We start from the raw sequence: 139936 nt of genomic DNA on the forward strand, positions 1-139936 counted from the left end.
AAGGAGAAAGGATGAAACACAAACTGTCATCAAAGATGGCACTGTAAATGGTTATTTTAAACGCCGAATTTGTGTAACATTGCAGGCCTGACCTCTAAAGCACTCTGTCAAATACAGGATGTATGTGTCCGTAATATATCATATGTTTCCAAAACAAGTATAAAAAAACGTGAATGGTTAAGCTTCCAAAAAACAGAGAAAAGTTAGCCGGGTAATTTGATAAACCTTACAGTTTTTAAGACGGTCACTGATTGCTACCTTGTGAACATGGACTAGAGTTTTCATTTCAACTCAAATGTCATATGTTCAAGGTATTTTATGGCATTTATATTTTTATTTATATTGTTGTACATGTTTCTGGACAAACAAAAAAACGCATCAAAATTGTTCAAAGTTCGGTCAAATTTATAACAATTACTACCAATATTTTGAAGCTAGTTGTAGTTTGGCAAGCAAATCCAAATCTTTTAATTGTTGCTCAGTAAAATAATTCTCAGAGATAGCAAAAAATAGATAGCACATTGCCTTAATTGAATAAAGAAAAATAAAATATATATCAAGTGATAAAGATACTTTTACAGTTTAATACGTATGAAATAGGAAAATGCCGTTTACATGCTCTAGATGTCCGTACCATAGTGGTAAAGGTTGTTTGCCTCGTATTTACCAAGGACTGTAGATTTTTCCTTGTGAGGAAGCAATCAAGTTAGCTTACGAAATGTCATACTTGTTTTTCAGATGTAGGCTTGTGCTTAAAATAATGCAGACAGATATGCACTTGAGGTCTTTCTTCACTAACAGAAAAAAGATAAAACAGGAGTAACTCAAGAATAACGAACCCAACCAGAACTTTAAAAACTGATTAAATTTTTTATAAGCATTTTCCATTTATATCATTACTGTACAGCAATGCAATCATTTTTATTCAGATTAAAAACACAAGACTAGTAAGTGATAAAATCTTCTTTAATTGTAAACAATTATCAGCAAATAGAAACATGGAAAGTATTCGACACTTACAGTATGAAAAAAAAGCTGAAGCTTTACACTTTATATTAGATTAAGTCACTAAAAACGTCTTTATTGAAAGAAAACGTTTTGAAGATTAAAATTTAATGATGACAATCATAATTTTGGAAACAACAGCAATCATCGTTCTAGCTCTCTCCTTTATTTAATTTTTCAATATGTATGTGATATGACAAGAACACTATATTAAGAATGGTGAAAGCAACATTCATATGTTTCTAAATTCAATTTGTTGTTCTGTTATTTAACATGTTTATTGCTGCTTATTTGGCAACAAAGACAGTCGTTGCTCTTGACTCTTTTTTAAATCCGTAAATGTTCTCAAAACTATAAAGTTTGCATTTTTGTTCAACTTCTTCGCAGTCGCAGTAGCTGTAAGCAATGCAATGGGCATCATCCATATAAAATTGTTTACATTCTGCATTAGATATGTTCCTTTTGTCATCTTCACTGTGTAAATGCAACTCCCTTTAAGTACCTTTAATATCCGTGACGTTAAGATTAAGGTCTTTACTGGATTTCCCGATTAAAAGCAGGGATTTCCAGTTTGCATTTTGGTCTCCAGATATATTCTTAGCTGTGCTGTACATGTAACAAGTATGATATTGGTAACTACGTCTGTCACAAGTATCACAATAGTCGTCTATTGCGACACAATCGATAAGCTTCAAACAATGGTCGATGCATTCCTTATAAGATGAAACTATTGAATCATAGTGATTATATAATATTGTACTATCAAGCATTAATCCGGGTGATAGAGACTAAAATGATTCCACTTCACCTCTCGAAACCATATCCTGGCAATATATGCGCTTTGATTCAGAGATAGTTTTTGCAATATGGGCGAGATTAACTTTTAATTCGGCCACATCCAAATACTTCTCTGTAAACAGCTCCTCTATAGACGAAAGTTTGTAAGCTAGATGGCACAGGACTGTCCTTCACGGTTGAAGCCCAAGTCATCGCGTCGCCATTTGCAGGGGGTGCTGCCCCAACTGAAATTGTTATCGTTTCTACAGATTTTGAAAATTCAGAAGCCTTTTCTTTTTGGGAAGAATCCATAGAAAATCCTCCGCAAACACTGACAATACCAGAGTAGCTGGCAGAAATAGCAACGTTGACTCCACTCTCAATTGAAGTTTCGTATTTCTTTGATTCCATTTTATGTTCGTACGTAAATCTTGCTCCAAACGTGACTCAATCAAACCGAGTCTGCAATTCTTATGATATTTTGTTGTGATTAATGCTTCCGAGGGATCACTTGTTTCCTGAATTCAGTAGGAAAATGAGTACCATATGTGTCAAAAAAATTCTAAATATACATCAGTTGAATTTGTCTTATCTAATCTTTTGACCCAGCTTAGAAATATAGGGTCTAGTGGGGGAGGAGACCGCTTGACTAGTTTGCTGAAGTAATAATTGCAGCTGGCCGAGGAGAGAATGCAAACTGACTCTCCAGTAGATATTTCTGACGAAGATTCCTTATAACCGGCGCTTGCAGAAAAGCTTGCACCCCATCCACCACCACTTACACTTGCAGCCACTGATAGTGAATTTGCAAACTCGTATTGTGTTTGAACGATATTCAAAATGTAAAAGACGTAATGCACGACACGTCCGCGACCACAACAAAACCTTGTGGGACACTGTAGCGACAATCGGCTGTTTGCTTTCCGTTTTCGTAATTGGCAGCAAAGATCGGGTACGTAAAACCAGGGTCATGTCCAGTTGCCAGAGGAAAGCCACGCAATATGTTGTAACCCATTAAAGCATAGTCGATGTCCGGAAAAGAAAGCTTAAAGTGAGTCCCTTGACATTCTTGGAGTAGATAGTCTTGGCGCATTCCTGCATTCAGATAAAGCATATACTAGAATTGTTAGTGCTTAAAAAGTTAATGCAATTCATGAAAATACTCACGTCATGTATAACTGGAACAAAATGTAACAATTGGTTGTTTATTTCCGTTGACTGTTTAACATTTATTTTAGACATACTGTGTAGGTAGTTAGTTTAAACGTTGCCTTATTTATATTTACAATTTTTGTCTTTCTGTACGACTGTGTATTTTGTAAGTTACTACTATGGAACTGATTCTTTCCCAATTTGAGGTAAAATGGATAAATGTAAACTAAATCGAGTCTTTTCTACTTTTTAAATGTTATCTAATTTTGAATCTATTAAGCATAATTATTTTAAGTTGTTTAGATTGATTATGTATTGCCGAACTATTTACCAATATTCAGATAATGTTTCTGCGTATTGTTTGATTGTATATGTCCACCAAGTAATCCAAGTATGGAAGCAGTTTTAAATGGTCTAGGTTTTGAAAAATATCTGGTATATCTTGATGATGTTTGTATTCTTGGGAAAACGTTTACCGAGTCACTTGAAAATTTATGTTCTGTATTAACAAGTTTCAGACAATATCTCCAGACAAAAATTGTTTTTAATGCCATCAAGTTTCTGCTAAGGGCATAAGTTGTGATCCTTCAAAAATTCAGTGTATTAAGGATTGGCCTACCCCCAAAAATAAGCATGAAATCTTTTCATGGCTGGAAATATGTGGTTACTAGATAGGTTTGCAGAAATTGCATAACCATTGACATAACTGACCCGTAAAAAAGTTTAAATGGGGTCAATCCGAGAATGATGCTTTTGAAAATTTAAAAAGCTGTTAGATCAATTCATCAATATTAGGGTTCCCTGATGAAAATGGAAGCCAGTTTATCTTAGATAATGATGCAAGTGTAGATGTCATATCTGGAATCATTTCACAAGTACAAAATGGACACAAAAGAGTCTTAGCTTATGGCAGTAAAGTTTTAAAATGCCGCGCAACAAAATTATTGCACGACAAAGCATTAACTTTTGGCAATCGTACATTTTGTGCAACATTTTAAGCATTATTGGCTAGATAAAAGGTTTCTGATAAGATCAGACAATAAGAGCTTAACCTATTTACAAAAGCTTAAAGAACCAGAAGGGTTACTTGCACGTTGGATCAGTATCTTAGGTTTATATGAGTTTGAAATACAATATAGAGAAGGATCTCATGAAACTTTGGCAATTATTGGAAGTTCTTAAGATAAAAGATAATGTTTTTTATCACAAATCGTATAATGATAATGATAGGGTCACTATGTTACAATTTGTAGCGCCTGAAAATATTAGGTCAATTATTTTTAATGAGCTTCATTGCCAGAGATATTCGGGTCACCTTGGGAGGGACCGTACTGTTGATGCCATCAAACTTAGATTTTACTGGCATAGTATGTCTGACAATATTGCCCGTTGGGTTCGCCAATGCGAAACTTGTGCTAAATGGGAGAGAATTCGAATCTCATTTGTTTTCAGAAATCTGTCGTAGACAAAACCCGAACGTGTCCATATAATCCAAAATCGGATGGCACTATTGAACGAAATAATAGAACAATTCTTCAAATGTTGACTCATTTTGTTTCTGTAGAACAAAATCAAAAAGACTGGGATGATCATTTGTGCTATATTATGACAGCTTATTTTGCTACCCAACATTGAATTACTGGCTGTTCACCCAATTTGTTAATGTTAGGGCGCGAGGTAGATAAAATATGATAAACAAGATCAACAAGGAAAGGCGGCGTTCAATGAACGCAACCCCCACATGATAACCCTATAGACTTAATGGTAGGCTCTCCACCAGGCCGGCCTGAAAATGAATGCACAATAATATATGTTGAATGGGTTAGATCAACCATGAGGCAATCATATTCATTTGCCTATGAGAAATTAGGTATAGCTGCAATTAGGCAGAAAAAATATTATGATAGAGGTTTGAAACCGAGGGAATTTGTAAAGGGAGACTGGGTTTGGAGGTGGTACCCTCCATTAGCTGATAAAAGGTTATGTCAAGGTTGGACAGGACCCTATTTAGTGCTGTCTAAAATAACTTATTTAACATACAAATACAGAAATCTGAAAGTTTTATACCCATTGTTGTCCATGCGGATCATTTGAAACCTTTTGAAGGGAAAGTTCTAGCACATAATTGGGTAAAGCAAAATACATTTGTACCAGTTTTCTATTTTTCTATTGGCAGGCATATCAATAAGTACTGATATTACCAATGACCAATGATTCGGAGAATACATGTTTGTTTTCTCAAAATAATGATTTGCCTGTTTCTCCTAAAACTATTTCATTTGTTCCTAGATGAAGACGAGATAGGATAATAAAGCCTCTTGAAATTTACTCAAAAAGTAAAAATACATATATACGAGGGCTGTCCGGAAAGTTCGTAGACAAGGCTCTTAAATCATTAAAAGCAGTCATATCAATATGATGATTGAATATTTTGCTAAAGAATTTATCTGCTACATATTTCTAAATTAAAAAACATGATAAAAGAAATATTCGCAAAGCGCTGATCACCATGGCAACATGATCAACGAATCACGGAGCACTTTGATTTCATGACGATAGCTACTCGAATAATAAGTTGCTAAAAGTTGTAATTTTAACGCAAACTCTCGTTTTAATTTTGTGACATCATGAGATACTATTACATGATATTTAGTGAAAATTATGACGTCATACGCAGATAAACAGCTTGTTAACCATGATTATAGCAATAGAGGTGCAAAAATTTTGAGTTGCAAAAATGACGTCAAATTCACGGACGGAGCAACGTAATGATTTTAACTTTATAGCAACGCTAATATGGCACCAACTGAGATTTTAACTTTTACTTCAAAAACAAAACCAACCATAAAATGTTTAAGTCAACAGTATATCGTATAAGAAACGCTGCAGACGACCAAAGGTAGCATGGGCAAAATATCGTATATTGCGTTACAACAACCTAAATGAAAAAGACAGGCATCTCACACATTGCATGGGAACCAGTGACATTTTTGTTTTTAAATAATAATTTTAAATATGAAATTCATAAAGTAAAAGGAACATAACATGTGTTAAGTATACGCCAGGCAGGTACGATGGCTATTGAAATCGGAAGAAATTGAAAAGTGGGTATGCATAAGTTAATTTGACGCCGTTGACGTTGTCAAAGTGCTCCATGATGATGTATATATGTTGTAGGTAATTACTGTTAAAATACAAATGCAAGTTCCAGTTCAGTAATTTTTGGTAAATGTGTTCACTAAATATGTATATTTTTGCTGACAAAATTTGTACAACGTATGTATTGTTATACAATAAAAAATGACGAAGTATATGAACTTTCCGGACATCCTCGTATTCATATGTTTTATTTCTACATCTAAAGAAGAAAGATATCTTCTTACTTTTATACGCATTTTTACTTTACACTAATTATATGAGATAAATTTTTGAATGTTGTAATTGTAAGTGCAAATTAAATACATAAAAAACGGTAATTACTTGTCTATTTTGTCATTAATGTTAATTGTAAATAATACTTTTGTATATTTATTTATTTAATGCAAAATGTTCTATTCGTAATAATGTTCAGGTAAACATGATTATAATAATATATAACTAATATGATATGCTTCAGCGTGGTTCTGTGTTATGCAGACATGTGCATACATTAGATGTGTTTGAAGTATTTCACCTTCATGAATTTGTATCATAGACTTTATGTTAATCTTTTATAATTATATGATTATGCCAGTATCAAGGGAAAGAACTCATGTAATCTTAAGTTTTAAGTACATGAACATTCATGTAAGAGTTGTTCATCCTATACTTTTAAAAGTAAATGTTAAAATATATATATATGAGGTTGAGTACATAATTTAGTTGATATTAGGTATTAAAAAATGTTACTCAAAATTCTTGTGAAATAATGTTGAAGTATTAAAATGATAGAGTAAACAAAATCTAGTAACCTTCTTTATGTAAAAATATTGTTTTTGTGATATCTTGCAGTTTGTTTGAAATGGCACAAGCTCAACTTCAAGGCCATACTCAGAAAGACCATTATAGTCAACATCTGGAGACATGTGCCCAGTCAGTAAATGCGAATATGTAAAATACTTTCAGCAGCCAGCAATGTAGTATACCCAAAATGCAGCCTTTACATAAAATTTTATTTATTCATCGGGATCAGACAAAATTATTGGTTTATTGTGATTTTTCCAGCCTTCTCAGTTTTGTCCCCTTCCCTGTGCCCATTGACTTTGTGGGGCTGTTGTTCAATCATTTATTTGTTTTCTTTTAATTCCTAATCAGTAACAAATTATTTATCATTTAGTGATTAAACTGTCCATGCTGACTTGTGTCCTGTCCTGTTTTTGTTTGGGGTCCGCCTGGGCTCCTTGCCACTAGTTCTTGTTTGCTGGGTCATATGGGGGTTGCGTTCATTGAACGCCGCCTTTCCTTGTTGAGCTTGTTTACCATATTGACTTCCTGTAAATTTACAGGAAAGAACTTAATATAAAAAAGAGTTTTCATTGGCCATTTTAAAATTACTAAATGAAATCTAGGAATCATATTGGTCATTCTAAAATAAAATGGAAAGGATAGTTCTGGTCATTCTAAGATAGTAAATGTGGATAGTTCTTGCCATTATGAAATGAAATATAAAAGTAATTTCTAAAATAAAACGTACAAGATAGTTCTTTAACTTTCTAGTTAAATTGCTCAGATATTTATTTAAGTTATGTTTAACAATACATCTTGCATTCAGATCTCATAACATTTTGTAGTGTTTGTTTGTTTGTTTGGATTTTTACGGCACGTCAACACATAACTGGCCATATTACGGCCTGTGAAAAATCATGACATTCAAGAAGGTTTATTATTTTTAATGGATATTAAAACAGAAAGCGAGTCAGAAAATATCACAAATTTATCGTGGGTATGCTGTGCTATGTATGATAATGCTAAATCGATAGCTTTTGCTTCAGCAGTAAAAATTGATGCATTATCTGGTAACCTCACACTAGATGTAAAATTATTTTCAAACACAGCCGCACCTACTTTGCAACCTTCTTTTGAACCGTCCGTATAAATATGTATAAAATCTTCATGTTCTTAGAAATTTCTCTTTGAAGTATTCAGGTGAATTTGATGACTTTTTATATTTGAAAGGTTAATATTTATTTTCGGGGAATTATAAGTCCAAGGTTGAACATCCTCATCGTCATTTTGAAGGATACTGTCTGGATTAATTTTAAGTTTATCTAAATCATCTTTTAAACGAAGGCCTAATGGTTTAATTTCCTTTGGTTTGTTAACAAATTTGTCAGTATAACTTGGTTTGAAAATAATATCTTTAGCTGGATTTTTGCTATTAGATGAAATTCTAGTAGCGTATTGAAGTGATAGCTTTTTTCGACGAAGATGAAGCGATGGTTCCCCAGCTTCCGCATATAGACTTTCTACAGGTGAAGTGCGAAAAGCACCTAAAGCTTAACGTAAACCCTGGTGATGTATGGTATCTAGCATTTGAAGATATGATTTTCTTGCAGACCCATATACTACAGAACCATAATCTAATTTTGATCGGATAAGACTTCTGTATAATTTCAGTAATGTGGAAGAATTTGATCCCCAATTTGTACTTGAAAAAACCTTAAGTAAATTTAAAGCTTTTAGGCATTTAGTTTTCAAATGTTTAATATGTGGTATAAAAGAAAGTTTTCTATCAAATATAAGTCCTAAAAACCTAGCTTCATCAACTACTGGAATTTTAGAACCAGATATGCAAAGTTCAGGGTCATTATGTTGTTTCTGCAATCGACAGAAATGAACGCATTGAGCCTTTGACTTTGAAAATCCAAAACCATTTTCCATTGCCCACCCTTGAATTTTATCTAAATTTTGTTGAAGTTGCCGTTCAACTGTTCTCACACCCTTCGATCGATAACAGATTAGAAAATCGTCTACATATAGAGAACAATCTATGCCTGGTGCAAGAGCGCTAGCAATATTGTTCATTTCAAGGCCAAAAAGTGTAACAGAAAGTACGCTTTCCTGAGGAACACCTTGCTCCTGCTGGTTGTCCTGAGAAAAAGTTGAACCAAGTCCCACTTCAAAGTGCCCATCGTTAAAAAATCCAGAAATGAAAAGAGGAAGTCTGCCATCAAGTCCAGCATCCTTCAGACCCCTCAGGATACCATATTTCCAAGCAGCGTGGCAAGCCCCCCCCCCCCCCAAAGCAAAGAAAACCGACACCAGGCGCCGTCCATTCACAAAGGCCTCTCCAATAAAAGTCTCAAGTCGTACAAGACGACCGCCTGCACCTCGCCGCCCACGAAAACCTGACTGAAAACTAGTGATAATTCCACCACTCCCCAGACACCAAACCAACCGACCACTTATCATTCTCTAGAATGTTTTGCAGAGGCAAACCGCAAGCGAAACTGGACGACAATTTATAGGGTCAGCCGAATCCCTTCCAGGTGTAGGGATAGGAATAACCAACGCATCCCTCCAAGTGTTGGGAAACTCACCAGACACCCAAACCCCGTCAAAAACCTCAAGAAGCAAGTCTAGAGATTAGGGTGGTAAATGTTTAAGAAACTGGTAGTAAACCTCGTCCGGGCCCGCAGCACTATCACTTGCAGTTTTGATTGAATAAAAAAAGTCATCAATAGAGAAAAGGGAATTACAGTCTTCGTCGTTTGCCGAAGCAAAACTAATATGCTCCTTCTCAGCCTTACCCTTATGCTGCTGAAATTCATCCGAATAACTGCCCGAAGAAGAGCCCCCTTCAAAAGCCTCAGCCAAAGTCCCCGCAATATCCGTCTCCGTCCCGGCACATTGGCCATCACCAGCCTCCATGTGAACAGTTGGACCCTTTTCATACTTACCACCCATCTTTCGCACTGCATCCCACACCTTCCCAACAGGAGCATTTGAATTAATATTTGAAACATAAGACTGCCATGATTGGCGTTTAGATTGACGCACCGATCTTCCAGCTCCGGCTCCAAACATTCTATAATTTTCAAGGTCCTCCGTTGCAGGGCCATGTTCAAACTTTTTGAGTGAAGCCTTACGTATACGAACGGCCTCATTACATTCATCGTTAAACCATAGTTTCTTGATTTTGTTACTTTTATTATTTTTTTTAATGGAACAACTTTGCAGGCAACCGCATGCAATGCTGAAGAGAACGTTTCAGCTATATCACCAGAGGTGAAATCAAATTCATTTTTTGCTAGATCAATAGAACAGAGCCTAGTAAATGTTTCCCAATCCGCTTTCTTAAATTTAAAAATCTGACGTCCCTCATCAAGTACATAGCAGAGTGGACAATCGAGAGGTCGATGCAAGAAAACGCACCCGCAGCTTGATGCAAATATGCAGGTGACCGACCGTTTAATAAACAAAGCCGAAAGCCATCTATCAACTTTTCAGCCATGTCACCCTTATCATTTGCAGATGCACCGCAAATAGCCTGCCCAACGCAATCCGATTCACGGTGACCAAATTTGAAGCATTTGCAACACCGCACCGGGTTCGGAATGTAAACCGCAACGCGAACGTTAAGGTAACCTACTCGCATCGATGATGGGAGAATGGGTGTGGAGAATGTTAGAATAAGGCTATTCTTTGGCAGTCGTTTACCATCTCTTGTAGACTGAATGCGCTTGACACCTGACACCTGCTGTGACCTCAACTCCTCAGCAATATCTGCTTCTAGCATTCCAGCAAGGTCAGAACATCTGATGACGCCCTTGCTGGAGTTTAGAGACTGGTGTGGTGTGGCAGTTGTGTCAATGTTAAAAAAGCTGGTACATTTCAGAATAATGTCTAATTGTTGTTTCCGCTCTACCTCTATCAAGAGTCCTCCATTGCGGAGTTTCTTGACAAATTTAGGTGTTCCAATTAAAGCCGAAAGTTGTTTTTCTATAATGAAGGGGCTAAGTTCAGTAAGTGATTTGGAGCCGGTTGATTTGATTATTAGAAAACGGGGAAAACTTCCATCAAATGAAATGTTACCACTTGAATCTTCTTGCGATTTTCATTTTATTGTTTGGGTATCCATGATTATAGATAATAAAATTCGTCTTCCGGGTTCCCCAGCCACCTCGGACTCCAACATGGGATGTGCGATGGAGACGGATATCCAGTCTCCGCACATCAAGGATACCAGAGAGATATACTCGTATAAATTGCAAATATTTACAACCTACACAATTAGCCCATTAGCCACCGCCTTCTTGGATATGTTATATTGTATTTATAATGCATATATGAAATATTGTTTTAACATAACAGCACCCATCATAGCAGTTTCAGGAGGAATTAAAGGTCAACTAGAAACACAAGTAGAAATAAAAATTTAAACTCAGATTTTTTTATTTTAAATAATTTGTGTGCATTGAATTGTATTCATTTCGGGACCGTGTAAGTTCAAAGAAATTTTCAAGTATTTAAGAAATATATATCCAAGGGCAAGGCATGACCAGCCGATTGACCAAAGCCGGGCTCACCCGTCTACCCTAAATCAGAGGCCAAAGCAGTGTGTTAGGAGTACTGGAGATCCCTGGGTATCCTTCAAATACCAGGACCCTCTTTTCTAGGTTACGGGACGCTGCCCACGGCAAACAGGCAGTCTGGGTGTTGGCCATATGTCCGTCATACTGGCGCACAGCAGTGCACCCCCATAACGGACATATGTTACTCCTCCTCACCACCTAGAGGTACCCAAAAGAGGAGGATTTTGTAGTGAACAGTCTATTTTACGTAAGAACTTACTGAGTTAATTTTGTATCAAATTTTGTCCAAAATAACAAGAATAATATCAGAAATTATCAGGTACTGTTATAATAAGTGTCTAATATATTATACGATTATTGGTGTGTTCAATTGATATAATGTGTATCATTTATATATATTTTCGCATATTAATCAAGAATTTATAAAAAAAAACAATTGCCTTACCCACTGGGTAGAACTTGGTGTTAGAAAATGAGTTCCCATACCGAAACACGACAGGTTTGTTAAGAAACACATACATCTTAAAGTGTTCCATTTTTCAAGATTAATAACCCTACAGGACATTATTATGTCATTGTTATGCAGGCTATAATAACATTTCTATATGATTTTGCATGGAAAACTAAGAACAAACATTAAATTATGCAAGTTAACCGGTTTTTCTTCTGCCGAGTATCTTTTTTAAAAGATACTTCTTGATTTTCATAATTTCAATTTTCAGGTACTGTAAGCATGTTCTAATTTTGTCCCGACGTAATTTTATAATTTAGTAATTTTTTTGTTTGTTATATTGTTTTGAAATTTGTTACTGACTATTTTTTGTTATAGTACTTGTTAGCAATTAAATATGTATCATGCTTTTATTCAAAATGTAAGGGAATTATACTGATCTGGATTACTGGACTGGCATCAATATCATCCTAATTGGGGAAATAATGTTTTTCTTGACATAAGAAACGGTCACTTTTGTTGTATAGGAAGTAGGTATTCCAACATTTCCGTTTCTACTCCCTTTAAACCTCTTTACTACATGTTTATTTGTTTCGAACTTGCTAACTTTTATGAAGAGATAATTTCCTGCCATATCCTAATTAGAATTAAAAAATCATAAAACTTCCGTCTAAAAGAATTACGAGGTAGATAAAAGAAAGGAAAGCACTTTAACAAGTAAACACGTAATTAATTCATATCTACTTAAACGGCACTTTCCATCCGGGAAATTTGCTTTGTGTAGCATCACCATAAAAAAATATGTTAATAAGCAAAGTTGAAAAACCGCAAAACAATTATAGATTAGGTCAAGTAATTACGGTTAACAAACCAATTTTTCAAATCATACGAAACAATGAAAAATGAACTACGAATGTTTAATTGTTTCTTCTTAACAGGAAAGCTGACCTCAACATTTCTCTTTATTAATGTTGTGTTCATTTAAATTTACACCAATCGAAGACCTCGACTATTATTCATAATAACCTCGGACTGAATACGGATTTGAAACAGTTTAAGATGTAAACAAAAACAAACTGTGTAATCTTTGTATAATGTATAACGAATCATTCAAAGTAAAATAAGGTATATTTCGGTACAATAATGACTGAAAATAAAATATTATAAACAAGATCAACAAGGAAAGGCGGCGTTCAATGACAAACCTGACATTCCAAATTAATTTAAAAACGCGAAATGATGTAGAAATAAAACCAAATCCGAATTAATGTAACCAAATAAACATTTTATACTTTCGGTTTCTAGAACAATTAAAAGTATATAAAATAATGTACTGTTAACATTTACTTTTATAAATTTTATTTAATTTAGGTGCACTTTTACTGTATATTTTGGAATAAACTATAAATTACTATTTGTTTACATGTTTAGATTCGTAGCGTATGTTTGGACGGTCTCTGTATTTTACTATTGTTTTCGAGGACCTTGTTCGATGTTTGACGAAACCGGCCGACAAGAAGCAATTGCTATTTAACAATGAAGCTGGTCCTTACCTTTTACTTTCAGCTATTCAATGGGTATCGCAAATGGTTAAATTCATGTTATGTAGATTTATTGCAATTTTATTTTCCTTTACATTTATTTGAATCAAACAAAATTTATTGTAGAAAAACAACACGTTAGTACTGGTTTGCTTCAACGGATGTTTAGTGTTTTTCAAAATATCATGTGCCAGAAAAAATAATGAGCACTTTGTTTAGTTAGAGTCATTTACACTTTAATAATGCAAATTGGTACATGCCATAACTCAATTTATCGTATAGACTTTTCTTCTTATGATAACTTTTAACAAAACCAACATCTATTACAAGTTTGCTTCTTTAAAAATTAATTGTTCAAATGGCGGGAAAGTTAGAACCTTTGATTGGTCGAATTGTATCTGTGAGCAATAGCAACATATCGACTATTTCCGCATGTTTGAAACATATTGTAACACTAAGTAACTTTTAATGAACATGTGACCTTTACGTGATAAGTTATTGAACTCTGTTTAAAATTCGCTGTGGAAAACAACTTGTATTTTGATAATATTATGATGGATAATGATGGATTCTTGGCAGAATGTATTTGCAAAATATATGTACCATTTAAATGTGATTCATATAAAATTTACACATCATTTACATATACAAATGTACTGCATCTGTAACATTCAATTAAGTATTTAGCATAATAATTGAATTACATGTACTTGCTTAATTTTAATGTCACTCTCAGAATATATACAGGTATATGCAGAAGTACAGATGCACTTCCTTTTTATTTTATTTTTACAAAGATCTATTACCAATACATTGAAACACATCTGTTGTTAATAATATTTTCATTTTCTTGTGCTTTTCGTTTGCAAACTTTCATTTTCAACCTTTAAAATGATTTGATGTTCATGAATGTTTTAAGTGTGTTTTACTCTACAGCTATGTTATAGAACTGTTCATGCTCATATGGGTTTTTGAAAAAGTAAATATGTGTATTATTTACTCATCATTTATTTGGCGCATTTTCTTGATAGAATGATGTTATTCGCCCTTATAAATGAATTTGTTAATTCATACGCTACTGTTTCAAAAATAGTAACGGATGAAATAACATTGAAGTTCTTATAAAATAATCTATTGACGAAAATATTTTTATATGGTTTGGTGGCATGGCCGACTGGTGGTTGACTCGTGTGACAAGCATTCTCAGGATTGTTGGCCGTGTGGGTTCAAATCCGTAGCGGACAAGCCGATGTTTCCTTGGGCAAGAAACTTAACACTCTTTACCTAATACTGAATAGTTCTAGGAACGGATTCGAGAGTGTTTTTATAAGCTTATAGCTTCAAACACAATTGAACTTAAACAAATTCTTATAAACTAAATATGGTAAAATAAGCCTCGTTTCAAATCGTTAAAGTCAAGCCCATTGTATAATATAGTAGTAGTAACCGATAAAACATGTATATTCATTTTGATTTATTTGCGTTATCGTTCAATACAAGGGTGATAGAAATATTCTAGTGCAAATATATCTCCTTAAGGTAAGATATATTCTTCTTAAATGTATAGAATTGAAAAATATGACACTGTACACGGCGAAAAGAAATTCAGTATTGCATGTGAATGTGATCTGGTAAAATGTTGCTGACGTAATGACAACTTATGTAACAACCGGATGTAATAATCATGATAAAATATGAGGAGTTATATGAAAAAATCATTTTTGTTAAAGTGTTTCTACATCAATTAAGACGTACATTTGGCTATGATGGATTCCACCAGACCTGATAACAATCAGCGCTTCCCGCGACGTCCCTGTGTTGTCAACACAGCAGGTTTGAAGTGATATGTTGAAGCCGTGAAATGTGCCCTTTACTTTATTTCAGACTTGTTATATTTTTTGGATCTTTGGGATAATTTATTCCGATACCTTTTTTGGTTAAATGATATTTTATTACAACTTTATAATACATGTAAGATATGAATAACACAAAAATAAATGTACATATAAGTAGGGCTACAAGTTATTGCAACATTAGCAGCAGCCATTCTAACAAAGTCTAACCTTAATAATATGTATTTTCTGGATAATTTCAAGAGAAAAGTTACAAATTATGATTTAACAGTGGAAGTGAGAAAATCAATCAAAACGCACACACGCACACGCGCATACACGCACGCACACTTATATATACATTTGGTATGAATTAACAATTTCGCTACATAAAATTTACATATAAATAAATTTAGATAGTTTTCCGATACTTTAACTGTTGAGAATTGAATATGGATTAAGCCGGGACTAGGGATATTGTGTAATTACAATTCATCACATAAACCAAGGCGTAGGAGTGTAATAATCCATCATAAAACGATTTTACACTAGTGACGCGATGTCATTTGTGATATTTACAAACATAGCGTAAAGATGCGCTAATGTTGGTGTATACTATAGTCCACTGCCTTCGCGATACCTCCTTTTTCAAGCTTTGTTAAACTTTTCAATGTAAACATTAACATAAAATGCTCCAAAAACTCTTAGATAAGTGTTAGTTTCAACGATGACTTTTATCAATATACACATGTTCTTTAAAGTAACAGTACATGGTTAGTTACATAACCATTGAATGCTTTAAAAAGATAACAGTCAACAGAATCAGGAGTATATATTGTAACGAAAATGTCGGATTCAAAGTTATTTCCACTTTGACAATTTACATTGTACACTTTTTGCACTTTACCAGTTCACAGAAACAACCAATGCTATCGTGTATTCTAATCATTTACAGTTCTGGCTAGAAAAAAATGTAACTTTGACAGACAAGATCAGCTAATGACGCACGCTAATTACATATCGACCATGTCACTCCCATTAGTTTACTGGTCAGGCTAACAATCTTACTATAGGCTATATGATCGACGCCAAGGATACTTCGTTGGTCATACATGTAAATAGCAATTTTGAACACAAAACAATAATTTTATTTAAAGTACATGCACACGTTTCTGATTTGCATATGCATAGCAATACAATGAAATAAATGAAACAAATAATTGTAAAATTGTCTGTATGAGAAATATGATTCATAATGAATGCCGACTTCTCGAAGTAAATGTACTTTTGTTTAATCATATGGTGACGATCACATTTGATCGATCTGCTTATTTTGCAACAAAGATGGTCGTTGTTCTTGATTTTTCTTCAAAACCCCTAACATTGTCAGAACTGTACAGTTTGCAATTTTGTTCAACTTCGCCGGAATCGCAATAGCTGTAGGCAATGCAATGGGCATCTTTCATACAAAACTGTTCACAGTTTGTTATAGTGATATTCTTTCTGTCGTCTATATCTTCTGCATCAAACTGCCTTGGACTACCTTTAATATCTGTTTCATCGAGTGTAAGTTTTTTGCTTGATTTTCCGATTAACAGCATGGCTTTCCAGTTGTAGTCCGCCTCTGCAGATATTGAGTTTGCTGTGCTGTACATGTAGCAAGTGTGATAATGGTTATTTTGACTTCCACAAGAATCACAAAATGTAATTGCAACGCAGTCAATAAGCTTCAAACAATGGTCGATGCATTCTTTGTTCGATAAAACTACTGAATCATAGTGTTTATGAAGTCTTGTTCGATCAAGCATCAATCCCGGAGACAGTAATTCGCATGACTCCACCTCACCTTTAGATATCAAACTTAGGCAATAATCACGCTTTGTTTCACGGATAGTTCTTGCAACACGGGCGAGATTTACGTTCAATTCTGCAGCATTCAAATACTTCTCTGTAAATAGCTCCTCTATAGATGCAAGTTTGTAACTAGATGGTACAGGACTTTCCTTTACAGTTGAAGCCCAAGTCATTGCGTCGCCGTTTGCAGGAGGCGCTGCTCCAACTGAAATTGTTTTCGTTTCCACTGATTTTGAAAATTCAGAAGCCTTTTGTTTTTGTGAAGAATCCATAGAAAATCCTCCGCCAACACTAACAATACCAGAGTAGCTTGCAGAAATAGCAACGTTGACTCCACTCTCACTTTGATTTTCGTATTTCTTTGATTCCATTTTATGTTCGTACGTAAATCTTGCTCCAAATGTGACTTCAGTAGGGAAGTGGGTACCATATGTGTCAAAAAATTCTATATATACATCAATTAAATTTGTCTTATCTAATCGTTTGACCCAGCTAAGAAAAACAGGATCTAGTGGTGGAGGTGACCGCTTGACTAGTTTGCTGAAGTAATAATTGCAGCTTGCCGAAGAGAGTATGTAAACTGACTCTCCAGTTGATATTTCTGACGAAGATTCCTTGTAACCGGCGCTTGCAGAAAAGCTTACACCCCATTCACCACCACTTACACTGGCAGACACTGATAGTGAATTTGCAAACTCGTATAGTGTTTGAACGACTTTTGATGTAAATGACGTAATGCACGACACGTCCGGGACCACAACAAGACCTTGTGGGACCCTATAGCGACAATCGGCTGTTTGCTTTCCGTTTTCGTAATTGGCAGCAAAGATCGGGTACGTAAAGCCAGGGTCATGCCCAGTTGCAAGAGGAAAGCCACGCAATATGTTGTAACCCATTAAAGCATAGTCGATGTTCGGAAACGAAAGTTTAAAGTGAGTCCCTTGACAATCTTGGAGTAGATAGTCTTGGCGCATTCCTGCATTTAGATTTAGCATATAGAATTGTTAGTGCTTAAATGGTTGATGCAATTCATGAAAATATACAATTTACTAGTTACTACTATAGAACTGATTCTTTCCAACTTTGAGGTAAAATTTCTTTCTGTTATCGTATATTTAGCATACACACATCATTTAAACCTGTACAAATACTTCAGACATTTAAACATTAGTCTTGTGTTTCGCAAAATCTTTTTACAAACAAATCATGGCTGCTTTTCGTGTATATAAAGTTAAAGACAATAATGTTATACGAAAGATTGGGCCAAAATGTTACTTTATATTTTATCGGATAAACACACTCTTTAGTATCAACTGATTTTAAGTCCAATACAAGTCTCAGTTTTATGATTTCAGGGTCTTTAAAGCTTACATCCATATTTAGCTAAATCGAGTCTTTTCTACTATTTAAAGATCCTGTATGTTTTGTAATTGACATCGATACCACTCATACGTTATTACATTATATATGTATATAATTATGCTAATACAACAATTTTCAAAACTCAAAGAATATGTTAAATATGTACTGCAAATATTTGTAAATATAAAATGTAATCTTTAAATTATATGCATTCATTTCTTATTGGAAAATTTGACTGAAAATTTAGAGAAAAAAATCTAATTACCTCCTTTTATTTACATGAAATATTAAATTCGGTTATATCTTTATAAATAATGCTTTTTGGAACTTACAATATTGATAAATCTTTATTTGGGCATCATATTTGTTATATAAGACCATGACAAAAATGTGTTACAGGATCTTTAAATGTTATCTAATTTTGAATTGATTAAGCATATTTAAAGCTCTTCAGGCTGATTATCTATTTCCAAACTATTTACCAATATTCAGATAATGTTTCTGCGTATTGTCTGATTGTATCTGTCTAAGTATTCCATTTGACGATGGAAGTACTTCCATCAAATCCCTGAAGTAAAATATTTAAATAAGCATAAAAACTAAATTGAATTGAAGTAAAATGAAGCAGCTAAGAATGCAGATCTCAAAATTTTCAAATAGTTAAAACAATTATATAGTAAAGCGTTCTTATTTTGTTTAAGAGGGTGACTTTGTGGTACATGCTGATGCTTACTGACCTCAAAGAGATGATAAGGCAACATGACCGGAATCAGTTAAAACATAGCTAAGCAAAGTTGATTATGTCATCCGGCAAACTTGTTTTACCATCACTTGCATCAACTTACTTTGCTACAAGTATTTTCTTGTATATTGGACTGGCATTTCCGTTGACATAAAATTTCATGGAAAATTGCTTTATTAAGGTAAGGAATTTTAAATACAATGGAATATGATAGAATATGAGGATAATTTATCTGACATATGTTTGCGGTTCGAATTAGAATATCCGTCCCTCGGGAACCCGCCTTTGGGCAAAAAACTCGGCAACATATGACAGATATTATTATCATTGAATGGCCAAATTGTAAATTTCTATGTTAACGTTTCAAAATCAAATACCGATACTGTGTTCACACATAATACATCTGAACATGTCAAATGATTACACCATCTCAATCGCTTTTCAGCTTTTTTATTTATTTGTAAAATGTTGCGAACTCCGTGTTCTATAATTTATTGTGTTCATGAATGAAAATATTAAAACGTTTAAATAGAATAAAACAATAACACGTACCTGTTAGCTTTTGTTTGAATATATACGATGTATATAAAACAGCTCACAACAATGACAAAAGCCGCTAGAAATACCAGAAATGTCTTATTCCTACTTATACAACCCTATAAGTAAAATTTAAAAAGGTATAGCAGTATACAAAATAGCATCATCAATTAAGTGTTAAAACATTTGTCTTTACAGCCATTCGCAATGTTTATAACAATATATAATCATATACTTATAAGTTAAAAGACACAAACTGACTTGATTTTTTGTTGACACTTTCAGTTTGCCTGTATTACACTGTATTGCCTATAAAAAAACTAGTAAATTTCTCAGACATTAAAACAACCTTGCAAAAGTGATTTTCTGAATAGCATAACATCGGTCAGAATGTGCATATATAAAAGCTGGCAAACTATTTTACCAAACATTTACAAATTACTGTCTTTAAAAAACCGACATTATTAGTATCAATTTCTTGACTTAAGCGTGATGTTAGAAAAACTTACCGACTGAAATGTCTTATGTCTGTAAAAATTAAATATTGAAGATTGTTTTCCACGTTTAACCAAAATAAAATGAAAGAATTTTACAAATTGTCAGCACATTTATTTACCTGGAGTCTAAAACGTCTGTTCCTAATTGCAGCCTCGGGCTCTGCAAAAAGAAAACACACATGTACGAATACAATAATGTGTACGGTGATATAATTTTGCAAACTGTTTATACAAGTTTGTCATCTGATGATAAACTTGCCTTTTTACTAAATATTCATCCTAGGAAAACAGCTAAATATATTGTGAAAGCTTACTTTTCTAGAAGATCTGTTATGTATTCATGAATCATGAGGACTTTAAGATATGACTGTTCAGATTATTTATTCGAATTGTGAAGTAAACCGCCATATCATCTTAAGAACTTTCATAAATGTATTTCATATTTTATAGCATGTTATAATGAATATCATTTGCCATGGTGACATATAGGCCCATCGGGCCGGGTGCCTAGTTTTATGTTTACTTATATGTTATGTATATTTGTAATTATGTTAATTATGTTTAAATGATGTCGATATTGAAGACATCAATGAACGTTTCAGTTCTTAAGTAAATTTTCATAGTTTGTATCATCGTAATGACAGTCAAAGTCATTCACAAATTAAAGTCATACTTAAAGTGGATCGGTCTACAATGGACACATGTTTTCCAGAAGTGTATTTCAAACTTTGACAAAAAATAGTAATGTATCATCTAAATATTCTTATACTAAATTATTACTTGAAAAATGTTGATTAAGTTCTAAATGATTTTGTATTTACGTTAATGTCATAAATAATAATATTTTGTTCTGGACCATGCCATTTTCTGTTATGTAAATATATGTTAGTTTGGATCATGTATACCAACAACAACAATATATATAATTCTTTCGTGGTTTGTTATTACGTCAGAGACTGCTATCAACGGACATGTATTTTTGTATTATAATTATTTATTGTATTACATACCTTCCACAATAGAACAATTTACTGTAAATTATTCAACATGTAGGTGTTGCCATAAGATATATGAAAATTTACTGGAAACCCTATTTTAAAAATTGACTTTATTGCTCACTTATCCTACGAAAAAAGAATTAACAAAATTAAAGTTTAGTGACAATAAGTGTAAATAAAGATTGCTGTACTAGACCAGCACAAGACAACAAGTAACGCGACTTCACTTCCCCATTAGAACCAACATAGTTCTCGACAATGTCGATATAACTGCTATAGCAAAATGAATTTTATGCTCTGAAATACAACTACAATAGTAAATGTCGATGAGCAGGTGAACGCTATCGTTGCTGGTGTACTAGCAAGTTTGAAATAAAAAAAATCAACAACTCGAGAGTGAACGTGATGACATGCGGCAACATGTTACTAAATTGGAAGATCGCATAGACAAATAAGAAACAGACGCTGACAATAATTTACACTACAATAAGTTATCAAACACCGGAGAAGTGGTGTTCCTGATGTTGAATCTAGAAAGGAAAATGACGCCATGTCATAAGAAGTACGAACCCATTTCTAAATAGCACATTCAAGTACTAAATGTTGTTACTAGAAAACATTGGCAGGTCTCGTCATGTCTGAGTTGGCCAGCCTAACAAACCCTGGGATATCATTGTTAAATTCAAATCATGCAGAGCGAGAAACGTCATGTATAAGGCTAGAGTTGACTTTAAAAGTAAGGGCTTTCCGAGGGTAGTTTTATCAATGAATCCATAACACAGATACGCTCGTCTTTTTTTCTACAACACAAGGCAGCTGGTCAAAGGCCAGTCCTTACATAGGGCCTGGACATCCAATGATAACACCATAAGATACACCGCATTGGCACTCATGTTACACAAAAATGGAGCACATAATCCGTAAGACCCTAACGTCCATCCTATCTGTGCTCTGCCTAAATAAGTTATCGATATCCTATGACTTACTTGTCAAAGTGTTTCGAAGTTAAATTTTTGCGAGAAGTATAGTGGTGTTGTCAATTGCACAACCTAGATGTAACGCTACAGTGTAATTATTATCATTGATAGTTACTGTCTGATAATTCCTTGGCCCCTATGCCGTTAATTTCATATTAAATAATTGCTTACATTACAAGAGGTAATAACTGACTAATTAAAAAGGTTTACATGAAACAAACAAGTGACAGAACATTTATAGTAACAACATGTAATCTTTTTTAACAAATTTTGACGGTTACCTAACAATTATCATGCATTTTACAGGATTGAAGACTCTCAGTTGCCTCCCATGCACTTCTGGTTTATAAGTGTTCATAAATTTAATGTATTGTTTGTCAACATTGACCTGGGACATTTGAATATTCAATGACTTTTTGTCTGTAATTATCGGATTTCCAAGAGGTCTTACGAATTTTTAAGTATGGCATCATTGTATACATTTCTATGTATAACCACAAAATTTGCCTCAATAGCCTAAGTGACAAAGAATAAAGACTTTCAGTTTCAATTTAAGTATTGTTATTTCGAATCTGAGTGGAACAATAAAAATTGCGTTATTTTTTTCATTTTTTTTTTCATCAAAATACATTTTTACTTGTTTACTATGATTGTGCAAGTCAACCATTGTACGACATTACATATTGAAATTATGAAGAATTACATAGGCATGTATATCAAAGTTAAGAAATAAATAAATAGATAAATCAATACATAAATAAGTAAATAAACCCAATGATTTATCCACTAATGCTGCATGTAAATAAAAGAAATAGTGATGGAAATATAACGGGATTCGACCCTGCAACCTCGCGATTGCAATGCCATCCTACTTACCACTGGGCTATCGGCAAATGAAAATAAAAGTATTGTGAACTTAACTATCATTAAAAAATAATAGGTAAATCGTTATAAATTACGGAAACTAGCGAATATCATCCCGGAAATTAATATTGCCAAACAATAATCGATAATATTTTTTTTGTTATTTAAATTACGATGATTTGATAAACATGCATGATTACCAGTTCAATTATAACACATGAGTGAGTGTACCATCTGTATACAATTTTTATTTTAATTCTAATATTAAATTCTATTGTACTTGCTGATTATTTCTACAGTTGTAATTATTTTCAACATTTCAATTTATCTACTCGCAGTAGATGGTATATACAATACCTGATAAAGTAGTCTTTTTAAATAATTAAGACTTCTGTGTAAAAAATTGTTCTTGTCCTGTAACTTTCCGCTACTACATCAACAGTTTTAAGTTAACTTATTCTTTTTATACAGTTTCAAGTGACTTTTTGCTAATGCTAATACAGTTTCATGTAACTACTTACAAATGAATGAATGCTATTATTATTATTTATAATAATAATAATAATAATAATTATTATTATTATTATTATTATTATTATTATTATTATTACGAGTTTTACGTGACTATTTGCTATTATTTTCTACTTTGCTTATATTTCTACGCTGTGAGAAAATACGTCATGGCAAAAATTAACTACGATACACGTTGTCGAATTATTTTTTGTAAAATATGAAACCGATACTTTTGAAGTATGTATTCAATCATTTACATAAATTTTTCCCTTAGATAAATAATTTATACATTGAACAATTAGACTTATAAATGTCGTCGAATTATTTTTGTAAAATATGAAACAGCAGCTGTAAAAGTAGGTCTTCCATCATTTACAAATTTTTTCCACTTAAGATAAAATAATTGATAACATTTTTGCTAATATAAATAAAAAATGAACAAAATTATATTGAAATCATTCATAATAACAAAAAAAGCTTGTTAACATAATAATTTCTATATATACACTTACCCTCTTCAAATTCTGCTCTGTCTACCATTGTTCAATCTTTTGAATCTATCAATCTTTCCCAATTGAATGTAAATGAGCCAAGTTGAAAAACGGCCGATCATGTGTTAAGGAAAAGGTCAAGTGATAAAAGAATATAAACTTTTTCCAATTTCTTTATTATTTTCTACGAAAACGTTCCTTTTTCAAGTGAGGTGAATTACGTATATCCAATCATTTCTGCTAGACAACACACTTGACTTATTATTATTATTAATTATTAATAGACTTCCACTATATCTGAAGATGAAACTGACACAATGAAATCCTTGCTTTAAATCGGTAAATCTAGTAAAGTCATTGTACTCGATGTTGTTGATATTATAATAATGGTTTAACAGTATAGTTTTGAGAATATTGAAAGACTTAGTTTAAACATATTTATTCTCAGAATATGTACATAATAACACTTGAAATATATACACATACAAAATTTGACAATATTCAAAGAAGTGGATTAGAACGATAGACTAGGTCTTATAGAATTCTTCTCCTTTTAGTTGTTAAATATTTCGGTGTCGAACTGGTGATGTAAAATTTTCTGAGAAAAATATTTATAACCATACGTATAATAGAAACAAATATATATGGAGTATGAAAGAAGTAGTAATTCAATTACACACAAGAGAAAAAGGGGTAGGAGAGTCTCATAATTATTCGTTTTGTGTTAAATCGTTAAAGGAATCTTTTAGTTTTTGCTATAAAAGACTTAGAGAATATTGTTGAATTATCATCATCTGATAGGCCCGGGAAAGACTTAAAAATGTCCAGAATGAAAACTGATCATCCTTTAATCCGTATTCTTTCTGTAATTGCAACATTTACAACTTGTCGAGCACACCCCATCTTAAAGTTGTATTTATTCATGCTGTACATGAAACAAGTATAATTGTATCATAGTTTGGGGACTTTTCTTGTGAATGAGTCAGAGTTAAATCGTATACATATACAATGATATACATGCACAGTGCGTTAACTGGAATGCAGGTATTAGTTATTCGCACTCCAGTGGCTCATTTTTGCTGGGGTTTACTTATTGTGACGGCAGAGAAAGGAAAAGCGATAGAAATATCATATTCAGATGCTCGTTCATTGGTTCTTTTTTTCTGAGGTTTCATATTATGACAACAGGGAACGTGTTTCTATGTTTGACTACGATACAAAAGAGAAAGAACATCAAAACACTCGGCAATCGAGTTAATACTCTGGGGCTATTCCCCCTCGTACAAATCAAATAGCCTCGTGTTTCGATCCTGTTAGTTTAAACATATTCTATAGCAATATGCGCGATACCAAATACTAAATGGTATCGAACACCATACGCGACTGTGTTATAAGATTTCTTGGTATATTAGTGAAATATTTCTGAATCATCAAAACAAAGTGTCTATGGTATAAACCAACAAATATATGTTATATTATACACTGATTTGTGAATAATTGATCGAATACCAATATTGTTAGAGTTCTATCTGGTATTGGAACCAGTTGAAACCAACAGAGGTTTTACTAGGAATTTGTATACTAGTTCTACCTAAAAGTAAAATACACTTTACAAGTGAGTAAAATACACTTTATTTTTAAGTATATTTTAATGAAAATGGTCAACCGCTTGCAATTTGTCAACACGGATATGAACCAACTAAGAAATTGTCACATTTTGTATTTTATAATTACATTTATTGATTTTAATCGGAATGAATTTTCAGTATTAATTCAATGTTATATACAAATGTATAGTATTTACAAAAAAGTGCAAAACATATTAAAACGGAACAACCATAACTTAAAACTGTTGAAAATAATTATGAATAAGAAAAAATACTGGACATACGCTGTCTCGATTTTACAACACGTAAGGCATTTAGATATTATATACCCGTAGTTCACCCTATTGCGCTATAACGGTCAGTGTAAACAAGATGAATTTAATCGCATCTTACTGCGTACATCTCACGGAATTTACCGAACATTTATCGAATATTTGTATATTCTGTGCATTGCCCGTATAATCAGTATTGAATTGACAGGTTAATAAAATCAATTATTACTTAGTGAGTCATAAGTGTTTTCCTTCTTGAAAGAAGAGTTAAAGTTAAGGAGAGTGTGAGACCGTTGGATCACACATTTGCTAACTTCTGCTCAGAAAAGAGAGCGGGTTACAAAAAGCTTCGGTCTTATTGACTAGCCAAAGATCGAGACCCTAGACGCCTGAGAGAAATGAATTGTAGCAGGCGATGAAATGTGATGTTATATTTAACTGGTCCTTCGGTAACATTGATACAAGCACTTTTAAGTGAGGAATATTGTGTACCGCTCAAGGCGGTGCTAGGGGGCATGATGGATGTTGTACTTTTTCATTATCCCTCATGTACAGACTCAATCAAATAAATCATTCATTTTCTAATCGATAATAAATTATTTATCATCTAATAAGAGTAAATATGAAACCTTCAGTCTTGGACAGAATAAATAACTTACAACACTTAAGTAGGATATAAAGGCCCTCGCATCGTTTCAATATCGTTGTATTCAAATCAATACAAATAATAACTGTTATTTCTGTGAGTTCAATAAATCCATGTCACATGGTCTCTGGACATGCAATGTCGAAAGCTCACAACCTGCGGAATAAAATATTATAGCGATTACTTACAAGTTGATTCAAACAAAACAAACACTTTTTCGCTAACAACCAATCAATGGATGCGAAAATGTGGCTAAATTAAAGCATTGCTTCTGGGTGGGCAGATGGGATACGATGTGTTTACTACAATGCGAAGTCCTCGAGTGGCGATTCTATCAGCCTTTCAATCATGTATCCATATCACGAAAATTTCGTGCTAACTGTTATACCTCACTTAACCGGTCAACTATAACTCTTAACCTGTAGTAAATCCATTTACTCTCTCGAAAGAGTTTAATTTCTTCTTTAAATGTGATATATCATGCAAAAATTCTGATAATGTACAAAGTAAGGAAATAAGCAAACAAAGCCTTAGTTAGACGTCAGCCAGAAAAAGCATGTTGTGTTTGGAGCGCCCACACCCAACAAAATATGCATCGAAATCGAAAAGGTGCAGCGTCTGGCAGCATGTTAGGTAAATCAAAAAATATGACAAACAAGATCAACAAGGAAAGGCGGCGTTCAATGAACGCAACCCCGACATGACCCAGCAACAAGAACCAATGGCAAGGAGCCCAGGCGGACCCCAAACAAAAACAGGACAGGGCAAAGACAGAGCACGGACATGTCAAACATTAAATGATAAATAATTTATAACTGATTAGGAATTCAAAGAAAATAATAATAATCTATAACTGATTAGGAATTCAAAGAAAATAATAAAAGGCCCACAAAGGGGAAGGGGACAGGAGACCGGGGGATGGGGGGGGTTAATCAAAGAAATAAAATCTAGAGGCAATGGGGAAGATACTTACCGTAGACGAGAAAACAACAAGGGACACAAGCAAAAGTGTCACCAAAACAGTATGAAACAACATAGACATACATCTGAGGAACAGAGTGGGGCGCCGCCTTGGAACGGTCAGCAGCATAATTATGACTGCTGGGGAGTTTAAACCGGTTAATGGTGCACCAAACCTCGCTCTTAGCCCCACCATGTTCCTATAAACGAGACAGTGTAAATAAAATGAATCCCCGCCAAGTGAAATTCTAACAGTTGTCATGGTTACAAAAGGTTAAATAAGTAAAACACTAAAATGATCATGTAGAAACATATAAAAGTAAACCCAATGACCATAACAAAAGTACTCAATGTCCTAAAGGAAGACAGAGCAACAAGAAAATCACCTACAAGGGCCCGACGAAGCAAGGCAGAAGACGAACATTAAGACAATTCAGTCCCAAAGGGCTTTACGAACTATCCATCATAGAGTCTCCCACTTGGTCCGTCAGATGCAATCAAAAGAGGAAAGCGTAGTGTCCAACTGTAAAAGGGTTGAACACTAAACATGCAGTATGTCTTAAAATAGTAGGGTCATAACCTCTTTTAATAAAACGTTTAATGATTTTAGTAAAAACAGCAGAAAAATTACCATGACCCAAAATCTTACGAAGTTTGTAAATCACATCGCCATAAAAACCAGGCTGGCTAATCCCTTGTCGCAGAAGAGTTTTTAAATCACTATTGAATTTAGAAATTAAATCAAAGTTGCGATTGTAAAATTTAGTAAAATATTTCCGTAATTTATGATAGCGGTAGCCCTGTTTTAGAAGCTTGCTGGTAATAAAAATATTCCGCTCGTTGAAATCCTTTACGTTGCTACAAGCTCTAGCGAATCTAATTAACTGAGAAACATAAACCCCGTAAGATGTTGCATGGGGTACGTCTCCATCTAAATGTGGATAATTAACTATACAAAAGTCAAAGTCATCTCTTTTATCATAGATTTTCGTGTGAATAGAATTGCAAAACTGTTCTCCATACAGCAGTGTCAAAAACATGCTCAAACAGTTGGGATGGCGCGCACAAAAAAGAGGTCAAAGCCCATGAAATAGACAAACAAGACATATACAACCCAATCAATCGCGGATGGATGGATGGATGGATGGAGTTTCAAACATGTGTCTGTAGTTTAGTATCAAGGGAAGATACAGTCTTTCGTTCAACCAAATATTTCTGAAGAGTAAATCTAAATATTCATTTCTTGAAGAATAAAAAAATACAATTATGACCTAAAATAGAGAAAATCAGAATCCCCGAAGAATGCACAAAACTGCAATTTGAAAATGTTGATCTCGGTTTGATTGAGCCTTTTCATCGGCGGTAGAATTAATTGAACGCTACTTCCACGCACCCTTGCACCGGCTTAAACGGCATTAGTTTTTTCATCATTTCACAGTCCAGGTCTTTTGTCGCACGGAATATTGTTTAGCCACGGTTTCTTTTACTATGCAAAACAATTTGTCCATATTTATACAAAAAATATGATTTTTGTATTTTCTGATCGGAGATAAGGAAATACAAAGCTGACATTCAATCTCTGACACAGCGGTTAACGACAAACCTAACAACAAGTAGTTCTCAAAACAGCTTAAAACTAGTGATTTAAAAGGAAGAAATATTTTTATTTTGTTACAAGTATCCAACAAATTACAACGCATTCAAAGTTTAAAAATATCGTTGGCTTATATAATTGTCAGTAAATGCACAATCACAAATTAAGCGAATGAATATGATTTAAATCAATGAAAATGTTATTTTAGCGATGTCCATTGCCGAATACTACACAAATAAATCTGACTGTCGAGTAGTGGAATATATTGATTCTACATGTCGCTAAATTATTTACACCAATTTTAAACAACAGGCTTTTCGTGAACAAAATACCACGAAATTAATAAGGATTGCAAACCCGAAATGCAATGGAAATTCTAAATTTAGAATTACTTGATTTTATTTAGTCATTGTTCGTGTTAAAGGGGTAACGCGCTCGTTTAGGTGTGAGAGGTCTGGAGTTCAAATTTTAGCCGAGGCAACTTTTAAAAAAAAAATTAAGTGTCTTTGTTAAGGAAGTAGCCGCGATATGCAAGGATAAAGTGTGGCTGTCATAAAAAATGAACATAAATGATATTTTGATGAAACTCTAGTTATGCAAAATTCCGTATTATCAAACTCTGGTGCCCTGCAAGATGAATTATAGTACAAAAAAATGAACTTATACAGGAAAATACATACAGATATACAGTACGGATCAGAAAATACGACAGAGCTTGCAGCCCTTTGATTTTTTTTGTCATAAAGTCAATGTACACATGGTATACAAAGGGTAACAATTTTGCTGCATAAGTTCATCTCAGGAGCTAATTATTTAATCATAATAAAATTGTCAAAAAATCTTCTGTTTAGAATACATTCACGTATATAAAGCACATGACACATTGTAATGAATAGAAGTGCATTAAAAAAAGTATTAATGTATATCTTACCCCTACAAGTAGCTATTTATATAGATTTGAATGGGATATGATTATATAAAAGGTTTCTTCATATGAAATAAAGATGTTTTGCTTGTAGTTGCTCTGGGAAATTATAAAAAGATCATGTATTAATTGCAAGAAAAACATTAGATCCAAGGGTCAGTGTTTTGAGTAAACGTCAAATATCTGTTTTATTTGTTTTGCTTTTTAACAAGAACTTAAGTTATTTGGTATGCACCATTATATAAGTACCGTATCTAAAAAGCATGTCACATGAGATAGACAGCTCGGTCAAAGGCAAATTGTATTACTATGCTGTCATAAAATATCTCTTTCTCAAAGAAACAAACTATTATAGGTACATGACGTCAAATAAGTAAATTATATTATCAATCTATTATATACCTATCCTGCTGTCTTTCATGTTTATGAGGTCAGCGTAGTTATTGTGGCCTCTTTTATCACAGCTGTTTATGTTGTGACGTTTTTTTTAATGATTTGTTACTTCGGTCCATTTTGAATAAACAATCTAAGTCGCCATAACTGTTCTGGTCAAACATTTGAAATACTATTTTGGAATGAAATGTACTTTTTAAAACTTTTTTTCAGGCCTAGCTCTTGAATTGCTTTTTGAGACTTTACACAAGAGTTAATGAGAAACATTGATAGCAATTAAGCAAAATTACTATTAATAAATAATTTTTAATGAATGAATGTGCGTCACTGTGAGACTATTCTATTATCAAATAAATATACAAGCAATACATGTAAGACTATTCAATTATCAGATAAGTAAGCAATCAAGCAATTCATGAAAGACTATTCAATTGTCAGGTAATTAAACAAACATGCAATACAGATAATATAGAACATAAATGCAACAAGCATAAATACCCGCCTATAACACTGAACACTTTTGTCACTGATCTATAACTAAAGAATGCTTAGGCTTAGGAACTTCAAACTTTGTATGATGATTGTTCATGACCAGCAAATGACCCTCATTTTTTTTTTTTTGGGGGGGGGGGGAAGGCAAGTGTCAAAGGTCAAGGTCACATTGACCTTGTAGGTAAAAACGGTTTCCGATCAATAACTTTAAAACCAATGGGCTGTTGGCCTCAAACTTGATGGGTGCATTAGACTTGACTAGTAGATGACCCCTATTGCTTTTGGGGTCAAGGGGTCAAAGATCAAGGTTGCATTGACCTCGTAGGTAAAAACGGTCTCCGATCAATTACTTGGCAAGCTATGGGCTGGTGGCCCTCAAATTTTGTAGGTGCATTCGTGTTGGCCAGCAGCTGACCCCTATTGATTTTGGGGTCAGGGTTCAAAGGTCAAGGTTGCATTGACCTTGTTTGTCAAAATGGTTTTCTATCAATAACTGGACAACCCATGGACCTTCAAGCTTTACAGATGCATTGCTTTTGGTCAGAAGATGACCTCAATGGATTTTTGGCATTAAGGAGTCAGAGGTCAAGAAAACATTGACTTTATAGGTAACATTACTTTCTGATCAATATCCCAACTCATGGGCCCTTTACGTTCAAACTTCACAGATGCATTGTTCTTGGCCAGTAGATAACCCCTATTGATTTAAGGGCCAAAGGTCAATGTCATATTGACCTTGTATGTAAAGACTGTTTCTGACCAATAACTCAACAACTAAAGATGCCTTGGTTGATATTTTTTATTAAACTAAAAATCCTTTTGGAACACACATTTCAAGGTCTTATGTAATATTACAACTTGGCTTTCATTAATGAGACCTACATGATTCAAAAAATTTATGCATATATTATTTGGTAAGATTTGTAATAACTTTGTCATAAAATTGCTGCACACAACCTTTGTTGTCACAATTACCTAGTGACTAGTCATGATCAGTTATTAACTCTTATTGATTTTTTGGTCACTAGGTCAAAAGTCAGTCATATAACACCTGATCACGTGACTTAGGGGGCATACATGTTTTACAAATATATCTTGTTGTTTATTGAAATTATTTCAATTTAAGAATTTACTAATATGAAATTCATTTTATACAGTTTAAAATAGACTGAATATGATTACACAGTCAATATATGTGCAAGTCTTACTATTTTTGTTAAATTTCTAAAAGAACTTTAAAACTATTGTGAATATAAATATTTAATATGGTTTACTTCTATGAAATGCCATTTTTCTAAGTTTACAGGTATGAGTTTCATAAGTAATGATATTCACCTTAATCATGGAAAAGTTTCTGACATTCTGAAAATTTAAGGCTTACGTTTATATTATGTTCTTTAAAACATTTTAAGGGAAAAATGAAAAATGTTTTTTTTTTCTTTTTCTGAAAGGTCTTAAATCTGATTGTCTTTAAATACAATTATTTGGTGATGAATTAAGGTATTAGCATCCTAATGCATTACCTCCGCTTTGAAGAGTATTCAAATAGGCTATAACTACTGTTAACTACATTGAAAATGAGGGCCATGGGTTCAATCCCCAGAAGGGTCAACTTTTTTTTTTCTTTCTTTTTATCTTTTAACATTATTTATGTATCTCTCATGTCCCATTTGGAAAGAAAAAAGTGTTTAATTTTGATTTTTTAATTTATATAGGTATTTATTGGCTAAATTATGCTAAATCTAGTAATAAATATGGTACCTGATATTTTCAAAGTGTAATATAATCAAAACTAGACGGTAAAAGTATTTCATATTTTACAAGATCAACCAATATACTTTTTTAAAAATTTAGGGAAACTTTGAAAACAGGCACTAATTTGGGTAAATTTTAAGAATTTTTTAAATTAGGCTCCCTAAGTAGAAAAATGGTCAGACACGTGGTAAAAATGGGTGGGGTAGGGAAACATTTTTATACAGATTTAATAAATTTTAAGTAGGAACCATAATTTTGCTTATGTGGATTGTTAGCTGAATGGTACTATTTGTTTCTTACCAAAAATTAATGGGAAAACATTTTTCATTAGAATGTTATTGCAAATTATTTAAAGGTTCCTCATTTCTAAAAAAGGGCCCTCAAAACATCCTAGCTTGAGTTCAGAAAAGTGGCCATAACTTGATTTCCGTACGGTAAACTGTGTTTAAATTTTGTATACAGGTGTACTTTAAGGTATACATCTGACCTATGATGTCAATTTTTTAGTTCCTGATAGTGCCCATTAGGGTCCTAATACCTTAATCGTGTCAAATGCAATAATGTATTTGAAGTATTTTTTATATTTTTGTTGTCATGTCAACCGATTATTGTTTTATAGTTATTTTATTGATTTTATATCATTTATTACATGTTTCATACATAGATGAATGATAACGTTATATTTTATTTATTTCATTATTCATTACTATGGATAATTTCTAGTTTATATATACCAATAAAAGTTTAAAATGTATTTTTTGTTGTTATGATGATATCATATAAATTAGAATATTTCGTAAAATATCAAGTATTTAAAAAAAAATATTGTTTCCAGCTATTCAACAAAATTAATGTTGTTCTACCCCAAACTGGTCATAACTCATTTCCGCCCAGATACCACATTTGGGCAAAAAATCGCTGAGCTTGTCATTTATAGGCTTATATAAGTTAAAAAGGCCCTATCATCACATTATGGGAAACCAATTAATTATTGTTAGCAAATGTTCTGAATAAATTGTTTAATAATAATCACTAATTGAGATTATCTGACTTAATTATTTTTTGTTTTTATCTATTTTGATTTTTAGCTCGACTTTTTTTTTGAAAAAAAAAGGAAAGAGTAGAGTTGTTGTAATAGTCGTGGCAGCGGTGCCGTTGCCGACGTCGTTGCCGTCAGCAAACTTGTACCTGGATCATAACTTTTTTTTTAGTTCTTGGTGTATTGTCTTCATACTTGGCCACAACAATCCTTGGGACAAGACCTTTCAGTAAACTACACTAACCTTGACCTTCATCCATAAATAACCTTGACCTTCAAGGTCAAAAATCCAAATTTGCTTGTTGTTGCTATTATTGGCAGTAACTTTGTTATTGTTGAATGGATTTTCTTCAAACTTGAACATAATAATCTTCAAGGATAGCCCAATAAAATTATAAGTCAGACCTTGACCTTTACTCATAATTGACCTTGACTTTGAAGGTCAAGTTATTAAAATTTTCATATTTTTGGCTATTATTGGCTTTAACTTTGTTATTTTGGAATGGATTGTCCTCAAACTTGAACATGATAATTTTCAAGGATAACCCTTAAAAATAACCACACAGACCTTGACCTTCACTCGTAAATGACCTTGACTTTTAAGGTCAAATTATTGAAATTTTCATATTTTTGGCTATTATTGGGTGTAACTTTGTTATTTTGGCAAACTTGAACATATAAATCTTCAAGGATAGCCCTTTAAAATGACCAGGCAGTCCTTAACCTTCACTCATAAATGACCTTGACTTTGAATTACTTTACTATTATTGAATGGATTGACTCATATTATAACAGAACATTCTTAAGGACAAGACCTTCATGTTTATCAAACTCAAATTGACCTTGGCTCTTTCATGACCTTGACCTTGAAAGTTAAATTATTGAATTTTCACAGATTTGTGCATTAAATGACCATATATATTGATGTGCGTTTATATTGAAATGTGTTTATACATAGAATATACTAGTATATATATATGTATAGAATCTTTTTCTCCTTTTTTCGTCTGTAATACACATTGGGATATATTAAACAAGCGGGAATGATGGCCCTGAAATCGCTCACCTGTATATAGGCCCCCGGTGCGGGGCCAATTTTAACCCAGGGGCTTTTATTTGAACAAACTTGGTAGACACTAATTTGGAGATGTTTCATGAAGATTTTTAAGTTTTTACTATACACATATAGGGAAAAACAATGACAGCCCCCTCTGTCTCCACAGCTTTTATTTAAACAAACTTGGTAGACACTCACTAAGAGATCATTCATGCTTAATATCTTAACTCTAGCTCTTTGGGTTTTTTAACAGAAGACTTTTTAAGTTTTTACCGTATAAATATATATGGAAAATAAATGATCCGCGGGGCGGGGCCAATTTTTACTTTCAGTGCCCTTATTTAAAAAAAAAATGGTAGACACCCATTAGAAGATGTTTCATGCTAAATATCTTAGCTCTAGGTCTAAAGGTTAAAGAAGATTTTTTAAGTTTTTACTATAAACATAAAGGGAAAAGCAATGACCCTCTATGGCGGGGCCAATTTTGACCCCGGGACTTTTATTTGAACAAACTTGGTAGACACCCACTAGAAGATGTTTCATGCTTAATAGCTAAGCTCTAGCTATTTGGGTTTTTTAAAAGAAGATTTGTTTAGTTTTTACTATATACAAAATAGGAAAATTAATGCCCCTTACCCGAGCGGGGCCAATTTTGACCCTGAAGCATTTATTTGAACAGACTTGGTAGACTAGATGATGTTTCATGCCAAATATTTAAGCTCTAGCTCTTTCGGTTTTCTAAAAGAAGATATTTTAAGTTTTTTTCTTTCGGTTGCCATGGCAACCAAAGTTCTACTTGGAATTAAATTCTTTGAACAGTTTCTTAAGTTGACTACCAAAGGAACAATCCTGTGAAGTTTGGATGAAATTGGCTTAGCGGTTTATGTGGAGATGTCGTTTAAAGTAAAAGTTTACGGACGACGGACGGACGCTGGACTAAAAGCGATCACAAAAGCTCACCATGTCACTTTGTGACAGGTGAGCCTAAAAAAGTCAGAAGAAGGGCGGGGCTCTGCTGAGCCCTTCATTTTTTTTATGCCAAGCCTGATAAATTTTGTAATATAATACTCTTGTTTGGTATTCTACTAATCATGTTTTCAATTTTAGTATGTGTTTGTTTCTTTAAATGTCAAATTAATCAAAAACCTGTCAGGAACCTTTCGAGTTCGTGCCCTGCGCAGTAATATGCCAAGGGTCATATCTTTAAGAGATAGTCCCAAAATTTTAAACCAATTTGAGGTAAAAATAAGCCATTCTCTTTATTTTATTTCTATATGTATTGATGAGGTGTCTGATAAAGCTAAATTTATCAGGCAAGTACTTAATCAATAGAAATCAATGTAATGGCATGATAAATAACTTCCTTTGTTCAATTCACAATATTTTACTTTTAAATACATTTTTCAAATTGTTATGAAAGTAAACATGGATCTTAAGGCATGCTGCTTTAACGATATCATTGCATTATGTTTATTGATGAAATTATGACATTACATTAAATGATTTCTTTCTCTCAATATTATATTTTATGGGGGTCATTCAATACGTAGCTGCAATTTCACTTTTACTGAAATTAGCCCATTTAGTCAGAATCACTCAAATTTCAGTTTTACCTTATTATTATCCATTTCCCGCTACTTTCAACAAATGTCAAAGATGTCATATTCTCAGAGCCACTTGTCACCAAAACTTTTTCAATAAATAAGTTTAACAGCAATAATTATTATAAAACAATGCATTTCAGTTTCGGTTCATTTTTTCCCATTAATTTTATATAAAGCAGGACGGGATTTCAACAACTTAAAGTGTCTAACACACACATCCACTAAACAGAGCAATTGTCTCTTAATTATATACTATTATTTAATGTCCGTTATATTTAAACAATGATACCCATGTGATGTAATATCTTCCTTATTCTACTTACATTTAAGTGTTTATTCTGATTTATAGAATGTATATCCGCTCCTATATATGTTACTTTATACATGTAAATGAATAAAGAGATATAACTAGGAAAACATCTTGACCTGTTGACACTGGAAATAAAATAACAATCAAAAGAATAAATGTGATAATTGTTTGAAGTAAGTAAGCCCTGAAAGTGTTCCCTGTTGCAAGGACAATACGAGTATAAAGTGTTGTTTGAATAGATGAAATTAGATTTGTCAACTCATAAATTTCCTTGAAATTCTCTTTCTTATGGTACTTAAAATAAGATTTAGGGAGTGCCCGTCAGAGGTTGAAGGTTACTCGAACACGGGGGAGGAAGTGTTACACGAAAGATGGAGTTCTTATGATAACTTGTTTGGAGTTCTTATGATAACTGTCACGGAGTTCCTGGAAAACGTTACGGATTTCTGTGGAAAACTTTTCTATATACTTGGAGAACTCGCGTAAAAAATGTTTATTTTTAACTTTAAATGGGGAGTTTGAGGTGCTAAATGAAACTTTGATAATTAAGCTTGCCCTACATATTGTATTTTGTTTCAGAAAAAATCGTTAAGTCCATATTTTGTCGCCTTTTAAAAAAAAATCTGGTAGTTTTGAGAAAAATTACCGAATTACTTGCTAATTCGTACATATTGACCTTTTCATTTGTGATCTTCTTCGTTGCTATACTTAATTACCTAATAATTATGGAAAGATGCAAACATAAAGCCCGGGCTAATAAATTTATACCCGACTTTTCAAATGTTACGGAGTTCTTGCGATAACTCAAAATATGTCCTGGAGTTCTTATGATAACTTTTGTTTCTGCCAGTGTGTTTTGTGCTTAATCACGGCACGTTTAAGCGTATTTTTATTAGTCAATAAGTGTGTAAATCATTATGAAGCATAGTACGCTTATCATTTGCAAAATAATTTGGTTATATAACGTTGGTTTTGATCGTGTTTTTCAGTTCAAGAGATATTTTTCTTACCTCCGTTTCTTGTGGGTTTTTTTTTTGTGTGTGTGTGTGTGTGTGTGTGTGTGTGTGTGTTTTATTTTATTGGAATGACTGTAAACATACTTGATGTAGAGCATTTACTTACAGGATAAAAATACGCTTTGAATTTAATACTCAAGCATGATTTCGTCATACATGTATATGCATTATTCCTGGCAGTTTTAAAGAACATTAAGTAACTATGCTATCGGTATGCATGTAAATGGTTATCAGCAAAATAGTAGGTAGTATGCACTACCCTTATCTAAATTTAATGAGGTGGGTGTCGTCTTTATGTATTCAACGGGTATTTCAATTTCTAAAAGGTATCAGTTTTTGTCATAGAAACGTATAAAGTTCTATGACAATGATATGACGATAGAAAGTAAGTCTTTAATAAGATATGTGAGTCACCGTAAGGTTCATGCCGTTTATCGACCTTGTTCCTTTCTCTATTAAATCCAATGTAGCATCACGTGACGTATAGCAATGTCCATATTTCGGAAAATTACTGCATACAATTTTCTTATCAAAGTTGGAGTCCTAGTGGAAATTTTGCAACAACTTTTGCTGTAATTGATTACAAAAATATATTGTCGAACTTCTTTCGCTCGAACACGTAGGGCACGTGAAAATCTGTCGAAGAGATCGGTAGTAATCTGTTGATTTTTTATTCATAAAAAGATCATACATTTCGGGTGCATGGGTGTGAAGGATATCCCGGTTATATACGTTACATGGTATATAATGATACAATTTACTTATAGCCGCTTCTTGAGGGAAGCCCAACTACTTATTGTCTGCTTTAGAAAGGCGGTTGCTTAAAACAAGTTATCTGAGAAAAAAAGTGTAAGTTTTAAATATTTTTTCCTTGGCGGTTTAAGCCATGTTACTGCTGAATACAGGTGACCGCTGATTCAGGTTTTCTGAAGAATTGTGTTTGTTTGTTTGTTTCATTTTACGCCTTTTCCCAACAGTATTTCAGTCATATGGGCGGGTAGTTTCCATCGTTCCTGAAGAGTTACACCAGTACTAGACTACCTTCCTCCGTGCTACCAAAGCATCTCCCGGGGATCGAACCCACGCCAGAGAGGTAACTGGATTAGAAGTCATCGACTCAAACCCCTCGACCACGGAGGCGGTCGTTCCTGAAGATATAACTTAATTATAGCACCTGTTTGTCCTATGTAGACTGTACACCAAAGCAGTTTCATGTCTTCTCCAGATATATTCATTGATCGTGTTTTAATTTTGCCACATGGCCTCAATGTTGCATTTGCGGAAACTTATGACATAAAACTTTTGTTGACGAACAGTATACACAGAAACATTTAGTGCATTCGTTGGGTTTTATAATGTCAATATGATTTCGCACAAATTTAATTAGGAACTAAAACACGATCAAAACCAACGTTATATAACCAAATTTTTTTTTTGTGCAAATGATAAGCGTACTATGCTTCATAATGATTTACACACTTATTGACTAATAAAATACGCTTAAACGTGCCGTAATTAAGCACAAGAAACACACTGGCAGTAACAAAAGTTATCATAAGAACTCCAGGACATATTTTGAGTTATCACAAGAACTCCGTAACATTTGAAAAATCGGGTATACATTTATTAGCCCGGGCTTTATGTTTGCAACTCTCTACTATAATTAGGTGATTATGTATAGCAACGAAGAAGATCACAAATGAAAAAGTCAATATGTACGAATTAGCAAGTAATTTGGAAATTTTTCTCAAAACTACCAGATTTTTTTAAACGACGACGAAATATGGACTAAAATATTTTTTTCGGAAACATAATACAATATGTAGGGCAAGCTTAATTATCAAAGTTTAATTTAGCACCTCAAACTCCCCATTTAAAGTTAAAAATAAACATTTTTTACGCGAGTTCTCTAAGTATATAGAAAAGTTTTCCACAGAAATCCGTAACGTTTTCCAGGAACTCCGTGACAGTTATCATAAGAACTCCAAACAAGTTATCATAAGAACTCCATCCTTCGTGTAACACTTCCTCCCCCGTGTCGAACAAGTTTATAACACAGTCGTTATATAAACAAGAACTGTCGGAGGACAGCGGTGCTCGACTATTCGAAATAGTTGTCACAAGGGAGTTTCATTGAGTATAATAATGCTTACCTATATGAATACATAAAGTTGTCTGAAAAGGTACAAAGGCTTGTTATTAAGATGTTTTACCGAGTAAATCACTGCTTGATTATTATGAATGTATAAAATTGTCACAAAAAAGGCACAAACCCTTCAGAAGATATGGAGATACCAGCTTATAAGCAAAAACTTAACCATGAATTCTTAAGTCGAAAAAGGGGCATAATTATGCAATAAAGCAAATCAGAGTTATAGGACTTAAGCTAATCATGTTAGATAATCACAGAGTGTGTGAGGTTTCAATCCATTCTCTTCAGTAGTTATGGAGATACCAGCTTACACGCAAAAATTTAAACACAGGGACGCTGACGCCAACAAATAGGTGACTGCATTAGCTCGATTATTCTGTGAATAGTTGAGCTAAAAATAAGTTTAACTGCGGAATAACGTCAGCATTGCGGTGGAAAAAAATATTACTTTAGTGCAGTAATTGCCTTTGAAGCAAAAAATATGCTTTGAAGAATAAGATACACATTACATTTTTAAGTGAATTTAAGGAGTCATGAATTAATACGTAGGCCACAAAAAATCGGCAAAGCTTTGTTAAGAACACTATGAGTGATATTCTCTGAGTAATATGGGTTTTATATCACTAAAAAGAAATCCAGACTTTCATTTATAGTATTTCTTGCATATAAGACTGGTGTTTCCATCAATTTTAATCATGCCGGAAATTTTATCTGTCATGGGAGTGCCAGATGAGTCGCGTGCTATACAATGTCATACTTAGAATGATGAAAGTTTGCCGTATTATGAATGAAGTTGAAATTTCATACGCTGTTGTACGAAAATATATACGGTTGTAATGGCATAAATTTCCATGGAAATTTGTTTTATTAAGGTAAAGAATTAAAAATATGCTGGATTATGGTAGAATATGCAAGAAAAAATGACATTCCCGAGGGACAGGTATTCAAATCCGAACCGCAACATATGACAGATATTATTAATCTCAAACAAGAACTATCACTAAATGTGATTAATACCCCCGCAAGACTGATTCGGAAATGATGAAGTTACTAGTAACAGAATACCTTGCAAACGAGTTGAAATAGAGTTATGGTTGTGGGCAATTAAAGATAGTTGTGGTTCTTGCATGTCTCATTTCCTTATGATGTGGTTGACCATTGATGAAGTTTTATTAAATTACTCTGTAACAAGTCTAGTAAGAGTTACGCTTCTTGAGCACTGCACTTCCTCTCATTGCTCTTGACCATTGTATGAAGTTGCATTGAAATCTAAACATTAGTTATGCATCGGCCAAGGAAAAGGAACAAAGGGCAGAAGGAAAAGGAACAAAGGGCAATAACTCTACAAATACTGAAGATGGAGTTATGGTTATTGTACACTGCACTTCCTCTCATTGCCCTTGGCCATTGTATGAAGTTGTATTTAATTCCAACTACTAGTTTTCAAGTTACGCACTGAACAAAAAGGTAACAGATGGCAGTAACTGTAATTTGTCCCAGTAGAGTTATGGTTCTTGTGCACTGCACTTCATCTCACTGCCCTTGACCATTGTATGAAGTTTCATTGAATTCCAACCATTAATTTTCCTCTCAATATACTTGACCATAGTATAAAATTGTATTGAATTCCAACTAGTAGTTTTCAAGTTATGCACTGGACAAGAAAAAAGCAATGGAAAAGTAACAAAGGGCAATAACACTTTAATTAATCTGGACATAGTTATTGTTCTTGTGCTTCCTCTTATTGTGCTTGACCATTGAATAAAGTTGTTTTGAATTACAACCAGTACTTTTCAAGTTATGCTCCAGACAAGGAAAAATATCAAAGGGAAATAACTCTGTAATTAGTCAAGATAGAGTTATGGTTCTTGTGCACTGCACTTCCTCTTAATGTGCTTGATGATTGTATGAAGTTGTATTGTATTGAATTCCAACTTGTAGTTTTCAAGTTATGTTCCGGACAAGGAAAAGTAACAAAGGGCAATAAATATTAAATTGAGCAAGATAGAGTTATGATTCTTGTGCACTGCACTTCCATCTTAATGTGCTTGATCATTGTATGAAGTTGTATTGAATTCCAATCATTAGTCTTCAAGTTATGCTCCGGACAAGGAAACTGCAACGGACCGCTGGACCGAACGACCGACTAACCAACCAACCGATCGACCACCGAGTGACTCCTATATATCCCCCAAACTTCGTTTCGGGAGTGTTATAACAACGCAAAATATTAACAAAATAAAATATATGCTTAATATTTTATTGTTAATTAAGCAACAATAATGTCTGAAACGGTAGCTAAGTGGGCTTTTGATTAGAGAGGTAGCACATTCGAATCTTAAGTTAATAAACATATTTTATCAAATATATCTTTTTTTATCATCATTTTAAAATATCATAACTATTAAGATAGCAAAAATGTTGAATTTAAATTAACAGGTTTCACCATAAAAATAAAATACAAAACCTTTATCTTATCAAATCCTCCATCTCAATTGTTCATTATTCGTTGTATAGCCAAATGTTTGGTAGAAAAGTAAAATCCAAAATATTTGTACTTCAGACATGGATTATGCTGAAATAGTGTAAATACATGTCTGCAGGTGTTAAATCGAATGAATAGGCAAAAATGGGTCAAAGACAGAAAAGGCCGGGTTGCATTTGTATACCAAATATCATGATGCTGTGAATTTGTACGAAAAAAATTTACCACTGACCATTAAAGGAACTCCACTGAGGTTTCTTGACATGATGGGACTGAAAATATTTTTCCAGATAAATGTACCATTTGATGAAGGTTTAGACCACTAAACTTTGTGCAAAATTTCAGATCGTTCGCGCACTCAATTATTCAAATTGTAAAACAAGAGGGTCATGGTGGCCCTGAAATCGCTCACCTTTATATAGGCCCTTGGGGCGGGGCTAATTTAAACCAAGGGTTTTTAACCAACTTGGTAGACACCCATTAGATGATGTTTCGTGATAAATATCTAAGCTCTAGCTCTATGGGGATTTTAAAAAGAAGGTTTTTTAAGTTTTTACTAAAGACATATAATGAAAGTCAGACCCCCGGGCGGGACCAGTTTAATCCTGGGGCTTTTATTTGAACAAATTTGGTAGACACTCACTAGAAGATGTTCCATGCTTAATATCTAAGCTCTAGCTCTATGGGTTATTAAAAAGATTATTTTTTAGCTTTTTACTATAGACATATACGGAATATCAGTACCCCCGGGGCGGGATCAATTTTGACCCAAGGGCTTTTATTTGAACAAACTTGGTAGACAATCACCAGAAGATGTTACATGCTTAATATCTACGCTCTAATTCTTTGGCTTTTTAAAATAATTTTTTTTTTAAGTTTTTACTATATACATATAAGGAAAATCAATGACCCCGGGGCGGAGTCAATTTTAACCCCAGGGCTTTCATTTGAACAAACTTGGTAGACACTCATCAGACAATGTTTTATGCTAAATATTTAAGCTCTAGCTCTTTCCACGGGGAGGGAAATGTTACACGAGGGATGGAGTTCTAATGATAACTTGTCAAGGGTTCTTGTGATAACTGTCACGTAGTTCGTGAGAAAACTATTGTATATACTGCTAAAACACTCGTCAAAAATGATAATTTTCATCTTTAAAAAGTGAGTTTTAGGTGCTTAATTAAACGTCAATGATTAAGCTTGCCTTAAATATTGTATCAAGTGTAAAAAAAACTAACAAGTCCATTTTTCACCACCTCTTGCTTAAAATCTGATAGTTTTGAGTAAAAATTTCAAATTATGTGCCATTTCGCAAGTACTGACCTGCTTGTCTTCATCATTGCCATACATACATGACATAATTTCCTAATACAAAATTACAAATATAAAGCCCCGGCTAACAAATTTATACCCGATTTTTCAAATGTCCCGGAGTTCTTGTGATAACTCAAAATATGTCTTGGAGTTCTTATGATAACTTTTGTCACTGCCAATGTGTTTCTTGCGCTTAATCACGGCACGTTTTAGCGTTTTTTATTATTCAATAAGGTTGTAAATCATTATGAAATGTAGTAGTATTTAGTTAAAGAGATATTACTGAGATATCTTATCCCCGTTTCTTTTTATGGTATTTTTGCTGACGCAAATTTCGTAGACTGGAAAAAGGCTTGATGTAGAGCAATGTCTTTCATGATAAAATGCGCTCAAGTATGGTGTCTTCATGTATATTTTTTCTACCGATGTTTGATTGGTATTTCCCGTATGTAATCTTAGGAAACTGCTAATTTTGCTGTAATTGATAACAAAAATATATTTTAGTCAAACTTATTTCGCTCGAACCCGGAGGGACTTGCAAATTTGTTCGAAAGATCGGTGGTTATAGAGCCAACCGCAGTTGAGTTGTTATCATATGAATATAAAAACTGGGAAGAAGAGATTTACGTCTCATGTCATTAAAGTACGAACATTCAAATAAGTAGTGAAATTCATCACCAATAGCTTAATACGGACATAAGGAACAGAGCCTTTTATTATGATTGATCATTTGCCAAATGTCTGCCTTTTTCAATTGGTAATAGGTGATTCATTGTTCTAAATTTACATATATATTTGCCTATATTAAATGGAAGTACATCTAAATATTTTTCAAAACAATGAGTATTTTTATATGTACGATACACTAAGCACTTAGAAGATGTATCAATAGTACTATGCCAATCTTGTAAAAAATGACCATGTAGTCTACGCTTCACAATATTTCTAATGTAATTAATATTATCTACCTTCTGTAAATAAAAATATTCTGACATGCCAAGATTACTAAGTATTTCTTTCACAAAATTTATCCATTTAGAATTAACAATATTCCTAGAGGACAGAGACAACATTGTTTTATAAAGAAGTTTACATATCTTATTTTCCTTAGCATTAATAATTTTACTCCAGAAACACAAAACTCTTTCCCTTGTAAGACTAATGTAAATATGCCTAACTCACCATAAACCATACAATGAGGTGTAGAAGCTTTTAAATTTAAATACATTTACAAAAATACAACAGAAATTTCTCTAGAATTTGAACTTGTTTGAATCCCCAAACTTCACTTCCATAAAGAAAGATAGGTACAACCATAGAGTTAAATAAATGTAGTTGCAAAGAAATTGGTAAACATAATTTACGGGACTTTAAGATCACAGAAAACATTGCTCTTCTAGCATAATCAACAAGAATTTCTTTTTATTTTAAACATTTCCATTATAAATTTTAAAAAAATAAATCCCAAAGGGGAAAATAAAGTTAAACTACTAAATTCCCAAAATTCTTTAAAAATTGTACATTTAAAAAAAAAAATCATCCTTTTTGACACTTAAAAACCCCTAATTTTTGTCTTAAATTTATTTACAACAAGATTCCATATATTACAGTAATCACTCATAGCATTTGAGGCATTTTGCAAATCAGTTCAAAAGTGTAAGTGGGAATTCAACGATTTATAATTGATTTCTATGTAAATACTAAGTTTTCTACAAAACTTATTCTCTTTTTAAGTTTTTAGACATACATTAAGATCCATCTTACAATGTAACTAGTACCAGTCATAACAATTGTTAACACTCATCCTACCTTGAATTTAAAACAGTCTATTCAAAGGTTAAACTATTTCAATATCTAAACACTAAAATTGAGCTGAGAAACAGTAAGGAGCCATATCAGACTGTACGGATGTGCACGCTGATCGGTCCTTAATTGTTAAAAAAGGACATCATTTTTGGTTTTAACATGTTCGATATGCTAGTGGCAGTAACATCAGCATACTGTTATATTATGATAATTGTGTGTTTACTTAGTACATTATGTTCAATTAAGCACTTCCCTTAGGCATACTAATCTAACAATATAGAGCCAGGTCTGTCTTGTCCAGGCACTGAAATCCCTTAAACATAATTTGAAATGGACTGTTAGAAATTCTAAGATGTACAAAGCCATCAAACATTTCAAGATAAATAAGGATTAAAAGGTTCGAAATGACAAAAAAATCCGGGCTTTTACACATTCAGCCAAATAGTAAATAAAACAAATAATGAAACCAGTAAACATTTTGAACAATTTATCGCATTCAGTGATAGGGGCATTAGATTTTTTAAATTTTTTAGGGCAAATTTAAAAACATTGCATTTATTTTTGGATTTTATAAATTTAAGATTTTTTAACCCCTTTTTATTGCAAGTTCATTTCCATCGGGATTTTAGTAGTTCACAAATTTTGGGAAAAATTTTTTCAATAATACTTATTATAGAAATTTTTTTCATATTCATGTTTTTCTAATTGTTTTTTTTTCTATGTATTTATTTATTTGTTCGTTCGTTCGTTCGCTCGCTCGCTCGCTCCCTCACTCACTCACTCACTCACTCACTCACTTATTTAATTTATTTATACATTTAACCATTCAAAATAGAAAACTGGCATAATGCATGCTCATTTATTTATTGATTTACTTATTTATTCATTTATTTTTCTATCTTTTTATCTATTTATTTAGTTAGTTATCTATTTATTTATTTATCTATTTATTCATTTTATTTATATTTCTTTTAATGAATTATCACTGATAAATTATTTGTCAGATGTAAGAGGAATAAGGAATAAGTATTAATTTTTAAAACGTCTTAAAAATGTAAAACTTAATTATAGATCGTAAATAATGCCTTGTATAGAAAATCAAAATACAAAACAATTTCTACTATTGCTAAATGAAACTACAATATAAAAAAGCATAACATATGTATCATAGACGCCTTGCAGAATGTAAGGTCAATTTCAGGTCACTCATGTTTTATTTAGTGGAGGCAGAAAGCTGTTTACTGATAAGCCTCCAGAACAAGTTTAAAGAGAAGTTATTTAACAATAACCATACTTTAATTGTTAAAATAAGCAATTTTCATTAGCAAAATATATCTAACATGTTTCAGACATTTGTGAATTATTTGATGTTTTTGTGAGTTGGTATATTTAAGGTTTGTTTAATGTAAAAAATAAGGATATTACTTAATGGTAAATAAAAAAGTTAAAGGTTAAAAAACTAATGAAATATCAAAAATGAAATATTCTAATGAAATAATTTTCATAAAATTCGAAAATGGTAACATTATGATATTTACATCTCACGGTCGGCTCTTAACATAGAATATTTCTTTTATTGAAAACACATGAAAACTGTGCATAAACAAAATACAATGTTGTGGAACAAAATATTATGCTACTACTTTAAATACGTTTTTAAAAAACAAAACATATTTATTTCATAAAGGCAATTTTATTCAAATTCATGGATGCTCAAATAGGCAAAACGAAGAAAACACAATGTCATAACTTAGATTCCTAAAAACTTATTGTGGAGAAGGGATGCATGGACAAAAGCTATAAAAAGATTGGAACAAGAAAATTAAAGCCGTGGCAACGACACAATATAATTCTTTTGTATTCATTTTACGTTTTATAATCAATTGTTTTTGCTTCATGATTTTTTTAATGCTTCATAACATAAATGATTATGAAGTAACTGATGGGCCTTATAATTTTTCATTCATTTCACACAGTAAATTAATTGTTAGAAAAATTGAAGTTTAGCCTTTATTTTTTAACAGGCTTTTCTGCAGAAATCGAACAATTTTAAATGACTAGATTATGCATTTCCTGTATAATTTAGATAGATGTTACACAAATATATGTATTTAAGCCAGCCTGTTGTTTTCATTTTTTCTGTATTCTGATATTTTTAATTTAATATTGGTAGTTTTTTAATGATAGTTTTGAAACTGAGTTTATGCCCGAGGTTAAAAAAAATTAAAGATGATTTTAAAATAAATCAATGACAATTTAGGTTTGCATTGATTTGATCATATTTTTTCTTTATCAGGTAAGCATTGTAAGGTATGTTCTTTGTACACTGTCTCTTGCTTGCCAGCACTTGTAAGTTTCTCATTATAGAACTGGCTGCACATGTCCAAACACTAGTACATAATTATAATAATGATGATGATGATGACTTAATTTAAAGAAGCAACATGATTTGACACATTCAGGATTCCTTTTGAGTTTCTATCAAAATGTACATATAGTATACAGTTTCAATCAAATGATTTATGTAAAGATACATATTGTTTATCTGGTACATGTATTAAAAAGATTTTTTCATATATATTCAGGGAGAAGAGTGTTTAAGGTCAGTTAAATACTTAAATGGCCTTTTTATAACTTACTCTCAGAGAATTTTTTAAATACAGTTTAATTCGGAAAAATAATTTATCAGTGGGGGCCCCTTGAATGCCAGTATCTGTAGCTTACCAGCCAAGATTTTTTATTGTCCAATAATAATGGACCAGAAGTGTTTTGTCTGCAGAAAAGGATAGTTTATCAAAGTAAAAACTAAATTTACAGACATGAAATATTAAGAGTAAAACCCAAAGACATGCCATGGTCATTTTTGAGCATGTGTAGACTCTTTTCCATGAGTTTAGGCTATTAGCAGACAGCTTTCTGCCTCCAGAGATAACCTGTGGTCAGTAATGATATGCAGCGTTCTATTTTTAGTAATTTTGAAAGGGGTCTATAGTTACTTAAAAGGTGGATGTAATATATTAACTCGCTATTGGTCAGCTAGTATTAGCCACTAGCTGATAAGCCCCGCCTAAATTCACCTGGCATCACCTCTCTGTAAGATCATTAGTAAATAGATTTAGAAACCAGACGGCTGCGTTGTTTAATCTCTCTACCCATACCTGTCCAGTAACTATGATATATATGTTATGCTTTTTTATATTGTACTTTCATTTAGCAATTGTAGCAATTGTCTTGTATACAAGGCATTATTTACGATCTATAATAAAGTTTTACATTTCTAAGACAATAAACAATGATCATCAATACACTGTTACAAGGGGAACAACTGTGATAATAATTCATAGGACAGCCATCGTGTGTTAACCTTTCATTTCTCAACTAAATATATTTTGTCTAAGCATACAAGTCATGTAGATAACTTTTGGGTGATTAATACTCCATGTTTTATCATTAAAATAAGAATATTTACAGAAATGTTTTCAATACTTTACCAATAAAACTAATATCTCAAGAAATTAATAAATCGACCAAAGACATTTTACGTATAAATCACATTATAAATGTATCATTATCAATAACTAATGAAATTACACATTCAACCAAATAATTTCAATGTAAATCATGTGACCTTTAATTCCCTTAGTTTGTCTTCAACCATTTAAATTTATTTTCAAATAAAGCAATTTGTGATCCCCCAATGGAATAATGAGATATTATCCCCCAGAATATTAATTGAATATTTGTTTGTTTGTTTGGTTGGTTTGACGGCGTACCAACATATGGTGCCAAAACAGGAAAGATGATTTTGGCTAACCTTGGAAGTTACAAACTTAAAGCAATATCAAGGGTCAAAACCTCACTTGCTGGACATAAGAGTGCATAGACTTCTGTTGTTACAACCCATTCTCTTACGATCTGACACGCAGGGATAAACGGTAGCTGCAATTCTGATGCTTCGACATTTAGAGGCAACTCCTTAGCCACAAGGGGCAAAATTTTAATTGAAACTAAGCTAGTTCTTGCCAAACCAATTTAAGGTTACTGATAGTGCTAAAAAAAATTGTAACATATACGATTGAAACGTCAGACATACGGATAAATAATCATATTGAAGCAATAACGATATACTGTCCACTTTAGCTCTTACTTTCTCTATTAATTGTTTTATTGAATAAGGTATATTCATTGATTGGCTGCTTTTAATTCTTAGTTTCAAAACCCATTTCCTTTTTGGTATTAACATTCATTAGCATTTTTGCAATCATCGGAATTCTATATTCTTGAATTTAAGAAGTTAATACGGAAAAAGAATAATCAAAGTAACACGTACCTCAAAAGGTATAATGAAACAGATCAATGTTCAAAATTTTTATTACCTCCTTTGACTTGACAGTCTACCTACTCTGCACAACTTGATAAATCCTACCAGTTACTTCAAATTGTGACTAACAAATGCAGAAGGAATGAATATGGGCACATTTGGGTCAATTCCAACACATTTTATAAATTTGAAATTCCTTAAGGGGGCAGGGGACCTAAAAAAGAACAATTTTGTATTTCAGTGTGGCCAGAGACACAATTCCAAATATTTCAAAATCTGTTTCACAGGCAGATAACCAGTTGCACTGCATTTTTCAATGATATATGACATACATTGAAAATAATAGGTTGCATGCATTGCTTCTTAAAAAAATGACTGACAGCAATTTATATTTACCCCCACCCAGCCAAAATCACACCTAAAATATACCAATATTGGCAATCTTCATGAAGGTGCAGCATACTCCAGAATCCGCCCGATTCCTTTTTAAATATCACTAATACGCAGTGCAAGCTATAGCATTTACAAAGATGATCAATAAAGTGTCTGCCATACGTTTAGATTTTTCACAAAATTTATCCGAAATTTCTTACTTGTTTGGCGCCAACTGTCAAAGCTTGATTTTTTTTTTCACCTCCATTCGGAGAGTAAGAAATACATACTAAGCTACCAAAATGCTTAGTTTCGGGTAAAAACCCAAAGATACTTCTCATTTCCTACACACAAACAAGAAAGAATTACAATGGCAGAGAAATATCAGAAGTTTCTAGTACCTTCAAAACAACATGTCTGAGTTATTAAAAAAAATTGACCGGGGCCATCATTCGAATATGTCCCCTGTCCCCTTAATGTATTATAATCCAGTCAGATATAATCTATACCAATAAATGAATATGTTTCATTTATCAATTACTTATTATTTCTTTTGCATAAACCCTTATATTCGTTTATTCGAGTCCCTTCAGGGACTTCTTTCATGTAGGAAGCTATCAAGCTAGTCTGCGGAAGGCCAGTGGTTCTATTTAAACGAAAGCTCATGACTAAAAAAATGCTTGAAGGAACGCAAATACTCCATCAATAAGCTTGGAAATTGCCGTATGACCTTAAAGTATTGGTTTACTATAAGTTTATACAAACAAACAAACAAACAACAATAACAAAAAAACAACAACAAAAAAAACAATTGCATTAACCAAGGTGTCTTAAAATGAAAATGAGAATGAAAGATAAGTAAGTTGGCGATTAACAAGCACTTTCTTGCCGATGTCTTTCTTATTGAAGTAATATATAAATTCAGAAGGCTAGATATCTGCTTACACTGCAGCTCACATAGAAAAAAGGCAGAACATTTTTACATACGAGTATATATATCACCAGAATTGGCCTTGTTTTATCTTTTCAGATTAGAGGGCTATGTTTTTAATACTTCTACTTGACGGCATTTTAATTCCAGTAAGCATAGAGATAAGAAATATAAAAAGTCAGTGTGTGTTATTTGCGGTAGCACTGTTTTAACAGTGTTTGAGCCCTATTGATTATATCTGTTATACAAGGAGCGTTGTACCACCATATTTTTTAACTATATCCTTAAATAAGCCTTAGTTTTATCGATTATTATTCCCACTTTAAGGAAAGCGGTAATAACTCTGTCATTGCTTTTGGTTTATACATAATTTATTTTAGCTTGGTTGTGTAGGAAGCTATAAGCTCATAGACACACTTTGAATTCATTCCTGGAACCAACCAGTACTTAGCATGTGTGTAAAGGTTTTTGCTCAAGGAAACAACGACTTGCCCCTGACGGGGTTTGAACCCATGCGGCTAGCGATCATGAGATTACTAGTCCGACGCGTTAACCACTCGGCCATGTCGCCATTCCTTTTGACAAAATATGTTCGAAATAATTCCCCTTACTTAAAAGATAAGTTTAAACATCGATCTGTTTCATTATACCTTTTGAGGTACGTGTTACTTTGATTATTCTTTTTCCGTATTAACTTCTTAAATTCAAGAATATAGAATTCCGATGATTGCGAAAATGTTAATGAATGTTAATACCAAAAAGGAAATGGGTTTTGAAACTAAGAATTAAAAGCAGTCAATCAATGAATATACCTTATTCAATAAAACAATTAATAGAGAAAGCAAGAGCTAAAGTGGACAGTCTATCGTTATCGCATTAACACGATTATTTATCCGTATGTCTGACGTTTCAATCGTATATGTTACAAATTTTTTAAGCACTATCAGTTACCTTAAATTGGTTTGGCAAGAACTAGCTTAGTTTCAATTGAAATTTTGCCCCTTGTGGCTAAGGAGTTGCCTCTAAATGTCGAAGCATCAGAATTGCAGCTACCGTTTATCCCTGCGTGTCAGATCGTAAGAGAATGGGTTGTAACAACAGAAGTCTATGCACTCTTAGGTCCAGCAAGTGAGGTTTTGACCCTTGGTATTGCTTTAAGTTTGTAACACCCTGTGTTAGCCAAAATCATCTTTCCTGTTTTGGCACCATATGTTGGTACGCCGTCAAACCAACCAAACAAATATTCAATTAATTTTCTGGGGAAAAATACTTCATTTTTTCATTGGGTGATTACAAATTGCTTTATTTGAAAATAAATTTGAATGGTTGAAGACAAACTAAGGGAATTAAAGGTCACCTGGCTTACATTGACATTGTTTGGTTGAATGTGTGATTTCATTAGATATTGATAATGACACATTTATACTGTGATTTATACGATAAATTTCTTTGGTTGATTTATTAATTTCTTGAGATATTAGTTTTATTGGTAAAGTAATGAAAACAATTCTGTAAATATTCTTATTTTAATGATAAAACATGGAGTATTAATCACCCAAAAGTTATCTACAAGAATGCTTAGACAGAATATATTTAGTTTAGAAATAAGAGGTTAACACACGATGGCTGTCCTATGAATTATTATCCCAGTTATTCCCCTTGTTACAGTGAATTAATGATCATTGTTTATATATATACTGTATATATTCTGAATTGTTGAATAGTTATGCATTTTATATTGCAGTTTCATTTAGCAATAGTAGAAATTGTTTTGTATTTTGATTTTCTATACAAGGCGTTATTTACGATCTATAATTAAGTTTCACATTTTTAAGACGTTTTTACTGTAAAAATAATACTTATTCCTTATTCCTCTTACATCTAACAGATAATTAATAAATAGATAACTAACTAAATAAATAAATAAATAAAAGCGAGCGAACGAACGAACGCATTAATACATAGAAAAAACCAATTAGAAAGAAAATGAATATGAAAATATGAATAAACTTTCTGAATGCGATGGAAATGAACTTTCAATGAAATGGGTGAAAGTCTTCAATATCAATGCAATAATAAATGCAATGATTATAAAGTGACCTATAAAAAAAGAATGCAATGACCTATAACTGAATGCGATAAATCGTTCAAATTGTTTACTGTTTTCATTAGTTGTTTTCTTTACTATTTGGCTGAATGTGTAAAAACCCGAATTTTTTGTTATTCCGAACCTTTTAATCCTTATTTATCTTGAAATGTTTGATGGCTTGGTACATCTTAGAATTTCTAACAGTCCATTTCAAATTATGTTTAAGAGATTTCAGTGCCTGGACAAGACAGACCTGTCTCTATATTGTTAGATTAGTATGCCTAAGGGAAGTGCTTTATTGAACATAATGTACTAAGTAAACACACAATTATCATAATATAACAGTGTGCTGATGTTACTGCCACTAGCACATCGAACATGTTAAAACCGAAAATGATGTCCTTTACTAAAAATTAAGGACCGATCAGCGTGCACATCTGTACAGTCTGATATGGCTCCTTACTGTTTTTCAGCTCAATTTTAGTATTTAGATATTGAAATAGTTTAACCTTTGAATAGACTGTTTTACATTCAAGGTAGAATAAGTTTATTTATCATTTCATCATCCGCGTCTATTTTTCACATTTTTTTCTATGATCAATTGTTTAACCACGGTTTCTTTTAAAATGCAAAACAATTTGTCCATATTTTTACAAAGACTATGATTTGTCAGATTCCAACTTTTATTGAGTTATTGTTCTTTTTGTTGGGTAAAACTTAGAATATTCTTCTGAGATATACATTTAATACCTTTTATTCCTACAATAAAATATACAATGGTTTTCATTGAAATAAAAAAGCAAACAAAACAACAACAACAAAAACAGTTATAATGGACAGAAAATTTGTTTTGTGCAGCAAGAAATAAGAAAAACAATTAAAACTAATTTAAACTATACATGAAATGACTCATAATTGCGCCACAAAAATGAATATTAGTATATAAAAGTGATCATATTAGTTTAATAATAAGTTTTTTTTGTGTTTTGAATAGAAGTATTCATAATCTAAATGTCAATCATTTTAGCTGCAACCAAAGTACATAAATTGCCCTCCAAAGCGCGTCATTATGAAAAATTTCACAAAATTGCTGGGCAAAGTTTTACCATTTTCAAAGATTTTTTGTCAATGTACAAATGTTATACAAAGGGTTCCAATTTGCTGCATAAGTTCATCTCAGGGGCCACTTATTTTATCAGAATATAATTGTTAAAATTCTTCTGTCTAAAATACATTCACGTATATAAAGCGCAGGACACATTGTAATGAATACTAGTCCATTTTTAAAAAAGTATTAATGTATATCACAATATATATAGACAAGTAGCTCTCTTTATATAGATTTGAATGGGGTATGATTTTGTAAACGGTTTCTTCATATGAATTAAAGATATTTTGTTTGTAGTTGTTCTGGGAAATTATAAAAAAGTCCTGAAAAACATTAGATCAAGGGGTCACTGTTTTGACTAAAAGTAAAATATCTATTTTATTTGTTTTGCTTTTTAACAAGAACTTAAGTTATTTGATATGTACCATTGTCCTCTAACTATCGATAAGTACCGTATTTAATAAAACATGTCACATGAGTTAGACAGCTCGGTCAAGGCAAAATGTATTGTTATGCTGTCATAAAATATCTCTTTCTCAAAGAAACAAACTATTAAAGGTACATGACGTCAAATGAGTAAATTATATTTTCAATATATTATATACCTTTATTACATGCTTTTCGGTGGTTTATAGAAATATATCAGTGATATAAAACTGATAATTTCACTGTTTTAAACAGTGAATTTATCAATTTGATAATTTCACTGTTTTGAATCTAAGCCCCTTACGTTGTTTCAGTGAAATACCAGCGTGAACAGTACTGGGAACCAACTTTATGGCATGACGTTACGTTGTATTATTATTTGGCGCGCTTTTCATTCACTATTTCATATAATAAAAAGAAAATTTGTTAAGTTTAGTGTAAGATCAAAATATATTTCACCTTGTGAACCCCAAAAGTTCATATTTCACTCCTTGCTGCGCCACTCGTGAAATATATCCTTGGTGCTCACTCGGTGAAATATATTCGATCTTACACTGAACTAAACAAATATCCTCTATATCCTGCTGTCTTTCATGTATATCCGGTCAGCGTAGTTATTGTGGCCTCTTTTATCACAGCTGCTTAAGTTGTAACGTTTTTTATGATTTGTTACTTCGGTCCATTCTGAATAAGGAATCTAAGTACCCATAACTGTATTGGTCAAACACTTGAGAAATATTTTTTGGGATGAAATGTACTTTTTTACTTTTTTTCAGGCCTAGCTCTTGAATTGCTTTTGGGGACTTTACACAAGAATTAATGAGTAACATTGATAGCAATTTAGCAAAAAAAGGAACACATCGGTTGTATCAGTGTGATAAGTGCTCATATTTTTATTCCACTATATCTGGAACAAGTGGCTATTTACATACCACATTAACATGCAAAGGAACTAAAACAAAATATAAAACGTGAACTATTTACATTTAATGTAATATCGTTATTATACCCCTATGTGCTTTTAACATGCGAAAAATACTGAAGATGATACAAATATAATATAATCTTTTTATAAACATTTATATACATACTCGAAGTATAAATGTAACTCTTATACAGACCGAATAAATCATCTTTGAAACAAGTTAATATAATAACTTAGGTTTGCATTATTTACTTTCAACAAATAAGCATATAAACGAAAAACATTAACAATTCATGTATACTATTTAAATGAATGGATTTAAATGATTGTTCCAATATCAAACTATACAACAACAAGATCTGTCGGTAGAGGTCTTGTGCAGGAACATCTGTTATCTTGTCGTAAGAGCCCTGTTTTAACCAAATAAGTAAATAATATAATTCGAAAAAAAATTCATCTCTTTAAAGTTCAATACAGAATATTGTTATACTTAGCTTAGAGCTTTTTAAATGTAGTGACCGAATGAAGAAAATGCACCGTAAAATTTAACTTAACGTCCAAAATCAAGTAACGGCAAAGTATATAACACAGTTATATACTGCAGGATCATTTCAAAGTGCCTTTTGTTTCAACAACGTACATCTACCTCACCCTGCGGCTTTTTTCTAAACTTTGCAAAAAACCTTCCTAACCAACCCATCCCTTCTCATCCAGCTCCCGCGATCTTGAAATGATTGGTGGGATATTATCCATAGCGTAAACGGTATGAACAGTGGCATTTGCTTGTTTAACTTTGCTTGTTTAGGATTCGAAGTATACTAGACAACTTACAATAATGACAATTACTGCCAGAAATGTATAATATATAGTCTACGAGCTACGAGGCAAAATACACCCAAAAAATTACTTTTTTTACAAAGTGATCACTTAATTGACTTGTGGTTTCAGTATCACTAAACGATCTTACGTGTATGACTTTTTCAAGTCGTTTAACAAATACTTTAGCAAAAGTATATAATTAAATACTGTTATAAGCCAGATGTAATTGCTTAGAGACTATACAGACGATTGTCTTTACACTGATTTACACTGATTGTTTTCAATAATATTGATATTGTGGTTAATCGGTTAATAGCACTTAACGTCAAAACTAATAATTAAAACGTAATGCTAAGAGTTGTTGACAGTTTATTTCAATATATCGATTAAAAATCCACCTAAATTAAGTAAATTCATAGATATAAAAGTAAAAAGTACATTATTTATTTACTTATTATTATGGTTGTAGACAATGAAGTTACAAAAAGTGTAACTGTTGACATTAATTCGGATTTGGTTAATTTGTACATCAGTGGGAATTTAAAATTGATAATGATTGTCAGACAAATTGTCAATCATCATTATACCGAAATAGACTTTATTTGTCTTTGAATGTCTCATGTATACATTCGTTTTACATTAAACAAATTAAACATAAATTACACCTTCTCTTTTTGTTTACATCTAAAACCACGTGGTGCCATATTTTAATCCGAGAGTTTTATGAATATTCGTCGATGTGTTCCATTTGGGTCGGCGGTGAAAATCTACAACAGGATTTTTTACAAACACGCACAACTTATAACACACTTAAACACGCATAGACCTGTTTATGTTAAATTCATTTCTAAATATGCATGATGCCAGTAGAATGAGATATAAAAAGAATATTACAAGTACAGTAGGAATGCTAAATGTACAATAAAAGAATATTACAAGTACATGTACATTAGGAATGCTAAATGTACAATCCTATCTTTAAATCGTTAGAATAAAAATTCCTGTAACTGGAAATATGTTATTAAGAAGATAGTTATTGCAAATTAAACAAAGACTATCTCAATTGCCCGATATCCTTTCTACCACCGTAGCGTAATAAAACGTAATCTCGTAGTCGCCACCTTCTCACTTCCGTAGATTTTATATTCGTGATTTCGTATGTCCCAAATTTTAATGTGAATTCCACATTGAAACGTCTACATGGCATGATAAAGAATGTAAAATTTAAAAACGTATGTTTGTGCATATAGACAAAATAAGAACTTAAGTTTTACCACAAAAACATGTTTATAAGGATGTGTCTGTCACATGACGGTTGCTGCTAAATTGCTTTTCGAAAAAATAAATATTCAAGTTAGAGAACAGAGACAAAATATTCATGCAGGGGAACACCTAAAATAGATCATTATATTTTTTTCTCTTTTTTTAAGTTGATAACGTTCGTTTGTCATGGCTTGCTGTGCATGACGAAACATCTTGTAATCAAGTGCTCTGGGGCGCGCGCGCACAGACACACACGCACATTCATACACACACCACCACCACAACAACAACCACCACTTAATTACGTTTTCATGAATTTAAAAGAACTCTGTATAGTGCCCATTTGGGATAATAAACTGCACTTTGATGTTGAAGTCTCTTTGCATGTCAGTCGTTCTAAGAATATGCTTATTAAGACAATAAATTATTTTTTTTTAGCTCTGTCCTTTTTAAGCCTTTCAATATATTAATATAAAATGTATACTACAATAAGAATCGTGAACGCTCAATTCAAATTTTCAACGTTAAACGTTGATGTTTTGATATTGAACTTGTTCAAAGGGTAAAATGTTTTAATCTTCTTTTTTGGCAACGAAGATAGTCGTTGCTCTTGGCTCTTTCTTAAATCCTTTAATGTTGTCAAAACTATAAAGTTTGCATTTCTGTTCAACTTCGTCGCAATCACAGTAGCTGTAAGCAACGCAATGTGCATCGGCCATACAAACACGTCCACATTCTGTTTCGTTAACTTTCGTTTTGTCATCTACATTGTCTTCTCCCTCTTCATTCATCTGTCTTGGTGTACCTATGATATCCGTGCCTTCGAGCGTTAGGTTTTTTCTCGATTTCCCGATTATTAGTAGGGATTTCCAACTCTCATTTTCCTCTCCAGATATAAACCTATCTGTGCTGTACATGTAACAAGTATGATAATGATTGCTATAACTTTTACAAGTATCACAATAGTCAATTGCAACGCATTTGATGAGCTTCAAACAATTGTCGACGCATTCTTTGTACGTTGAAACTGTTGAATCATAGTAATTACGAAGTTCTGTTCGACCAAGCATTAATCCCGGGGATAGAGTCTGGCATGACTCTACTTCACCCCTCGAAATCATATTCTGGCAATATTCGCGTTTTGTTTTATTGATATTTCTTGCAATATGGGCGAGATTTACCCTTAATTGGGTCTCATCCAAATACTTATCTGTAAACAGCTCCTCTATAGACGCAAGTTTGTAGCTAGATGGTACTGGACTGTCCTTTACGGTTGAAGCCCAAGTAAGCGCGTCGCCGTTTGCAGGAGGTGGTGCTCCTACTGAAATTGTCTTCGTTTCCACTGATTTTGAAAATGCAGATGCCTTTTCTCTTTGTGATTTATCCATTGAAAATCCACCGCCAACATTGACTATGCCAGAGTAGCTTGCAGAGACAGCAACGTTGACTCCACTCTCACTTTCTTTTTCGTATTTTTTCGATTCCATTTTGTGCTCATATGTAAACCTAGCTCCAAAAGTAACTTCAGTAGGAAAATGGGTGCCATACGTGTCAAGAAATTCTAAGTACAAATCAGTTGAGTCGGTCGTACTTAACCTTTCTATCCAGCCAAGAAAAACGGGGTCCAGAGGGGGAGGTGACCGCTTGACTAGTTTGCTGAAATAATAATTGCAGTTGGCCGAGGAAATGATGTACACTGACTCTCCAGTAGATATTTCTGACGAAGATTTTTTGTAACCGGCGCTTGCAGAAAAGCTCACACCCCATCCACCACCACTTACACTTGCAGACACAGATAGTGAATTTGCAAACTCGTATTGTGTTTGAACGATTGTTGACGTAAACGACGTAATACACGACACGTCCGGGACCACAACAAGACCTTGTGGGACACTGTAGCGGCAATCGGCGGTTTGCTTTTTGGTTTCGTAATTGGCAGCAAATATTGGATACGTAAAGCCAGGGTCATGTCCAATTGCAAGAGGAAAACCACGCAATATATTGTAACCCATTAAAGCATAATCGATATCCGGAAACGAAAGCTGTAAGGATCCGGTTCCCCCTAGGCATTCTAGTAGATTGCCATCTTGGCGCATTATTCCTGCATCCAGATATAACAGATAAAGTTGCAATGTTTTAAAGAAATTGGGAATATACTAATGAATGGTGTATTTCACGTTGATAAGGTATTTGATATTGAACTTATGCTGTAATACATTTCCTTCTAATTATTTTTAAAGAGTGTTATGTCAAAAGTTATTGTTTCTTGCTGTATTGGTTTTTAACAAAACACGCTTGTTATTTCATAATAAAGAGATCTTTTGTCTTTGTTTTAATCATATTTATAAATAATGATATAACCTCTCAGAAATCAAGAAATAAAGTTTTTTGAAATCGGTAGCCAAGTGTGACTTTTCCTGGTGTGACTTTTCCGTGGTATAACAAAGTAAATCAATAAGATTTTAGAAAAAGAACATACCTGTAACACATTCTTTGGATTTCTGCCGGAGGGCAATCATGTGAAACAGATTTCTTGGGTTCGAATTATATATTACCAAAGGAATGAAAGCTTGCATATTTACAGACAGTTACAAATCATATGTTTATCTAATACTGTTTTTATTTGGCAACTTAAATAGCATAATATAGAGCAATTTTACAATGAACACATTACCGGTATATCACATAAGCTTTTATGAAAAGAGTAGGTCAAATTATTCAGAACCATTCTTTATCGTAAAATATTTACCAATATTGAGATAGTGTCTTTGTTTATCGTCTTTGCCTTCTTCACCAAATAAATTACCCACAAGTGGGTTGGATGACATAAGAACGTCACCATGAGCATCACCACGTAATTCCTCAGCAGGTCTATTGGATGTCGTAAGTGCATCTGTCAAATCCCTGCAATCAAGTTCTACTTAAAGGTACAATAATCAAAGCGGAAATATTGAAAACAAGCAATTTATGTTAAAGATCTGTAAAAATAAGAATAAGTAAAAAGACGCGATGTTCTAATGTATTTAATTCGGTGAGCTTAAAAGATCTTAACAAAGTGGTCTCAACTATTACACATACGAGAAGTGAAAATCATGTTTATAAGTGATAAAAAATATCACAAAAAATATCACACCAACCTGTTAATCTTTGCTTGGGAGTGTCCGAAGTAAATTAGGAAGCTGACAACAATGGCAAGGAACACCAATAAGAGTAAAAAAGTCTTGTTCTTACTTAGAAAGGTCTACAAATATATAATACCATGAAAAGCAATATTAGAAAAACCAACATAAAGATTCTTACTATCTATCTGATATGGTTTATATTAACGGATATGACACGAATGTACTAGTGTCCTGAACGGATTTGACTAAGTGGATATAAACTTTCAATATTGAATGAGTCATTCTGAAATTGTATTTGAATATCTTTAATTTTGTACGTTTGTGTATTTTGAATTTTGTCACATCAGTCATTGTAACTGATACAGCATGTGAATTTATGAAAATGAGAGTAGCTGTAAATATAAGACCTTACGAATATGACCTTTTCGGAAAAGAAATTGCTCTTTTCCATGCTTATATTTCATTATTTGATTTCACTTATCCAATGGCTGTACAAGTACTTAATTGGTAACTTGTACATATGTTTAAGTTCACTTGGTATAAACATATTTATTTAAGCTCGATTGCGAAACAAGTTCTTGCAACTTATATTAATCAATTTCGAGACGGCTTCCTGGAACCAACCAGTACGGTGTTATATGAAGAAACATGGTCGTGACCCGATTATGACTTGAATCCATGATTCCTAGATTAAGAGACAGACACCTTAACCAATAGGTAACCGGGTTCCTTTAACTCAGTTTACTTAACTCTAAAGAGAAAATTTTAAGCCAACCAATTCCGAAATAAGCCAATAACGGTTTCATATTTGTAAAACAAGATTGAAGGTTTATGGTTAATAATTATTTTTATATAACAATATTTATCCGTACCTGGATTCTATTTCCCGTACCCTTCGAACCAGGACTATCTGGAATATAAATAGCCTTAAGAATTATTATCGTCAGATTTACTGATTTATAAGAGAAACAATATGCAAATATTGGCATTTGAGAAAGAATTTCTTTTTGTTGTTATTGTTTTTGTTGTTGTTGTTGTATAGCGTCTAATTATTACATATTATTATAATGATTATTAAAACTTGTGATACAAAATAGTAAAGGTAACGCAAACATATTAAATGATTTTATGTTTGCATACCCGTCGCCCTTAGAACACAAATAAAGTTATTTGAATTAATTATATTACATTATTGTTTTTCAATTTAATTAATAAATTCACTTTGTTTTTATATTTTCCCACTCACGCAATGTTTGCTCGTAAGCTTATGGCAAAATAAATAACGGTACAGACATCTGTCCTTGCAATGTATTATGTCAGCTTTCATATTGTGCTCCTATATATTTTTTAACCAAATAAAATGATACGATAAAAAAATAAATGCATAAATAAAATTCAAAATCGGTCACCAGTCAATCAATCAAATTGAATTCGTTTATCAATCAAAATTACGTGACATTTGGAAATCCACTTTGGAAAGAAAATTAACTTTATTTCACTTACCTATAGCGAATTCTTCTCTGTCTGACATTGTTGAGTCTTCTAAAACCACCGTTTTAATGAGCACAGTTGAAACCTGTCAGTTACATTTATCTAATAATTGCTCAAAATATAATAGATGTATTGACACATGATCTATGATGGCCTCATCTGTTTCCGCTTTGATAACAATCCCCTTCATAATTAATCATAAAAGGTTTTCCTGTGCATTGTCGAAAACCAACCCTTCAGACAATTGATGTAAACTTAAAGACACTTCTATCGCAACACCTACGTGCTTTAATATATTTGTGTTATTAATTAGGAAATCAAAATTCACTATCTTAATAAATAGACGTTTAATTTTTTTTTATTGACATCAGTCAACAAAGAGTGTATAAACTCTAAATGAAATAAAACATACTTGCAAAACACCCGCTTAAATGTGATACAAACGTATTGACGATTATTTCACTGTATCAATTATAAATGAATGCATTCTTAAATGAAATTACTTAAATCTTTACACATCATTTGATCTCTTATAGAGATAGTGATGTTATATTAATATCTTTGCAAAAATGTTCATCCACTCTTGTATCAGGGCATATTTAGTTTACTACATTATCCAAAGTTGCATCGCTTGCTTCTCTTACCATACTCATCCAGAGATGTTATATAAAATGATAATTAGTGTAACATTTTAAAGCATTTTTATTTGGTTTCCTTACAAAATCCTTACATATAAATGTTCTTTTCCTTCAAAAAGTATTTAAAATGTTAAGCTCAAATGAATTTACGTTTCCGATTTTGAATGCCAAATCCGATGCATTCAAAATGCACTCGCATTTCCGGAATTACATGCAAACATATTTATTTTTGAGAAATCTATCAGAGTAGCTAACGTTAAATATTATATCACACCACCCTGCTTACTTTACATGCACACTTAATCAATTTTGCAATTGGTCATTCTTTAAATTGCATTCTTTCGGAAAGTCTTTATATTATTTTATCTAGCATAGCAACATATAGAATCCACTTATTCCTATTGAATCAACCATGCATGACCAAAGAACAAAAATAAACTTCAAGCATGTGCAACATGACACAATAACGAATGTACTGTCCTAGGATGATAACTTGAGCCTTTGTTTACATAACAAAGACCAACAACAATACGGAAAATAGGTTAGGCAGATCAATGCCACAACCTATAAAAATGAAAATAAAACTACATGTTATCATATGTCTTGTTAGCGCAGTTGGTAGAGCAACCGTGTCAGTAATGTGTTTTACCAGTACAGGCAGAAGTTCGACTACTGGTAAGACACTTGTTTTTACCTCAGAACAGTCAATTGTTCAGAAAACAAGTTTGACTTTTTTTTCATATACATACATGAAGATACCATATGAGATCGAATATTTTATAACACTGCGATCCAAAAATACAAAAACAAAATAGAATATGAATAAAAAATATATATATACTATAAAATATATATGATAAGAAGAAAACAAAAAGGAAAACGAAAAATTAATAGATAAAAATGCTAAAAAACAGAGCAAGAAGAAAAAAACTGTGGTTATGAAACGGCACTACTTGGGGTTCGAACCTATGAGTACAAAACACTAAAAGTTACAAAAATTTCGATCTACCGGCAGAGCCATAACGGTAATACACGAAGATACTGTAAGAATAATGCTATATAGTATAATTATGTAAGTGTTTACTTTTATGATATCGGATAATAATCCAGATAACCCCGTTTTTGGACTTTCCCATGTACCGTTAAGACCAAATTATCATCCTAGGACAGTATCACATTTTGGTAAATAATTGTTCTTAAAATCTAAAATATGTAAAACATGTCAATACATTGACTTGTCATTTTAAACAGTAGTAACATGCCTATTATGCCAAAAATATATGTTTTTAAAAGGTTTTTTGTTGTTGTTTTTTTATACCAGTTTATAGTGATCAAAAGTTACTCATTGGCCATTTACTATTCATTTCTTCTAATGCTTCCTGACACTTTAAACAGTTGCAGTAATTTAATGTTATGTGATTTGATGCACAATGTATCTTTAAAAACTGAAAATATTTAGCTACTAGAAAATAATTGAATCAAGTTTATGAAAAATAAATCGTTGTCACCGTCCTACTTTTAGAATAATCTGCCCCTGAAAGTAAGTTATTGCCCTTACGGTCATTTTCAGGAAGTGATAACTCAAAATCCAGCAGCTTTATGTCTTATTTCATTTCAAATCATAAATTGTTATTTTATTTTTAATCATGATGCAAAGTTTAAAACAACATTTTGCATTTTTTATTAGAAAGAGGTGATTTATTAACCCATTACCGCATGAGCATTTTGTGGAAAATGGCTGTTTTCATCGAAAAGTACCCCATTACAAGTTCAAATTGCTATAAAACTATAAAACTGCTTCAATACTAATCAAACTTGGCACAATGCTGACTGGACCATTGTCTTTGTAACAACATGCTCAGTCTTAAATTTTCTGTTACCATGGAAATGAGGGGATATCTCAAAATTGCCAAACAACACTTTTTGCGTTGATTTTTTTCCTCAAAACTAATTTTAAAATGCTGCAACTTCTCAATGGATTGAGATAGAGTCAAAGGCTTCTCAGCGTTGGTTACATGTTACCTTATATGATTGACCTAGGGTCAGTTTTAGCCTCTCTTGAAGTCCAAAATTTTCTTTGCGATGAGGAGGGGGGGGGGCTACCGCCCCTTCAAACCCCCAAACAGAAGGGGGCACATCCCCTTTCTGACAACCCCCTGATATATCTTTTGGATTGGGGGCGAGGCTAAAAAAGTAGTCACCTTTTTAAACTACATTTCTTAAACAAAAGCAAGTGTTGGGGCCTAAATAAGGCAGTTTTTTCACTATTTGAGACAAAAAAGGGGTAGTGAAAAAGGCGTTAAAAGGCGTGTACATATCGGGTAATGGGTTAAAAGAAAAGTTTGCTTCATTAAAATAGACGTTATGATTTATTTTAATCATGCAAAGTTTAAGAAAATACCTGCTTTGCCTATGAAAGTAGATGTAAATTTCTTTTCAAGTTGAAATTTAATGAATGAGTAATATAAACCTGGCGTAATAGTGTGAGTACTCTTTGGTTCTGATCCGCATAATGAACGTCGATAAACGTTTCTTGTGTCACAAGTTCCCCTGTTATCTGTTTCTGGACTGAACGATGGATGGGAGGTTTGGAGTTTAACTGCTATTCCAGGTTAGAGCTATGTATTCATAACATTTCATTTTCAAACAATCTTCATGACTGAAACTTATCTAAAATAACAGTTTGCATGAAAACAGATTTTACAGCAATGCATGCCTGGTTGTTGGAATCTTTCAATTCACCCCAAATAATCATCTACTTAAAAATCATTAATACTCAATAAGGTGGAATGAAGTGAACTCGATCTTTATCTTCTGTTTCTTCTAAACATATAATAGAAATGGTCTACTACATGACGATATCTGAGGAATTCCTATTCCTTCTTAATAAGTTATATATACAAATGTTTATAAGTTATATATACAAATGTTTGTATACCAAATTGTTTTATCCCTCTGTATTTACATATAAATGTGTTGACATCAAAATGAACAAAATATCCGAAGATCTACAAGAAAGTAGAGACAATGTCCTAATAGATGTGTTTCTAATGTTGCGTAACAGTAGTCGCTCTAGACCAGTCGGCAGTCTCTATTATCTGTTGTGACTCACTTTTAAACTGTACCATAGAAGGTCCAACGCCACGGACTGAGTCTTCACATATGTCTCTATTTTGTTTCTTATAACAATATTTCTAAATTAAAGCACGTATGAAACTATTTCTATCTGGATGATTAAGTTTATATTGATATGATAATCCAGTTCTGATAAATGTGAACCTTTTCCTATGGACATTTACATATTTCACTCAGACGTAATAATTGCAGATCGCAGCAACGTCGAAAATGATAAAAACCATAAGAAAACCGATTTTTCCATTTCACCGTTTCAAATGGAACGTTCGGCAATGAGTCTAAAACAAAAGGAAGATTTTATTTTGGTACAATTGTTCCGGTGGAAGGCCGGTCTGTTTTCAGTTTGACTTCCTGTAAAATTTACAGGGAAGCACTGAATATAAGAACAGTTTTCATTGGTCATTTAACAATTATTACAAAATGAAATCTGGGATTCCATTGGCCTTTCTGAAATAATATGTAGAGGATAGTTCTAAACTAAAATGTAAAGGATAGTTCTTTCCATAATGAAATAAAACTAAAAGGATAGATAGTTCTAAAATAAAGTACACAGCACAGTTCTTTAACTTTCTTTTTAGACTGCTGAGAATTCTTATATTTAGAGAGATGGTGCAACTAATGCAGAAATTTCACTATTCCACTTTTCATCACTAAACGTGACCTCGAATTTAAAGTTGATATATGGGAATTCATTTCGGTCGCGATTTCTTCCTACATTTGTAATCCTGTGATCTTTGTAATCCTGTGATCCATTTGACTACAGACGCTGCATTTAAAGATACGAAACCGCTTAAAATATTTTACATGAAAATCAGATTGCTGGTAATAGCAAATCAGGTAGAGGACGTGGTCGTGGTGGTAACTCGTCACGGGGTGGAAACTCTGGGACATCAGTTCAGAATAGCTTCGCGGCGTTAGGAAGGGAAATGGATAGGGAGATCCAGCCATTTCGGCTCTGAAGTAAATAGTGCAGACAGTGACTGTACAAATAGTTTTGTTAACAGTTCAAGTTTCAACAGTTCCATAAGTAGTTTTAACAGTTCCTATAGTTTAAACAGTTTAGAAGAGAGTCCTGATTCTTTAAACTCTTCAAATATGGAGGACAGTTTTGTAAGTTTAAATTACAATGTTCAGGGAGAACAGCATAATGTAAATAAGTTAAAAGTATATTATACAAATGCAGATGGACTATTGAATAAATTAAATGAATAAGTTGTCGTAATATCAATACACGAACCGGACATCATAGTAATTTCTGAAATGTTTCCAAAAAATGGTGATCAAACAAATATACACCCATGTGAATTTAAAATACCAGGTTATAGTACATTTGTTGGGAATATTACAAAAAATTGTAGGGGAGTTGTTATTTATGTAAAAGATGTTATATCGGCTGAGAAGTGTGAAAACTTAAATGAGATGCCTTTGAAAGAATCCTCTTGGTGCGAAATAAGAATAAATAAGAAAGAAAAATTGTTGATTGGTGGCATATACAGAAGCCCAAATAGTGACAATGTAAACAATGACTTATTGTTAAATTTATTTACTCATGATTATATAAAGACACATAAAAACTTGGTAATTGTCGGAGATTTTAACTTCCCGGACATAAATTGGGACTCCTGGTCGACAATACATAATGAAAACCATATATCGTATAAATTTATTGAAACATTGAGAGATAATTATTTGTTTCAACATGTATATGAAAATACACGTTATAGAATTGGGTACAATCCTAGTTTGTTAGATTTGTTATTGACTAATTCAGAGGGACTAGTCAACAACGTTAGATACGGTGATAAGTTAGGAGCAAGCGATCATATCAGTATAACATTTGACATTATGTGTAACATTGATTTTGAAGTATCGTTAAAACCTCGAAAAAATTATTTTAAGGGTGACTATAACTTGTGTAGAAAATATTTGAGTGATGTGGATTGGGAAGTTATGCACAACTTTAATGTTTGTGAATGTTGGGAATATTTTTTGAAACAGATAAATTATGTAACAGACAAGTTTATTCCTTTTAAAAAGGTTAGCACCAGGCATAAACCTAGGTGGATGGACAACTAATGTGTAAAAATGGTGAAAAGAAAGTATCATGCTTGGAAAAGGTTTACGTACAGTCGTTTATACCAAACCTATGAATAATATTGTAAAATTAGAAATAAAGTTTCAAAGGCAGTGAGATATGCAAAGAGGAAACATGAGAAAGGAATAGCAGATAATATTAAGACAAATGTAAATAACTTCTGGGGTTATGTAAAAGAACAGACTAAATCAAAAACGGGAATTGGAGATTTGAAAGATATAAATGGAGACATAATAACAGATGATAGTAGCAAAGCTGAAGTTTTAAATGACTTTTTTACATCCGTTTTTACAAATGAAGGTGATTCAAATATGCCAGTTTTTGAGAGCAGAATTGATTCAAATGAGTATATTGATATGGTTAATCTAAACTCTGAGAACATTTTGAAACAGTTGAATTCTCTAAATACTTCAAAAGCCGCAGGCGCAGATAATTGTCATCCTAAGTTTTTAAAAGAATGTGCTTATCAACTATACATGCCTCTACACACGTTATTCTCAAAATCATTACACGAAGGAAATATACCTAATGACTGGAAACTAGCAAATGTGACTTGTATTTATAAAAAAGGACAAAAATCTGATCCTGGTAACTACCGTCCTGTTTCATTAACTTCTATTGTATGTAAAATGCTGGAGCGAAATGTTAGACAGGGAATTATTGAACATTTGAAAAGGCATGATATGTTGTCGGATAGTCAATTTGGATTTAGGGACCATAGAAGCACCATTTTACAGCTATTATCAGTATTGGATGATTGGACTGTAGCTTTGGATGAAAATTTACAAGTTGATTCGGTTTATTTTGATTTTGCTAAGGCATTTGATACGGTTCCCCAAAAACGTTTACTTCATAAACTTTCAGCATATGGCATTACAGGGAAATTGCATCAATGGATTCAAAGTTTCTTTTAGATAGAAAACAGCGTGTTGTAATTAATGGTAATATATCCAAGTGGAGTAATGTTATTTCTGGTGTACCACAAGGATCAGTATTAGGCCCATTATTGTTTGTTATCTTTGTGAATGATATTCCTGAAGCGGTTAAATGTGTTTGTAGACTTTTTGCTGATGATACAAAATTATATCGAATTATGAGAAATATGTCTGATCAACAATTACTTCAAAATGACATTAATACACTATGTAAATGGAGTGACGACTGGTTACTCAGATTCAACTCTAGCAAATGTAAGATAATGCGGATTGGAAACAGCAATTTTGATACAAAATACAAAATGAAAGATAACACTGGTATTGATGTTGATATTGAAATCATTGACAAGGAAAAAGACCTAGGTATTAATTTTGCGTCTAATTTGAAATTCGATGAGCACATCGGTCGCACTGTGAATAAAGTAAACTCACATATCGGGTTGCTGAAAAGAAATTTTGTTCACATGGATAAGAAGCAATTTTTGTTATTGTATAAAGGTCTTATAAGACCAATCACTGATTATGGAAATATCATTTATTACCCTGTAACAAAGAAAAATAAACAGCTAGTGGAAAATACCCAAAGAAGAGCTACAAGAATCATCCCTGAACTAAGAGGACTCACATATGAACAAAGATTAAGGGCTTTGAATTTACCAACTCTTGAATACAGACGTCAACGTGGAGATATGATACAAGTTTTTAAACTTATTCACAAAATAGACGATTTTGACTATGAAAAGTTATTCAAATTATCTGTTACAAATCATGAAATCCGAGGACATATTTATAAATTAGAAAAGTTAAGACCACTAAAGGCAATAAGACAAAATTCCTTCACTTATAGAGTCGTAAACGAATGGAACCTACTTCCCAGTGAAATAGTTTTATCAAAGAATGTAAATGAGTTCAAATCTAAATTAGATAAACACTGGCAATGGAAGAGATTTAAAATGGACAATATATATTAGATAGACCAATACCGGAGCGGACGACACTGAAAACGGAACTCGAGGGGAAGATAGTCCGTTAGGGGACTAATAAAGTTTCCCAAACATCACAAGGTATCACAAGGTATGTAATGAATAATTGTGGCTTTTCTCGAAAATTAATGAGCCAATTCGGTATAACCTCCTGTTTTGCTTTCTTTTCTATTTTATAGTTTGCCATTCAAAAATACATAACCAAGCTTTTATCACTTTTATTATTTTGATGAACTGTGAAATAAAGACCCAACGAGAAATGGCATTTAACTGACTAACAAATATCTATATACATGTATTTGAAATTAAAATACGTTTATTTGAAGTAACGTTTAAATAACTAATTGAAAAATAAATTATAATCAAAATAAATCACTAAAACGTATCATATCTTCATTTTTCTAGATTGATTCAGAAGGTAATAAAGAAGGTCATTATTTGTGTTTAATTTGTATGCGCGTTTAATTTATAAAAATGTGTCTTTGAGTTTTAGGGAACAAACTCAAAAATTTTAAACCATTTCTTCTTGTGCAGTCGTATCAGATATTTGTTAAAGAGTTAATTCATCAATACTCTCGAAAGATACACATGATACAAAGTAGCATAAAGGGAATACAAAGTAATAAAGAGAGGATACAAAGAAATAATGTAAAGTAAAAACAGGAGATAAAAAGTAACAAAGTGGACTTACAAAGGAATAATGTAAAGTAACAAAGTGGAGATACAAACAACAAATGAAAGATACAATGTAAAAGAGTGAGGAACTGCACGTGTGTGGTTGATGTGTTTGTTACCTTAAAATAGAGAAGAATAGAATCCCTAAAGAAGAGAATCAACACGGCAAAATTGAAAATGTTGCATGCTTGGTTTGTTTGTGCCTGTATATGGACGGTACTGGAAAGTGCAAGTTACCGTCCACGCCTAAGCAGAATTCAACATTTAAAGCCGCATTGTTTAAAGTAAATCAGCATAACGGAAATAAAGAACTATTATTACCGCTTGTCTTTACATACAAAAATATAAATAAAAGATGACACCGTATCAAGTTGTAAGACAAATATTGTTATTTTATCCATTAGATTTGTTTTTTTATTTATAATTTACTTCTAATTATCATTGCACCGAATGCATTTAATTTACAAGTTTATCTTGATCAAAAAAATCTGCACTAAGCATTTTTATTCTCAATCATCTTAAATAGTAGTTATATATAGAATATAGAATATCTTATTCCCTCCAATCTAAGAAAATTCGAACAAACAATTAATATTTACAGATCTACAAGCATGTTAATCGCGGAAACTCTTCACAGCACAAGTGTCTTTGGGGAAAACGAAACTTTAGAAACTAGTGTGTGGCTGATAGATAAATAAATATACTTAAATGCAACACTTATCTGTAATTAAAACAACGGAAAGTATGCGGCAGTGCATTGGAAGATAAGTGACGGATGCATAAATGCATAGTTTCAACCAAAAGGAAACAAATTTTAAACCAAATACTTTGTAGATTTTACAAACCTTATTCAATTTAAGTGTTGATGCATTATCTAGTTTCATATCGGAAACAATCCTTTATCGCAATAATATACTTTATCATGTCATTACATTGATTTCTGTTGATAAAGTGCATGCCTGATAAACCTAGCTTTATCAGTCACCCCAAGCTTTATCAGACACCTCATCAATACACATTTTGACCTTGACGGAACTACTTTTTTCGGGTCATTTCCGGTCTACTGTTTACATTGGATACTACAAATACTACATATTTTGATACGATAAAAATAAAACATTTTAAAAACACATAACAAATTGTCACTGTTTTATTTTTATTTTGTTGTATTGCTTCACACTTTTTAATAAATTATCAGTCCGCAATCCATCCACTGGACCATCAGCTACAGTTACACGGTCAGTCTCCATCGCCTTTTACAGATCAAACTGGCACTGTTACAAATAAGTCATTAGAGTCCATTTCCATATCTCATTCTGCAGTTTCAACGGAGTCACATGGCCAAATGAATCCTGGCCAAATCAGTTACCCCACCCACTCATCACAGCAGATTGCTTTATCCAGCAACAGCTTAAATTCCATATTTTATGGCGCAGTATTGCATGTCAACAACTTGAATGTTTATTCAAGTCGGTAAATTCACTTTAAAAAATATAAACACTTGACGATGAACTGGCAAACTTAAAATTTCCATTTTCCGTGAAAACAGCTGTTCAACACTGTTCAACGACATTTTCAAATCTTGTTTACTTTGTGTTTTCTCATATCCTGTTCATTAATGTAACACTGATATGTCTCATGAAACGCTTGATATTGAATAAAAACACGTAATCTTATTTTGTGAATTGATAAATCCATTTAACCCAGACATTTTATCCAATTTTCATCTATCGATTACGCTCGTTCAACGTTCGTAGTCCATACGTCGGTAAATTCAAGATGGCGACATGAAACCAAAATATCAAAAATATGCGAAATTTGCGAAATGAAATAAAAAGAATGGAATATTTTTTCCTGCTACTGGGTTGGAAATATTTAACTGATAAACTTTGAATCGAATAGAAATTTTGAATATGAACGCGTCACTTACAATTAACTAAAACATTCGGGACTATTTCTTTTTGATTTGACATTTCACATATTATTGCGCGCCGTCTGAACACCAGAGGTTCTGGATAGGGTTTTGCTTCAATTAAAATAAAAAAAAAATCAAACAACAATTGAAATTGACAACATGATAAATAGAATACCAAACAAGTGTCTGATATTATAAAATTTATCAGGCTCGGCACGAAAAAAAATGAAGAGCTCGGCAGAGCCTCGCCCTTCATTTTTTTTCTTAGCCTTGCCTGATAAATTTTATAATATCAGACACTAGCATGGTATTCTCTATTTATCAGGCGGATATTACTATACACTGATATATTATAATGCATTAGGTAAGCGATGTGATTTCAATAAACTATACTTAACTTTACCCAGATTTTCTTTGTTTACGTATGTGATGAACTTAAAACATGTAACAATCATTTAGTTACAGCCGCAACCGAAAACACTAATTGCAAAGAGTTAATTATGAATATGTAGGTTATGAAATATGTATCAAATTAAAAATATCAATTTTATAGGTATTTATATGTCCATAGTAGAAATAAAGAAACATATAAGAAATATATTTGACTTTGACAATAAACGGTATTTACAAGTACATTTTCAGAATAATACATTCGAAATATATGAAAGAATAAGATTTGGCTACGACAATAAAAAGCAAGTGACTAGTGTGTCATAAACCCCAGTTCCTCAACAACTTTTTACAACTTAGATGGCTTTTTTAACTTTTTTACTGAATTTGACACAAAACATATTCTATTAAATACCTGTTTGTACATTTCATTGTGTAAAGTATAAAATTCATGGACAAATGCATGCATTTTTATTACTCTTTATAAATATCTTAAATTGATGAAAATAAAGATCAGTAAGCAATTTTCTGACATTATAGTTGCTGACCTTGAAAAGAAAAGGTTATATAGGTGTTTTTATAAGACAAATACACTTTAAGTTTCATTTTTGTGTTGCATTAGTTAATAATGTCATAAATAATAAAGTTTGAAATTTAACTTCTTAGAAAGACTTTCAAAATTTAAACTAAATGCCCAGATCATAAAAACTAATAAAGAACATGTTAATGAATTTTTCATCATTTATTATATTATATCATTTTAACAGAATGAATGTTCATCCAGCTTTTCAATGTAGCGTGTTAAATTATTTTATTTAATTAAAAAGATGAAACAGAATGACCTCACTGCCCCCTCTTAAGACCCGCAAGGCTATTAGCTGTTAATAACACTACTGACCTTCAATGCACCCCGCCTGTGCCAAAGTAGCACCATATTCACTTGCCACAATTTCCTCATTCAGTAAAATATTCAACCTATCTATCAATAAAGCATAGACGTGAGAAAGGCTTTTCAATATCACTATCTGAAATATTAACATTGATAATAAGTATCTATGAGGAACGGATTGATTTTTTTAACGCGTTAAAGAAATAAAACAAAGTTGTGTCACGTCATCAATTATTTTTAACCTTTACATAAATTACCTTGTGAAAAACCTAAATTATAAATGTCGAAATGGGATCGGTATCTCACAACAGACAGAAGAGCTGCATTGTTTATTATTCGCTGATGATGTCTCCCGTTTTGCCGACACGGCTAAAAATATCCAAAAACAAATAATTGAAATAAGTAACTATTCTGTTGAAACTAGGGTGTGTATAATCCTTGATAAATCTAAGATAATCGTTTTTCAGAAATGGTGGTCAACTAAGAAAATATGAACATTGGATATATAATGAAAAAGAAGTAGAGGTTGTCAATTATTATACATACCTAACGGTATACCTTACACCAAAACTCTCGGGGACTAAAATGAAAGATGTACTGGCCATACAGGCAACCAAGGCTGTTATGTTTTTTATGCATACCACAGAAAATGGCCTTTTTAGGTAAAAAGATGTTTTTTTAAATATTTGATGCTATATTTAAACCATTTCAAGATCCTCTTAACAGATTTGAGAGTAAAGTATATGTCGACAGATCGAAAATGTTCATATATTTTTTTGCAGAAGGATGGGGTCTTTAAATAAAAATAATTTTGCAGGTTTCTTCGCCCTTTGTGAATTCGTTGGCCTTCCAATAAGTGCAACATATACGTCAAAATGTGCTAAATACTAACTGAAATTAACGGAAATGCCACGATATCATTTGCCTAAACAATGCCTTATAATGCTTAGAAACATAGATGAACAAGGGCGAATCACTTGGGCAACTAATGTTAAACGTATGCTTTTTCACATCGGTCTTGGTTACGCATGGACAGCTAACGGGATCGAAAATGTAAATAAATTCATCAAGCATTTATGACCCAAGTCTCAGACTTCTGCAGAAAAATGTTAATGTCTGATATTAATTTATCGTCAAAAGCTATATGTACAGGATGTATAAAACATCTATTTCTGATCAATGTTATTTGTCAATTAGTATGCCTTATGAATGTAAACGCGCTTTAGCAACTTTTAGATGCAGTGGCCAAGACTTAAAAACTGAATCAGGAAGACACTTAAACATTGACAAAAAATTTAAACATTGTTTATTTTGTCTTAAGTGTAATGTGTATGTTGTTGAAATGAAATGCATTTTTTTTATTGATTGTCCATTGTACAAATACTTCAGACACCAATACTCATACTTTAGGGACTGGAATGTTATTGTAAACACCAATGATTTTAGATTCTTCCATGTGAGGAAGCTATCCTGCCAGCTTACGGAACGTCGGTGGTTCTACCTAGGTGCCCGTTCGTGCCTGAAATAATGCACGGAAGGGCACCTGAGTTCTTCCTCCACCAGTAAAGCTCGAATGTCGCCATATGATTTATTCTATGTCATTGTGACGTAAAACCAAATCAAACAAACAATCTAATTTTTTTGTATTTTTGGCATCCAGCCAACTTTAATTTGAGGACTTCATCACATTTTAAACAAATCTTAATTATTGCTAAACAGATTCCAGATTCTCGTTACAGTGTCACTTACCCAGGCATGAAATTGATTTGGCCGTTTTTAGCTTGTGTCTCCTGCAGGTGTAACAAGCACCAAACAAAGAATGCTGACATCTTTACAACACCTACTTCTGAAATTCTTTGTTGTTTTCTTGTTTCGATTGAAGAGCTTATCAAAATGATGGATAACAAGCTCGAAGAAACTCATGTTTGTAAGCTCCGAACACTCACGTTTGTAAGTTCATTATTATTCGGACATTTTTTTGAGAATACAAGGTCAACAATTTATTCAGAACAGTACATTTAGTACATTTAGTTGTTTAAGTATTTAGATTAATACGATGGCCAATTAAGCGCAGCAATAAGCGTGTAAAGATTTGAAAACAAAGTGTTTTGTTTTTTTCAAAATTTTTTCGTTTCCTAAAAGTGGATATGATGTTTGTTTGTTTTGTTGTTATTGTTTTGTTGTTGTTGTTGTTCTTATTATTATTATTATCATTAGTATTATTCTTATTGCTGCTGTTGTTTTAGACTGTTTTAATTTATTAACTTCCATGATAAGTGATGTCCTGATTTATAGATTTTTTGCCAGCATACTCCCGCAGTGAGTTTTTACCAAGAACTTATTACAGACAATGAAGGCGTCCCCTATCGGTATAATACACTCTGATTCCTTATTCATCAACAGATATAAATGTTGAAATTGACTTGTAAGAGTTTGTCCGACATGTGGTCAATTAGTTAAGCGATTGGCTGTGAATTGGGCGACCTGATTCCCAGACGGTCTAGGTTACTTTCGTTGTGATCGTTCATGAAATGCTCTTGCATGTACTAAAGTAATATCAATTCCTTGTGAAGGTGAAGACATCTAGTACAGGCATTCTGCTTGATAGTTTCCCCAGGAATAATGTTGTGGCTAAACTCTGCTTTGGTAAATTCAAAGTTGCTAACTGCCATGATCCGAAGGGAACACTACAAAAACCACCACAGAATTGTCAAATTTTTAGTAGACACATAAACTAGGTTAGAATCATGCTTGTGAAATGTAAAGCAAATTGAAATACAAGGGGAGTTAAATTAATCCGATAGAACTCGGTATTTTTCTATTCAGTTCAAGATTTATTTTATAGATGAATGTGAAGTGTAAACATTTGTCAGTTGAATGATAAAGCCGTTCAGTCAACATGTACATTTTTCTTATTCCGTTTTGTTTGAAAACCTTTACTAAAAATTCATCCCAGAGCAATCATTTGCATGAAATTCATCATACACATCGCTGATGTATTTTATGATAGTAGCTGTCAGCAAAGTTTAAACGTGGGCGACACTTTTAAGATGAACAAAGCCGCCGAACCGTGGGATGTCCAATTGAATTGTTTACACTGTATACTGTACAAGTGGTAAATTTTGAGGCATGGAAATATATGCAAATTTTGCGAATTGAAATTATGCGCAAATATTTGATCGGGCTAAATTATTTCTTTTTAGACAAACTTGTTTCTTTCATATGAAAACACGTTTTCATAAAGCATCTTACATGAATAAATTTGACTGTTCAGGTACTGAGATTGATTTTTCTCATTGCTTGTTTGATTAAGTTAGGTCTTAATGAATCACAAATGTTTGAATGAAACAATATATGTGTTAGTAACACAATAGGTTATTCATGTACCAAAATAATGTTTCAAAGTATGACAAATGTGTTATCAGGTCCTTCATCAAACTAACAATGTATATTTTAACAATAAATAACAAGGGTATTAAACAATTGGATAAAACGATTACAATAACAGCATATTCTTTACTTGTATTTGCTCAATAAATGATCACAAAAACAGCATTAAATTCAAGAAATTATATTTTCTCAAATATTTCAGCACACAAAAAGTCCACATTTTGACATTCGCAAAAAATTTTGTGACGCTTAAATATCCACTTACACAGTAATCAATGAAAATACGTGTATGTCGAAAGTATCTGATAGATGTACCAAGAAACCTGAACATGGACGATTTTGATTCTGTCCCCAATGATGAAAATAATGTCCATCAAGTCTACATACAAAGTATCATGAAACAAGCTTTTGTCCTTCTTGAGTTCGGGCAGGATCTAGACTTCTTTGGAGGGAGGGAATAACAGACAAACGTTGGATAGGTAAAGAAAAAGAAAATAAATTTCCGTATATTGTTCCTTATCTACATACAAAACTTTATATATAAAATGCTGTGATAAAGTTTATAAAAAAGGAAACATTTTTCCTGGTTAGTTAATTCCAGAGATATTTTTTACAAAAAAAGTATTGCTCAAGCTTCTTCAATAGGTAGACTATAATATATAACATAATTTTTCTATTTCATATACAACCTTGCCTTATAAATTTAATAATGAAAAACTAATATTTTAATGAAGGAAACTTTTTCGAAGGAACAGGTTACGTTCTAGGCTTGTTTCTTCTTTTGCCGCTGTAAGATATATATGATGATATATTAAATATTGATAATATAGTTTTGAACAAATGGTTTCTAATATTCATCTTCATGAACTTAGCTTTATTCTTATGGTGTTTGCATTTAACCATTAATGATGTTTGAATATAAACGAAATCTTCTGGTTTGTTTTTGACTTTGTTGTAGGCATTTTCTTCATAATTCAACGCAATACAACAAGACAGACTCATTGGTTGGCCAGACTTATGCTAATATTAAAAACACATATTGATATACTGATTGCACAAAGAATGACACCAAGTGGGGCAACATCATGGTTGAACATATTACTGTCTGTGAAAGGGATGCAATTATACAAAGTACAAATTAAAATAAAACCAGGTCGACAGAGTAGTCTATCTTTGAAAAAAAAAATATTGAAACATAGTTAATGAAACATCAAGAAACTCGCCATAAAGTACGAAGTGGGCTGAAACCAGCAATTGAATATCTTAAAATATGCCTGTACAATTTACAAATTTATTTACTATTACAAAGTCCATGATCTTGGCAAATTACATTACTGTGGCGCCTTTTTCCATAAGTCGTTTTTATTTATCATTTTGAAAAAAGGACCTGGTTTGGTTAATTGTTTTCGGAAGTTGAATATATCTTATGTTTCTCCTAGCAACTTCATTTCATGCCCCGTAGCTTTCATTCAAATTTGTTAATTATAAAACCATGGTTACACATATATCCAAATATATGTACCAGAGTAATCTATGCTGCCGTTAAGGCGAATCTTGCCAACAAGACATAAAAAGACCCATTCTCAAGCATGTCCAAATACAGATTGCTCACAACATCATTTCTGAAATGTCACGCAATTTGGAAATGTCACGCAATTTAATATGTTCTTAAACGATATTCTAACAGTCGTTTTAAAGAATTTTCCTTCGACTTGCTTAATTGAAACCTTAATTTTCTGTAATATTTAGTCATGATAGTATTTGGGAACTTTCATACAATCAAATTGTTTAAATATTGAAAGTGTTAACAAAAAATAAAACCATTTTAATTTTAAGAAAATGTATCTATTTCTTATATGAATGTACACATCTATATAGAAATACGATGAATGATGAAAATACAATGCAAAGCACATTACAAAGACAAAGTTGAATATGCAGTTTCAATTTTTCAGGTTGAAATTTTATACTTCATTCAATGGTGACCATTCGAATTGAGCGATCTGCTTATTTTGCAACAAAGACAGTCGTTGTTCTTGACTCTTTTTTAAATCCTACAATGTTCTCAAAACTATAAAGTTTGCATTTTTGGTCAACTTCGTCGCAGTCGCAGTAGCTGTAAGCAATGCAATGGGGGTCGTCAATACACAATTGTTTACATGTTGTACTATTTATGTTTCTTTTATCATCTACATCTTCTACATCCAACTCCCTTTCTGTACCTTTAATATCCGTACCATCAAGTATAAGGTCTTCACTCGATTTCCCGATTAAAAGCATGGATTTCCAATTGGCGTGCTCATCTCCACCAATTTTCTTGATTGTGCTGTACATGTAACAAGTCTGATAATAGTTATTAGATCTGTCACAAGTATCACAATAAGTAATTGCGACACAATCAATAAGTTTCAAACAATGGTCGATGCATTCTTTGTACGTTAAAACTTTTGAATCATAGTCATGATAAAGTCTTGTCCCATCAAGCATCATTCCTGGGGTCAGTGATTGGCACGATTCCACTTCACCTTTAGATATCATACTCTGGCAATATGCGTGCTTTGTTTCATTAATTGTTTTTGCAATATGGGCAAGATTAACGCTTAATTCGGCCGGGTTCATATACTTTTCTGTAAAGAGCTCCTCTATCGACGAAAGTCTGTAGCTAGATGGTACAGGACTGTCCTTCACGGTTGAAGCCCAAGTCATTGCGTCGCCGTTTGCAGGAGGCGCTGCTCCTACTGAAATTGTTTTCGTTTCCACTGATTTTGAAAATTCTGAAGCCTTTTCTTTTTGGGAAGAATCCATAGAAAATCCTCCGCCGACATTGACTATACCAGAGTAGCTTGCAGCCACAGCAACGTTCACCCCACTTTCACTTTGAGTTTCGTACTTCTTTGATTCCATTTTATGTTCGTACGTAAATCTTGCTCCAAATGTGACTTCAGTTGGAAAATGAGTACCATATGTGTCAAGAAATTCTAAATATACATCAGTTGAATTTGTCTTATCTAATCTTTTGACCCAGTTAAGAAAGACAGGGTCTAGTGGGGGAGGAGACCGCTTGACTAGTTTGCTGAAGTAATAATTGCAGCTGGCCGAGGAGAGTATATAAACTGACTCTCCGGTTGATATTTCTGACGACGATTCCTTGTAACCGGCGCTTGCAGAAAAGCTAACACCCCAACCCCCACCACTTACACTAGCAGACACAGATAGTGAATTTGCAAACTCGTATTGTGTTTGAACAATTTTTGACGTAAACGACGTAATGCACGACACGTCCGGGACCACAACAAGACCTTGTGGGACACTATAGCGACAATCGGCCGTTTGCTTTCCGTTTTCGTAATTGGCAGCAAATATCGGATACGTAAAACCAGGGTCATGTCCAGTTGCAAGAGGGAAACCACGCAATATGTTGTAACCCATTAAAGCATAGTCAATATCCGGAAAAGAAAGCTTAAAGTGTGTTCCTTGGCATTCTTGGAGTAGATAGTCTTGGCGCATTCCTGCATTCAGATATAACAGATTAAATTTTAAGTGCTGCAAATAGGATAAGGTGAATGAAAAGACACACCTTTGTTTGAATGTATAGTTATGGTATGAACTGGGTAATTATTTCCATCAAATTATTCTTCCAGTAGTGGTCTGGTGGATAAGTTGTCTGCTTTTCAACCCAAGCATTGTAGGTTTGAACATCTTGGGTGCAACCATAATTTTATATTTATGAATGATACGGGACTTAAGTGCAATTATGCTCATGTTTCGCTGTCAAGTTTGGTTTAATTAGTAATGCGCCAGTATTTTAAGAGATTGGTTATTGTTGTATGTGTTTAGGATAAAAATATAAAAACTGCCTGACTTATACAAATATTGCCCAACTTTTTTTTATAAAAAGAACTAATGATACCAATACCTTTCTATGAAAAATGTACATGGGTGACGCGAATTATTTTTGCATAGTACAATATTAAATCGGACACAAGTATGACAAAATGGAAAAATAACTTAATTTTACCTGTGCTCTTAACATTTACACATTTATTGGCATCATAATGTCACTTTAAAGACTGTCATTTTCTGTTCTATACACATAACTGATAATATACAAAAATACGGACAAGCATTTCAACAGAAACCATATCCTACCATCTGTTATACCCGCTGCAAAGCATTTCATATTAACCGCTTGCAACCTGATTTATCTAAATCTGATCTTTTTAAAAACTCAAGATTTCTTTAATAATTTCGATTTGATTAAATTCATTAATATATCGTGAGTAGAACATTATCACAAACCTAATAACTGACGCTTTTAGCTCTTAGGGTTAGATACGAGTCGTAAATCTATTTACCAATATTAAGGTAATGTTTCCGAGTATTATCTGAGACTGGTATTGCGCCACCAAGTAATCTATCAGCATGTTGGTTGGAGGATGTAAGGACTGTCATTAAATCCCTGTACATAAACAAATTTTAAAATAATAATATAATACAAAGCAAAAATTGAATTAAAGTAAAGCAACTCATATTGTGATCTTGCAAATTAAAATAATTGAACATTGCATAAAAAAGCATTTCAATTTTTAATAGAGGATAACAAATAAAATGTTGTTGAAGTCTAAATTTATTGACTTAGATATAGCTACATTATGTAAGCCTCCATTTCAGCTATTTTTATATTGTAAAATGTCCCGCTCTAAGTCTCATTTTGATGTCTGGAATTTATTTGTGAACATGAATGAAAATTTATTTATAATGGTGTACATGGTATAAACTACTGGTAAAGATGTGTTCATATGCTTACCTGTTTACCTTTGTCTGGTTATATCCGAAGTATACTAGACAACTTACAACAATGACAAATACCGCCAGAAATACTAGAAATGTCTTATTTCTACCTATACAACCCTAGAAATAAACATTAAAATACAAAATGACATTATATTTGAAATATATTTAATTCAACAGGTCAGTGGTTTTGCAAATATTTCGATATCAATAAATGTAGAGACATTCGTACATTCGTCTCTAGTAACTTGAACTATGTATTCTGACGACTGACAGTAAAGAACCATAAAATGGTGCAATAAGTACTTCATAAAACCGACAATAAGGTATTGACAGGATTACTGTAGACATATATATCAAGAGTTGATGCGTAGGTCATCATGTGTAATGGCTAGTCCTGAATTTGCGACTAACCGCTAACATCTAACATCACGTGACTATACATGTATTAAGGTAGTTATGTCCTGATGCATGGGCTAGAAATACTTTCAACTGCATTTAATTAAGGATCATGGGTTCAAGCTCCAGGGGTCCAGCTTACAGATATTTATTGGCTAAAAAAGGAGAAACATAATACCTGATATTTACAAAGTCTAATTAAATCACAACTGGACGGTAAAAGTATTATATTTTCAACAGATCAATGCTAGGCAAACAACCCCTAAATTAAGTAGATTTGAGTGATGTCTTTTTTAATAAAGCACTCTAAGCAGGAAAGTGGTCAAACAAGTGTTTAGGTTTTTTTATTTTGACTAAAACAAAGATTTATCTTGTTTGGTTGTAAGTTGAAAGTTATAATTTGTTGAGAGCCAATATTTAATGTGAAATCATGCTTCCTAATGATGAGAATGCAAGTAATTAATTATTTTCTTATTCTTAAAAAGAGCCTGTTTAATGTTTTCTACAGATTTCTACAGAAAAGTTACCGGAAGTCCATAACAATACGGTAAATTTTATTCAAATTTTGTATACAGGTGTCCAGCAAATTGCAACACAACTATGCTACTTTTTATACTGATAATGCCCATAAAGTATACTATCTTTATTTTTATACCAAAGTAAAGTGAAGTGGTTTTATGATTTTTCATCACAAACATTAAAATAACTTCTGTAAAATAAAGTATCTGAAAAAAATATCACCCTTACTGACAAAGATAAATACATCAAGTTTTGTCATAAATCCATATTGTATTTATTTTAAGTTTTGTTTAATTATATTTGATGGTATTTTTAGTTTATTTATTATAAATTTCACTGTGTTGTTTATTCTTGGCAACACACTGTTTACGCATACTTATTTCATTACCACACTTAAACTGTTTTTTGATATCTGGATATTCTAAATGTTATAACGTAGTTATGGAAAAATATCTCATATATGAACTTTTTTAATGTACATGATTTTTTAAGGAAGACTGTGATTGTTGTTTTAGACAATGGGTGAAATAAAGATATTTTCTTATAACTGTAGAGGCCTTAATGATACGAAAAAGAGGTCAGATGTGTTTAACTTTTTAAAAGATCGCAAAGCAGATATATTTTGTTTACAAGATTTGCATTTTACAGAAAATATGAAGAAACATTTATACAATCAGTGGAATGCTGAATGTTTTTTTAGCTTTTATAAATCAAATGCTCGAGGAGTTGGTATTTTATTTAAACGAAATTTAGACCTTAAAGTTCATCAATCCTTTGTTGATGAAAATGGAAATTATATTGTTTTAGATTTATCAGTAAACTCAAAACAATTTACATTAATTAATGTCTACGGCCCAAATACAGACCAGCCAAAGTTTTATGAAAATATTTTTCGCTTAATAGATGATATAAATAATAATACTTTTATTTGGTGTGGTGATTTTAATCTAGTACAAGATATAGAATTAGATTATGATAACTATAAATCGATAAATAATAACAAAAATTCTAGATCTGTATTGTTGAATTACATTGATCAAAAACGTCTCTTTGATCCATTTCGAGAATTAAATGGTAATTGCCATAAGTTTACATGGAGACGCACAAATCCAATTCAGCAAGCCAGATTGGATTTTTTCCTTATTACTGAAGATTTATTACCACATGTTAGAGGTTGTGATATAGATGTAAGCTATAGATCTGACCATTCTATTATAATTCTTAAAATTGATTTACAAAATATTGTACATGGGAAAGGTTTATGGAAATTTAATAATTCTTTATTATGTGACCTAGAATATTTAAATTGTATTAATGATAAGATAGATGATGTAATATTGCAATATTTGTTGCCAGTATATAATATTGACTGTTTGAAAAATCTCAATTATGAAGATTTACAATTTAGTATTGATGATCAACTTTTTTTAGAAACCCTGTTAATGGAAATAAGAGGCAAAACCATCTCTTTTTCTAGTTACAAAACCAAAAAAAGAAATTCTGAAGAAAACAGTCTCCTCTCCAAAATTCAAGACATAGAGACAAATATAAATGAAGAAAATAAGAAAACTTTATCTGATTTACATTCAAAACTGGAAAGTATAAGAACTGAGAAAATAAGGGGTCATATGATAAGATCAAGAGCACAATGGATAGATGAGGGGGAAAAACCAAGTAAATTTTTTTGTAATTTAGAAAAATATAATTATGCTAGTAAAATAATTCCATACCTACAAAATATAGATGGGTCTTTTATCTATGACCAAAAATCAATATTAAATGAGACTGAAAAATTTTACAGCAATTTATATAGTAATGCTGATGTTATTGGGGGAAAAAATATTAATGATTTTCTTGACAATACAAATGATATATACAAATTATCAAGAGAACAATCAAATAGTCTAGAAGGACTCCTATCTTTCTCTGAACTGTCAAACACTTTAAAAAATATGAAAAATGACAAAAGTCCAGGCTCAGACGGTTTTACAGCTGATTTTTATAAAGTTTTCTGGTCAAAAATTGGTTATTTTGTTTTGAGAGCAATAAATTATGGATTTAGAAATGAAGAATTGTCAGTGACTCAGAAGCAAGGAATTATTACTTGCATTCCAAAAGATAACAAGCCTAGACAATTTTTAAAAAACTGGCGACCAATTACCCTTTTAAATGTTGTTTATAAATTAGCGTCAGGATCAATAGCCAATAGGTTAAAAACAGTTTTAGACTCATTAATTTCTTCTGATCAAACTGGTTTTATAAAAGGTAGATTTATTGGTGAGAACATACGTTTATTATATGATGTCATGAACTACACAGAAAAACATAAGATTCCTGGAATGCTATTGCTGATAGATTTTGAAAAAGCTTTTGATACCTTGTCTTTTAATTTCATAAAAACACACTCTCTTTCTTCAATTTTGGTCCAATGTTTAAACAATGGATATCTCTTTTTATGAAAAATGTAAAAACAGCTGTACAGTTAAATGGATTTCTCTCTGACTTCTTCGAAATAGGGAGAGGCTGTCGTCAAGGAGACCCCATAAGTCCGTATATCTTTATTTTGTGTGCTGAAATACTAGCAATTAAGATAAGAAACTCTAAAGATATTAAAGGAATCAATATAAATGATGTGGAATATAAAGTATCTCAGTTCGCTGATGACACTTCTCTTTTATTAGATGGTTCAGAAGCTTCTTTGAATAACACCTTAGATACCCTCTATACATTTTCTAAATATTCTGGACTTAAGGTAAATTTTGAAAAAACACATGTTATATGGATAGGCTTAAACAAATATAGTACTAGATCTATTAAAACAAAGTGGAAACTAAACTGGGGTGGCAGAGCTTTTAAATTGCTCGGTATAAATTTTCATGAAGATTTAGAAAAAATGGTAGATATTAATTTCACAGAAAAATTTAAGAAAATAGAAAATTGCATAAAGTATTGGAATAGGAGGGAGTTAACTCCTATTGGTAGAATTACAGTTGTTAAGTCAATTATATTACCACTTCTAACACAGTTGTTTATGTCTCTTCCAAACCCAAGTACACAAATACTCAAAGATATTAACAAAATGTTTTATGAATTTGTTTGGGGTGGCCCATCAAAAATTAAATCTAGTGTTTTAATAAAAAAGTACAGGGAAGGTGGTTTAAAAATGATTGATGTATTTGCATATATGAAAAGTTTGAAATTAACATGGTTTAGAAGACTTCTCACTGGAAGTGGTAAAAAATGTTTCACATTTATTAGTAACATTTTTAATTATGACAAAGTTTTTAACTGTGGAAAGTGTTATGTAGAAATTGAATCTAAATCAATGTACAATTACTTTTGGAAAGATGTTTTGTTAGCATTTATTGACTATATAGATATTGTGAAAATAACAGATATAGACCAGTTTGTTAACTGTCCATTGTTTTACAATAATAATATTTTGATAGATAGAAAGCCTGTGTATGTTAAATCAATGTATGAAAATGGAGTGTTTTTTATCAAAGATATTATGCAAAAAAATGGAAATTTTGTGAGTAAAGAAAATTTAGAAACAAAAATTGGTACAAATATGAATTTTTTAGTTTATGAGGGTTTGAAAAGTGCTATTAGAAAGTACATAAAGTCTCTAAAAATAGAATATTCTAATACCAATGTATTATTGCCGTCTATTCCCTTTTATATAAAACATATACTTTTATGTAGAAGTGGAACCTCTACCATATATAATGTTTTTATTGATAATTGTCAAATACCTACATGTATATCAAAATGGAATGCTTATTTTAACATTGATGATACTGAGTGGAAATACCTGTTTGAATGGGTTCACACTGAAACTAATGATAGTTACCTTCAATGGCTTCAAACTAGAATCACCCATAGAATTCTAGGAACAAACTATTTAATGTCTAAAATGAAATTGACACAATCTGATAAATGCACTTTCTGCAAAGAAGAAAAAGAGACATTATCTCATTTATTCTGGAATTGTTCGGTTATAAAAACTTTTATCTCAGATGTGCAACAATTGCTAAAATGTCATAATGTTGATTGGAAGGTTGATTGTAAAACATTTATTTTAGGGTATCAAAAAGGTGATCAATGTCAATTTAATATTTTTTGTCTAGAATTAAAAAGATATATATTCTTGTGCAAGAGGAGGGAGATAATACCATCTTTACAAGGCCTTGTCTGCAGTTTAAAGCTAGCATCTTCAATAGTTAGTTATACAAAAGTTAAAAAATCTATGTACTCATTAGTTGATATGATAGCAAATAGATAGAACTTTTTTTGAATTAACTACTTATATATTACAGTCTGTGTATATTATATCCAGTTTTTGGTGGAAATGAAATACTCTGAATCCCAAGAGAACATTTATCTTCTGTGTATTGTATGTATTATAAAATAATGTATGATATAAATGCCCGTAATATGTTTTTTGTAACATTATAATAAATTGTAAGGTAAAATAGTGGATAGATCCCCGACCCTATTTTACCTATTACGGGGACAATAAACGGAGTTACCTCTTGGGCTTCAAAAAAAAAAAAAAAAAAAAAAAAGTTTTGTCATAAATAAAAGACAAATTTGTGTAACTATCAATTCTAAAAAAACAACAGCACTGCCCTTTACTTAAACGTCACGTGAAAAAAACATGTTTTATCTACGGTGACACAGAGGTGACATGTGTGTGTATTTATGTCGTACGCACAGAATACTATGTCGTTCGCACGAGTTACTTAGTTGTGAGCACGAGTTACTAAGTAGTGCGCACAATATAATTAAGTCGTAAGTACGAGCTAATATGTCGTGTACAAGAGTTATTAAGCTGTGCACACAAGTTACTAAGTCGAGATAATTTAGTGCTGTGTACGAGATACTATATCGTGCGCTAGTTGCTAAGTCGTGCGTACGAGATAATTAAGTCGTACGCACGATACATTATGTCGTGCAAACGAGTTAGTTAATGACACACGAGTTGTGCGCACGAGATTATCAAGTGGTGCGTTAGAGATATTATGTAGTGCGCATGAGTTATTAAGTTGTGCGCAATAGATAATTAAGTCAGGCGCACAAGTAACTATGGAGTGCAAACGAGATAATAAGTCGTGTGCACAATACAATATAATTAATCAATCACATTACACTTTATACAATGTATATGAATTTTTTAATTTTATTAAAGTTTTACATGTAAAATTAATTTTTGAAACATTTGAAACTTCATACATGTCTTTACCATTATATTAGGAGGTCACTATCGATGGCCCATAGATCAAGCGTTGATTTTGAGTTAGTTTTTATCCCCCCCCCCAAAAAAAAATGGTAGGGACCATCCTATGATAGGGTTGAACAGTACGTTCATACTAACGGCCTATTATCCTTGTCCATACGATAACTTTAGAAAGATGAATAGTATCTCGTGCGCACAACATAGTATCTCGTGCGCACAACATAGTATCTCGTGCGCACGAGATAAATAAGAGCAAAACACATATGTCACCTCTCTGCAAACGTATGTAGCGGTTCATGTAAGCAATGCTGTGTATTGTTAACAACGTTATTTACCTGGCGTCTCAATCGTCTGCCCTCTGCAGCTTCTGAAATAATATATCATGTACAGTAAACTTTTGAGATCCTTATAAGGGATACAACGTAGATAACAATATTCCGTTGTGTGAGGGGTTGTCTTATCAAAACCATTTTGTAAGATCTAAAAGTTGTTGTAACGGAAACAAGGTAGAATAGCAATTAAACATGAGCATACAAATTATCCATGGATTTGTCAAATTTGTCCTATTTTCTTACATTTACTTTTACTCCTCTAATTAAATAAAATGTACTTTTACAAATGCACATTTTAATTGATGATTATTAAAAATTGAACTGAAATATAAATTATTGAAGCAGGCAAGAATATATAGAATCCATGGAACTGTATTAAGGATGTATCAAGTTTATACTGATGATATTGGCGTGTATTATTATTGTAAATATACTTATTGATCGTTTTTAAAGTCTTGTTTTTACAATAAAGTTCAGTAGACATTATATACTATATCATGCTTTGGCATACAAATGCCCTTACATTACTAGCATTATAACAGATGCATAATCATGCATGAATTCACCTTAAGCATAGTACGTAATTTAATATATTTGAGTTTTCTTTCAATTCGAAGTTACATTGTGGCAATTTCAAAATTTTGAACTCGACTTTAAATTGATGTTTTGGTTGACACACACCTGGTTTAAATGGCGAAATTAATTTCTCATCTGATATTTGAAATAATCACTTCTATGTTGTTTTTCTTTTTGAAATATTAAACAAACCATGCACATATATTAAAACTTTCTTACCCGATCTGTCTGGCATATTTTATTCTTCAAAAATCCTCTTTGTTTTTTGAGCAAAGTTGAAGAACCGACAATCATTCATACAGTATAAGTTAATTAATTTAGGAAAATAAAGACATTTTCTTATTATATTTTCATGTCCACAAAATAATGTTAAAAAGTATGCTTGTAGATGAACTACGAGTGATCCATTGTTTTCTTCTAAGTATGTCCAATTAGTTCTGCTGAACAGGAAACCGGACTTATTAATGTCAACTAATTTTTCCAAAGTAGTTAATGCTCAAGTAAAGTACAATGTTAAATTACTCATACTTTACTGACTTTATCGTATAAAGTATTGTCGATAAGATTGCTAATGTAAATTTTATTATAAATAAACAATTTCTCATAAACGACCATTTGAAACACCAGATGATTAAACATGTTGAAAATACAGTCCTCCAGTGAAGTATTTTCTCTTTCTTTTTTCTTTAAATGTTTTTGGATTGTCGATTTAAATTTTGTACAATAACAAGTAAAAATTTTGCAGCAATGCAGCAATTGAGAAGCAAAAAACGCGCTCATTTCAGGTACCTTATCAAATCATTTCTACAGACAGGTCATTTTCTATTTAGTTTTAAAACTGTTGTACATTATTCCGGATGTTTTGTAAATCATTTAAATTTGCATAATTATACTTATCGTATGGACTGTCCATTAGAGAGGGGTCAGATAATAAATTTTAAAAACAATATGCTTTCACTGATGCCTTCCTGGTAAGGAAAGTAATTCCAATACAAACAAGATAGATAAATACAGAATCCCTAAAGAAAGCCCAACACGGCAAAATTGAAAATGTTGCAGGCTCGGTTTGATTGAGCCTGTTCATGGACGGTACTGGAAAGTGCAAGTTACCGTCCACGCCCCCCAGCACCGGCTTAAGCAGAATTCAACATTTAACATGAACTGGTAAAATTTAGAATTTTGAAACATCCGCAGATGTGTTCATATGGCGGTCATCATGGAACCTTCAATGTGACACGTTAGTGCCATTCCATGAAAAGCGGCATATGGTCCCCAAGTAAAAAAATGCGTGTGCCCTAAACGAGAAAACAATGGGCGGAACTAAATAAAATGGAATTTTGAAAGGGGATCTGAGGTTATGAAGCCTGCATATCACAGATAAGACGTCAAAAGACAAATTTAAAAAGCAGGCAACATATCCTAAGGGTGATTCAACATTATTCAAGTAGGAATATTGGAACCACCCAACCAGAAAATGCCAAAAAGTCGAAACCAAAAACAACACAAGCACAACAATAATGTCGTGCTGAACGATCTTCAAGGATCGAAAATATAACATCATTGATTAAATGTACGGGGAGACCCCCCACAGCCGCCACACGGCACAAATAACACGGATGTGATCATAAGATAGATAAATACAGAATCCCTAAAGAAAGCCCAACACGGCAAAATTGAAAATGTTGCAGGCTCGGTTTGATTGAGCCTGTTCATGGACGGTACTGGAAAGTGCAAGTTCAGCACGATATTATTGTTGTGCTTGTGGTATTTTTAGTTTCAACTTTTCGGCATTTTCTAGTTGGGTGGTTCCAATATTCCTACTTGAATAATGTTGAATCACCCTTAGGATATGTTGCCTGCTTTTTAAATTTGTCTTTTGACGTCTTATCTGTGATACGCAGGCTTCATAACCTCTGATCCCCTTTCAAAATTCCATTTTATTTAGTTCCGCCCATTGTTTTCTCGTTTAGGGCACACGCTTTTTATTACTTGGGGACCATACGCCGCTTTTCATGGAATGGCACGGAAGTGTCACATTGAAGGTTCCATGATAACCGCCGTATGAACACATCTGCGGATGTTTCTAAATTCAAAATTTTACTATTTCACGTTTAAATGTTGAATTCTGCTTAAGCCGGTGCTAGGGGGCGTGGACGGTACTTTGCACTTTCCAGTACCGTCCATGAACAGGCTCAATCAAACCGAGCCTGCAACATTTTCAATTGTGCTGTGTTGGGCTTTCTTTAGGGATTCTGTATTTATCTATTTTACCGTCCACGCCCCCTAGCACCGGCATAAGCAGAATTCAACATTTAACATGAACTGGTAAAATTTAGAATTTTGAAACATCCGCAGATGTGTTCATATGGCGGTTATCATGGAACCTTCAATGTGACACGTTAGTGCCATTCCATGAAAAGCGGCATATGGTCCCCAAGTAAAAAAATGCGTGTGCCCTAAACGAGAAAACAATGGGCGGAACTAAATAAAATGGAATTTTGAAAGGGGATCTGAGGTTATGAAGCCTGTATATCACAGATAAGACGTCAAAAGACAAATTTAAAAAGCAGGCAACATATCCTAAGGGTGATTCAACATTATTCAAGTAGGAATATTGTAATGTAAGACTTGTAATGTGACATGACAGTAGTGCAACTTTGCAAAAAGAACTCAAACTTCCTATTATGTATTGGATTCCTAAATTACATAAAAAACCTTACAAAGCCAGATTTATTGCTAATTCTACATCTTGCACTACAAGTAAACTTTCTATTTTATTGACGTCTTGTTTGACTGCCATTAAAACACATGTAATTAGATATTGTGATAAAGTCTATGAAAACACAGGCAAACATCTCTTTTGGTCAATTAAAAATTCTGGTGAAATCTTGGATAAATTCAAAATTAATAACTTTCAAGCTTCAACTGTCAGTACATACGATTTTTCTACACTTTATACAACTTTGCCACATAAATTAATCAATGATAAACTAATTTCCCTAATTCAGAAAACTTTTGCACGGGAAAAAGTTACCTTTCTAGCATGTAATTCTAACAAAGCTTTTTTTACTAACGGTATTGTTAAACATTATACTATGTGGACTTGTGACGAAGTTTGTAGAGCACTCTCTTTTCTTTTAGACAACATTTATGTCAGGTTTGGTAATACCTTATTTAAACAGATCATAGGAATTCCTATGGGTACTAATTGTGCACCCCTGGTCGCCGATTTGTTTTTGTACTGCTATGAAAGAGACTTTATGTTGAGTCTCTCTGAAGAGAAACAACAAGATGTTATAGTCGCATTTAATAATACTTCCAGATACCTTGATGATATTTTTAATTTAGATAATCCTTATTTTGATCAAATGGTGTCTGACATTTATCCGCATGAACTACAACTTAATAAAACGAACTCTTGAAATTTTAGTACATCATTTTTGGATCTTCATATTACTATCAACAACAATTCTATTCACACGAAAATTTATGATAAAAGAGATGACTTTGACTTTTGTATAGTTAATTATCCACATTTGGATGGAGACGTACCCCATGCAACATCCTACGGGGTTAATGTTTCTCAGTTAATTAGATTCGCTAGAGCTTGTAACAACGTAAAGGATTTCAACGAGCGGAATATTTTTATTACCAGCAAGCTTCTAAAACAGGGCTACCGCTATCATAAATTACGGAAATATTTTACTAAATTTTACAATCGTAACTTTGATTTAATTTCTAAATTCAATAGTGATTTAAAAACTCTTCTGCGACAAGGGATTAGCCAGCCTGGTTTTTATGGCGATGTGGTTTACAAACTTCGTAAGATTTTGGGTCATGGTAATTTTTTCTGCTGTTTTTACTAAAATCATTAAACGTTTTATTAAAAGAGGTTATGACCCTACTATTTTAAGACATACTGCATGTTTAGTGTTCAACCCTTTTACAGTTGGACACTACGCTTTCCTCTTTTGATTGCATCTGACGGACCAAGTGGGAGACTCTATGATGGATAGTTCGTAAAGCCCTTTGGGACTGAATTGTCTTAATGTTTGTCTTCTGCCTTGCTTCGTCGGGCCCTTGTAGGTGATTTTCTTGTTGCTCTGTCTTCCTTTAGGACATTGAGTACTTTTGTTATGGTCATTGGGTTTACTTTTATATGTTTCTACATGATCATTTTAGTGTTTTACTTATTTTACCTTTTGTAACCATGACAACTGTTAGAATTTCACTTGGCGGGGATTCATTTTATTTACACTGTCTCGTTTATAGGAACATGGTGGGGCTAAGAGCGAGGTTTGGTGCACCATTAACCGGTTTAAACTCCACAGCAGTCATTATTATGCTGCTGACCGTTCCAAGGCGGCGCCCCACTGTGTTCCTCAGATGTATGTCTATGTTGTTTCATACTGTTTTGGTGACACTTTTGCTTGTGTCCCTTGTTGTTTTCTCGTCTACGGTAAGTATCTTCCCCATTGCCTCTAGTTTTTATTTCTTTGATTAACCCCCCCCCCCCTTCCCCCGGTCTTCTGTCTCCTTCCCCTTTGTGGGCCTATTATTATTTTCTTTGAATTCCTAATCAGTTACAAATTATTTATCATTTAATGATTAACGTGTCGTTGCCCTGTCCTTTTTATGTTTGGGGTCCGCCTGGGCTCCTTGCCATTGGTTCTTGTTGCTGGGTCATATGGGGGTTGCGTTCATTGAACGCCGCCTTTCCTTGTTGATCTTGTTTTTCATATTTTGTTCTGTTTTTGTCCCTACTGTAGTCAGTAATATTAGATGATAAAAAATATCAAAGCATGTAAAGACCTGGAAAGTTGAATAAATCGGGTGTTGCAACCAGCACCCCAGACACTTGTCTGGGGATTATACCAATCAATATCAGACGGATTATACCAATCAATATCAGACAATCAGTTCATGTCTCAAAATACCGCATGTACACAAAAAAATAGAGAAAAACAGAATCCCTAAAGAAAGTCCAACACAACAAAATTGAAAATGTTGCAGGCTCGGTTTGATTGAGCCTGTTCATGGACGGTACTGTAAAGTGCAAGTTACCGTCCACGCCCCCTAGCACCGGCTGAAGCAGAATTCAACATTTAACACGAAAATGGCGAAATTTTGAATTTAGAAACATCCGCAGATGTGTTCATACGACGATTATCATGGAACCTTCAATGTGACACAGTAATGCCATTCCATGAAAAGCGGCGTATAGTCCCCAAGTAAAAGAATGCTTTTGCCCTACACGAGAAAACAATGGGCGGAACTAAATAAAATGGAATTTTGAAAGGGGATCTGAGGTTATGTAGCCTGCATATCATAGATAAGACGTCAAAAGACAAATTTAAAAGCAGGCAACATATCCTAAGGGTGATTACACAGTATTCAAGTAGGACTACTAGAACCACAACATTCACATATTTCATTTACTGGTCGTTTCTTGCAGTGACGTCAGGGATAGCCGTCCCTGGTAGTGAGTGACGTCCGTGATAGCCGTCCCTGACAATTACGTCTGTGATAGCCGTCCCTGGTAGTGACATCTGTGAAAGCCTTCCCTGGTAGTGACATCTGTGATAGCCGTCCTTGGTAGTAACGTCTGTGATAGCCGTCCCTGGTCTTGTCGTCAGAGCGAGCCGTTTGTGGCAGCGACGTCTGTGAAAGCCGTTCCTAGCAGTGATGCCTTAGGTAGCCGTCCCTGGTAGTGTCGTCAGAGAAAGCCGTCAGTGGCAGTGAAGTCTGTAAAGCAGTGACCTCTGAGAAATATGATAAACAAGATCGACAAGGAAAGGCGGCATTCAATGAACGCAGCCCCCTTCCGACCCAGCAACAAGCGTCAGCGGCAAGGAGCCCAGGAGGACTCCAAAGAAAAACAGGACAGGGCACAAGGCAGAGTACGGGCAGGCAAACCACTACATCAGAATACATAATTAGTAACTTATAAGGAACTAAAACAAAACAAATAAATGATTTAATATAAGGCCCATTATGTCAAAAGGCACAGGGGAAGGGGACATGAGACACGGGGAAGGGGGGGGGGATAAAATAAATAAAAACTAGGGACAAGGGAAGATACTTACCGTAGACGAGAAACAACAAGAGACACGAGCAAAAGTGTCACCAAATCAGTATAAAACAACATAGACATACATCTGAGGAACACAGAGGGGCGCCGCCTTGGAACGGTCAGCAGCATAATAATGACTACTGGGGAGTTTAAACCGGTTAATGGTGCACCAAACCTCGCTCTTAGCCCCACCATGTTCCTATAAACGAGACAGTGTAAATAAAATGAATCCCCGCCAAGTGAAATTCTAACAGCTGTTATGGTTACAAAAGGTTAAATAAGTAAAACACCAAAATGATCATGTAGAAACATATAAAAGTAAACCCAATGACCATAACAAAAGTACTCGATGTCTTAAAGGAAGACAGAGCAACAAGGAAATCACCTACAAGGGCCCGACGAAGCAAGACAGAAGACAAACATTAAGGCAATTCAGTCCCAAAGAGCTTTAAGAACTGTCCATCATATAGTCTCCCACTTGGCCCGTCAGATGTAATCAAAAGAGGAAAGCGTAGTGTCCAACTGTAAATGGGTTGAACACTAAGCATGCGGTATGTCTTAAGATAGTAGGGTCATAACCCCTTTTAATAAAACGTTTTATAATTTTAGTAAACACAACAGAAAAATTACAATGACCCAAGATCTTACGAAGTTTAAAGTCGTCCCTGGTAGTGACGTATGTGATAACCGTCCTTGGTAGTAACGTCTGTGATAGATTAATACATTTGTAAGTTTCAGTTACAGAACATCAAATATCATTTATATCTTTAATAAAAATTCTAAAATAGGAAAAATAAGAATCCCTAAAGAAATTCCATAACGGCAAAATTGAAAATGTTGCTGGCTCGGTTTGATTGAGCCTGTTCATGGTCGGTACTGTGTGTGTGTGTTCAGTTGAATGATAAAGCCATTTCGTCAACACGTACATTTTTGCTATTTCTTTCTGTTCCATAGGTAAAATGCACTCAGAATATTGAGTTCAAAGCATTCATAAAGTTCCTCAGTGAGGAGGGGGTGATCGCCAAAGAAATCCAAGGCTGGATGTGCATGGTAAAAATAGCTGTCAGCAAAGTTTAAACGTAAAAGTCAAGCGCTTTTAGAAATTTCTCATGCCAATCAAGAACCTTTTACATTTTATTGTTAGCTTGGAAGCATGCTGGTTCTTCAGTTACAGAAACATACTATGCCAATCCCATTAAACAATTAAGGCTTGCTATAGAAGAAAATGTAGGGGGGAAGCTAGCCGCTTGTGTCCTCCTTTCGCACGATTATGCCTCTGTTCAAAAGTCTAGAGTTATCCAAGCTTGGGTATCACCCACCATAGTCCAGATCTGGCCCCAATTTATTATAATTTGTCTCGATATTTTAAAAAAATCTGGAAACAAAGTGATCCCTCGGAAGCATTAATCATAACAAAATTATATAAGAATTGCAGACTCGGTTTGATTGAGTCTATACATGAGGGATAATGAATAAGTGCAACATCCCTCACGCCCCCTAGCACCGGCTTGAGCGGTACTCAATTCTCAACACTTAATAGTGCTGGCATCAATGATCCCGAAGGACCAGAAAAATATAACAACACTGAAGTGAAGTACGGGGCAACTTTTTACGGCTGCCACACAGCACTTGACACCTGCTGTTGTGTGAAGTTGAGTCTGTACATGAGGGATAATGAATAAGTTCAACATCCCTCACGCCCCCTAGCACCGGCTTGAGCGGTACTCAATTCTCAACACTTAATAGTGCTGGCATCAATGATCCCGAAGGACCAGAAAAATATAACAACACTGAAGTGAAGTACGGGGCAACTTTTTACGGCTGCCACACAGCACTTGACACCTGCTGTTGTGCTGTTTTTAAGTCACACTTGCGTAGAACATGATTTTGGAAGGATAATGAGGTCAAGTCTTGGTTTTGGGACCTAACAGGCTTATTATTTCAAAGGCAAGGACTGCTTGAAAATTGGTAACATACAATGATGTATATGAGGCATATATTAAAAAATTAATGTTGAAACTATCCTTCAATCTGTAAACTCCCCTCCCCCACCGTAATTTTGAGATAAAGTGAATAAATCTTGTTTAGTTTATCACTATCTCAATTGTGTTTCCGATTTATTTGCTTTTACTATTGTCATAATCATACCAGCAACATTCTTTCCCCGTTGAAACAAGTGAAATGATGTGCATAATCCCCATCTCATCATGGAACAAGCTTTTGTCCTTTTTGAGATTTGGCGGCATCTAGATTTCTTTGGACGTATTAACAGACAAACAGATGGAAAGGGATAGAAAATGAAAATAAATTTCCGTATATTGTTTTTTATCTACATACCAAACTTTATCTATCAAATACTGTGATAAAGTTTATGAAAAGTTAACGAAACTTAAAATCCTTTCTGGTTGATTATTTTAGGTGATATCTAAAATACATCATAAATAAGAAATGTTTAAGCTTCTTCCATAGGTACTAATTTTTTTTCTATTTCATATACAACCTTGCCTTATAATTTAGTTAATGAAAAACTATTTTTTGATAAAGGAAATGTTTTCGAAGGAACAACGTTTCTTCTTTGGCCGCTATGAATTATATAAAATGATTTATTGAAGTTTGATTTTGATCAAATGTTTACAAGTATTTATTCTCATGAACTTAGTCTTTGCCCTGTCCTGTTTCATGCTCATGCTCATGCTCTGTCTTTGTCCTGTCCTGTTTTTGTTTGGGGTCTGCCTGGGCTCCTTGCCACTGGTTCTTGTTGCTGGGTCATATGGGGGTTGCGTTCATTGAACGCCGCCTTTCCTTGTTGATCTTGTATATATTTTAGATTTATTCTTATGGAGTATACATTTTACCATTAATGATGTTTTCATTGGTCTGTTTTTTTCTTGTCTGTCTGTTTGTTTGTTTTGTTGTTGTTTTTTCTTAATTTTACAATCAAAATTTCAAAAGCAACTAAAACAGTTTTGCGATTGAATTTTGCCGCCTGATTTTATAAAGACATCTCGTTTTTATGTACTATGTAAAAAATTATCCTACATCTAAATACGGGCCATGTTAAGAGTAAATGAGGGTCAGTTTTTAAAACTTATGTAATTAAAATTTGATAAATCTGCAATTATTCGGCTGTTTTGAGTTTATAGCGTTCAAATACTTTTCAGTTTAAGTCCATTTTGAACAAAACGGATATATACTGTTGGAAATAATGGTTTGGGCAAATAAGGTGAAATCACTTGTGATAATACAATTATTTTAATGCCTCCTTAATAAACATGTTTCCAATAATTCTAAATCTAAGCAAGTTGCCCATTCTTTACATTTTGATTTTTCATGTTCTTTGTCATTCAGCGATATAGTATCGTGTGCCGCTTTTAAAGAAAGTAACTTATTCTTGATTTTTGTGGCATTTGTTCATCTGTGGTTATCAATTTTACCATTTCACTTCTATCTTTTTTTCGATAATTGTTCTAACTCTATAATTCCGGTCTGTTCTAACTGCTTTTTACGTTTAAACACGAACATTTAACCGTTTCTGGCTTTCTTTATTTTTTTTCTTCTTTGTATGTTTTCAATAAAAATGACTTTTGGTTTTTAGGGTTTAAAAGGTATGTTTATTAAGAATAAATACAGCTTTGTCTTCAGATTTAGCGTTGGTTTTTTTTTATCTTTTTGGAAAATACAGCAAATTTAATATTTTTTTAGATTTCTGAACGATACAGTTTAACAATTGACTACACAGTGTTCTAAGAAAGGTCAAAAGAATGTTCATTCCATTTACTGCTGTATGTTCTAATGTTAATGTCAAAAAGTGAGAAAAATCTGCGACCGGGCCGGGACTCGATCCCGTTACCCTCGGGATACCGTTTGCAGCTCTGATATCCGGTCGCATACACACATTCCTAGCAATGAGTGATTGAACAGTATTGTAGCAGTATTACATATCCTCCTTTAAGTGATAGTGATTGATAACAGTTCTATATCGTAATATTAACATGATGTTTCATGCAAAGCAAAACACCTTTTTTGAAATCTTCACATGTAACCATTATTTTCTATCATTGCATTAGAATTCTAAATTTCAGATATATATAAAATGTCGTAAACAACGATGGTGGCCTGTATACATTAAATTTTATTATAAACAAAAATATATTTTTCAATGTTATCTACCATGTAAGAAAGAAAGTGGTTCGTGATTTTCTTTTCGAACTGTGACCCCAGTCCTGCAGACTAAAGCGATGCCGCCAACTATTCTGTTCGTTCTATTTTAAGTGGTTGAAATCAAGCCATTTTAGGTCAATTCAGTGGTGTCCTATTTTATTTTCAGTCAAGACTAAATCTTTTTTCAGTTCTCAACTTATTGCCCGAAAATTGCATATTCTATCACAACCGCATGAAAGTTTAAAGTAAGATATATAAATATCCATTGTAAAACTTTTAAAGCATTGATATTCTTTGGATTAGTCATATTATTCAAATTGACCAGTTAATTTTTTTTTAAATTTTGGTCTCCCGCCTCTCTTGTTAGAATGTAAATTATTGCTTGAGCATTATGATATTCATTATTCCCGAATATAATACCTGCATGTTGGTCCTCATATTTGAAGATAAATTTTATCATGTCTACAGTATATTCTCAATAAAATCCGATATAAAAATAATTTATTGCAAAATCGGTTGTGATAAATTTGCAATAAAATTATGTCAACGCAAGAGTTTTTTCAATACAATTATTGCCAAACTCGTTTTAGTGAAAAAAATCATCAAAATTATATCATCGCAACGAGTTTGACAATAACATTGCCCACAATTTCTTGTAAGTACTTGTAAGTTTTGAAGTTATAACAAGGTCATGTATTTGTATCACATAGATTTGAGCTAAAGTGATTGCAAATCTACAGTTGTTTTTGATAATGAAATGTGCATAATTACCATTCTATTATCATACAACATGTAATACAAATAAATGACTTAAAATGTAAGTTTCTGTACAATCATATGCATGTATTCATAATTCCGAATATAATCCCTGCATGTCAATTCTTATATAAAAAGATAATAAAATAAACTTTCTAATGTCTAGCGTATGATTTCAACAGAAATATGATATTGTAATATTTTATTGCAAAAGTCGTTTTTATTGCGAAACCAGTTGTGAAAAAAAATGCAACAAAGTTATGTCATCGCAACGAGTTTTGCAATAAAATTATTAACTCTTTCTTTACAATACTGGTAGGTATGTCATTTATGTATATCACTGAGATTTGAGCACACGAGTTATTGTAAATGTCCATGTCCTAATATTTCATGATGATCATTCTTGCATCATATATATTAAAAGAAAAATAATCTAATTAAATTTAGAATGTAAATTATTGTTTGATCATATGCATATTGTATATTCATTACTCCCGAATATGATCCCTGCAAGTCAATCCTAATATACATAGATAAATTTTATAATGTCTTTTGTATAATCTCAAAAAAATCCGATAGAAAAAATATTTTATTGCAAAACTCGTTTTTATTGCATAACCGGTTGTGATCAAATTGCAAAAAAATCATGTCAACGCAAAGAGTTTTGCAATAAAATTATTGCGAAAGTCGTATTTATTTATTTCTTCAAAGTACTGGTAAGTTAAGACCTTATTAAAAGGTAATGTATGTATATCACAGAGATTAGAGCTCAAGAATTTCCAAAACTGCATTTGTAGTTGTAAATGTGCATGTCCTAATATTTCATGATGATCATTCTTTCATCATATATATGTTAAAAATATATAAAAACTAATGAAATTTAGAATGTAAATTATTGCTTGAGCATTATGATATTCATTATTCCCGAATATAATCCCTGCATGTCAATCCTAATACATGTATACATAGATAAATATTATAATGTCTTTTGTATAATCTCAATAAAATCCGAAAGAAAAAATATTTTATTGCAAAACTCGTTTTTATTGCAAAACCGGTTGTGATCAAATTGCAATAAAATCATGTCAACGCAAAGAGTTTTGCAATAAAATTATTGCGAAAGTCGTATTTATTTATTTCTTCAAAGTACTGGTAAGTTAAGACCTTATTAAAAGATTTGAGCACAAGAATTTCCAAAACTGCAGTTGTTGTTGTAAATGTACATGTCCTGATATTTCATGATGATCATTCTTTCATCATATATATGTTAAAAATATAAAAAAAACTAATGACATTTAGAATGTAAATTATTGTTTGAGCATTATAATATTCATTATTCCCGAATATAATCCCTGCATGTCAATCCTAATATACATAGATAAATTTTATAATGTCTTTTGTATAATCTCAATAAAATCCGATAGAAAAAATATTTTATTGCAAAACTCGTTTTTATTGCAAAACCGGTTGTGATCAAATTGCAATAAAATCATGTCACGCAACGAGTTTTGCAATAAAATTATTGCATATTATATAAGTAGCAATTACAAATAACCTGTACCCAATATAACGTAAATACATAATAAAAGCCTTAACGATACCCGTGACATTTAGTGACATTTATGGGGATGGGTGGGGGCGGGGGCGGGTAGGTGATACTGAATCCTTGGATTATCCATATTTATAAATTTATAAATTACACAAACGTTGATTTCTATCTGTTCGATTACTTTATTGTATATTGTTAAAAATCGTTTCATCAGCAATTATACATGATATACACTATATTTTTGTTGTATGCCATTGAGTATTGAGTAAAGTTCTTTCGTTTCATTATCTGCCGGGAGGGCCTACCGCTAATGTTGTAAGAACTTGGGCCCAACCCGTTTGCTTTTGCTGTTTAGTATACATATGATGAAATTTGTATCTGTATTGTATATACATGTATATATCAATAAAATAAGATTAAACTAAGTAGTCTTTAAAAATAATAATTAATAGTAATATATAGTTATTGAAACAGCAGAAAGATTTGCCAGTCCGTTCGAAGCTATATTAAACCGGCAATTGGATCTATCTTAAGTTAAGCTTTAACTATTTACAAATTAACTAACTAATACAAAGCCAGTGATCTCGGCAAATTAAAGTACTGTGGCTTCCATTTTCCAAAGTCGCTTTTGTTTATCACTTTGAAATCAGGACCTGGTATGGTTACCGTTTCCGGCATGTCGGATATATACTTTTTTCGTCATTTTATCATTAAATTTGACAATTTTCAATTTAACTATAACTTTTGTTGTTTCTTTTCCCCTCAAGTCAAAAATAACCATCTGTGCTTACGGGGGTGGATTCATAAATACAAGTTTCTCTTAGCAACTTCATTTCATGCCGGGTATCTTTTATTTAAGTGTGTTAATTATAAAATTATTGGTACAGATATAACCACAGAAATCTATGATGCTACACACGGTACAAAAGAACAATCAGATAACCGTACAATGCGGTGACAACATTTATTGTACCCTCTATGCATCGGTCTATCTTAAGGTCTATCTGTACATTGGCTTCATACTACACACACTTACCAATACAAAAAGTATGATACTGACAAAGTACAAAACTGTTGCATCTATTTCCCCTAGCTTTTTCTCTGCATATAACCTTTAAAATATGACCTGTTATGCTTAATTAATTCCAGTAAGTTGAATATAGCTTGAGGTTCTCCTAAGAACTTAATTTATTATTGAGTTATATTGAGTGTAAATCTTAAAGCTATTGGTACATTACGAACTTTATTAATATCTAAGTATATGGACCGAGTATTTTAGGATGTAACAGTATCGTCAATACACAGTGCAACAGTTTAATGCATCGACAACATTTATAGTATACTCTCTTATAAGAACACGTACAGAAGAACATGTACATTTGCAATATTTGTTTTAAACAAGTGTTTTAAATTAAAGTTGTAAAAAACTATACAAGCATCAAAACACAATCCCATATTGTAAGTGCTACCTGGTCATCAAAATAACTATGATAAAATTATAACGTTAAGGCGATTCTTGCCGACAAGACATTAAGTAAGGACCCGTTCACAATCACGTCTAAATATAGATAGTTCACAATGTCATTTTGAGATGTGGCGTTATTTTGATTGTTGGAAGGCTCATAAACGATATCCAAGCCGTAGTCCTCAACAGTGTTGCAAGTAAATTTCTTCTGAACTTTTCAAATGTTGTGTCGTGATCGTTGTTGGGAACTTTCTTTATTACTGAGTTGTTTTATATAGGAATTTTTAACAGAAAAATAAGACAATTTTATTTTTTAAGAAAACGTACATAGAAATAAATGAAATAAATGAATACAGTTTTTGATATTTAGTTATCAAAGTTTTTTTCTAAAAGAATGCTGAATGCGCAATTCCAATTTTGCGCAAATGTTTATTCTTTATTAAAATTGTGGTCATTCACTTTGATCGAGCTGCTTATTTTGCAACAAAGACAGTCGTTGTTCTTGACTCTCTTTTTAATCCTCCAATGTTCTCGAAACTATAAATTTTGCATTTTTGTTCAACTTCGTCGCAATCGCAGTAGCTGTAAGCAATGCAATGGGGATCGTCGATACACAACTGTTTACATTTTGTACTATTTATGTTTCTTTCATCATCTAGATCTTCTACATCCAACTCCCTTTTTGTACCTTTAATATCCGTGCCATCAAGTATAAGGTCTTCACTCGACTTCCCAATTAAAAACATGGATTTCCAGTTGGTGCCCTCATCTCCAGAAATTTTCTTAACTGTGCTGTACATGTAACAAGTCTGATAATAGTTTCTATATCTGTCACAAGTATCACAATAAGTAATTGCGACACAATCAATAAGTTTCAAACAATGGTCTATGCATTCTTTGTACGTTGAAACTATTGAATCATAGTAATGATATAGTCTTGTCCCATCAAGCATCATTCCTGGGGTCAGTGATTGGCACGATTCCACTTCACCTTTAGATATCATACTCTGGCAATATGCGTGCTTTGTTTTATTGATTGTTTTTGCAATATGGGCAAGATTAACGGTTAATTCGGCCGGGTTCATATACTTTTCTGTAAAGAGCTCCTCTATCGACGCAAGTTTGTAGCTAGTTGGCACAGGACTGTCCTTTACTGTTAAAGCCCAAGTCATTGCGTCGCCGTTTGCAGGAGGCGCTGCTCCAACTGAAATTGTTTTCGTTTCCACTGATTTTGAAAATGCAGAAGCCTTTAGTTTTTGGGAAGAATCCATAGAAAATCCTCCGCCGACATTGAAAAAACCAGAATAGCTTGCAGAGGCCTCAACGTTGACTCCACTTTCAATTTGAGTTTCGTACTTCTTTGATTCCATTTTATGTTCGTAAGTAAACCTTGCTCCAAATGTGACTTCAGTAGGAAAATGAGTTCCATATGTGTCAAGGAATTCTAAATATACATCAGTGGAGTTTGTACTACTTAGTCTTTTGACCCAGCTAAGAAAAACAGGATCTAGTGGTGGAGGTGACCGCTTGACTAGTTTGCTGAAGTAATAACTGCAGCTCGCCGAGGAGAGTATGTAAACGGACTCTCCAGTTGATATTTGTGACGAAGATGCTTTGTAATCGGCGCTTGCAGAAAAGCTTAAACCCCATCCACTACCACTTACACTGGCAGACACTGATAGTGAATTAGCAAACTCGTATTGTGTTTGAACGACTTTTGATGTAAACGACGTAATGCACGACACGTCCGGGACCACAACAAGACCTTGTGGGACACTATAGCGACAATCGGCTGTTTGCTTTTCGTTTTCGTAATTGGCAGCAAAGATCGGGTACGTAAAGCCAGGATCATGTCCAGTTGCAAGAGGAAAACCACGCAATATGTTGTAACCCATTAAAGCATAGTCGATGTCCGGAAACGAAAGTTTAAAGTGAGTCCCTTGACATTCTTGGAGCAGATAGTCTTGTCGCATCCCTGCATTCAGATTAAGCATATAGAATTGTTAGTGCTTAAAAAGTTGATGCAATTCATGAAAATATACACATCACGCATAACTTGAACATAATCTAACAATTGGTTGTTTATTTCCGTTGACTGTTTAACATTTATTTTGGACACACTGTGTAAGTAGTTTAAACGTTACCTTATTAATATTTACAATTTGTCTTGTGTACGACTGTGCTATATTGCTAGTTATTACTATGGAACTGATTCTTTCCAAATTTGAGATTAAATTTCGTCAAAATACACACGTCATTTAAACCTGTACAAATACTTCAGACATTTAAACGTTGGTCTTGTGTTTCGCAAAATCTTTTTTACAAACAAATCTTGGCTACTTATCGTGTACAATAATGTTATACAAAGGTTTGGGGCAAAATGTTATTTTACATTTTATCGGATAAACACCCTCAGTAGTACCAACTGATTTTAAGTCCAATACTAGTCTCAATCAAACCGAGTCTGCAATTCTCTTGTAATTTTGTTGTGCTTAATGCATCCAAGGGATCACTTTGTTTCCAGATTTTTAGTTTTATGATTCTAGGGTCTTTAAAGCTCACATTCATATTTAGCTAAATCGAGTCTTTTCTACTATTTAAATGTTATATTTTAGCATATTTAAAGCTGTTTAGATTGATTATGTATTGCCAAACTATTTACCAATATTCAGATAATGTTTCTGTGTATTGTCTGATTGTATCTGTCCACCAAGTAATCCATTTGCATGTTGGTTTGACGATGTAAGTACTTCCATCAAATCACTGAAGTAAAATATTCAAATAAGCATAAAAACTAAAAATTAAATTAAATTGAAATAAAATGAAGCAGCTAAGAATGCAGAATTTTCAAATAGTTATAACAATTATATAATAGAGCGTTCTTATTTTGTGCATTCAAAAAATTAAACTTGTCAAGAAATAGTTCATGACTTTAAGAGGGTGACTTTGTTAATCATGCTGATGCTTACTGATCTCAAAGAGATGATAATGGCAACATGACCAGAATCAGTTAAAACATAGATATAAAAAGTTGATTATGTCATCCGGCAAACTTGTTTCACCATCACTTACATCAACTTACTTTGCTAACATGTTTTTTCTTGCATATCAGACTGGCGTTTCCGTTGATATAAAATTCCATGGAAAATTGTTTTATTAAGGTAAAGAATTTTAAATATAATGGAATATTATAAAATATGCAAGATAATTTATGTGACTTATGTTAGCGGTTTGAATCAGAATATCCGTCCCTCGGGAACCCGCCTATGGGCAAAAACTCGGCAACATATGATAGATATTATTATAATAATTATTATTATTATTGAATGGCCAAATTGTTAATTTCTGTGTAAAGGTTTCAAAATCAAATACCGATACTGTGGTAACACATAACAAGTCAGATGATTACACCTACTCAATCACTCTGCAGATTTTTTTATTTATTTGGTGTTCATGAATGAAAATATTGTAACGTTTAAATAGAATAAAACAATAACACTTTACCTGTTAGCGTTTGTTTGAGTATATACAATGTATATAAAACAACTCACAACAATGAGAAAAGCCACTAGATATACCACAAATGTCTTATTCCTACTTTTACAACCCTATAATTAAAATTTAAAAAGGTATAGCAGTATACAAAAATAGCATCATCAATTAAGTGTTAAACAATTTGTTTTTACAGCCATTTGCAATGTTTATAACAATATATAATCATATACTAATGCGTTAAAAGACACAAAATGACTTGTTTTGTTTTTTTGTCACTTTCATCGAGAGAGGGTTGGTTTGCCTGTATTACACTACATGATGGTAAGTCCCAAGTTGTGACTTATTGCCAATAAAAAAAACTGGTAAATTTCTCTGACGTTGAAACAACCTTGCAAAGGTGATTCTCTGAATAGCAAAACATCAGTCAGAATGTGCATATAATAGCTGGCAAACTATTTTACCAAACATTTACAAATTACTGTCTTTATAAAAAAAACCGACATTATTAGTATCAATTTCTTAAGCGTGATGTTAGAAAAACTTACCGACTGAAATGTCTTATGTCTGTAAAAATTAAATATTGAAGATTGTTTTCCACGTTTAACAAAAATAAAATGAAAGAATTTTACACATTGCCAGCACATGTATTTACCTGGCGTCTGTTCTCAATTGCAGCCTCGGGCTCTGCAAAAAGAAAACACACATGTACGAATACAATAAGTGGTCCTAATTAGAGATACAGCAAGAAATGTATTGCAAACTACAAAAGTCCCCTACCGGTTAAAACGCGACAAGAAGTATTTCAGCAACATTCTTAAGGGCAATGGCCTTTTAAATGATGTCGATATTGAAGACATGAATGAACGTTTCAGATCTTAAGTACATTTCATAGTTTGTATCATCGTAATGACAGTCAACGTCATTTACAGATCAAGGTCATACTTAAAGTGGAATATGTATGCAATGGACACGTATTTTTCATAAGATTATTTCAAAATTTTAAGCATTAACATTTATGTCATGAATAGTAATATTTTGTTATGGACCATTTAATTTTCTGCTATGTTAATAAATGTTACTTTGAATTATGTATATCACACTTGCAAACGACAGCAATATATACCATTCTTTCGTGGTTTGTTATTATGTCAGTGTCTATTTTCAACGTTTTATTTTTTGTATTATAATTATTAATTATATTACATACCTTCCACCATAGACCAATTTACTTTAAATTATTCAACATGTTGGTGTTGTCATTAGACATATGAATATTTATTTGAAACCCTATTTTAAAAATTGACTTTATTGCTCAATTATCCAAACAAAATTAAAGTATAGGGACAATGCGTGTTAATAAAGATGGCTGTACTACACCAGCACAAGACAACAAGTAACGCGACCACACTTCCCCAATAGAACCAACATAGTTCTCCAAACTGTCGATATAACTGCTATAGCAAAATAAATTTAACGATCTGAAAATAAATACATTTAGTAAATCTTGATAGGCAGGTGAGAGCTATCGTTGCTGGTGTACTAGCAGGTTTGAAGTAAAAAAAATCAACAACTGGAGAGTGAAAATGATGACATGCGACAACATGTTACTAGACTGGAAGATCGCATAGACAAATTAGAAACAGACGCTGACAATAATTTACACTACAGTAAGTTAACAAACACCGAATCAGTGGTGTTCCTGATGTTGAATCTAGTAAGGAAAATCAAGCCATGTCGTAAGATGTTTCGAAGTACGAACCAACTTCTAAATAGCACAAGTACTAAATGTTGTTACTAGAGGGCATTGGCAGGTCTCGTCATGACAGAGTTTGCAAGCCTAAGAAACCCAGGGATATCATTGTTAAATTCAAATCATGCAGAGCAAGAAACGTAATGTATAAGGCTAGAGTTGACTTGAAAAGTAAAGGCTATCCGAGGGTATTTTTATCAATGAATCCATAACACAGATATGCTCGTCTTTCTTCTACAAGATAGGACAGCTTAAATTGGGCATGCACATCCAATGATAACACCATAAGATGCATTCGCATTGCATTAGCACTCATGTAACACAAAAATGGAGCATCAATTCTGTAAGACCTTCACGTCCATCCTAGCTGTGCTCTGCCTAATAAGATATCAATATCCTATGACTTGCTTGTTAAAGTGTTCCGAAGTGAAGTATAGTGGTGTTGTCAATGGCACAAGCTAAATGTAACGCTACAGTGTATATATTATCATTGATAGTTACTGTCTCATAATCCTTGGCCCCTAGCCCGTAAATTTTATATTAAACAATTGCTTACATTACAAGAGGTAATAATTGACTAATTAAAAGGTTTAAATTAAACAAACAAGTGACAGAACATTTATAGTAACAAGATGTATTCTTTTTAACAAATTGTGACGGTTAACTAACAATTATAATACAATTTACAGGATTGAAGACTCTCAGTTGCCTCCCATGCACTTCTGGTTTATAAGTGTTCATAAATTTAATGTATTGTTTGTCAACATTGACCTGGGACATTTGAATATTCAATGACTTTTTTTTGTAATTATCGGATTCCCAAGAGGTCTTACGAATTTTAAAGTATGGCATCACTGTATACATTTCTATGTATAACTTAAAGTTAGTAACACAAAATTTGCCTCAATAGCCTAATTGACAAAGAATAAAGACTTTCAGTTTCAATTTAAGTATTGTAGGTTCGAATCTGAGTGGAACAAAAAATTATGCGTTATTTTTTCTTTTACTTTTTTTTATCAAACTACATTTTTTCTTGTTTACTATGATTGTGCAAGTCAACCATTGTACGACATTACATATTGAAATTATGAAGAATAACATAGGCATGTACATCAAAGTTTAGAAATAAATAAATAGATAAATAAATAAATTAACTCGTAAATAATCAAATGATTTATCCACTAATGCAGCATGTAAATAATAGAAAAAGTGATGAAAATATAACAGGATTCGACCCTGCAACCTCGCGTTTGCAATGCCATCCTACTTACCACTGGGCTATCGGCAAATGAAAATAAAAGTATTATGAACTTAACTATCATTAAAAAATAAATGGATAAATCGTTATGAATTACGGAAACTAGCGAACATCATCCCGTAAATTAATATTGCCAAACAATAATCGATAATATATTTTTGTTATTTAAATTACGATGATTTGGTATAAATGCATGATTACCAGTTCAATTATAACACATGAGTGAGTGTACTTCTGTATACAATTTTTTATTTTAAATTTAATTTTAATTCTATTGTACTTGCTGATTATTTGTTAGCTCAGGTTGTAATTAAATTTTCAACATTTTAAATAATGAAAAGTGAACAGAAAACTTTTAAAGTTAAGTATTTCCATCATTTTTCCAAATTTTCCCCTTAGATTAAAAATGTTTACATTGAAACAGTTAGACTTATAAATTTCGTCGAATTATTTTTGTAAAATATGAAACAACAACTGTAAAAGTAGTTCTTCCATCATTTCCAAAAAGAAAATCACTTTAGATTAAGTAATTTATAAAATTTCAGCTCATATAAATGAAAAATGAACAAAATTATATTGAAATCAATCATAATCACAGAAAAGCAAAAAATAAAGCTGGTTGAAATAATAATTGCTATATATACACTTACCCTCTATGAATTCTGCTCTGTCTGGCATTGTACACTATAATTAAAATTTTAAAAGGTATAGCAGTATACACAAAATAGCATCATCAATTAAGTGTTAAAACATTTGTCTTTACAGCTATTAGTAATGTTTATAACAATATATAATCATATACTAATGCGTTAAAAGACACAAACTGACTTGATTTTTGTTGACACTTTCATCGAAAGAGGGTTGGTTTGCCTGTATCACACTGCATGATGGTAAGTCCCAAGTTGTGACTTATTGCCAATAAAAAAACTAGTAAATTTCTCAGACGTTAAAACAACTTGCAAAAGTGATTTTCTGAATAGCAAAATATCGGTCAGAATGTGCATATAATAGCTGGCAAACTATTTTACCAAACATTTACAAATTACTGTCTTTACAAAAAACCGACATTATTAGTATCAATTTCTTGACTTAAGCGTGATGTTAGAAAAACTTACCGACTGAAATGTCTTATGTCTGTAAAAATTAAATATTGAAGATTGTTTTCCACGTTTAACAAAAATAAAATGAAAGAATTTTACACATTGTCAGCACATGTATTTACCTGGCGTTTGTTCTCAATTGCAGCCTCGGGCTCTGCAAAAAGAAAACACACATGTACGAATACAATAAGTGGTCCTAATTAGAGATACAGCAAGAAATGTATTGCAACTAAAAAGTACCTTACCGGTTAGAACGAGACAAAAAGTATGTCAGCAACATTCTAAAGGGCAATGGCCTTTTAAATGATGTCGATACTGAAGACATGAATGAACGTTTCAGTTCTTAAGTAAATTTTGATAGTTATTATCATTGTTTTGACAGTCAAAGTCATTTACAGATCAAGGCCATACTTAAAGTGGAATATGTATGCAATGGACACGTGTTTTTCATAAGATTATTTCAAAATTTTACAAAAAAGAGAAGTAATGTATCATTTTAATATTCTTATATTAAATTATTACTTGAAAAAAAGTTGATTTAGTTCTAAGTGATTTAGCATTAACATTTATGTCATGAATAGTAATATTTGTTATGGACCATTTAATTTTCTGCTATGTTAATAAATGTTACTTTAGATTATGTTTATCACACCAGCAAACGACAACAATATATACCATTCGTTCGTGGTTTGTTATTATGTCAATGTCTACTTTCAACGTTTTATTTTTTGTATTATAATAATTAATTATATTACATACCTTCAACCATAGACCAATTTACTTTAAATTATTCAACATGTGGCTGTTGTCATAAGACATATGAATATTTTTTAAAACCCTATTTTAAAAATTGACTTTATTGCTCAATTATCCAAACAAAATTAAAGTATAGGGACAATGCGTGTAAATAAAGATGGCTGTACTACACCAGCACAAGACACAGGTAACACGACCTCATTTCCCCATTAGGACCAACATAGTTTTCCAAACTGTCGATATAACTGCTATAGCAAAATTAATTTAGCGATCTGAAAATAAATACATTTAGTAAATCTTGATAGGCAGGTGAAAGCTATCGTTGCTGGTGTACTAGCAGGTTTGAAATAAAAAATTCAACAACTGGAGAGTGAAAATGATGACATGCGACAACATGTTACTAGACTGGAAGATCGCATAGACAAATTAGAAACAGGCGCTGACAGTTTAATAATTTACACTACAGTAAGTTAACAAACACCGAATCAGTGGTGTTCCTGATGTTGAATCTAGTAAGGAAAATGACGCCATGTCGAAAGATGTTTCGAAGTACGAACCCACTTCTAAATAGCACAAGTACTAAATGTTGTTACTAAAGGGCATTGGCAGGTCTTGTCATGACAGAGTTGGCAAGCCTAACAAACCCAGGAATATCATTGTTAAATTCAAATCATGCAGAGCAAGGAACGTAATGTATAAGGCTAGAGTTGACTTGAAAAGTAAAGGCTATCCGAGGGTATTTTATCAATGAATCCATAACACAGATATGCTCGTCTTTCTTCTACAAGATAGGACAGCTTAAATTTGGCATGAACATCCAATGATAACACCATAAGATGCACCCGCATTGCATTAGCACTCATGTAACACAAAAATGGAGCATAAATTCTGTAAAACCCTCACGTCTATCCTAGCTGTACTCTGCCTAATAAGATATCAATATCCTATGACTTGCTTGTTAAAGTGTTCCGAAGTGAAGTATAGTGGTGTTGTCAATGGCACAACCTAGGTGTAGCTTTACAGTGTATATATTATCATTGATAGTGACTGCCTCATAATCCTTGGCCCAGGGGCCGTAAATTTTATATTAAATAATTGCTTACATTACAAGAGGTAATTATTGACTAATTAAAAAAGTATAAGTGAAACAAACAAGTGACAGAACATTTATAGTAACAAGATGTATTCTTTTTAACAAATTTTGACGGTTAACTAACAATTATCATACATTTTACGGGACTGAAGACTCTCAGTTGCCTCCCATGCACTTCTGGTGTATACGTGTTCATAAATTTAAGATGTATTGTTTGTCAACATTGACCTGGGACATTTGAATATTCAATGTCTTTTTGTCTGTAATTATCGGATTCTTAAGAGGTCTTACGAATTTTAAAGTATGGCATCACTGTATACATTTCTATGTATAACTTAAAGTTAGTAACAAAAATTTGCCTCATTAGTCTAAGTGACAAAGAATAAAGACTTTCAGTTTCAATTTAAGTATTGTAGGTTCGAATCTGAGTGGAACAAAAAAATTTGCTTTATATTATTTATTTTTTTTATCAAAATACATTTTACTTGTTTACTATGATTGTGCAAGTCAACCATTGTACGACATTACATTTTGAAATTATGAAGAATTCATAGGCGTGTATATCAAAGTTTAGAAATAAATAAATAGATACATAAATAAATTAACTCGTAAATAATCAAATGATTTATCCACTAATGCTTCATGTAAATAAAAAAAGTGATGGAAATATAACAGGATTCGACCCTGCAACCTCGCGTTTGCAATGCCATCCTACTTACCACTGGGCTATCGGCAAATGAAAATGAAAGTATTGTGAACTTATCTATCATTAAAAATAAATGGGTAAATCGTTATGAATTACGGAAACTAGCGAACATCATTCCGAAAATTAATATTGCCAAACAATAATCGATAATATATTTTTGTTATTTAAATTACGATGATTTGGTAAACATGCATGATTACCAGTTCAATTATAACACATAAGTGAGTGTACCTTCTGTACACAATTTTTATTTAAAATTCTAATATTAAATTCTATTGTACTTGCTGATTATTTCTACAGTTGATATTATTTTCAACATTTTACAATAATGAAAATGTGAAACAGAAACTTTTGAGGTAAGTATTCCATCATTTTCCTAAATTTTCCCCTTAGATTAAAAAATGTTTACATTGAACAGTTAGACTTATAAATGTCGTCGAATTATTTTTGTGAAATATGAAACAGCAACTGTAAATGTAGGTCCATCATTTCCAAAAAATTTTCACTTTAGATTAAATAATTTATAAAATTTCAGCTAATATAAATGAAAAATGAACAAAATTATATTGAAATCAATCATAATCACAGAAAAGTAAAAAATAAAGCTGGTTGAAATAATAATTGCTATATATACACTTACCCTCTATGAATTGTGTTCTCTCTGGCATTGTATTCTATAAGTAAAATTAAAAAAGGTATAGCAGTATACACAATATAGCATCATCAATTAAGTGTTAAAACATTTGTCTTTACAGCTATTTGCAATGTTTATAACAATATATAATCATATACTAATGCGTTAAAAGACACAAACTGACTTGATGTTTTGTTGACCCTTTCATCGAAAGAGGGTTGGTTTACACTGCATGATGGTAAGTCCCATTTTTTAAAACAACCTTGCAAAAAGGATTCTTTGAATAGCAAAACATCAGTCAGAATGTGCACATTATAGCTGGCAAACTATTTTACCAAACATTTACAAATTGTTGACTAAAATACGACATTATAAGTATCAATTTCTTGACTTAAGCGTGATGTTAGAAAAACGTACCGACTGAAATGTCTTATGTCTGTAAAAATTGAATATTGAAGTTTGTTTTCCACGTTTAACCAAAATGAAATGAAAGAATTTTACACATTGTCAGCAAATTTATTTACCTGGTCTCTTAGACGTCTGTTCTTAATTGCAGCCTCGAGCTCTGCAAATAGAAAACACACATGTACAAATACAATAAGTGATCCTAATAAGAAATATAGCAAGAAATGTTTTGCAAACTACAAAAGTCCCCTACCGGTTAGAACGCGACAAGAAGTATTTCAGCAACATTCTGAAGGGCAATGGCCTTTTAAATGATGTCGATATTGAAGACATGAATGAACGTTTCAGTTCTTAAGTAAATTTTGATAGTTTTTATCATTGTTTTGACAGTCAAAGTTATTCACAGATCAAGGTCATACTTAATCATACTTAATGTGGAATATGTATGCAATGGACACGTGTTTTTCATAAGTGTATTTCAAACTTTGACAAAAAAGAGAAGAGATGTATCATCTAAATATTCTTATATTAATTATGACTTGAAAAAAGTTGATTAAGTTCTAAGTGATTTAGCATTAACATTTATGCCATGAATAGTAATATTTTGTTATGGACCATTTAATTTTCTGCTATGTGAATAAAAATCTGGAAACAAAGTGATCGATCGGAAGCATTAATCACAACAAAATTTCATAAGAATTGCAGACTCGGTTTGATTGAGTCTGTATATGAGGGATAATAAATAAGTGCAACATCCCTCACACCCCATTGCATCGGCTTGAACGGTACTCAATTCTCAAACTTAATAGTGCTGACAATGATCCCGACGGACCAGAAAAATATAACTACACTGAAGTGAAGTACGGGGCAACTTTTTACAGCTGCAATACAGCACTTGACACCTGCTGTTGTGAAGTATAAAAATGTTACTTTGGATTATGTATATCACACTTGCAAACGACAACAATATATACCATTCTTTCGTGGTTTGTTATTATGTTAGTGTCTACTTTCAAAGTTTAATTTTTGTATTATAATTATTAATTGTATTACATACCTTCCACCATATATCCATTTACTTTAAATTATTTAACATGTTGGTGTTGTCATAAGACATATGACCATTTATTTAAAACCCTATTTCAAAACTTGACTTTATTGCTCACCTATCCTAACAAAATTAAAGTTTAGGGACAATGCGTGTAAATAAAGATGGCTGTACTACACCAGCACAAGACAACAAGTAATGCGACCTCACTTCCCGATTAGAACCAACATAGTTTTCCAAACTGTCGATATAACTGCAATAGCAAAATAAATTTAACGATCTGAAATACAAAAACATTTAGTAAATCTTGATAAGCAGGTGAAAGCTATCGTTGTTGGTGTACTAGCAGGTGTGAAATAAAAAATTCAACAACTGGAGAGTGAAAATGATGACATGCGACAACATGTTACTAGACTGGAAGATCGCATAGACAAATTAGAAACAGACGCTGACAATAATTTACACTACAGTAAGATAACAAACACCGAATCAGTGGTGTTCCTGATGTTGAATCTAGTAAGGAAATCAAGCCATGTCGTAAGATGTTTTGAAGTACGAACCAACTTTTCTAAATAGCACAAGTACTAAATGTTGTTACTAGAGGGCATTGGCAGGTCTCGTCATGACAGAGTTTGCAAGCCTAAGAAACCCAGGGATATCATTGTTAAATTCAAATCATGCAGAGCAAGAAACGTAATGTATAAGGCTAGAGTTGATTTGAAAAGTAAAGGCTATCCGAGAGTATTTTTATCAATAAATCCATAACACAGATATGCTCGTCTTTCTTCTAAAATATAGGACAGCTTGAATAGGGCCTGGACATCCAATGATAACACCATAAAATACACCGCATTGCATTAGCACTCATGTAACACAAAAACTTTAGCATATATTTCGTAAGACCCTCACGTCCATCCTAGCTGTGCTCTGCCTAAATAAGATATCAATATCCTATGACTTACTTGTTAAAGTGTTTCCGAAGTTAAGTTTTTGCGAGAAGTATAGTGGTGTTGTCAATGCACAACCTAGATGTAACGCTACAGTGTGTATATTATCATTGATAGTGATTGTCTCATAATCCTTGGCCCCTAGGCCGTTAGTAATCGAAAGAGCATCGAAACACGAGGTTATCTAATTTGTACGAGGGGGCGTAGCCCCCGATTATTAATCAGATAGCCAAATGTTTTGGTGTTCTTTCTCTTTTGTATCATAGTCAAACATAAAAACACGTTCCCTGTTGTCACAATATGAAACCCCGGGAAAAAGTAACCAATGAAGGGGCATCTGAATATGATTTTTCTGTCGCTTTCCCTTTCTCTTCCGTCACAATAAGTAAACTCCAGCAAAAATGAGCCAATCAATGGGCATGCTCTGGAGTGCGGGTATCTAATACCTGCACTTCAGTTAACGCACTGTGCATGTATATAGATACGATTTATCTCTGACACATTTTCAACAGAAAGGTCCCCAAACTATGATACAATTTCATATTAAATAATTGCTTACGTTACAAGAGGTAATTATTGACTAATTAAAATGTTTAAATGAAACAAACAAGTGACAGAACATTTATAGTAACAAGATGTATTCTTTTTTAACAAATTTTGACGGTTACCTAACAATTATCATACATTTTACAGGATTGAAGACTCTCGGTTGCCTCCTATGCACTTCTGGTTTATAAGTGTTTATGAATTTAATGTATTGTTTGTCAACATTGACCTGGGACATTTAAACATTCAATGACCTTTTGTCTGAAATGATCGAATTTCCAAGAGGTCTTACGAATTTCTAAGTATGGCATCACTGTATACATTTCTATGTATAACTTAAAGTTTTTTGTTTTTTGTTGTTTTTTGTTGTTTTTTTGTTGTTTTTTTTTTCAATTTCAGGCCTCGAAGGTGACCCCATTTATTGCCTCCGTCGCATGACTATTTAAGGGTCGGAGGTCCATCCCTTAACAGTCTTACAATAATGTGTTAAAACATGAAAAGTTAACATAGTATTAACATAAAGTAAATTACGGCAAACATTTATTTGAAAAATTGAATATGTAAAGGAGGTTATTAGTTCAAGACATAGAAAAATATTACTACATCTACATTATGCCTTAAACAAAAAACATAATTACTTTTTTCTATATTTATGAGTAATACACAAACAAATGATACTAATGGGTATAAGGATGATTATTTACAAACGAAAACAACAATATAACACAACAAAAACATCAAAGACAGATACTTTGCGGCCAGGGCACGTTCAAAAATACTACAAACATGAATTTATTCTTCCATGTATGCTCAAACAAAGCTAGGTATGAAAAACTGAAAAGACAAAGGTCGCTCCTAACATCAACATACGAAAAAGTATTTTGATGATTCACATTTGTCATTATCAGATTGGAACAAAAAAAATTGGATAGGTCTCTATTATATTATGATTAATGACATATATTTAAAATAGTATGCCAATCTTTTTCAAATTGGTCAAGATTTCCACATTGGATAGCTTTTTCTTCATTTACCTTTAGAACATATGAAATATACTTTATACGAGCACCAGCAAAAGATAGCATTGTTTTATTAGTTTTACATTTAAAAATATACATTTTGACATATAAAAGAACTAAATTGTTTACAATATTTATTGTATTGTTTCCTTTAGTGTAACCAAAAAGCATAGTTTCTTTATTCAAGTTTGGCATGTTTAGTTTATCTATACAAATTTCGTGTATTAGTTTATTGCTGTGAATGCATTCCCAAAAGATATGTTCTATAGTTTCATCATGAAGATTACAAAGGCTACATAAGGGACTGGTAATATATTTCATTTTGAACAAAAGATTATTTGTACCCAAAATCCTATGGATAAGTCTTACTTGGAACCATTGTATATAAGTATCTTTTCTCAATTTGAATGGTAAATTATATATATTCTTCCAGTATTCATCGTCATTTGAGAGGCATAGTTTTGTGACCATTTGACCTGACAAACGGGCTTGCTGGAATTGACATTAAGCGAATCATACATATATTTTGAGCCTTTTTGGTCTTTAATTATCCTTTTTATGTGTATTGGAATTGTTGGGATTTTTTCTCTCTTAAAAGTTAAAGGGTTGAAGCAGACATTTTGAAAAAAGGTTGTAACTGCTTTTTTAATTCCTAAATATAAAAGATGATTGATATTTATATTGTAGATCTTGCCTAACTCTTCTGGTGTATAAAACTGGCCATTTTCTTGTAAGATATCATAAATACAACGAATTCCCTTATCATACCAAGATTTCCAAAAAATACTTTTCTTGCCAATAGTAATGTTGTGATTGTAAAATAAAGGTAAGTTACAAATGTCTTCTTTATCAAATTTCTGATACTCAATAAACAATGAAAATGCATTTAAAGTGTGTTTCCAGAATTCATTTTTAATAGATTTTGACATTTTCTCGACATAATGCTTTCCACACGTGACTAATTTATGTACATCAATATACTTATCCAACAACCATCACTTGAAATAATTCTTCTTATCCATGTAAGTTTTAACGCATTCATAAAAGCATTTATATTTACCATTCTTAAACCCCCTTCCATGTAATCTTTAACTAACACATTTTTATTAATTTTTGAATTTCCATTCCAAATTAAAGCATATAATGTATCATTAATTTGTTGTATATATTTATCCGAAGGATTCGGCAACATTAAAAATAGATGGTTTAGTTGTGAGATAAGTATTGTTTTTATTACTGTTATTTTACCGATTGGAGTCAAAGCTCTTCTATTCCATTGTTTAATCAGTTTTTCTATATTGGATATTGTTTCTTTAAAGTTAAGATCTATCATTTTTTCAAGATCCACATGGAATGTTATACCAAGCATTTTGAAACTAGTTTCGTTCCAATTCATTTTCCATCTAGTTTTTATGCTATCACTGCTGTACTTTTTAATGCCTATCCAAACAACCTTTGTCTTTTCAAAGTTCACCCTGAGCCCCGAGATCTGAGCAAAAACTGATAAAACATAAATACATGTCCATGTATAACTTAAAGTTAGTAACACAAAATTTGCCTAAATAGCCTATGTGACAAGGAATAAAGACTTTCAGTTTCAATTTAAGTATAGTAGGTTCGAATCTGAGTGGACAAAAAATTGCGGTTTTTTTTCTTTTATTTTCATCAAAATACATTTTTACTTGTTTACTTAGATTGTGCAAATCAACCATTGTACGACATTACATATTGAAATTATGAAGAATTACATGTATATCAAAGTTTAGAAACAAATAAATACATACATACATACATACATAAATAAAGAAATAAATAAATAAATAAATAAATAAAACCGTAAATAATCAAAAGATTTATCCACTTATGCTGCATGTAAATAAAAGAAATAGTGATGGAAATATAACAGGATTCGACCCTGCAACCTCGCGATTGCAATGCCATCCTACTTACCACTGGGCTATCGGCAAATGAAAATGAAAGTATTGTGAACTTATCTATCTTTAAAAAATAAATGGGTAAATCGTTATGAATTACGGAAACTAGCGAACATCATCCCGAAAATTAATATTGCCAAACAATAATCGATAATATATTTTTGTTATTTAAATAACGATAATTTGGTAAACATGCATGATTACCAGTTCAATTATAACACATGAGTGAGTGTACCTTCTGTATACAATTTTTATTTTAAATTCTAATATTTAATTCTATTGTACTTGCTGATTATTTCTACAGTTGTAATTATTTTCAACATTTTACAATAATGAAAATGTGAAACAAAAACTTTTAAAGTAAGTATTCCATCATTTACATCAATTTTCCCCTTAGATTAAATAATTTATACATTGAACAGTTAGACTTATAAATGTCGTCGAATTATTTTTGTAAAATATGAAACAACAACTGTAAAAGTAGACCTTCCATCATTTCCAAAAAAAATTTCACTTTAGATTAAATAATTTATAAAATTTCAGCTAATATAAATAAAAAAAATGAACAAAATTATATTGAAATCAATCATAATCACAGAAAAGTAAAAAAGTAAAGCTGGTTCAAATAATAATTGCAATATATACACTTACCCTCCATGAATTCTTCCATGGTTGGCATTGTTCAATCTTGTGAATATTTCAATCTTTCCCAAATTGAATGTTAATGAGCCAAGTTGAAAACGGGTGTGTAAAGTAAAAGGTCAAGTAATAAGGAATATAAACCTTTACCAATGTCTTATTATTTTCTACGAAAACGTTCCTTTTACAAGTGAGATGAATGACGTATATCCAATTATTTCTGCTAAATAATTTGACTTTTGGTCATCCGTACATCAATAGACATCCAAACGTAAAAGGTAAGTCAAAATTGTTTGTATTGTCAATCCCTTAATGATCAATCGTACAAGACACTTGATTTAAGATTTTTCTTCATTATAATTAAGTACATTAAATACTTTAAACAAATAAAACCAAAAAAGAAGTATAATTTTTTGTTTAATGCATGTTATTTCAAATTTCAAAACAATATATCATTTATAAAATCTTTCTTAAGGTAAGTAATGGCCTAGTAAGTTACTGTTTTAAGCTGCCTTTTGCATTCACACTACAATTGTACGATCCGATAAATAAAAAGAATAGTTCTTTTGAACATTGGTAACTTAATGAATGGGATTTTGTAAAATGACCTGGTACATTTGTTTGACTTGTGTTCTTTTGTTACTAAAATAAACCCCCCTTTTGTTAAGCATAGACATAGCAATCAAATTACAGAGTCACGCCTAATGACTGCTTCTAGTGTGTCTTAACCATTAATTCTACCTGTGTGAATTATTGACTGCATTCAAGCATATTGTCATCGGATCTGGTACCCCCTGCTAAATCTTTACACAACTCTTCCTTCTCCAATCGGTGTTCTATAATTTGACTATTTTTGTGTCACAGGGCTATTCGACCGCTTACACATCATCTCCCCTTTTAAAATAGTGAACAGTTTTGAACAGTAACATTTGATTTCATTTAAAAATAACTACATTTCAGTCTCCTATCAATGTCTTATTTGGAGAATACAGTTCTAAAACTTTCCGTACACCTGTCAATGTACCTCTTTTATGTTATGTTTGTCTTTTGCCTGTTTCAGGTATATCATATTTCTTCACCTGACATGTACGACTTACCTGATATTATTCAATGAAGTAAACAACAATCGATAAATATTTTTGTTATTTAAATAACGATAATTTGGTATGCCTGACACATAGTGAGTGTACCTTCTGTATAAAAATTTTTATTTTAAATTCTAAATATAAAACTCTATTGCAACTTGCTGATTATTTCTACAGTTGTAATTATTTTCAACATTTTACAATAATGAAAATGCGAAACAGAAACTTTTAAAGTAAGTATTCCATCATTTTTCAATTTTCCCCTTAGATTAAATAATTTATACATTGAACAGTTAGACTTATAAATGTCGTCGAATTATTTTTGTAAAATATGAAACAACAACTGTAAAAGTAGATCCATCATTTCCAAAAAATTCCACTTTAAATTAAATAATTTATAAAATTTCGGCTAATATAAATAAAAAAATGAACAAAATTATATTGAAATCAATCATTTTCACAGAAAAGTAAAAAATAAAGCTGGTTCAAATAATAATTGCTATATATACACTTACCCTCCATGAATTCTTCCATGGTTGGCATTGTTCAATCTTGTGAATATTTCAATCTTTCCCAAATTGAATGTTAATGAGCCAAGTTGAAAACGGGTGTGTAAAGTAAAAGGTCAAGTAATAAGGAATATAAACCTTTACCAATGTCTTATTATTTTCTACGAAAAAGTTTCTTTTACAAGTGAGATGAATGACGTATATCCAATTATTTCTGCTAAATAATTTGACCTTTGATCATCCGTACATCAATAGACATTTAAACGTAAAAGGTAAGTCAAAATTGTTTGTATTGTCACTCCCTTTATGATCAATCGCAGCAGTTCTATACAAGACACTTGATTTTAAGGTTTTTCCTTTATTATAATTAAGTACATTGAATACTATTAACAATTAAAGCAAAAAGAAGTATAATTTTTTGTTTAATGCATGTTTTTTTCAAATTTCCAAACAATATATCATTTATAAAATCTTTCTTAAGGTAAATAATGGCCTAGTAAGTTACTGTTTTAAGCTGCCTTTTGCATTCACACTACAATTGTACGATCCGATAAATAAAAAGAATAGTTCTTTTGAACAGGGATAACTTAATGAATGGGATTTGTAAAATGACCTAGTACATTTGTTTGACTTGTGTTCTTTTGTTACTAAAATAAACCCCCTTCTTTAAGCATAGACATAGCAATCAAATTACAGAGTCACGCCTAATGACTGCTTCTAGTGTTTCTTAACCATTAATTCTACCTGTGTGAATTATTGAAGTTGAAAAAGAATCTTATCTCTGACTGCATTCAGCATATTGTAATCGGATCAGGTACCCCCCTGCTAAATCATTTACACAACTCTTCCTTCTCCAATCGGTGTTCTATAATTTGACTATTTTTGTGTCACAGGGCTATTCGACCGCTTACACATCATGTCCCCTTAAAAATAGTGAACAGTTTTGAACAGTAACATTTGATTTCATTTAAAAATAACTACATTTCAGTCTCCTATCAATGTCTTATTTTGGAGAGAACAGTTCTAAGACTTTCCGTACACCTGTCAATGTACCTCTTTTTATGTTATGTTTGTCTTCTTTGTCTGTTTCAGGTATATCATATTTCTTCACCTGACATGTACGACTTACCTGATATTACTTCAATGAGTAACGAAAGGTTATACCCATATTTGTCTTGAAATCAAGGCAAACACCTTGAAAACCCATACAGGTATTTCTATTATGGTAACATTACATCGTCGTCATGTAGACGACGATGACAAAGCAATGCAAAGAGGAAGCGAAACAAACCAAACTAAAAATAGAATTCCTGGTATGTAAATTGAATAATCCAGACTATTGATTTTACCTAACTTTATAAATCTATATTGCGACAGACCAAAGCTGGGTCTTCTCAAGATAATAATCAATTTCTAGGCAACCGGAATTTTACTTCTTTCGGTTTATTTTCCCGAAATCGAAGTATCATACCTCTCTGAAATATAGTATTAAATATTATTTTGTGAATTTTGACTTTTTAAGATACTGTAACTCTGTAAAACTTTATATGATATTTATATATCTTGAAACCACCCCTATATGAAAGAAGGTTAAGTAGGTTGCCTAACTTTAAACAATGATCATACGATATGGCAAACACATACATTTTTCAAATGTACAGACTAAGTTTGCAAAATCAAAATATATTTTAATAATATCTGCCTTTAGTGATTACTGGGCTGGGTACCTCAAAACTTATTATGCAAATAGTTTTTTAAATATATAGAGCACTACTATCTTTCTAGGCAGCAGATTAAAACATGCACTATGGTTGGCATTAAGAACTGATTTTCCTAAATTTAAAATTTTGATTTAGTCAAGCAAATGTTTTATTAAATATATTTACAAAGTAACTATGAGAAATATACCTCTGTTTTTGCTAATTTCTACTGAAATTGAAAGATTGAGAATAATGTTTCATGTGTATCAATTATCAAATTAAATCAAGTTTCTTTGATTGTATAAATGTAGATATTTTATATATAGTATATTATATCAAAATGAAATATTAGTAGAGGCTCAATTTTATTACAAGTAAAATGATACAACATTTTCTATTACATGATTTGATTAGTTATCTCTTATTTTACTTTTAAATGTTTTTATATATTTTTGATTATGGGGTCGTTTGTGCAAGCTTAGAAGGTTTGAATATGACAATATTAAATTATCTAAAAGGAAAGTCTATTGATCTAAGGTATTCTGTAAAAATGTAGGAGGAATATCTGTAAGTAGGTTTTGATGCTTGTATTTCATACTTAGAGGATTTGGTTCCAAATATTGCAAATACATCTTCTTTATCAAAAAGAAGAATGAATGGTATGTCAAACAGAAATGTTTAATTTTCCCAAAAGGGTTTCGTTTCAAATTCACTTTTACAACAATATTTATTCACTGTACAGATAAAATGAATGTAATGAATGTTTACATACACTTGTAATATAATGAATTAAGTATATAATCGTAATTGTTTTTTATACATGTATGATTGTAACAATAATGCATCTATCAAATTGAATAAATTATCATCCGAAGTTACATATTCTGATACACCCAAATGTGTAAAATAAATGTTGTTTTATTTCCATATATATACTAACAAATAATATTGTTTAGATTGTATTTTATTTCATTAGTAAAAATGATGAAGTTTTTTGTTTCATCAAATGTGTTTGTGTTCTGCATAGAGTGTTCTTATTTAAAATTTTACAATGATGCATGTTGTTCCTAAAATGGGACACACCAATACTGCTAAATATTTAATATGTATTTGACAAAAAAGCATATATTTTATGAGCAGAATAAGGTGTACATCATTAAAATGGTGTTTGCTTTCATGCATTTAAGATGTTTTCATTTCAAATCTTAGCATAAAAGCTAACATTTATTAACTGAAAACCATATTTCTAAAGGTATACATAAGCAAAGCCCATTCACCAGCTGACATCTCATAAATAAAATTAGCCACACAATGCTCTCTTTCAACATATTTTAAGCTTCAAACTTCTAACATGTTGTAAAATAATTGTTTAAAGAGATAACAAACTCTTCCAATGTTTTTTGTGCAATATTTTAAAATAAGACCTAAGGGTTTACGTGCCCTTAGCGCGTGAATAATGATTTTCTTGCAATAAGATATTAGCAAACACATTAATTCAGATCAATAATTGCTGTCCATACGTATGCTTTCCAAACAACTTTGTGTAACAGTGGCACTCTGATATCATCATCGTTTGATATCAATATTTTGTGAATTTTAAGACTCAGACACATTCTTTAGATTATTTTTCAACATGTATTTGCCAATTCTCTTTGAATGTCCATAGAGCCCTAAGTATACAACAAAATTGCAAAACATTTTAACATCTTCTTTTTTAAAGAAAATAATTAGATTGAGTCTGGCTAAAAATATTCATTTGTACTTTTACAAATCATCAATTTTCAAAAGAACCATTGTCTCAGGTCATAAGCATGATCATCAATTTTCAACTCAGGGTATAAGTTTTATCTACTAATCTCGGAATAATTCGAATTAATGACATCATAATCATGTCTCAATTTTCAAAAGAGCCACTGTCTCAGGGGATAAGCATTACCTACTTATCTCGGATTAATGACGTCATAATCCCCCTCCATCTGAAAAAGATATCCTCCTAAAAATTATCATCTCATCATGTATATATAAACCACAGTCATCTATGATGCAACCGTGCCGTTAACACACGGCACAAAGGAACAACCAGATAACCTTTATATGCGGTGACATCAGTTATTGTACCCTCCATACAATAAATCTATCTAACACGTAGCCCCCGAGTATTAATAAGATTGCCGAGTGTTTTGAAGTTCTTTCTCTTTTGTATCATAATCAAACATAAAAACACGTTCCCTGTTGTCACAAAATGAAACCCCGGGAAAAAGAAGCCAATGAACGAGCATCTGAATATGATATTTTTGTCGCTTTCCCTTTCTCTTCCGTCACAATAAGTAAACCCCTGCAAAGATGAGCCAATCAACGGGCATGCTCTGGAGTGCGGGTAACTTATACCTGTTCTCCAGTTAACGCACTGTGCATGTATATGTATACGATTTAACTGTGACACATTTTCAACAGAAAGGTCCCCAAACTATGATACAATTTCATATTAAATAATTGCTTACATTACAAGAGGTAATGATTGACTAATTTAAATTGTTTAAATGAAACAAACAAGTGACAGAACATTACTAGTAACAAGATGTATTCTTTTTAACAAATTTTGACGTATACCTAACAATTATCATACATTTTACAGGATTGAAGTCTCTCAGTTGCCTCCCATGCACTTCTGGTTTATAAGTGTTCATAAATTTAATGTATTGTTTGTCAACATTGACCTGGGATGTTTGAATATTCAATGACCTTTTTTCTGTCATTATCGGATTCCCAAGAGGTCTTACGAATTTTAAAGTATGGCATCACTGTATACATTTCTATGTATAACTAATAGTTAGTAACACAGAATATGCCTCAATAGCCTAAGTGACAAAGAATAAAGACTTTCAGTTTCAATTTAAGTATTATAGGTTCGAATCTGAGTGGACAAAAGAAATTGCGTTTTTTATTATTTTATTAGACGCCGTGTACACGCGGCGTCTAGTAGATATGCATTCGTTCAGGCAGCAATGGGGAAAATTTTAGTCTTGTTTTTGTTTATTTTTTTAGTTCTAACAAAATTACACAGTTTTCAGATTTTCGGATAAAAATAGCTTTTCTGATGATCAACATGTCCCCGAGCGTCATGGAATTAAATAAACGTTCAACAAAAGTGATACTTCCAGGGTTAAATATCACATTCTTTTTATTTTTATATTCTTTTTTTTATAATTTACCAATAAAATAACGTACCAATGAGCCAGTCTATATTCTAAAGCAGGAAATTACTAGCGGAATATCCTCGGCTATTATCAATATCAACAGAAAGGGCCGAAAAGTTGCGGTTGAGAAATTAGGGTATAATCAGCGTAATTACTTCAATTACCTTAATGCATTTCAATCTTTATTTAGTGGTCATTCTATCGACAATATATAAAATACGTTTTACAACAAACACGGATAAGTGTAAACCTTCATTTTGAAAATAATAAAAAGGGGTTGAATTGAAAATCTTAAATTTAGTATACAATCATTTAATTATGCCTCGGTCAGTCGGGGAGTATTTCTTGACACTATATGCTAGGTGGATTTTGGTTTGTTTTTTTAACCCTAATACCCTTTTAGGTGTTTAAACCACACGTGCTGGATACCGAAAATAAGCTATTTTCGCGAAAACAAGTTCGCGGTTACGAAAATAAGATTTATTTTTGAAATAGCGCATTTATCTGTTTAAATAAGTATGTTAATCATATATTCATGCATTCTTTGAATGATTTTGCAGAAAATCAAAATTTCAGAATTAAAAAAATATCTAAAAAAAAGTGCAGTTTGAGTCGAAAATACATACGTACGAAAATACCTCAAATGGTCGTGTAAAGCGGAAATCTACGAAATTGATATAATGTATTAAAAACGTATTTTTGTTGTTATTAAATTTTAATATAAGTTGTGAAACATGTTACAAATCTATTTTCTTAGGTTATTTTAGCATGCATTATTTCTATACTGTATAATACTGAATCAGGGTTGTAGACCCCGGCGGCCCGGGTCCGATTCCCGGCACCGGAACACACTTTTGTTCTCAAGTTTTTTTTCGTCTTCATTTTCGTCTTCATTTATTAAACAAGCAGCACATACCAAACAATTGATTACTGCTTCGGATATTCAACTGCAGAGAGCAATTTGCTGATTTTGTACGTTACCTGTGACTGTTCACATCATTTTGCGGCGTCTTTGATGTGCATCATCAACATTTAACTTGTTTTCATCACAATACATTTTTACTTGTTTACTATGATTGTGCGAGTCAACCATTGTACGACATTACATATTGAAATTATGAAGAATTACATAGGCATGTATATCAACGTTTAGAAATACATAAATAGATAAATAAATAAATAAACCCATAAATAATCAAATGATTTATCCACTAATGCTGCATGTAAATAAAAGAAATAGTGATGGAAATATAACAGGATTCGACCCTGCAACCTCGCGATCGCAATGCCATCCTACTTACCACTGGGCTATCGGCAAATGAAAATGAAAGTATTGTGAACTTAACTATCATTAAAAGTAAATGGGTAAATCGTTATGAATTACGGAAACTAGCGAACAACATCCCATAAATTAATATTTCGTGTACCTTCTGTATACAATTTTTATTTTAAATTCTAATATTAAATTCTATTGTACTTGCCGATTATTTATTCAGTTGTAATTATTTTTAACATTTTACAATAATGAAAATGTGAAACAGAAACTTTTAAAGTAAGTATTCCATCATTTACATCAATTTTCCCCTTAGATTAAATAATTTATACATTGAACAGTTAGACTTATAAATGTCGTCGAATTATTTTTGTAAAATATGAAACAACAACTGTAAAAGTAGGTCTTCCATCATTTCCAAAAAAAAAATCACTTTAGATTAAGTAATTTATAAAATTTCAGCTAATATAAATGAAAAATGAACAAAATTATATTGAAATCATAATCACAGAAAAGTAAAAAATAAAGCTGGTTCAAATAATAATTGCAATACAGTCCGACCCCGATTATTCGACAACCCTTTATTCGAATACCCGGCATTATCCGAAGTAGATAGGCGGTCCCGTTTTTATCTCTATATAAATCAATATAAATACGAGCGTATTATTCGAAATGCATTATCCAAATACCGCCTATTTTTCGAAGTAAAATTTCGGTCCCGATTATACAATTATGAAAGAATTTCACACCTATTATTCGAAGCCAGCCTAATTATTATTCGAAGCTAAACTAATTGGCGCAGATCCACTCGCTGACCGGTCGACTTGTGAAAAATATCAACAGTCAGGCGTGTATTTAAACAATTATGATAACAACTCTTTATCAACTTTAATTACCGAAAATGAAAAGCTATGCACAGTGTCCGATTTTGTTACTGTTATTGCTTGAAGATGACAGCAATAATTTTCATACATACCGTAAATGTAAATTTGTCAAAACTTTTCATTAATTGTAACGCTACATGAGAGCCTTTATCCTTATCGAAAATACCAGCGTTTAGCTGTACATACCGTAGTGACGGCCATTATCAAGGCTTTGCGCGAAACGAAATGATACATAATGTAGAATAAAATTAAAGTATTTATGTCTAAAATGTCAATACAATAATTTTTAGGCATCTTTTCTTTAATATTTATTTTACTCAATTGATGACAGGTGATTACAGGAAGTAAATGTGTTGTAAACGATAGTTTTGCTATGATTGGTCAAAGTGGAGTAGTTTTAGTCTATCACAATATTCCGATTTCGATTATTCGAACCCATCGATTATTCGAAGTAAATATTCAGTCCCAGGCACTTCGAATAAACGGGGTTGGACTGTATATACACTTACCCTCCATGAATTCTTCCATGGTTGGCATTGTTCAATCTTGTGAATATTTCAATCTTTCCCAAATTGAATGTTAATGAGCCAAGTTGAAAACGGGTGTGTAAAGTAAAAGGTCAAGGAATATAAACCTTTACCAATGTCTTATTATTTTCTACGAAAACGTTCCTTTTACAAGTGAGATGAATGACGTATATCCAATTATTTCTGCTAAATAATTTGACCTTTGGTCATCCGTACATCAATAGACATCCAAACGTAAAAGGTAAGTCAAAATTGTTTGTATTGTCAATCCCTTAATGATCAATCGCAACAGTTCTATACAAGACACTTGATTTAAGATTTTTCCTTCATTATAATTAAGTACATTAAATACTATAAACAAATAAAACCAAAAAAGAAGTATAATTTTTTGTTTAATGCATGTTATTTCAAATTTCAAAACAATATATCATTTATAAAATCTTTCTTAAGGTAAGTAATGGCCTAGTAAGTTACTGTTTTAAGCTGCCTTTTGCATTCATACTACAATTGTACGATCCGATAAATAAAAAGAATAGTTCTTTTGAACATTGGTAACTTAATGAATGGGATTTGTAAAATGACCTAGTACATTTGTTTGACTTGTGTTCTTTTGTTACTAAAATAAACCCCCCTTTTGTAAGCATAGACATAGCAATCAAATTACAGAGTCACGCCTAATGACTGCTTCTAGTGTGTCTTAACCATTAATTCTACCTGTGTGAATTATTGAAGTTGAAAAAGAATCTTATCTCTGACTGCATTCAAGCATATTGTAATCGGATCAGGTACCCCCTGCTAAATCTTTACACAACTCTTCCTTCTCCAATCGGTGTTCTATAATTTGACTATTTTTGTGTCACAGGGCTATTCGACCGCTTACACATCATCTCCCCTTAAAATAGTGAACAGTTTTGAACAGTAACATTTGATTTCATTTAAAAATAACTACATTTCAGTCTCCTATCAATGTCTTATTTGGAGAGAACAGTTCTAAAACTTTCCGTACACCTGTCAATGTACCTCTTTTATGTTATGTTTGTCTTTTGCCTGTTTCAGGTATATCATATTTCTTCACCTGACATGTACGACCTGATATTACTTCAATGAGTAACGAAAGGTTATACCCATATTTGTCTTGAAATCAAGGCAAACACCTTGAAAACCCATACAGGTATTTCTATTATGGTAACATTACATCGTCGTCATGTAGACGACCATGACAAAGCAATGCAAAGAGGAAGCGAAACAAACCAAACTAAAAATAGAATTCCTGGTATGTGAATTGAATAATCCAGACTATTGATTTTACCTAACTTTATAAATCCATATTGCGACAGACCAAAGCTGGGTCTTCTCAAGATTATTATCAATTTCTAGGCAACCGGAATTTTACCTCTTTCGGTTTATTTTCCCGAAATCGAAGTATCATACTTCTCTGAAATATAGTATTAAATATTATTTTGTGAATTTTGACTTTTTAAGATACTGTAACTCTGTAAAACTTTATATGATATTTATATATTTTGAAACCACCCCTATATGAAAGTAGGTTACGTAGGTTACCTAACTTTAAACAATGATCATACGATATGGCAAACACATACATTTTTCAAATGTACAGACATAGTTTGCAAAATCAAAATATATTTTAAAAATATCTGCCTTTAGTGATTACTGGGCTGGGTACCTCAAAACTTACGATGCAAATAGTTTTTAAATATATAGAGCACTACAATCATTCTAGGCAGCAGATTAAAACATGCACTATGGTTGGCATTAAGAACTGATTTTCCTAGCTTTAAATTTTGATTTAGTCAAGCAAATGTTTTATTAAATATTTACAAAGCAACTATGAAAAATATACCTCTGTTTTTGTTAATTTCTACTGAAATTGAGAAGATCGTTTCAGGTGTATCAATTATCTAATTAAATCAAGTTTCTTTGACTATAAATGTAGATATTTTATATACAGTATATTATATCAAAATGAAATATAAGTAGAGGCTCAATTTTATTACAAGTAAAATGATACAACATTTTCTATTACATGATTTGATTAGTTATCTCTAATTTTCCTTTTGAATAGTATTATATATTTTTGATTATTGGGTAGATTGTGCAAGCTTAGAAGGTTTGAATATGACAATATTAAATTATCTAAAAGGAAAGTCTATTGATCTAAGGTATTCTGTAAGAATGTAGGAGGAATATCTATAAGTAGGTTTTGGTGCTTGTATTTCATTCATATTGCAAATACATCTTCTTTATCAAAAAGATGAATGAATGGTATGTCAAACAGAAATGTTTAATTTTCCCAAAAGGGTTTCGTTTCAAATTTACTTTTACAACAACATTTATTCACTGTGCAGATAAAATGAATGTAATGAATGTTTACATACACTTGTAATATGATAAATTAAGTATATCATCGTAATTGTTTTTTATACATGTATGATTGTAACAATAATGCATCTATCAATTTAAATGTATTATCATCCGAAGTTACATATTCTGATACACCCAAATATGTAAAATAAATGTTGTTTTATTTCCATATATACTAACAAATAATATTGTTTAGATTGTTTGTTTTTTTAATTATTTCATTATTAAAAAAGAATAAGTTTTTTGTTTCATCAAATGTGTTTGTGTTCTGCATACAGTGTTCTTAATAATATTTAAAATTTTACAATGATGCATGTTGTTTCTAAAATGGGACACACCAATACTGCTAAATATTTAATAATATGTATTTGACAAAAAAGCATGTATTTTATGAGCAGAATAAGGTGTACATCATTAAAATGGTGCATGTTTCATGCATTTAAGATGTTTCATTTCAAAATCTTAGCATAAAAGCTGACATTTATTAATTGAAAACCATATTTCTAAAGGTATACATAAGCAAATCCCATTCACCAGCTGACATCTTATAAATAAAATTGGCCACACAATGCTCTCTTTCAACATATTTTGAGCTTCAAATTACATGTTGTAAAATAATTGTTTAAAGAGAGGTAACAAACTCTTCTAGTGGTGTTATGTGCAATTTTTTACAATAAGACTTAAGGGTATACGTGCTCTTAGCGCGAGAATAATAATTTTCTTGCAATATGATATTAGCAAACACATTAATCCATTTGTAAGATCAATAATTGCTGTCCATACGTATGCTTTCCAAACAACTTTGTGTAACAGTGGCACTCTGATATCATCATCGTTTGATATCAATATTGTGGCCATTTTAAGACTCAGAAACATTCTTTACATTATTTTTCAACATGTATTTGCCAATTCCTTTTGAATATCCATAGAGCCCTAAGTATACAACAAAATTGCTAACATTTTAACATCTTTTTTAAAGAAAATAATTAGATTGAGTCTGGCTAAAAATATTCATTTGTACTTTTACAAATCATCAATTTTCAAAAGAACCATTGTCTCAGGGGATAAGCATTATCATTAATGTATCATCAATTTCAAAATAACCATTGTCTCAGGTCATAAAGATGATCAAAAATTTTCTACTCAGGGTATAAGTTTTATCTACTAATCTCGCATTAATTCGAATTAATGACATAATAATCATGTCTCAATTTTCGAAAGAGCCACTGTCTCAGGGGATAAGCTTTACCTACTTATCTCGGATTAATTCGGATTAATGACGTCATAATCCCCCTCCATCTGAAAAAGACATCCTCCTAAAAATTATCATCTCATAATGTATATATAAACCACAGTCATCTATGATGCAACGGTACCGTTAACACACGGCACAAAAGAACAACCTTATAACCTTCCTATGCGATGACATCAGTTATTGTACCTTCCGTACATCGGTATATCTTAAGGTTTATCTGTACAATGACTTCATACTACACACACCAATACAAAAAGTATGATACTGACAAAGTACAAAACTGTAGCATCTATTTAAACTTTGGAATATTAATTTATAAGAATTATAGGTTGTGCTGACAAAAGAAATACGAATAAAAGGATGGTCATTGCTACGTTGATGTTTCTTCAAGTACTTCACATTCATAGGAACACGTAAAGAAATACATGTACATTTTTAAATTTAAATTTAATCTTTAACTAGTCCTTCGTATTTAAGTTGAAAGACGATGTAAGCATCAAACCTCAATCTTATATTGTTAGCTCTGCTTTGACCTCAAAATAGCTATAATAACTATTATAACGTTAACATAGAGAAAATAAGAACCCTTAAAGAAAGTCCAAATGGCAAAATGAAAATGATACAGGCTCCTTTTGATTGAGCCTGTTCATAGACGATACTGTCAAGTACAAACTACCGTCCACGCCCCCTAGTACCGGCTTAAGCAGAATTCAACATTTAAATATGAAACGGCAAATTTTGAATTTAGAAACACCCGCATGTTACCATACGGCGGTTATTATGGAACCTTCAATGTGACACTTCTGTGTCATTTCATGAAAAGCAGCGTAGTGTCCCCAAGTAATAGAAAGCGTGTGCCCTAAACGAGAAGAAAATAGGCAGAACTAAATAAAATGGAATTTTGAAAGAAGATCAGAGGTTATGAAGTCGCATAATTATCACAGATAAGACGTCAAAAGACAAAGATTAAAGGCAGGCAATATAAGCTATGGGTGATTCAACATTACTCAATTAGGAATATTGGAACCACCCAACTAGTAAATAATATTGTGCTGAACCATCTTAAAGGATCGAAAATATAACATCTCTGATATTGAATGTACGGGGCGACTTTTTACAGCCTTCACACGGCACAAACAACGCTGTTCAATGTGGTGATAAAATAGAGAAAATAAGAAGCCTTAAAGAAAGTCCAAAACGGCAAAATGAAAATCTTGCAGGCACGGTTTGATTGAGCCTTTTAAGGCGATTCTTAAGACATTAAAAAGAACCCGTTCTCAAGGACGTCCAAATACATAATATCCATAACGACATTTTGAAATGTGACGTAATTTCCAAATTGGAAGGTTTATAAACCATATTCAATATGTAGCTCTCAACAACGTTGAAAATTAATTTCCTCTAACTTGCTAAAAACCTGTTCTTTTAGAAATATTGTATCGTAATTGAAGTAAGGAACTTTCAATAAAACTAACTTGCTTTTATATAGAAAGTTTTCATAGGGAAATAGAAAAATAATGTTTTAAGGAAATATATCTTTTTTCTTAAATGCATGTAAATATGTACACAGAAATACAATAAATTGTAAATCATCACATATAGTTATATAAGTATTGTACAAAAAGAATGCTGAAAGCGTAGTTCCATTTTTTCCAGGTAAATGTTCATTCTTTATTAAAATGTAACCATTCAATTTGATCGATCTGCTTATTTTGCAACAAAGACAGTCGTTGTTCTTGACATTCTTTTAAATCCTCCAATGTTCTCAAAACTATAAAGTTTGCATTTTTGTTCAACTTCGTCGCAGTCGCAGTAGCTGTACGCAATGCAATGGGGATCGTCAATGCATAATTGTTTACATTTTGTACTATTTATGTTTCTTTTATCATCTACATCCAACTCCCTTTCTGTACCTTTAATATCCGTACCAACAAAAATAAGGTCTTTACTCGATTTCCCGATTAAAAGCATGGATTTCCACTCGGCGTTCTCATCTCCAGAAATGTTCTTGATTGTGCTGTGCATGTAACAACTCTGATAATAGATATTATATTTGTTACAAGTTGCACAATATGTAATGGCGACGCAATCAATAAGTTTCAAACAATGGTCGATGCATTCTTTGTACGTTGAAACTATTGAAGCATAGCTATCATAAAGTATTGTCCCATCAAGCATCATTCCTGGGGTCAGTGATTGGCACGATTCCACTTCACCTTTAGATATCATACTCTGGCAATATGCGTGCTTTGTTTTATTGATGGTTTTTGCAATATGGGCAAGATTAACGCTTAATTCGGCCGGGTTCATATACTTTTCTGTAAAGAGCTCCTCTATCGACGCAAGTTTGTAGCTAGATGGCACAGGGCTGTCCTTCACTGTTGAAGCCCATGTCATTGCGTCGCCGTTTGCAGGAGGCGCTGCTCCAACTGAAATTGTTTTCGTTTCCACTGATTTTGAAAATGCAGAAGCCTTTAGTTTTTGGGAAGAATCCATAGAAAATCCTCCGCCGACATTGAATAAACCAGAGTAGCTTGCAGAGGCCTCAACGTTGACTCCACTTTCAATTTGAGTTTCGTACTTCTTTGATTCCATTTTATGTTCGTAAGTAAACCTTGCTCCAAATGTGACTTCAGTAGGAAAATGAGTACCATATGTGTCAAGGAATTCTAAATATACATCAGTGGAGTTTGTACTACTTAGTCTTTTGACCCAGCTAAGAAAGACAGGATCTAGCGGTGGAGGTGACCGCTTGACTAGTTTGCTGAAGTAATAATTGCAGCTCGCCGAGGAGAGTATGTAAACGGACTCTCCAGTTGATATTTGTGACGAAGATGCTTTGTAATCGGCGCTTGCAGAAAAGCTTAAACCCCACCCACCACCACTTACACTGGCAGACACTGATAGTGAATTAGCAAACTCGTATTGTGTTTGAACGACTTTTGATGTAAACGACGTAATGCACGACACGTCCGGGACCACAACAAGACCTTGTGGGACACTATAGCGACAATCGGCTGTTTGCTTTTCGTTTTCGTAATTGGCAGCAAAGATCGGGTACGTAAAGCCAGGGTCATGTCCAGTTGCAAGAGGAAAACCACGCAATATGTTGTAGCCCATTAAAGCATAGTCGATGTCCGGAAACGAAAGTTTAAAGTGAGTCCCTTGACATTCTTGGAGTAGATAGTCTTGGCGCATCCCTGCATTCAGATTAAGCATATAGAATTGTTAGTGCTTAAAAAGTTGATGCAATTCATGAAAATATACACATCACGCATAACTGGAACATAATCTAACAATTGGTTGTTTATTTCCGTTGACTGTTTAACATTTATTTTGGACACACTGTGTAAGTAGTTTAAACGTTACCTTATTAATATTTACAATTTGTTTTGTGTACGACTGTGCTATTTTGCTAGTTATTACTATGGAACTGATTCTTTCCAAACTTGAGGTAAAATTTCGTCAAAATACACACGTAATTTAAACCTGTGCAAATACTTCAGACATTTAAACGTTGGTCTTGTGTTTCGCAAAATCTTTTTTACAAACAAATCGTGGCTACTTATCGTGTATATAAATTTAAAGACAATAATGTTATACAAAGGTTTGGGGCAAAATGTTATTTTATATTTTATCGGATAAACACCCTCAATAGTACCAACTGATTTTAAGTCCAATACAAGTCTCAATCAAACCGAGTCTGCAATTCTCTTGTAATTTTATTGTGCTTAAAGCATCCGAGGGATCACTTTGTTTCCAGATTTTTAGTTTTATTATTCTAGGGTCTTTAAAGCTTACATCCATATTTAGCTAAATCGAGTCTTTTCTACTATTTAAATGTTATATTTTAGCATATTTAAAGCTGTTTAGATTGATTATGTATTGCCAAACTATTTACCAATATTCAGATAATGTTTCTGCGTATTGTCTGATTGTATCTGTCCACCAAGTAATCCATTTTCATGTTGGTTTGACGATGTAAGTATTTCCATCAAATCCCTGAAGTAAAATATTCAAATAAGCATAAAAACTAAAATCTCAATTGAATTGAAGTAAAATGAAGCAGCTAAGAATGCGAATTTTCAAATAGTTAAAACAATTATATAGTAGAGCGTTCTTATTTTGTGCATTCAAAAAATGAAACTTGTCAAGAAATAGTTCATGACTTTAAGAGGGTGACTTTGTTATCCATGCTGATGCTTACTGATCTCAAAGAGATGATAATGGCAACATGACCAGAATCAGTTAAAACATAGATATAAAAAGTTGATTATGTCATCCGGCAAACTTGTTTCACCATCACTTACATCAACTTACTTTGCTAACATGTTTTTTCTTGCATATCAGACTGGCGTTTCCGGTGACATAAAATTCCATGGAAAATTGTTTTATTTAGGTAAAGAATTTTAAATATAATGGAATATTATAAAATATGCAGGATAGTTTATGTGACTTATGTTAGCGGTTTGAATCAGAATATCCGTCCCTCGGGAACCCGCCTATCGGCAAAAACTCGGCAACAGATGATAGATATTATTATAATAATTATTGTTATTATTATTGAATGGCCAAATTGTTAATTTCTGTGTTAAGGTTTCAAAATCAAATACCGTTACTGTGTTAACACATAACAAGTCAGTTGATTACACCTATTCAATCAGTCTGCAGCTTTTTTATTTATTTGGTGTTCATGAATGAAAATATTGAAACGTTTAAATAGAGTAAAACAATAATACTTACCTGTTAGCGTTTGTTTGAATATATACAATGTATATAAAACAACACACAACAATGAGAAAAGCCGCTAGATATACCACAAATGTCTTATTCCTACCTTTACAGCCCTATAATTAAAATTTAAAAAAGGTATAGCAGTATACACAACATAGCATCATCAATTAAGTGTTAAAACATTTGTCTTTACAGCTATTTGCAATGTTTATAACAATATATAATCATATACTAATGCGTTAAAAGACACAAACTGACTTGATTTTTTGTTGACACTTTCATCGAAAGAGGGTTGGTTTGCCTGTATCACACTTCATGATGGTAAGTCCCAAGTTGTGACTTATTGCCAATAAAAAAAACTAGTAAATTTCTCAGACGTTAAAACAACCTTGCAAAAGTGATTCTCTGAATAGCAAAACATCAGTCAGAATGTGCATAATATATACTTAAGGACAGTGAAAACGCATGGTCGGGATAATTGCATTTTAACAAGGAAAATATATTTCTTTTAAATATTTTTTCACAGTTTCATAAAACCGAATGCATTCCGGTCATTTAGATACCAACATTATGAAAAATGATTGCATTTAAATAAAATTATTGCATAATAAAGACAGTACCCGGAGAATCAAAAGTAACACTTTTGGCTAATTGTGATAAGATCACAACAGAAAAACAGATTGAACAAAATAATGATTACTTTTTGAAATGAAATTATTTATTTTTTTAAACTGTTAATTATAAACTTGTTTTACACACCTTTCTAGAAATGTTAGACACAAACGAGCAATTAAAATCTTTATGAAAATTAATTAAACTATGCCAATGGTCAGTTTTAGAAAACGTAAAAGCTCACATGGAAATTGCATATTCTCACTTTTCCTCTATAAAAAGGTGATAAATTTCAAACACTACTGAAGACTTGCTAGCAAATTGTATGCAATGGTTCTACAAAGAAACCATTACCGCTGGGTTTATTCAGGACAGATTCAGCCTGGTCTATCTTACAAACAAAGCGCCAATCGTTTTGGTGTCCATCGGTCTACAATTTATGGGCTTCACCAGCGTTTCTGCACTACACTACAGGCCAAATGGCGTCAGACTATCCGCACCGTAAGATCTATGAGGCGACGATGTACATCTGTAAGAGACGCTGATGGAGGACATTGTCGTTTCTCAAGATCCCGACGGTGACATTACGAATAGACATTTATGAGTGAATTTGTATTGGATTTTCATTTTGGTTTTTGCCATTTCTCTGAAGAAAAAGTGTGATTTTGGGATTTTCACCTTAGGTTCTTCGATTTACTGGTGTCCATTTGATTTCAAACATTTTAAATTATTTTCAGTTGTTAAATGTGTTTTGTATTAAAGTAATGATATATATCTAACTGAGTCGTTAGTGTTTTGTTTTCATGTAATAAAATACATATAGTGCGGGCGTGCGTTTTCATTGTCCTTAAGTATAATAATAATTACAAATTACTGTCTTTAAAAAAACCCGACATTATTAGTATCAATTTCTTGACTTAAGCGTCATGTTAGAAAAACTTACCGACCGAAATGTCTTATGCCTGTAAAAATTGAATATTAAAGTTTGTTTTCCACGTTTAACCATCATAAAAAGAAAAATTTTACACATTGACAACACATTTATTTACCTGGCATCTAAGGCGTCTGTTCTCAATTGAAGCCTCGGGCTCTGCAAAAAGAAAACACACATGTACGAATACAATAAGAGGTCCTTATAAG

General features: G+C 32.4%; 4 protein-coding genes across 7 annotated transcripts; all 4 read right to left on the reverse strand.

Moving 5' to 3' along the window:
* Nucleotides 1-16584: 16584 nt before the first annotated feature.
* LOC132722697 (uncharacterized) lies at nucleotides 16585-20447 on the reverse strand. Its single transcript, XM_060707221.1, has 4 exons — nucleotides 20383-20447; nucleotides 19782-19885; nucleotides 18970-19055; nucleotides 16585-18101 (listed from the first exon to the last, which is right to left on the reverse strand). The coding sequence occupies exons 3-4, from the start codon at nucleotides 19046-19048 to the stop codon at nucleotides 16600-16602; spliced, it is 1581 nt and encodes a 526-aa protein (XP_060563204.1). The 5' UTR covers nucleotides 19049-19055; nucleotides 19782-19885; nucleotides 20383-20447; the 3' UTR covers nucleotides 16585-16599.
* Nucleotides 20448-55754: 35307 nt separating this feature from the next.
* On the reverse strand, nucleotides 55755-62571 carry LOC132722693 (uncharacterized). The gene is made up of 5 exons (XM_060707215.1): nucleotides 62413-62571; nucleotides 61782-61819; nucleotides 60925-61028; nucleotides 60537-60691; nucleotides 55755-59888 (listed from the first exon to the last, which is right to left on the reverse strand). Exons 1-5 carry the CDS (start codon nucleotides 62438-62440, stop codon nucleotides 58360-58362), a joined length of 1854 nt encoding a protein of 617 aa, XP_060563198.1. The 5' UTR covers nucleotides 62441-62571; the 3' UTR covers nucleotides 55755-58359.
* A 16697-nt stretch (nucleotides 62572-79268) lies between these two features.
* LOC132722694 (uncharacterized) lies at nucleotides 79269-121079 on the reverse strand. 4 transcript variants are annotated; one of them, XM_060707218.1, is made up of 7 exons: nucleotides 120648-120949; nucleotides 111031-111062; nucleotides 110459-110492; nucleotides 107453-107484; nucleotides 106810-106913; nucleotides 105968-106068; nucleotides 79269-80954 (listed from the first exon to the last, which is right to left on the reverse strand). In XM_060707218.1, exons 1-7 carry the CDS (start codon nucleotides 120673-120675, stop codon nucleotides 79453-79455), a joined length of 1833 nt encoding a protein of 610 aa, XP_060563201.1. In that variant the 5' UTR covers nucleotides 120676-120949; the 3' UTR covers nucleotides 79269-79452. The 4 variants fall into 4 exon arrangements, with proteins under 4 accessions (XP_060563201.1, XP_060563199.1, XP_060563202.1 ...); XM_060707216.1 differs by lacking the exon at nucleotides 111031-111062 and adding an exon at nucleotides 114622-114662; XM_060707217.1 differs by lacking the exons at nucleotides 79269-80954; nucleotides 111031-111062 and adding exons at nucleotides 101911-105280; nucleotides 114622-114662 and having other exon boundaries at nucleotides 120648-121079.
* Nucleotides 121080-134970: 13891 nt separating this feature from the next.
* On the reverse strand, nucleotides 134971-139936 carry LOC132722696 (uncharacterized). The gene is made up of 4 exons (XM_060707220.1): nucleotides 139846-139936; nucleotides 138194-138297; nucleotides 137352-137452; nucleotides 134971-136650 (listed from the first exon to the last, which is right to left on the reverse strand). Exons 3-4 carry the CDS (start codon nucleotides 137443-137445, stop codon nucleotides 135158-135160), a joined length of 1587 nt encoding a protein of 528 aa, XP_060563203.1. The 5' UTR covers nucleotides 137446-137452; nucleotides 138194-138297; nucleotides 139846-139936; the 3' UTR covers nucleotides 134971-135157.

Source organism: Ruditapes philippinarum, unplaced genomic scaffold (assembly GCF_026571515.1).
Source record: "Ruditapes philippinarum isolate M1 unplaced genomic scaffold, ASM2657151v2 ctg2254_1_1_1_1, whole genome shotgun sequence".
NCBI lineage: Eukaryota > Metazoa > Mollusca > Bivalvia > Venerida > Veneridae > Ruditapes > Ruditapes philippinarum.

What these genes read in the sequence shown, in the direction of transcription:
- LOC132722697 (XM_060707221.1), bottom strand. Translation starts at nt 19,048, where the DNA reads ATGGAAGTACTTCCATCGTCAAATGGAATACTTAGACAGATACAATCA. An exon ending in GAAACATTATCTGAATATTG is followed by an intron (nt 18,102 to 18,969) that starts GTAAATAGTTTG and finishes ATCTAAATGCAG; the next exon opens with GAATGCGCCAAGACTATCTA.
- LOC132722693 (XM_060707215.1), bottom strand. Translation starts at nt 62,440, where the DNA reads ATGTCAGACAGAGAAGAATTCGCTATAG. An exon ending in CAGAGAAGAATTCGCTATAG is followed by an intron (nt 61,820 to 62,412) that starts GTAAGTGAAATA and finishes TTTATATTCCAG; the next exon opens with ATAGTCCTGGTTCGAAGGGT. An exon ending in GTACGGGAAATAGAATCCAG is followed by an intron (nt 61,029 to 61,781) that starts GTACGGATAAAT and finishes ATATATTTGTAG; the next exon opens with ACCTTTCTAAGTAAGAACAA.
- LOC132722694 (XM_060707216.1), bottom strand. Translation starts at nt 120,675, where the DNA reads ATGCCAACCATGGAAGAATTCATGGAGG. An exon ending in ACAGACGTCTAAGAGACCAG is followed by an intron (nt 110,493 to 114,621) that starts GTAAATAAATTT and finishes TTTTAATTATAG; the next exon opens with TGTACAATGCCAGACAGAGC. An exon ending in CAGAGCAGAATTCATAGAGG is followed by an intron (nt 107,485 to 110,458) that starts GTAAGTGTATAT and finishes TTCTTTTTGCAG; the next exon opens with AGCCCGAGGCTGCAATTGAG.
- LOC132722696 (XM_060707220.1), bottom strand. Translation starts at nt 137,445, where the DNA reads ATGGAAATACTTACATCGTCAAACCAACATGAAAATGGATTACTTGGT. An exon ending in GAAACATTATCTGAATATTG is followed by an intron (nt 136,651 to 137,351) that starts GTAAATAGTTTG and finishes ATCTGAATGCAG; the next exon opens with GGATGCGCCAAGACTATCTA.